Here is a 144,179-nt window from a genome sequence, read left to right as displayed (position 1 = left end):
GAGGGAGAGAGAGGGGGACGAGAGGGGGGAGGGAGAGAGAGGGGGGACGAGAGGGGGGAGGGAGAGAGAGGGGGGACGAGAGGGGGGAGGGGGAGAGAGAGGGGGGAGGGGGAGAGAGGGGGGGGACGAGAGGGGGGAGAGAGAGGGGGGACGAGAGGGGGGAGGGGAGAGAGAGGGGGAGGGGGAGAGAGGGGGGGGACGAGAGGGGGGAGGGGGAGAGAGGGGGGGACGAGAGGGGGGAGGGGGAGAGAGGGGGGACGAGAGGGGGGAGGGGGAGAGAGGGGGGACGAGGGGGGGAGGGGGAGAGAGGGGGACGAGAGGGGGGAGGGGAAGAGAGGGGGGAGGGGGAGAGAGAGGGGGGAGGGGGAGAGAGAGGGGACGAGAGTGGGGAGGGGGAGAGAGGGGGGACGAGTGGGGGGGAGAGAGGGGGGACGAGTGGGGGGGAGAGAGGGGGGACGAGTGGGGGGAGAGAGGAGGGACGAGAGGGGGAGGGGGACAGTGGGGGACGAGAGGGGGGAGGGGGGAGAGAGGTGGGAGGGGGAGAGAGGTGGGAGGTGGCGAGAGGGAGGAGGGGGGAGAGAGGTGGGGGGAGGGAGGAGGGGATGAGAGGGGGAGGGGAAAGGAGGGGGGAACGAGGAGAGAGGGGGCACAGGGAGAGAGGGGGGATGGGAGGAGGGAGAGAGAGGGGGGGGAGAGAGAGGGGGGAGGGGGGGAGAGAGAGGGGGGAGGGGGGGAGAGAGAGGGGGAGGGGGGAGAGAGAGGGGGGAGGGGGGAGAGAGGGGGGAGGGGGGAGAGAGGGGGGGAGAGAGAGAGGGAGGGGGAGAGGGGGGGAGGAGGGAGAGAGAGGGGAGGGGGAGAGGGGGGAGGAAGGGGAGAGAGAGAGGGGAGGGGGAGAGGGGGAGGAAGGGGAGAGAGAGAGGGGAGGGGGGGAGGAAGGGGAGAGGGGAGGGGGAGGGGAAAGAGGGGAGAGGAAGGGGGAGAGGGGGGTGGGGTGAGGGGAGAGGGTGGAGGGGTGAGGGGAAAGGGGGAGGGAGGGGGGAGAGAGGAGGGAGGGGAAAGTGGGGGGGGAAGTGGGGGGGAGGCGGGAGAGAGAGGGGGGGAGAGTGGGAGGGGAGGGGGAGGGGGGGAGGGGAGGGGGGAGAGAGAGGGGGAGGGGGGAGAGAGGGGGGAGGGGAGAGGGGGGGAGAGAGAGAGGGGGGAGGGGAGAGGGGGGGAGAGAGAGGGGGGAGGTGGGGGGGAGAGAGAGGGGGGAGGTGGGGGGGAGAGAGAGGGGAGAGGGGGGGAGAGAGAGGGGGAGGTGGATGGGGAGAGAGGGGGAGGTGGATGGGGAGGGAGGGGGGAGGTGGGGAGAGAGGTGGGGGGGGGAGGGGGAGAGGGGGGAGAGAGAGGGGGGAGGGGGAGAGAGAGAGAGGGGGAGGGGGGAGGGGGAGGGGGGAGAGAGAGGGGGAGGGGGGAGGGGGAGAGAGAGGGGGAGGGGGGAGGGGGAGAGAGAGGGGGAGGGGGAAGGGGAGAGAGAGAGGGGGAGAGAGAGAGGGGGGAGGGGGAGAGAGGGGAGAGGGGGGAGAGAGAGAGGGGAGGGGGGGAGAGGGAGGGGGGAGGGGGAGGGAGGGGGGGGGAGAGAGAGAGGGGGGAGAGAGAGGGGGAGGGGGGAGGGGAGAGGGGGGAGAGGGAGAGGGGGGAGGGGGAGGGGGGAGAGAGAGGGGGAGAGGGAGGGGGGAGGGGGGGTAGAGAGAGGAGGGAGGGGGGAGGGGGGGGAGAGAGGAGGGAGGGGGAGGGGGGGAGGAGAGGAGGGAGGGGGGAGGGGGGGAGAGAGAGGAGGAGGGGGGAGGGGGGGAGAGAGAGGAGGGAGGGGGGAGGGGGGAGAGAGGAGGGGAGGGGGGGGGGGAGAGAGGAGGGAGGGGGGAGGGGGGGAGAGAGGAGGGAGGGGGAGGGGGGGGAGAGAGAGGAGGGAGGGGGGAGGGGGGAGAGGGAGGGGGGAGGGGGGAGAGAGAGGGGGGGGAGAGAGAGGGGGGGGAGAGAGAGGAGGGAGGGGGGAGGGGGGGGGGAGAGAGAGGGGGAGGGGGGGAGAGAGAGGGGGGGGAGAGAGAGGGGGGGGAGAGAGAGGAGGGGGGGGAGAGAGAGGGGGGGGAGAGAGAGGAGGGAGGGGGGAGGGGGGGAGAGAGAGGGGGGAGGGGGGGGGGAGAGAGAGGGGAGGGGGGAGGGGGGAGGGAGGGGGAGGGGGAGGGGGGAGGGGGGAGGGGGGAGAGAGGGGGGAGGGGGGGAGGGGGAGGGGGGGAGAGGGAGGGGGGAGGGGGGGAGAGAGAGGGGGAGGGGGGGGGAGAGAGAGGGGGGAGGGGGGGGGGAGAGAGAGGGGGGGGGGGGGGGAGAGAGAGGAGGGGAGGGGGGAGGGGGGGAGAGAGAGGAGGGAGGGGAGAGGGGGGAGAGAGAGGGAGGGGGGGAGGGGGGAGGGGGAGAGAGAGGGGAGGGGGGAGAGAGGAGGGGAGAGAGGGAGGGAGGGAGAGAGAGGGAGAGGGGGAGGGAGGGGGGGAGAGGGGGAGGGAGGGGGGGAGGGGGTGGGGGGAGGGAGGGGGGGGGGGGTGGGGGGAGGGGGTGGGGGGGAGGAGGGAGGGGGGGGAGGGGGTGGGGGGAGAGAGAGGGAGGGGAGGGGGGAGGGAGAGGGGGGAGAGAGAGGGGAGGGGGGAGGGAGGGGGGGGAGGGGGTGGGGGGGGGAGAGGAGGGGGGGAGGGCAAAGGGGTGGAATGGCAGGGGGAGGGGCGGGGCGAGGGGGTGGAATGGCGGGGAGGGGGGCCGGGGGGAGGAATGGTGGGGAGGGGGGCCGGGGGGAGGAATGGCGGGGGGCGCGAGGGGGAGGATTGGCGGGGGGAATAGGAGGATGGGCGGGGACCGGGGGGGGAATGGAGAGAAGGGAGATGGGATACACGACAGGGAGGGAGTGGGGAATGGTGTGGTGAGGGGAGCGCAGAATGGGGAGCGAGGGGAGGTCAGATGGGGATCAGGGAGTGGGAAATGATGCAGAGATGGAGGGAGGGGGATGTGGGGTGGTGGAGGGAGGGGAATGTGGGGTGGTGGAGAGAGGGGGAAATGGGGAAGAGAGTGGTTGGGGAGACGGGGGGGGAAGAGTGTGGGGTGAGCAGGGGAAGGAGCGCAGGGGGAGCAGGGGTGGAACGCTGGGGAAGTGGGGGTAGAGTGAGATGGGGGGTACAAGAGGGAGTGGGGGACAGAGGGGCAATGGGGAGGTGGAAATGGGGAGAGAGATGAAGGGGAAATGGGGCAGGGGGAAATGGGGATAGAGGGGCCGGAATTGGGGAAGGAGAAATGGGGACGGGGAATATGGGAGGAGGAAGTGGGGAGTGCAAGTGAATGTGGACAAGCTGGTTGGACAATCTTGTGGGGGAGGGTTGTGAAATGCAGTGGGTTGTTAGTTGGCGAACAGCGAAGGAGAATGGCAAAGGGAACTTGTGGGGAAGGAAAGGAAGGTAAATGTGGGGAGGGTGGAGAACAGCAAGATAGGGAATGGGAGAAGGGGGAAAAGGGAGACTGGGAAGTTGAGGGTGAGAGAGGAGCTCTGTTTACTCATGATATTGGTGCTGTTCATGTGGTATTTTCAGTATGTTTCTGACATGTGGTCTGGATGCTGATAACTGCATTAATGGTAATGAACACTTGTGTTTTGAACATTATTAAGGCAAAAGTGATTTTTATGGGGCTTTGATATCATGATGAGTTTCTGGTGATCACTTGAGGTGCTGTTTGATGTTTTTGAGTTCAGGTTGTGGGTGAATTTGTTGTATTTATTGTCTGTACATAGTTGCCCTGGGTTGGGTCTTCTCTTGGGTACAGAATTCCAGGGAAGTTACTGAGTGATAATGAAAGAAAGATGAAATAGATTGAAATAGGGTGTGACTTGGAGAGGAATTTGCTAATCATGAAGTTCGTTGAAGCATTGTTTTAGTATGAAGTCAGAAGTCATATCAGTTGGGCTTTCATAACCATTCACTGATCTGTCAACTGGTTTGGCTGTTGGTGCAAATGGATTACACAAGCACAGATTGTAGTCATTTGATGGAGGGAAGTATTCCAACAAAGAGGGATACAAGTTAAGCAGTGCAATGTTATTGAAATGATTTTCATTGAGGATAGAATTAACTTCAGTAAAATGGTCATTCAGTGTCGGAAAGCGCTGGCTGATGTTCTGCTTTTTGATGCACAAAGTAAAAACACAACTTCCAAAACAACAAAATCTTATATAATCAGTGATATCCTTGTAGCGACAGAGACACTTCATTTAGCTTTGTAAAAATATCTGCAACATATGCAAGTCTTAGACTCCATGAGGCATTTGTCAAAAACTTGGAAAGTTGATACTGTATTTCTGATCTACACATGACACTAAGACTTAATGACAAAGCTCAAAAAGTCTCACAAGCACTGTACGTAGGGCCGGCACAGTGGTTAGCACTGCTTCCTCGGAGCACCAGGAACTCTAGCTGCAATGAATATGCATTGCAAGACGAGAAATGAATTGAATTCTTCTTGCTAGCCACTCCTTGCCTCGCTGACCCCCTTTGCCGCTTGCTCATCTTTGCTCCCCTGTAATTGGCTCTGCGTTCCACCAACCTTTCTGCTTTCTGTCTCTCACCACCACCACCATCACCACACACACACACACACACACCCCCCCCGGCTTGTGGAGTTTGCACATTCTCCCCATGTCTGCATGGGTTTCCTCCAAGTGCTCCAGTTTTCTCCCACAGTCCAAAGGTATGCGAGTTAGGTTGATAGGCTACGCTAAATTGCTGCTTAATGTCAGGGGAATTCACAGGGTAAATACATGAGATTATGGGATTGTTGTCGATGAAGGCTTGATGGACCAAACGGCCTCCTCCTGCACTGTAGTGATTCTATGTAGGAGTGGTGCTGTGTGTACGCTGCTCATTTTGCCACATAGGATATTAAATTGTTTTGATTTTGGTGGCTGAGCTTTAGTGCAATTGGTAGTTTGCACTGTTACAACCAGCAGAGTTTTTAAAGTTGTAAGCATCTTGTTAACAGTGAGTGCAGTGTGATACTACATCTTTGATCTGCCCTAATACTTGTCTTCCCAATCATTGCCCTGGCACCATCACTGCACTCATCAACACATATCTCACAAGTAATTTCATGTTCTTTTGAAAAGTCGTTAATAGTCGTTAACTATTTCTTCGTCAGTTGTGTTGCTCTTTTTGGAGTCACATAGCAGCAAGGCCTCCTCAGTAATGTTATCAAAAGATGGGTTTCCCTCCAGGTGCTCTGGTTTCCTTAGTCCAAAGATGTGCGGGTTAGGTTGATAGGCCAGAGATGTGCGGGTTAGGTTGATAGGCCAAAGATGTGCGCGTTAGGTTGATAGGCCAGGCTAAATTGCAGCTTAATGTCAGGGAAATTCGCAGGGTAAATACATGAGATTATGGGATTGTTGTCGATGAAGGCTTGATGGACCAAACAGCCTTCTGCACTGTAGTGATTCTATGTAGGAGTGGTGCTGTGTGCAGATTGTTTATTTTGCCACATGGGATATTAAACAGTTGCGATTTTGGTGGCCGAGCTTTGGTGTAATTGTTAGTTTGCCTGTTATATCCAGTGTAACATGGATGTAACAGTGCAAACTGTTGCGAGCATAAGAAATATTGCAAGACTGACCTGTCAGTTGGTTAATCTAGCTGCAGTGAATATGCATTGCAAGATGAGAAATGAACTGAATTCTCTTCGCTAGCCACTCCTCACCTCGCTGGCCCCCTCTGCCGCTTGCTTACCTTTGCTCCCCTGTAATTGCTCTGCACTCCACCACCTGTTCCACTCTGTATCTTGCCCCCTACCTGCTGGCCCCAAATCTATTGTAGACAAATTTATTGATGATTCAAAGACAGGAAAACAAGTTGAGCAGGATAAAAATAATCTGACAAAGGGGTATGGATTAGCTAAGTGAGTAGGCAAAAATTTGGTAGATGGGACATAATGTGGGAAAATGTGAAGTTGTCCACTTTAGCAGGAAGAATAGAAAAATAACATTATTTAAACGGAGAGAGACTGCAGAATGCCATAGTACAGAGGGAGCAGGGTGTACTTGCACATGAATCATCAAATGTTAGCATGCAGTGGGTTAGGAAGACAAATGGAATGTTGGCCTTTGTTGCTGGATTGGAGTTTTCAGCCATGTAGGGGGGTGGTGAGGCCACATGTGGAGTACTATACGCAGTTCTGGTCGAAGGACATACTTGCATTGGAAGTATAGAAACGGTTCATTGGTTAATTCCTAGGATGTAGGGGGTTGTCTTATGAGGAAATGTTGAGCGTATACTCATTGAAGCTTGAAAGAATGAGTGATAATTTTATTGAAACACTTAAGATTCTAAGGAGACTAAGAGGATATTTCCCCTCATGGGAGAATCTAGAACTAGTGGTCACAGTTTCAAAATAATTTAAGACCAAGATGAAGCAGAATTTCTTCTCTGAATATTGTTAGCCTTCGGAATTATTTTCCATAGAGTAGTAGAGGCTGGATCATTGAATATATTCAAGGCTGAGTTAGACAGATTTTTAATTGACAAGGGAGCCAAGGATTATGGGGGACAGGCCAAAAAGTAGAGTTAACTCCTCAATCAGATTAGCCATGCTTTTATTGATTGGCAGAGCAAGCTTGATGATCTGGTTCTTTGGGAAGTCTGCCTCTTTACAGCTGCCTTGTTCTGCTCAGCTTTTCCTGGCAGAGGTGAGAGGTGTTCACTCCACAGGGTCCTTTATGACTGCAAATACGTTCAGTTAAAAACTAAATTCAAAGGTCTTTCTACCTTAGAAGGCCCCAGTTGCTAAGCAACCATTACTACTTCTGCCAACGTCTATTTACTCTTCATGCTGTAACCCTCTCTAAGCACAGCAGAAACACAGTTTGAATTGAACCAACCCCTACACATACAAACACCTTTGTCCAGCATGAATCTAACTATAGATTTTAATCTTCCTTACACAAAAGCATTAAAGTAAACCCTCAGACGGTGAAAGAGGTGCGTGGCAACCTGAGCATCCTGCCCACTCCAACCACCTGTGACGGAGACTGTAAGTCTGGGATTGGACTCAGTCATCTGAGAACTCATTTTTTTGTGTGGACACAAATCATCCTTGACTGCCAAAGAAGGAGAAGATGATTTAGTTCACTCTGTTTCATACCAGAGGATCACTGAACCTCGTCACATTCCCCAATTCAATTTTTACTTGTAAATAGGCTTGCTGGTATTCATGAGCTCGTTGTGGTTGAATCTATTGACACACTAGTACTAATGAAGACACAATATGTCACTCTGCAAATTAACCCTGCCTTACTTGTGGCTTTACCATAGCTGCTTTCACCAGGTCATGTCTTGGCATCTGTTTATGTGCTTTGCTATCCTCTATTTCTTCATCTTTTCAATGAAAATCCTTATCGTTTTATGACTTCTCCACTGAGTTGCCCATCCTTTTTTTCCTTTTATCCTCTAAGATTGCAATCTATTTCAGATTTCACTAACATTTTTCCTAATCTGCCCTTTTATTATTGAATCTCATTTTTGTATGAATGCTACTTCTATATCCTCTGCCAGCACCCACTTCCCTGTCTTAACATCATTGTCATTTGTGATCTTTCCCCTCTATGACAAGATTATCTCCCACCACTAACCCAGGTCCCTTGCGGGACATCTCCCCATTCTAATTCCTCACCGTTTTTCTATCTGGGAAGAAACAAAACTACCTCTATCTGATAAACCACTTGGTTACCTCTACCTTCAACTCCTATTGTTTCACATGAATCACTTACAATCTCCCACCTCCTCTCATTATGCTTCGTCTTTACTGCTTCAAGTCAGAGGGACCCAAGCTTGAGTGCTACTGACCTAGGTGTATATTAGAATTGTGATGGCCATGATGAGCTCAGCTGTGCTTTGTTATCTTCTGTGTACCACAGGGTGGCAATTCTCGGCTTTTTATCCAAGACTAACCATCTGCCCAAACACCATTCCCCACATGCTCCACCCTCACTTCTATTACCACATAGAAAAGAGCCTTGGATTTCTTTTCGGAATTAGAGAAACCAGTGAAGTCTAGATTGTACAGTTCTGTTTGGCCAGATTATATTGGCATGTGTTAGGTGGCACTGGCATAGGATCTTGTAATAAACTGGGGCTTATATTAAGTTTATACGTCAATTTGCACAAGATTGTCAGGATATATTACATTTTGTATACAATATTTTCTCTGAAATGCAATGCAGTCGCAACACCACATGGTGTGCTCTCTCATGCAGGGTACTTTAAAAGCCTCAAGAAACTGTACTGCCTTACATGCAGTATAACTAACATATTGCCTAAAAAAAGTACCTTTCTGTAATCATTTGGCATAGAATAGATATTAATGTGAATCATTCCATAAAATTTGAGAAGCATACTGTGGCATAGCACTCCTGCTGTTTCACCAGAGCTGCTGTTTTGTACATGATAGACTGTAGTTCCATGTTCCCACCCATCTGCAACCTAAACTAATTTCCCAGGAAGTATGTGGTACAGTGACAGACATGACAGATTCACCAGTAGGTCTGCCACTCCATCTGATCTAGAGAACATGGGACCAGCTGGATAATTCTCAAAATGAATTGCAAAGAAAGTATGCTGATAAATGAGAATACACTATTTGTTTTACAAAGGCAACATTAAGCATTTTTAGAAATAGCCTGAGAATCAATTCAATCCTCCAAATGCATATTCTTCATCTGAGAATATAGAATTACTTGCTTAGGTCAAGTTGGACTGCTTGTTAAATAATTACTTCTGTGACGACAGCTCAAAGCACTGTTCTCATGGAATCGTGGAAATGTGGAAACTTATTTTGGCCACCAGCCACTGTTATGTATTTCCTACACATATTGAAGGAACGTGAAAATAAATGGGTTATTTAAAAAAACACTAGTGTTGTGAAAGGTCTGTTTGCTGTGTTTTCCTGACTGCTATTGAACTGGTCTTCCTAGGGCATGCAACTGTCCTGGTCCAGCAGCATCTGTTCGCTTTAGTGTGATACCCTGAAGCAATATCATTTCTCTGTGTATGCTGCTCTTTCTGTATTGATGTTACAATTGCTCCTGTGTCAAAAATGCCCTGCCCAGTCTAGACATAAGTGGTGGTGGGCCTTCATAAACAGGTGGTTAACACACCTAAGTTACACTTGGCCGCTGCACATTTGTTCATCATTTTCTCACTGGGAGAAAGGATTGTGTTCACCAGGTGCACATTTTCTATTTTTGCAGGTCTGAAATCCTTGGCAGTTGACTCTTAATGTTATGAGAGTGATTTGAAAGTCACATTAGATTTTGTATGAGGGTTAAAAAGGGATAAAGATATTCAATCAAATTGATATGGCATAGAACATTATGTTGATGAATTAATGATATAAATTACATTGATACTTTCGCCAAAATAAATTGCCACTATTGTCTGCACAAAATAAAGGCAATCAACGTAGCTTGGACAGTTAAAGCTTATTTATTAGTCCCAAGTAGGCTTGCATTAACACTGCAATGAAATTACTGTGAAAATCCCCTAGTCGCCACACTTTGGTGCCTGTTCAGGTACACTGAGGGATAATTTAGCATGGCCAATGCACCTAACTAGCACATCTTTTGGACTGTAGGAGGAAACCGGAGCATCCGGAGGGGAAACACGCAGACACAGGGAGAATATGCAGACTCCACACAGACAGTGACCCAAGCTGGGAATTGAACCGGGTCCCTGGTGCCGTGAGGTAGCAGTGCTAACCACTGTGTCACTGTGCCGCTGACCAAATAGAATCTTATTAAAAGATTCTTGATCAGCCAATAGAATGTTAATATTTCAAGAGTACCTGGGTTTCAACGCATATTAAGAAGAGACGTATTTTTGTCCCATGAATTTACCTCAAAGTGCAGAATCTTTCAAGGCTGTTGCAGACAAGCAAGAGAACATGAGCTACTGGTAATCATTTATTGGTAGAGATTTCTACAGCATTTAAATAAGTATCGGCTGAATTTACTGAACTAAGTGTTACTGTCTTGAAAAAGGAGAAAAGCTTGGATCCCTGAAATAATGTAAGAAAACAACTAACTGTAAATGTTAAGAACGTAAAACAAAATTAGAAAATGCTGGCAACTTGGCGCCCTGATACCAGATTCGCGTTGCATTTCCATTATAACTACAGGACTGTAGGACCTTAAAGCGCAGGAGGAGGTCATTCAATTCATCATACCTGTGCTGGTTCTTTGAAAAAGCTGCCCAATTAATTGCAGTCCTTCACAGTGGTAGTCTGAAGCAAAACCTTTGCTTTGCATCAGTGCCACTTTATTTTGTAAAATTCAGTCTTTTTTATCACGATCTGAAGTCTTCAGATAGCACTGAAGACAAGAAAGATCAATTAAAATTGTAAAGAATCAACATGGTATCACAAATGGGTATGATTTATTTGTCATTCTTAAAAATAGGGATGGTTAGCTTGTTATCTGGCTAAATGGGAAGTGTGCATCTTTTAAGCTCTGCATTATTTGTTGTTGATTGGTGTATTCTGATTCCCCCTCCTTCCACTGCCACCACCCCACATGCACACAAAGATGCCTGTGGCCCTGCACTTGGCACATGTCTGTGTACTTCAGTTCTTGAATTGTCTTTGCAATGTCAAACCAGTTAGAACTGTTAGTGCAGAACAGCACCATCTAACGGGAGCAGAACACAATCAATGTTGATCTTAGTTGTTTAATCTGAAAGATATTTGTATTGTAAATGGTATGTATGGGTTTTGATAACTACTTTTGCCTGTGAAAAAAGGCAGTCATTTATATAGTGCTTTTAATAGCCACTAGACTTCTCAAAGCACTTTACAGCATAAGAAATGCATTTGAAGTGTAGTTACTGCTGTATTGTTCCCACCTTTTACCTTGTTCTCACATGCGTAAATATAAAAATAAATTTTTTTCTCACCTCCAGTCTTGGTTTTTTACCTGTATTGTTCACAACCTCCTGCAGCATTGTGCATAAATTCCCACCTTTGAATCCCATTGGTTCTTCAATCCCCAAAACAGTGATTTCACAATCTTCGCCCTTATTTACAAATTGCAGTTCTTGCCCTCCCCACCTTTATGACCTCCTCCATCACAGTAACAACCCTATGCAACCACTTCCATGTGGAAGGACAAGGACAGCAGATACATGGGAACACCACCACCTGCAAGTTCCCATCCAAGCTACTCACCACCATTATTGCCTCCGATTGCCCTGTTTTATTTCAGATGCTATGCACATTGCTCTATAAATAATTTAATTTATTTATTTTTCCCCTCACTTGATTTTAAAATCATTTTATGCCTACATTCTGTGAACTGTATTTGTTCCCTAATCATTTGTTATTCTTTTCCCTTTCCTTAACCCCAACTTTTGTTAAGACCACGTGAGAAGGGATAAAATGACCTCCCCAATTTACCACTCCAGGTCTGACTATAACAGGGTTTTGTTATGGATTCAGAGAAAGGATATGCTTTGCCAATACTGCATATATCGCTGTTCCTTCAAGTCAAAATCCTGGGATTCCCTCCCCAGTGGCACTGTAGGTCAACCCCTAGCAAGTGAACTGCAGTGCTTCAAGAAAGCAGCTCACCACCACCTTCTTGAGCAACTAGGGATGGGCAATAAATGCAGGCCAACCAGCAATGCCCTATGTCCCATGAATGAATTTAAAAAATGCTCTTCCGAATCTGGGACTTATTGTATGAGTTGCAGGACTATTATTGATGAGACTGTAAGGTAGGGTCAAACGATGAAAGCCCATTTTATTTGTTATTCCACGGTACCAGTTACTCTTAGTCAAAATTGAAAAAATAAATGGGTAGTGGATTTGGGAATGATTTTTATTTTGAAAGAAAAGCCAAATATCCAAACATAAAAAAGTAAGACAATTTAAGAAATAAATCTATATTAGAAAGAGAGGAGGATTTGTTAAATTAAATTGGTGGCTGATCACAGCCTCAGGATGTGGCAAAATACTTTGAAGTACTGCAACTCGTGGGCAAATGTGGCAAACAATTTGTAGGCAGATTAAGATATATCCATTCTTAAAATTAAAATGCTGTTTGCATTGAAAAAATAGTTGCCTAATTAACTCTGGAAGTTTTTAGTGCCTTGTTCCTAATTTTGAGAATATTCATTCATTGAACCTACAATACAGAAACAGCTTCAGTTACCCTCCTGCATCTGGATCCCTGCTATACAACATTGCCTCCGATTGCCCTGTTTTATTTTAGATGCTATGCACATTACTGTATAAATAATTCATTTATTTTTCCCCTCACTTGATTTTACAATCATTTTATGCTTACATTCTGTGAACTGTATTTGTTCCCTAATTGTTTGTTATTCTTCTCCCTTTCCTTAATCCCAATTTTTGTTAAGACCACATGAGAAGGGATAAAATGACCTCCCCAATTTACCACTCCAGGTCTAACTATAACAGGGTTTTGTTATGGATTCAGAGAAAGGATATGCTTTGCCAATATTGCAGGATTTATGCTTTCAGTTTGTAAAGAATTAGGCTGGTTTCCTTCAGTTAAACAAAAAAAAATTTTATTGAAGTGTTCCCAAATTTAAAAAAATTAAAGAATTTAACTTACAACCACCATTGCATGCATTCATTGGGCTCATGCACACGCTAGTACAGAGGGTAGCAAGGAGTTTTTGTAGTTCCACTTCCTAAGAGGTTACATGGTGACAGCGGTTAGAACTGCTACATCACAGCACCATGGACTCAGGTTCAATTCCCAGCTTGGGTCACTGTTGGTGTGGGGTCACTCACCTGATGAAGGAGCAGTGCTCCGAAAGCTCGTGCTACCAAATAAACTTGTAGAACTTTAACCTGGGGTTGTGTGACGTCATACTATGTGGAGTTTGTATGTGCTCCCTGTGTGTGTGTGTGGATTTCCTCTGAGTGCTCCGGTTTTCTCTCTGGCTGAAAGATATGTTGGTTGGATGCATTGGCCATGCCAAATTCTTCCTCAGTGTACGAAAACAGGTGCTGGAGTGTGCCAATTAGGGGATTTTCACAGTAACCTCATTGCGGTGTTAATGTAAGCCTACTTGTGACACTAATAAATTCTACAGTACTACTGTTCTCTTTAATCCCATTTGGTACAGTGCAAGCTATTGTCTTCAGACTTCAGCTTATTTTTTAAATCCTACCTGGAAAAGGAAAAATTAGAAATTAAGGCTGGGATTCTCCCAGAAACGTTGTGTTGAATTTGTGGGAAAAATGGAGTAAATCACGCTTTTTTTTAAAGTTGGAGTTCACACTGGAATCTCCCACACTCTGTGCAATGCAGAGGCCATCAGCATGATTATCATTACATTTCGGTGACGGGGCCTCTTCCCGCTTGGGAGGCTGACAATTCAGAGACTCTGTGCATGGCCCTGAACTGTCATCCTCCCTATTGCTGGCCAGCTCAATTGCCTGGGGCCCCCACAGTGCTGCCTCTCCATGCCCAGTCGTGGCCCCTTGTCCATCTGTGGGCCACCCCCTGTCCCGGACTGCCCAATCTCCAGTCTTGTTTCTCCCCCCAGCCCGCCCCAATTGCTGGCCTCCCTCCAGCCCCCATCGATTGCAATAGCAGAGTGGCAACAGGACCCCCACTGATCACCTTTAAGCCCTGCTCCAATGGGTCTAGCCCCCTTGGCACTGCCCCATTCCAGGTTGGCAGTGCCACATGCCTCCTGGGCATGGGCACTTTGTCCCTTGGACAATGACAGGGGGCACAAGCTGGCACTGTCGATGTGCCCACGCCCCACCCTCCATCGCCCGAGCCCTTGGGGGGCCCCTGATTCCCGCCCCTTCACTCCTACGAGGTTTTCCCTCTAGTTCCCCGAAAGTGGGGAGTTAGTCTGAACCCCGCTGGAGTGAAATAGTCCTGGCGGAGTAGGAGATGCTAGCAAGCCCAGAGATTTCAGTCCTGGGCCCTTCAATCACGTTTAAATTACATTAAAATAACTCACCTGGTGTTTGCGCCAGTTTCCAGCTCGAATCAGATGGAACCGGATATCTGGTGCTGGGTCAAAATGCATGTGCGAACTGGCTGACATGCAATTCTCCCAGCCTGCCATGTTAAAAAATGTAGTGCGGTTGGATGAGCAAATCGCCCCCTGTATCTTTTCTGAAGAAACACCCTGCAACACTTTACCCTTTTCTCTGACTACTTGTATATTCAAACGTATACTCCTATGTTTACATCATAATGTTCCCTGCTGTTTATTCATTCCAGTTTCTGCTTATGCTTTTATGGTAAATAGCAGTATTTGATCTGTGCTACAATTGATCCATTACAAAATCTTTAAAATAGCAAAGTTGCAGCAATAGAAACTGGGGTTTGCTATTTAATATATATTTGTAAAAATTCTGAGTATGAACCGTATAGGTAAAATAAATGATGTTAGTAACTGAACAAGTTCTGATGTCCTAACATTGTATACAAAATAGCAGTCACTTAACCCATTTTGAAGCCTTTATTATCAACTGTGTTTGAAAAGTGCATACTAATGCATTTGTATTCAATGTTAAATTTGAAACAAGTGGAAAAATTCTGAGTGGACAATTGGTGAACTGTTGCACAGGTCTGCATGTGAATGATGCCACTCACACATTTTAATTGTTGTCATTTTACAGTGCACTGTTAATGTTGGAATGGGTGGCTATTGCTAACCACGTTTAGATAATAAAGCAATATTGTACTGAGATTTAATTGCTACACCATGCCTATCTGTGAGAAAATCAGACAATATAATTGCGAAATGTTATGCTAAGCAAATCTGTTCATTTTGAAAGAGAAAGTGTGCATTGAACCTGATTTGCATGTATGTTGTTTAAAGGAAGTCCCTTTGGGTGGGTGTGAATCTGGGTGCTTTGCTTCCTGTGTGCTGTCAGTTTTGGAAAGTTAGTTGCCAATGTGTGTGGCACGTCCAATCCTAGTGCAGTTGCTGGATTGTGCTGTATAGGATTTAGTAGATGGAAGCTGTTCTGGAATTTACTGTGTTGGTGTTTTTGAAGTAGCGTAAACTTTCCTTGTGTCAGAAGATGCTGAATTTTCAGTTGTGTCAGTAACTGCAAGTAATGTCTGTAGAAGAAGATAATCCTGTTAAACATTTCTCTCAACATCAGTTTTCTTCAGAGACAAAAAATAATCTTGTGCCATTGTCGCATTCCATTTGGGTAAGTCAAAATTTCATATCTTGCAGGAACTGAATTTACTTACTTTGACTCTTATTTACCAGCCAGGACAGTTAATGAGATTTTGCAAACCCAGGCAAGTCGTAGGGGTGACAGATTGTGTGACCTGGCTGGAGACAATACACATCTCTTTAACCTGTGCTTAACTGTCTCTCCACTCACATTGTCTGTACCTTTAAGACTTGATTACCTGTAGAGACTCGCATTCCAAACATTATCTTGTAAATTGAGTTTGTGTCTATATATGCCCTGTTTGTGAACACAACTCCCACTCACCTGATGAAGGGGCAGTCCTCCAAAAGCTTGTGACTTGTGCTACCAAATAAACCTGTTGGACTTTAACCAGGTGTTGTGAGACTTCTTACCAAAATATTTTTAAACATGGAGAAAATAATAATAAAGCAGAAATCATAGTCAAAGAACTAACACTTTCCTGTAATGGTATCTTTTATTTCCCCTGCTTTCCTTCTCTATTCTTAGATGAAATACAATTCTGTGGCAACTGTTACTCTTTTTATATCACCTCAGGTAGTGAGGGCATTTGGCCATGAGTGGCATCGCAAGTTCATTCAAGCTTGCCCTCATCCAGAGATTGTAAACATAGAGTTTCAGCAGGAATCAGTAAATAATGGTTAGGGGTTACTCGAATATTCCCTGAAATAAAAATAAAAGCAAAATACTGTGGTTGCTGGAAATCTGAAATAAAAACAGAAAATGCTGGAAAAATGCAATATCTGTGGAGGGAGAAGTCATACAGACGTGAAACATTAATTCTGTTTGTCTCTCTGCCAGACGCTGCCAGACTTGCTGAACTTTTCCAGCCTTTTGTTGTTTTTCCCTTCCTTAATGTAGATGCTTGAGTCAAGTCTGTCTCTATCGTCACAATAGCTAAGATCCTCTAGCATGAGAGAATAGGAATTGAGCCTAGGATCACCCTGTCCTCTGTCATCCAGCTGGATGGCACTAATCTGCTTGATTCCAACTGTGTTTTCAAAACCCTTCATGGACTTGCCGCTTCCCATCTCTTTAGACTCCTCCACCTGTCCTTTGAGATTTATGTGCTACTCTAATTCTGGCCTCTTAAACATCCCTGATTTTAAATGATTTACCATTGATAGCCGTATCCACAGCTGCCAAAGCCCTAAGCTTTGGAATTCCTTCCCTGAATCCCTCTATCTTTACTTGATGCTCCTTCAAACCCTACTTCTGATCCTGATTTTTCCCATCTGTCTTATGTGGCTTAGTGTCAAATTTTGCTTTATAACGTGACAATGCCATGGGATGTTTTGTTATGGTAAAGAGATGATATATAAATATTATATATTGTACTACATGCATACAAGTTATTGTTGGTATTAGGCCATCTTGGTCTGAGTGACTTGGCTATGTATTGGATGAACCATGAAAAAACTGATGTGAGGACAATGAGGTGTAGTGAAAATGAGCAAAGTGAGCTCTTAATTTTGGCCAGAACAATATCAAATTTATCATCTAAACATAATACCCTATTTCTGCCATGAGGTTAAGACATGAACTGAGTATGGTGTTTGTCATTATTTCATGACTAATGTTCAAATATTTTAATACTTTCTGTTTTTTTACATGAGATGCATTTCCATTCCGTATCTACATATTTGGGAGATTTGAAAGGAAAGGATTGCAGCTCAAAATCCATTTTAATAACTTGGATCTATAGCTTGTGTGAATTTTTGAGAACTTAAAATTGTAAACACTGCGCGTTCCCATAATAATATAGGTCCTTTTTGATGTAAACAAAGAACCAAAATCAGAAGCTTCAGCATGTTCCTGGAAATGCTGTGATGCAATTTGTGTTTTTTAAATGTGTAATTGAAGTTCCTGTAAGTCACAGAGCCAAGGAAGTGAAGTTTTCCTTTCAATAGTTGTTTGAAATTTTTTTTGCACATACACTTCAGAATGACCTTGGGAATTTTGAAGCTTTCCACAACAATATACATTTACGTAGTGCCTTTACTGTAATGAAATGACCCAAAGTGCTTCACAGGAGCAAAATGAAGCAAAGCTTGACACCAAATCACATAAGAAGATATTAGCTCAGATGTTCACAAGCTTGGTCAAGGATGTTTTTGAGGAGTGTCTTAAAGGAGGAAAGCAAAGTAGAGGTGTAGGGAGCGTTTTCCAGAGCTTGGGCCCTAGGCAGCTGATGGCACAGCCACCAATGGTGGAGCAATTATAAGCGGCAATGCACAAAGGGCCAGAATTAGAAGAGCACAGAAATCTGGGGGAGTTGTGGAGCTGGAAGAGATTAGAGATAGGGTGAGGCAAAGCCACAACAATAAAGATGACAATTTCAAAACAATATATTGCTTGACCAGAAACACACTGGGAGAGGGGAAATGGAACTTGCTGTGCATTAAGCTCTGTGGGGACAGAGGTTTGGTTTAGGAGGGAAGAAAGTGGGTGACCAGTCAGGAGTGCATTCGAGGTTAAGTCTAGAGGTGACAAATGTATGAATGAGGTTTGAACATTGGATGATCTGAGGCTGGACAAAGTCAGACAATGTTAGGAAACTAAATTAGGCTGTCTTAGTGACAACATGAATATGAGATTAGAAGCTCATTTCTGGATCAAATGTGAAACCAAAATTGTGAACAAACTGATATAATCTTAGACTTGCTGGGAAGAGGAGCCAATTAAGAAACTAGTGAATGGATTTAGAGCAAGAGCCAAAATCAATGGCTTCTGCATTCATGATATTTCTCTGGGTATTAAATAAGTAGCCTGATAAACAGTAGTGGAGGAGCCAAGAAAAGTGGTGGTGAGATATAACTGATCTGTGCATGTGAAAAGTAACACTATGTCACAGCTCAAGGTTGATGATTTCTAAAGGATTATTCTTTCCTAGTTCATTGCTGAATTAACTAAATGTAAGGAGTTGGAGAAGTTTGGGGAGGGAATTCAAGACGCTGGAGCTTAGCAGCTTGAAGCGCAGCCACAATTAGTGTTGGCCATTGTCTCAGTTGTCACCACTGTTGTCAATTGTCACCACTGTTGCCTCTGGGTCTGAATGCCTTGGGTTCAAGTTTGATTCCTGGACTTGAGTGCTAAAGTCTAGCTGACACTCCTGTCAGCGCTACATCCACTGCTACAGGTTTTCTTGTGGCATGGAGTAGCTTCACTGAGAATTTCCACCACCAGTGAATGGCCCGCCACCTCCTGCCAAGAAATGATATGGAGTTGCCATTGTTGGATTGGGGTAGACAAAGTTAGTAGTCTCACAACACCAGATTAAAGTCCAACAACCTATTGACTTTAACCTGGTGTTGTGAGACTACTTACTGTCCCACCAAGAAAAACATTGAGAATCCAGAATCTCACTCAACATCTTAGCAATATTTAATTGGATGAAATTTCTGTTCCTACAACTCTGGATACCAAATAAGCAGTCTGATAATTTAGGAATCGAGAGTTATGATGATAGGGCAGAGTTATGCATCATCAGCATACATGTGAAAACTAATGTTACCTCATTGCTGAAGGACAGCATGTAGATGAGAAAAAGGAGAGGGGCGAGCATAGATCCTTGACTAAGGTAACCTTCTGCAATCAAACATTCCATAGTAATTTCCTCTCAACCTGAATGTGAACTTTATTATGACAATCTGACTAGTGACTTGAAATATGATTTTAACTTTAATCATCTTGCTGTAAAAAAATGCAATCCCCATTCTCTTTTATTTAATTAATTATCTGACTGAAAGCATAGGGAATATATTCAGGCACATGGCCACTAGAAGTCGAGGCCTCTGTAAAAGCATTTTTACCTATTTTACAAATTAAGCAGCAGGGAATTCTGTGACAAGTTGCACATGCCAACCTGTGGAATTCAGTTTCTCTATGCTGGGGTCACCTTGATAAAGGGAAAGAAAGAAGCCACGATGGAATATGTTGTTTAAAAATTGAATGAAAAGGATTGGAAAATGCTGAAACCTTGGTATTTAAGCCTGAATCCATTTGCAGCACGATAATCAGGCTATCTTCCAGGAATAAAAATAGAACAGGCTGAAAATATTGAGCAGATCTGGCAGCATCTGTAGAGCGAGAAACAGTTAACCTTTCGGATTGATGGTTTCTTGTTAGAGCTTCCAGGGGTTCTTGGACTTCCTGGAGTTGTTGATCTGACCTTTGTTTTGAAACTAATGCATTATTTGTCATTAATGCAGTAATTTAGTTATTGCTTCACTATCGAATGGGAATTAGCCAGTTTAATAGATGATGTAGAATAGAGCGTGGGATCAGATAAAAATCCTTGAGAGGCATCTTGCGTAGGTTTTAGATTAAAATAATGAATCTGTGGGGCTCCATTTCAAGAAGAAATTAGATATAGCTGTTGGGGCTAAAGGGATCAAGGGATATGGGGGAAGGCAGGATGAGGATATTGATTTTGATGATTAGCCATGATCAAAATCTTATCTTGCGATTGTGATTTTGTCTATATATGCCATGTCTGTGAAACCTACCTCTCCATTCGCCTGATGAAGGAGCAACGCTCTGAAACTCGTGATTCCAAATAAACCTTTGAACTTTAACCTGGCGTTGTGAGACTTCTTACTATGCCCACCCCAGTCCAACGCTGGCATTGCCACAAAATGAATGGCAGAGCAGGCTCGAAGGGCCGAATGGCCTACTCCTGCTTCTTACTTTCTATGTTTCTATGTTAAGATCCGTGGCTTTGAATTTCCTGTACATTTGCACTGAGAGACATGTTCATTCAGGGCACAAGGCAAAAATGTGGCATAAAAGGTTGAGGATTTTTGCGTGTAACTAAATTCAGTGTAGCCAAGTTTCAATTTTTGCACTTGAGCACATACCTGCTCATAAAACTGGCCACAGTTCAGCGAGGCAACCGACATGACCATGGTGCTTAGATGAGGCGTTTGCTCAGCTGCTCCCAAATGCCGTCACTATGAATTACTCTAAACTGAATTATGTAGTGTTTACCATTAACTAGATGATTTTCCACCGTAACCCTACCGTAACACATTCCACCAGCTTTACTTCATTTCCCAGAACTCGATCTGCCATTACTTCTTTGTTGGACTGTAGATGTATTGATTGAAAAAGGTCTGTACATATCAGAAATATCTCAAATGCTGTATGTTCTCCAGCTTATATTAGGGTAATTTAAGCGTTTTGTTTCATGCCATTGAAATTTCATAAAAATTTGCTCATTCATCTGTGTCTTTTTTACTGTTTAAAAGACTCCCAGCAATGTAATAGCTCCCTTCTTTCCAAACTCAAGCTAAATGGGTTAAATTCTAGAACTATCTAGTATAATCTTTCTGTTGAGAGCTAATACATCCTTAATCAATACTGTTGCAATTCCTGTGAAGACTAACTTTTAAAAAGATATTTGAATTTCCAGTAATTGACTGGGAGAGTTCAAGTTTTAAGCCTTTGACTGTAATATGCAAAGTGAAGGCAACATTATCTAATTATTTGGTAGACAATTTGTACTCTAATCCTGTGTTTTTCAGTCTTTTTTCTGACAACCCACTTTTGTCAAATGGCTATCCCTCGTGATCCAAATCACATACAGGGTTCTTGGGGCCAAATGCACATACAGAGCATGCTGACCTGCTTATTCTTGCCTCATGGTCATGCACTGCACTACAGCAAGAACTTATCCAGAGAGAAAATGGAAAAAAATCAGGTGATCTTTGGGAATCATTTTTAGTGACCCATTTTTAAACATCCCATGGGTCACAGCTCCCACTTTGAAAAATGCCATGCTAGTCTACAGAAAAATCCCCTTTTAACCTTTAAACTGACTGAAAATCCCATGTTATGGTTGTGCTTTTCTCTGTCCTTTAGGTAGACACTTTATTCTCCAGGAATCAGTCCAAAGTGCTTCTTAGCTACCACGGGCTTTTGTCTTTTCATTTCCTTTCCCAACTGGACAACTGAATTTCAGGGCTTGGATAGAATCGTCAATAGCAGATTGGACTCATTTTTGGGTTTATCTTCCAGCTTTCACCACTATAGAAAGTTCTAGGCCAGCGTACTTAATTTACTGTTCAAGTATAACCTTGTCATCTCCCCCCTTGCTAACATTTCCCTATCAAGCTTAGAATGATTTGAAAATGTTTGATTATAGGGAACTAATGGATTTTTTGAAGATTAGGCTGCCTGAGTTCTCAGTCTTTTTCTAATTTGCTACAATCAGGTGAGGAGGGGTAGGATGGCTTGGGCTCCTTCCTTTTCCCCACTCCTTGTCTGACTGCAACAGGTTTTTTAAAAAGTATGTTTGTCAATTTTGTGGGTGTTTAACTCTAATGCTATTACTGTAAAAGATACATACCTTTTTTAAAAAAGAGGATCGTGTTTATTGTATGTAAACCTGGTCTAGATGAAAATAATTTTAAAAAGCATCAACTTTTGCACACACATGCCCTCAAAAGGTTCACATACACAAGGAAGTTGCAAGGTGAGAGCATAGATTGTGTTATTTTTAAAGTCCCATAAAAGTTTTCTAGGCTGATGACTTAGGTGGTCTCAGGCTGACTTGGTGGTCTTTCAGGATTTAGAGTTGAGACAGTTTAAAGATGGTAGTGATGATCTATTTTTTCTTTTGGATACAGCAGTGGCTGAAGTTTTTGATTTTGAAAAAAATCTCTGCCTGCATAAACAGTCAAATAGTAGACAGGGCTTGAGTTTGCAAAATGGCTGGAGAGAAAGGGAATGCCTGTCCACTCAGGCTCCTTCTGCTCTCTGGCTCTTCTGATCTGTGGCCTGGGGAAAACAGTTTCATAAAAACAAAAGAGGCTTGTCCCATGATATCTCATCAACTGACCAGTTATCCAAATATAGTTATGGCTGGTGGATTCCAGGAGCTTCCTTTCGACTTGATTGTATTTTCTCTGGACAAATTTCTATCATAGCCAGAATCCCATTGTCCAAGTAATTTTCTCCAATAGCTTGTCTCCCTTAAGGTAATTGTTTAGATGTCATGAGAGAGGATCATAAGATGATCCCAAATAGAATAGAATGCTTACAGTGCAGAAGGAGGCCATTTGGCCTATCAAGCCTGCACTGACAACAAACGTATTTACCCTGCTAACCCTCCTGACACTAAGGGGCAATTAGCATGGCCAATCAATCTAACCTGCACATCTTTGGACTATGGGAGGAAACCAGAGCATCCAGAGAGAACATGCAGACAGTCACCCAAGGCCGGAATTGAACCTGGGTCCCTGGCACTGTGTGGCAGCAGTGCTAACCACTGTGCCACCGTGCTGCCCTTTCACTCTCCGTTAAGGTAATTGTTTCTGCTGGGGATTTCTGGACAGTTTGACTCCATTTTTAATTACCTTGACAGTGATGCAAATGTTCAGCCATCTTAGGATTTACTGTTTCAAATTCCTGAAATGTTATTTCAGTCCTTTTAGAACTCTCAGTCTGCCAGTAAATTTGTAAAATCATTTTTGATGAAAAGCCTGGCTTAATATCAACTTGTACACAGCTCATTCTATCACCACAGTGGAGTGGCGTCTAGTTAGAATGTTGCACAGATTGGATGTGAAGCTTAAATATAAACAGTTTTTACTTATTGAACTTTATTCTGAATCATTGCTACTCTTGGCTTTCTGAGCTTTGCCCTTTTAATCAATGCACTATCTTTAGGTTTTCGTTTCTAAGGCAAAGATTTTCATCCGCTGCTTAGCAGCTTATTTTACTGGGTAATTGCTTTTGTTATCTGCTCGTTTTACAGGTGATGATGAATCATAGAGGCTAAAGGGCACACAATAACAAAGTCATTTAAAAATTTGAAAGCAAATTAAGTAATATTTTATTGGGCGCAAAGCTTAAGTATTAGAATGGCATAGTGATGACAGATTGCTGAGCTTGTTTTGGATTTATGCTGAAGTTTCAACAACAATTTTCTATTTTAAAAAGAAAATGTGGGCAGCAACGTTCTTAACTGTGAGTTGGAAAATACGAAAGGCACCTTTAGCTCTCCTGGAGCCTGCTTGGAGACTCCGATGAGGAATTTGTGAGCACTGTGCTGAATTGACCAGGCTTTTTTCCACTTTGTTCATCACTAGGAGCTGGTGTTTCTAGGGGTTGGTGGACAGTGTGGGAGAGTTTACCTTTAACAGATTGGGTAGTGTTTGTGTCCTTGATGGTCTTTTATTATGTTTGCTCATAACAAATGGTCTAAATACAGCACTTACAGTTTAGATTTTTTTATACCAACTGGACAGCAAGCCAACACATCTTGCACAAGCCAAACAAGTTTGATGTAATAATGAAATCAGTGCTTTGGACAAAAATCAAGTTGAAGCCAATGTTTTTAGGAGAGGCTGAGGTCTTCAACTGAAAACATTAATATATATGTGTGTATATAAAAAATCCATGGATCAACGTTAAAATATTACTGTGGAAAATGTAAATTATGAAATGCTTAAAGCTTTATTTTGAATGATAGAAACTTCAGTTACTGAGAAGAATAATGACAAGGGAGTTTTTTTTAAGAGCAGACTTGGAAACTCTTTGGTTATAGTGCATATACTGTGAAAATGCAATGATTATGTCAATGGTTTGTCCTTTGCCAGTGACCGTACCTGCTATGGTGTCACCTACAAGAGTAATGTTCTTGCAGGTCCTTTTTAAGAGTTTTCATTGAAGTGCCACACCCCTATCCCCCCCACTTCTCCATAGTGAATTTAGTGCATAATGGATAAAAAGAGGCAATGGATTCTGAAACACTGGGAAACATTTGGATGTATAGGATGTAAGTTGGAATACTTTATATTGTTTTGAACACCTTTCTATTGAAAATATGTGGTACGACGCGACTTTTCCTAGGATGATACCAAGATGAGGGGTTATTATTAAGGTGCAAGGTTCAAAGGGTCTGTCATTACTCATGCACATCCAAAGAGGGTATCTACTCAACGTTCCAGTTTTGAGAAAACAGTGATTATTTTCCTGATTAGTAAATCTAACAAAATTGTGATTGGAACTAAAAGCATAAAAATAGCAATGTAGAAAATAGGAGCAGGAGTAGGTCATTCAGTCTTTCAAGCCTGTTCCAACATTCAACATGATCATGGCTGATCCTGTATTGTCATATGCTCAAACACTCTCAAGAGTCTAGAAATCTATTTCCTCAAATATATTCAATGACTTAGCCTCCACAGCCTTCTGTGGTAAAACTTTTGCAGGTTCATTGCCCTCTTGAATAAAGAAGTTTTTCCTCATCTCACTCCTAAATGGCCTACTGCTTATCATGAGGCTGTGTCCTCTTGTTCTGGACCTCCAAACCAGACTAAGCATCATCTCTGCATCCCATCTGTCTTGCCCCATCAGAATTGAAATCCGCTCTTATTCTTCTAATCACCAGTGAATACAAGCTTAGTCAATTTGTTGTTTCATGTAACAATCCTGTCGTCCTCTGAATCAGTCTGGTGAACTTTTGCTGCAGTTATTGTATGGCAAGAATATCCATTCTTACGTAGGGAGATCAAAACTGTGCACAATACTGCATGTATGGTCTCACAAAGATCCTGTGCAGATGCAGTAAGGCATCCTTGTGCTTGTACTCAAGTCCTCTTGCAATGAAGGCCAATGTACCATTTGCCATCTTAACTGCTCCCTTTCAGTGACAGGTGTGCAAGAACACCCAAGTCCCTTTCTATGTCAACATTTCCCAATCCATCACTATTTGAATAACACTCTTGCCATTCTGTTTTCCCTATTTAAATGCATTCATATGTATCCCCGTTATACAGCATCTGCCATGTATTTGCCCGGTGACTCAACTTGTCTAAATCACCTTGAAATCTCTTAACATCCTCCTCACCACTCCTATTCCTACTAAGTTTTGTGTCATCCGCAAAGCTGGTGTTACATTTAGTTCTCTATTGTGAATGGCTGGGGCTCAAGTCTGTGGTCTTGCCTGCCACTCTGAAGCAAGGAAAGATTTTTTTTTCAGGCTGTTATGAAAATGTGGATTGCAAGTGACTTTATAAGCAGAGCCAATTGCAATAAATAAGAGAGAATTAAACACTTTAAAAACAAAGGAAGTGGGACTAAAACTGAAGGCTGTTATTTAAAATTATTATTGGCACTAAGCATGATGGGCTGCAGCAGAAGTCCTGAGCTGGAATTTGTGAGTTTATGATTTCAAATTTGATTAATTTTTCAGTAATTGGCTGGAGGCAGGAAAAGTCCTGTCCTGTTGATGAAAAATAAGTTTCTGAGAAGAGCTAAGTTGCCTTCCTTAAGGCCTCTAAGACAATAGTTTCTAGATAATTTGTTAAAAGGCCAAAGAAAATAATAAAGCACACTAAATACCATCAAAATTCAAAGGCATTTTAATGTTCAGTATCATGGAGGAAGGATTCTGATTTTTTTCCTCCACGAGTATAATCTGGTTATTCAGAATTACTGAATTGGGACCTATTTTTAAGATGCTGTTTAATTCGTCAACTAATAAGACCTTATTGTTCAGAGAATTATGCTATGTTGTCCCTAATTTTCTTCTCATTTTATTACAGTCTCAAACCATGAATTATGTTGGACAGTTGGCTGAGCAGGTGTTTGTCACGGTGAAGGAGCTGTACAAAGGACTGAATCCAGCCACCTTGACAGGATGTATTGATGTCATAGTAGTGAGGCAGCCGGATGGCTCTTACCATTGTTCACCCTTTCATGTCCGTTTCGGCAAGCTTGGGGTATTGCGATCGAAAGAGAAAGTGGTAAGTTCTCATATCAGCATCATTTTTTGAGCTAACCTGAATGGCCTGTTTAATTCTTGATCTTGATGTGCCAAAATATTTTTTTCGGTTTCACATTTCCACTTTTGAAAGAAAAATCATCAGTTTGCAACATTAGTTTCGGTCAAATACGAGTACAATTTTTAAAAACACTTTATGTTAATAATACAAATGTTCTTGAATGAAGACAATAATTTTGGGTAAATACTTGTGCGGACTGGCAGATTCTAGAATGGTTGATTACACTTTGAATTTGCTAGGAACCAACCACCAATGTTGATCTGTTATTTGTATATCTTTCTTGAGTAGGCCTGTTTTGGTGTTATTCTTTCATCTGGTGAGGATTGAATCCGGTTTACAGCTGTGAGACAAAATATTCAGAATATTCTTTGAGCTTTTACTGTTTTACACATTAAAAAAATTATGTGCATATTTAGTGTTTTGTGAAGCATGTTGTTGTCACAAATTTGTGTTTAATGATGGTAGATAATGGTTTTGTGATCAGAGGAAAGCATAGAAGATTTGGAACTCGAGGTAATGAAGGAACATGATTTAAGATTGTCAGTTTTGTCGTTGAAACTGACGTATGTTTACAAGATTATTCCATTGCAGGTGAACTTTAACCACGTGATTAGCATAGACCAAGATTCAGCATTGGTGCCTAGTAATTCATTGACATGAACACCACTGTGAATTGCTTCCCAATTTTCATTTTGAGAACAACAGAGCTACAAAGCTCTGTTCTGGAAAATATTCCAACGTTCTTGTCCAATCCAGTAGGTTGCAATTTTGCTGTGAGATCTAAGATTGAGTGACTTATGAACTAGTAGAATTTGTTGTACATGCACTGGCAAATCTGAGGAGTGCCTCTTATTTTGGCTGGAGATGTTTGTTGTTGTAATGCTCATGGGTATGAGAGAGATGATAAATCATTGAAAATGGTTTTGTGCTGACAGAGCTCATTTTTGTTGGTTGTATTCTATGCACATTCATGAATCCTGACACTTTAAAATACCCTTTGAACTGAAAAAGCGAAGCACTTGTGTGATCTTGAAGCACGTGACTTTAAACGCAGATTTGCCTTTTTGACTGAAGTAGCAAAACACTGAAGTGCTGGCTAATGTACAGGGTTTGTTTATTTCAGGTGGACATTGAAATCAATGGCGAACCTGTAGAGCTGCAGATGAAACTTGGAGACAATGGAGAGGCGTTTTTTGTGGAAGAAACTGAGAAAGATGAGGTATGCTGTTGATTTAAAAATGAGTCAGGTGACTTTTGCAGCAATTTGGACTTTGGCTTTTCATATACCCAACGTGGGTTCACCACAAAAGAATGTGGTGAAATTTTTCACTGGGTGAAAGGAACCCTGCCTCAAATTAATTTGGGCTCATTGACAGACTTGTCAACAATTGTCACAATGCTATTTGATTTGATTCACAGTTGGTTTTACCTCTTTCTGGTCCAAATTCAGGAAAAATAAAATCTGATGATCAAAATCAAATTATGTTAGAGCTAACTCCTGCAAAAATCTTCAAGAATACATTGATAATTGAATGTGTTCATTTCTCTCACTGGTATGTTTGAGAACTCAGTTCACATTTCTTCTCTCGAATGTTCCAAAAGTCTGCACTAACGACAAAGAGCTTATGATTCACTCCCCCAAGCCTGCTTCTTCATTCAATTAGATCATGATTGAAGTTCACCTTCACTTCATTTTCCTGCTATTATTCCATATCCATTAATCAATTTAGCTAACAAAAATGTATCTACCTCTTAATGGAACTCCTAGTATCTGCAGCCAATTCAGGAGGGAGATCCAATTTTTCTGTTACCCTTTGCCTGGAAAAGTGCTGCCTGATGTTGCTCCTGAATGGCACAACTCTAATTATATAAAAGCAAATTACTGTGGATGCTAGAATCTGAAACTAAAATAGAAATGCTGGAAAATCTCAGCAAACCTCAGCTTTGACGAAAGGTCATCTGGGCTCAAAGTCAGCTCTTTTCTGTCCTTATAGATGCTGTCAGACCTGCTGAGATTTTCCAAAATTTCTCTTTCGAACTTTAATAATACGACATCCCCTTATTTTTGATTCTCCCATCAGAAGAAATAGTTTCTCTGTATCTGCCCTATTACAGTAAGTAGCCTTACAACAGGTTAAAGTCCAAAAGGTTTATTTGGTAGCACGAGCTTTTGGAGCACTCATCAGGTCCATAGGTGAGTGTCTGCAGCTCATAGTCAGGCCTCACAGTCTGCACAGCATTACCAACGTATCCTATCACATCTCCAATCTCCTGGAGAAGATGACATCCAATGACAAGGACTTCAGATTCATGGCCACCAATGACTTGATGGTAGAGGTGCAGAAAGACTCCATTATCAGGTGAGTGAGTGCCTGATAAAGAGTGGTGCTCCAAAAGCTCATGCTACCAAATAAACCTTTTGGACTTTAACCTGGTATTGTGCAACTACTTACTGCGCCTACTGCAGTCCAACGCCAGCAACTCCACATTCGCCCTATTAAAATCTACCATTTTAAACATTCCAATCAGATCAATGTTCAGTGCTCAAGAACGCCAGCCAAGTTTATGAACCTATCATCACAATTGAACCTTCTGTGAGCTGGTTTCATTCTGTTGAACGTACTGAAGTCCTTCCAAGGCCATTGTATTCCTTAGGGAGATAGGATGCCCAAAACAAATCTGAGGAACGCCACTTGTTGTCTTCTGCCCATCAGTTACATATCCTTTAACCTCGGCATGTCTCTTACCCACCCAAATGAATTCCAAACCAAGCCCAAAGCCTACCTCTAATTCCGTGTACTCTCTTGCACGTAATCTTTTGTGTGGAACCTTTTGTAGTCAAAATAAAAACAAAGTGCTGGAAAAACTCAGTAGGTTTGACTCTGTGTTGAAGTTTTGAGTCCAATTGTTCATATTATTAACTCTGTTTCTCTCCCCACAGATGCTGCTCGACCTGCTGAGTTTTTCTAAAATTTTCTGTTTTTAGTTTAACTTGACTTCTTCATCCCATCCTTCTTATAAATGGCATGCTGTTAGAAATTTTCTAATCCAATGGCTGAATTTTCAGATCATGAAACCTTTGGAAGTTTGTGACTAATATTTCTGCTATTTCTTCATCATCTTGCAATACCATGGGGTGAAAAACATCAAGTCTTGAATGTTTATCTATTCTTAGTCCCATTTTCTCAATTACTATTATAAGCTCCTTCATGAATGGGAAGGAAACTTTAATGATATGATAATTGGGGTTTAAACTTATGAAGGTGTCAGTTTTGCTCATCATTTTATTTTTTCATAGGGTGTTGTCCCCACTCACTTAACAACATCACCAATTCCAGTTGAAGGAGCTCATTCCACAAGGGAACCAGATTTGGCTAGTCCTGAATTCATTCAGAATCAGGATTTACCAACTCCATTCACTAGCACCGAAATTGATAACACTGTAAGCAACACTTCAGCCAAAAAGAAACGACGTCGAAAAAGGAAACACAAACCAGAGAATTCAAAGAAGGATGACCAGGAATCCTCTTCAGATGAGCAAGATATACCTGATGTGGACATTAATTCAGAGGAACAGATGCGATGTGTAGCTGCAAAGTAGGTTAATTCATAACCTTTATATGCTTTTGCATTTGCAATTTTTTTTTGTGCCTGACTGTGTCACTCATCAATCTATTCCTGATGAACACCCTATAAATCTGAAAACTTCTATTAAGCCATTTCTCAGTTGCAGTAAAATAAGCCAAACTTTTCAATATCTCGATGTCTAATTCTATCCTAGCAAATATGTAGTGTACCTTTCCTATTGCTTTTATTATATTACAAAAAATAGCCTGAAATACAATTTGTGCCTTAATAAAGTTCTTGTATAAGGTAAAGAAAAAACAAGTTTTAACTTTGTTTCTTAGTATCTCTGTACCAAACCTATGACACTGTTTCCTATTTCATGGTACTTTAGGGTATACATACACACTAAAGATCCTGTACTCCGTTTAAAATATTGCCATAAAATCTCACCGTTGTTATCATCCCTTTTCCCATTCTTACAAAATCTGTCACTTTGTATTTTCCTATTGCATGTTCACTCATCAGCCTCTTCTTGTCAATTTGCTTTCATCCCCAAACTTTTAGCGTTTATTTCCTTTAACTTCCTTACACGGCTTTGAAATTTAATTTTTACATAGGCTTGCCTTCCATGTTCTCCCTGTGATTGCAGAACCCACCTAAATTTGTGGGTAGATAACGAGAAAAATGGCTCTTGATTTTTGACCCAGAGGAGGTGTGGAAAGCTGGAAAAATGGGTTTCTTGAACACAGGGGAGCAGGATTACTGACTGATTTGTGGGTCCCAAGGAAACACCTCCTTTCCCCAGCCCACAAGCAATGTTGTAAAGCCTCTAGCTTCATGAGTTCAACCCTTTCTTGCCCCCTGTCAAGCTCCTAAGGCCCAGGAAGCCCGACCACATAAATTTAAAAATAGAATGATTGTAAAATTAAGACAGGCAGCATCATTATAATATTTAAATACCTAAACAGCCTCCCATGAGCAAATTGGTCATCTTTCGCTAGACTTAACTTCATCAAAACTGGAAGTGGGCAGCTCAAGCTAGTTGCATTCCTGACTTAGACTTTCTGAATTTTAACCTCTGACCCACCTGGTTTTGGGAATTAAGATTTAGCCTGTATCTTGAGTTTACTTATCATTCAGTTAATCTTTTGCCTGTAATCACACTGAATTCTATATGTACTTTGATTTAGGTTTATTTAATCAGATTTTATTTTGAATAAACGTGCTGGTAGTTGTAAAATGTCAGAATTTATTGTTTATGAGGCCTAATTTCAATAATGATAAGGTTCACTAAAATTTTTGTTCCTCCCTTCACATGCTTGCGCATCCCCAGTTTATGCATTTTCCTCCTTTTATCACAACTTCTGTCTCAAACTGCAAAACCACTTCTAGTTATGGCAATCCCCAAGATACTGAGTTAACTATAATCAGTGTAAAATGATGTTTTCCCTATTCCCCAAACCCAGTCATTTTGTTTCTGTCAAAGTGTTCAGGTATATTGTAGAACAAATACAAAATCCTACTGTGAAATCTTTGAACAATTCAGCTTTTGTCCAGAGCAACATTGTGCATTCTAGAAGAAATTGCTTTGCAAGTTGAAGCAGTGAGGAGGAAGACTATTTCTTGAATCATTGTTGAATAGTTAACTTGTAATCATTTCATATGAAGAGCTAGTTATCATTCTGAGCATGTGTATTTTAGCATAAATTTATTTATAAATTCTACTGTGGCCATTAGCTTTTGTGTTTTAATATTCTAAGTACTTGAATGAAATAATACCCATTAAGAATGCATTTTATTTGCAGCTGCCATTCTTATGCCAATTGCTGCAATTTGGGTTCAAGCCAGACAGAATGCTCTTTACGATTGTTGGCACCTGCCTGGTAGAAATATAACTGTCCTGTTGGGGAAGAAGCTCAGTGAAAGGCTGAAGACAGTAATGTGCTTGCAACTGTCTCCTGAGTGTTTAGAGTCTGGTGAAGGAGAATCTCTTCTTTCTAAACATTTCAATTAAGCCAAATACACTTACAAAATATTTAACTGGCCTCCTGGGCATACAACAAATCAAGATTTGATGCCATACTGGGCAAACACTGTACATTAGTGTTGAACCAAAAATGGTGAGGCTCCTACTTCAAGGGAATCTCCACTTCACTTTGGAATGAGTTTGGCAATGAATTTTAACTTCTAGTTTAGCATCCATGTGAACCTGAAATTGCTGCATGGCAATACTAAACTTGTAACCAAAGTTGGAGTTCAGGAAAACTGGAAAAAGCCTTAATATCTTTGGCTGTTGTAAGAGTTTAATTGTGCTTTGCTTGTAATCTTACCTGATTAACTAACACAAATGTGTTCATGTACAGAGTATGCAATAAAATGTATACTCAAGCAGTTCTAATAAGTATACTTTCTTTTCTAAAACGATGAAGTGAGGAAAAGTAAAGTATTATATGTATGTGGTGCTCATTGCGTCTCAATATTCCACCTACATGTACTTTGCAATCCAGTGTCCATGATTATGTCGGTAAAAACAATCTTTGTGCATTCAAGAGCCCACATAGAAACTAAATTAGTGATTTTTTTTTGGCAATTGTTAGCCATGGAGGGAATGTTGGCCAGGATGTTGGGAAACTTTCTTTTTGTCTTTAAAAGGTCCATAGCATTATTCAATGCCAAATTTTATATAGATGTAGAGATTATTTCGCGCAATAGAAATAAAAAAGTATGATATTTAAAAAGTAATGTACCAATTCTAATTCTTTAACTTCTCTTACAGCAGTGAAATATGTAATTATTTTTCTGAGTTACCAAATGAAGATTCGAGCACCTACCATTCACCTAAAATCTATCCATATTCAGATGGTGAATGGTCTTCAGTTGAGAGGTATAGTTACTGAAGTTTATTTTTAAAGTTTATCTTCATTGTTTTAATATCATGAAACTTACGTAACAAACTGTATTGTTTTAGCCATTCTTACGACAGACTTTCATCACCAAAAAGTGACTCAGAATTGGTTGTAAAATCACATGAAGGATCCTTTATGGGAACAGAGTCTCGGATGCAGTGGACCTGGGGAGGTTTTCCACAGGTATGGTATCAATTGATAACATTGTCAACTATCTGTACTATTTCACGCAGTTGTAAAATGTTTCTGTAGCTGCATAAAAATAGTCAGTCATTGCCAGTGTTCCCTGCCAAATCTTGCTATGTGCAGACCTTTTTTTCTCAATATGCTGTACCCTCAATTTTTTTTCATTTAGCCTTGCAGGCATAGTATTTAGCACTCAGCAAGATATGTTTTAGCTTCCAGACTTGTGTGACTAAGCCAAGTGGGAAAATTAGAGTCTGAAATTTACCAGAGTTTCAACCTGCTCTATGATTGATCTCAGCAATTTGAGGACTCTTTAAAGCAATGTCTTGAAGCTTAATCTCACAAACATGTTGCAGATTGAAAACTGATGAACAATGCAAAGCAATATCTTCTATGTTTTTTGTTTTTTTTGTCCATTTTTGTCTGCGATTTTAGTGTTTTTAAATTGGCTAATTATAGAATCGTAGAATCTGGCTAATTATAGAATCGTAGAATCTCTACAATGCAGAAGGAGACCATTTGGACTATCAAATCTGCACCTTCTCTTTGACAGAGCATCTATCCCAGGCCCTATCCCCACAACCCCATGTATTTACCCTGCTAATCTCCCTAACCTACACATCTTGGGACACTAAGGGGAAATCTAGCATGGCCAATCCACCTAACTTGCTTATCTTTGGACTGTGGGAGTAAACAGGAGATCTGGAGAAAATCATGGGGAGAACATGCAGGTTGCACACAAGACAGTCACTCAAGGCCGGAATTGAATCCAAGTCGTTGGTGCTGTGGGGCAACAGTACCGACATTTGACTAATTATGTTAGCATAAATATTTTCAAATCCTGTTTGATAAAATTGTTACACTCTTTAAAAAGTGTTAGATTTACAAATGTTTTGATGTTGATCATTTACAGCATTTTACTAACAGAAAGGAAGCCTAAGAAAAACGTACATACTTTTATTTATACTAACAATTGTATTGTTTTGAAACATTTTTAAAAATGATAAAGATTAGTGAAGGCAAATGACAGTCTGAAACAGGAGACTTTATGATAGAGAACAAGGAAATGGCAGAGCAGTTAAACAACAATTCTGGTTCTGTCTTCATGGAGGAAGACAGAAATAACTTCCCAGCAATGCCAAGGAATCAAGTGTCAAATGAGATGGAGGAATTGAAGGAAATTTTTCTACTGAAAAAAAAGTGCTGGAGAAATTAATGTAACAAAAGCCTATAAATTGCTGGGGCCTGATGATCATCATCTGAGGTACTAAAGGAGATGGCCATGGAAATAATGGTTAATTGGTTGTCATCTTCTAAAATTCTGTAGATTCTGGGACAATCCCAGCAGATTGGAGGATGGTGAATCTAACCTTGGTATTTTTTAAAAAAAGGAGGAAGGGAGAAAACGGGGAAGTACAGACCATGTTAGCCTAACGTCAATAGTAAGGAAAATGTTAGAGTTAATAATAAGGATGCAGTAGTAGGGCACTTAAAATATTAACAAGATTAGACAACATCAACATGGATTCATGAAAGGAAAATCATGTCCGACCAACCTAATGGAGGTTTTTGAGGGTGTAACTAGAAGAATAGATAAAGGTGAGCCAGTGGATGTGATGCATTTGGATTTCCAGAAAGCTTTTAAAATATGTCACGTCAGAGTCTAGTGTGCAAAATTAAAGCATGTGGGAATGGGGGTAATATAATGGCATAGATTGAGAATTGGTTAGCAGACAGGAAACACACTAGGAATATATTTTTTTTCCCAAAACGGCAGGCAGTGACTAATGGGTGCCATAGAGTTCAGTGCTTGGTCCTCAGCTATTCACAGTGTGCATCAATGATTTGGATGAAGAAACTAATTGTAATGCTTTCAAATTTTCTGATTACACAAAAATTGGTATGAGTGGTGCAGAGGATGTTAAGAGGCTTCAAGGTGATTTAGACAAATTGAGTAAGTGGGCAAATACATGGCAGATGTAATATAATGTGGATAAATGTGAAGGTATCTGTTTCAGGCGCAAAAACTAAGGTGATAAATTGGGAAATGTTGATGTTGAAAGGAACCTGGGTGTTCTAGTCACTGAAAACAAGCGTGCAGATACAGCAAACAGTTAGGAAGGCAAGTGGTATGTTGTTGGCCTTCACTGAAAAAGGATTTGAGTACAGGAGCAAGGATGTCTTCCTGAAGCTGTACAGGGCCTTGATGAGACCATACCTGGAGTAGTGTATGCAGTTTTGATCTCCTTATCTAAGAAAGGATGTACTTGCCATAGTAGAATGCAGCGAAGGATCACCAGACTAATTCCTGGGATGGCAGGATTGTTGTATGAGAGATTGGGCTGAGTAGGCCTGTATTCACAATTTAGAAGAATGAGAGGGGATCTGATTGAAACATCAAATTCTGACAGAGCTGGACAGACAGGATGTAAAGATGTTATTTCTGTTGGGTTGGGGTGGATGGTGGGTGTTGATCTAGAACAAGGTATCATAGTCTTAGGATACGAGGTACGCCATTTAGTACTGAGAAGAAGAGAAAAGTCTTCACTCAGAGGGTCGTGAATCTCTGGAATTCTCTACCACAGAAAGCTGTGGAGGCCAAGTCACTGAATATATTTAAGAAAGAAATAAGTAGGTTTCTAGACTCTAACAGTGGTGAGGGGATCTGGGGAGAGAGTAGAAATTTGGTGTAGAGATAGAGGATCAATCTTGATCGTACTAATCAAGGCCAAGTGGCCTACTCCTCCTATTTTCTATGTTAAAAGTCAACTTCTATTTCAACATTTTTCTGATGGAGCATGTTCCAGACACAGTTTCATGACTACTTAAAGAAATGGCTTTCATCTTACAGGTCAGTAAAATGGAAAAGTCTGAACAACCAAGAGTAGCTACCATCACACCTTCTGAACATACACATTTTAGAGTCATCATGGACAGTGGTGCAGCAGATGCAACTGCTTGTGACTCCTCTGAGGTCAGCAATATTATAACTGTTTTCAAACCTCAGCCTCGAACTCAAAGAAGTCCTGCATTGCTTGAAGCATCCATGGAACAGACTACTATATCCACAGTAGAACCAGCTTTTCTAAAATCCACCTCTTGGTCACTGGAGGACACGGAAGTTGTGACAGAGAGTTTAGCATCAAATATTGCAACCCAAACATCACCATTAGAAACTACAGAAATGAGTACATCAGAAGCTCAAGGTGTTGAAATCCTTGAATCCACTTCCCAGCCCGAACCTGAAATCCCAGCCACTTTAGAAACCAGTAATAGTCTAGCCCAGCAGACATTAAACTCGGATACCAGTGTAAAAACAGAAGAAGTGGATAAAAAGAAAGGTAAACTCAAATATATATTTTTGAATAATGGGTATATTTTCTAGAAATGAATGGTTTTCTACAGATTATACATTTTACTTAGCAGTAAGCAGTAATCATGCCAAAAAACGTACTAATGTAATTCATATTTATTTTCAGGAAAACATGTTGAGAGCTATTTTACATTCAAGGTTTTGATATTGACATTAGGTTTTGATGTAATAAACGACTGCAATAACTTAAAAGAAAAAATATTTTTTTGCCAAATGTAATGCAAATTCATGAATAACCTATAATGGGTCCGTCAGTTTTCAACATCTATAATAGCAACAATTTGCATTTAAACAGAGTTGGGATATTAGAAATTGATGGAGAGTCAAGGAAGTAGATATTGGGAGGTTGTCTAAAAAGCTTGGTTCAAGAGATCGGAGAGGCTTAAAGGTGGAGAAAGAGCCAAAGAGGTTTCGGGGACGGATTCCAGAAACTAGGATCTATGTGGCTGAAGGCATAGCAACTGGTAAAGAGTGGGAATTCTCAAAGAAGCAGAATCAAAGGAACAAAGTTCTTGGAGATTGTAGTGTTGGAGCCTGGAAGAGTTTAAAAATGTGAAAATCGGGTTTGGATTTTGTGGTAACAAAAGAAAATGCCCCACCTTTTGGAAGCTGTCTTCCTTGCACGCTTGAAAATGAAAACTGGAGTTCAATTGTTGGCGAGACCCTTTCCTGACCATTACTCTGTAACTTCGTCAAAGTTCAGCGTTTTGACCTTAGGTTGGCCAATATGTAAGACCTGGATGAGGTGTGAACTGCTTCTCTTGAGCAGGATATCATGTCATATTGTGTTGTAAAAGTTTTGGAACTTTGTCAAAGGCTCTCACATCCTTAATTTTTACTGGAGATCTGACCTTGTGGGAAAACTGTAATTTTTGTAGCTGGAATATCATTTTATTGTGTTTTTGTCTGAAAGTCCTGTTGATATTTAAGGTGCAAGATGTACTTTCTGAAAAGTGTCAATATCTTTTAAATTATCCTTGCAGTGAATCTATATGCTAAGTAACGTACTCTCATATCTTATGCCTCACTGCTTGTGTTACTCTACATGTAAATTCATCTGTTAGTTTTAGCTTGTACACTATGGTGTGACAGCTTGGTATCTTCTACCTTTTTTGAGAAAAAAAGGAGCATGGACAGGATGCTCAGTGACCTCCTTAATTGATACCGCGATTTACAGGTAATTATTAATCCCGTGGTGTTACCCACACATTGCATGTGCAAGGGAGCAGGTTTTGGTTTGTTAAGTGGTTCACTGTGCACTTGGAAGCTGCCATTCAGTGTGAGCATGAAGGGCTGGGAGAGAACTTACACTGCTACAATGCTTTTTTTAACTTAACACGCAATTTGCTGCTTTGTATTTCAAGAACATTCTCCATTTACATGAAAATCTTTATCACAGAACTCTACAGCCACATTTGCTGAAGTAAACAAGGACATCAACTAGATTGGAAAGTTGACCTAATTCTTATAAAATATCTCTGATTAGCTCTTTGCAGTTGTCCCACCATTAGTAGGAAAAATTCAAAGCAGGGACACATAAATGACAATGGTGTAAGACTGCTTATTGAGAGCGATCAAAAGCTTCTCTGAGATTACCCTGTGACCAAAAGAAGCAAATTTAATTCCTGACCTGTGCTAAATGAGGTGTTTCAGCTTGGGCTTAGGAAGAGGATTTCTACTTGTAACGACTATCCAGCAAAGCTTGCTGTAAAATGTCTGGACATTGGATGAGAATAGAATTTGGTAAATGTATCAATGATTTAGCCTTTGAATTTTCTCAAGCCCTTCTGGCATGGTGGTTAGCACTGCTGCCTCACAGCGTCAGGGACCTGGGTTCAATTCCAGCCTTGGGTCATTGTCTGTGTGGAGTTTTCACGTTTTCCCCGTGTCTGTGTGCTTTTCTTCCAGGTGCTCCAGTTTCCTCCCGCAGTCCAAAGATGTGCGTGTTAGGTTGATTGGCTGTGTTAAATTGACTCTGGTGTCAGGGGATTAGCAGGGTAAATATGTGCAGTTACGGGAATAGGTCCTGGGTAGGATTGTGGTCATTACAGACTTGATGGGCCAAATGGCATCCTCCTGCACTGTAGGGATTCTGTGTGATGAAATCTCTAATAGAACAGTAACTGTCTCTAACCCTCTTTAGTACTGAATCAATGGCCTTCTGTCACCTTCTCTGCTCTCCAAGATTTTTCCTGAGCCCTAACTGCACTCAATGGCTCCCAGGGTTTGTCTATGATCTGCAAACCATATGAGCTCCAAACTAACCAGCCCCTCTCCCAGCAAACACACAAACTGAAACCAGAGAACTTTAAGTGCTATTGATCTGTGTAGTCTTTAGGTGCTCACTGAATCCTTTTAAGCGAATTTAGTTCTAACTCCAAAAACAAAACACCTCTGTGGACTGCATGCTTTTGCAAGCAATGTAGACATCATAGTTCTCTAGCTAGGTAAGCCCACATGCTGTTTCATGGCTCCATTTCTATTCTGACTCTATTAAACAAACATAACTAACCTCCTGAATTGGGTTTCTGCCAATCTCTAAAACCCAGCGTTATAGTTACTTTACCCTCACACCAACAATCTTCCCATCACTATTAACATAAACCACGCAAATAGTGAACTAAACTGCACTGTAGCTAAATACAGCAAGTTATCTTCGATCATTTTAATTTTGTGCTTGTACTCACTGGACTTCCTATTGTATATTCAAAAAGATTTTCAAGTTGCGCTGTTGCAGAATAAGAAGCTGTGGGGGGAAAGTATATTATTGGTAGCAAACAGTGTAGTAATATTACATTATGCCCCAGTTCATTTTAGTAAGAGATATAGGAATAAGAGAAGCATCAGTGTTTGGCAACTGTTTTCTTACAATATACATTGACCTCTGTATATGCCTTTGCAGGGCATATTCCTCCTCTCTTTCTGTCTTGTGCATTCCTTTCAATTTATCTTGTCAATGTGCAACCCAAAACTGAGGGTAGGTTTTGATACATTTGCACAATTGCTTTGGCTAGTATGTCTCTAAGCCATTCTGTTGACTCTGTTCGCTGCTCTTTTTTTTACCTCATCCCTTCCACCCTCAGATGTATCATTACAAAAAGTGTTTCAGAGATTTTGATTGTATCAGCCCACTTACTTTCCTTGTCCCAGTCAGAAGAAAATTGGATGGGAGACTGCATAACTATAGTTGTAACTCTGATTTTTCAAAACTGGGAACCGACACAGATTGAGTCTTGCATTATACGCTGACAGTTGGGACAGTGGCTTCAGCTGAGACCCTGTCAACTACCAACAAATTAAGTAATGAGATCTGGTGTTCCCAGGACCCTAACAGAGAGCAAAATGTTGAAGCAATTCAATGAATCTGCAGTCAAACTGTCAGAATTCTTAGTTTGAATCAAAAATACTATCATATAAAACAATTTATTGATGACGCTCAAGCAATTTAGTTCTTTGTGTTTGATCCTTTTCAATATGACTTTAAAATGGATTTTGGGCAAAGTAATATTTTGAATTTGTGATTTATTCATCCATTAATATTAATTTAAATTAGAAAGTTTATTTGTATATGCAAGCAGGTAAAGTAGACAGCCATTATATTTCAAACTTGTAGTGGGTATATAATTACAGTATTAAAACCTTATCCTCAATGGCAAATGTAACTTTTTCAAGCAAATACATGGCAGACACTAGGATGGATTGCAATAATCATATTTCTGTTCCTATCATTTGTGTTTATATTTTTAAGAATGGCAAATACCAATAACATAAATGAACATTAATATTACATTGTTTTGTGTTCTGGAATAGGTGGACCTAAAAGAAGCCAACATCTGGGTCCTTGTGATATTTATTTGGATGACCTACAAAAGTTGGATCCTAATATTGCTGCTCTGTATTTCCCAAAGAGGTACTGTCTTGGCAGTAGGAAAAGGAAGTTTTAGGATTCTGCAGCCTGATAATAGTATATGAATTTGGCCTGTTATTTCTAACCAGCAAATCTGTTCTATGTATAAATATTGAAGAAAATATTCTTCTGCTTCCTTATGTTTTCTATTGTAGAGACAGGAAGTAATTTTGTGAAGTAAAAATTACTTGTTTGTAGTTCTTTCACATTGTTGACCAAGCAAATAATACTGATATAATGTGTAACCTGATTGCCTGGGACTAGTCTGATTGTCAGACAATAGAATGAACTATGAGGCCCCTGTACATTGTACTAAACATCACGCCTCAGTTTCTCAAGAGGAAGTAGGGAAGAGCAAGTTAAAGAAGGAGAGGAGATTAAAGAGGAAATGAAATGTGAAGGGCAGCAGATTCAAAAATAAATTGAAAATTGTTAAGAATGAAACCTTGAAGGGTTGGGAACTGTGGGAGTGAAGGGCATACTCATAGCTGGAAGAAACTGAAAAGTATCATTCTACAATTTGAAGTATTACTAAATGATTCAGAGGTTTTAGTCTGAAAATCAAATGTGTTTTTGGATAAATTCATTATGCTGCATATCCTTTTATGTACAGTGTCCTGACAATTAAGTTGACCAGAAAGGTGATGCTGTCTTGATTTTCTAAACTGCCACTTCCTAAGACCATTACATTTATTTTACAAACATATAAATTAGGAGCAGGAATAGGCCATTTGGCCCTCAGGCTTGCTCTGCCATTCAATAAGATCAAGGCAGATTTGATTGTGCTCTCGACTCTGCTTTCCTTCCTACCCCTTTGACTTCCATGAGTCCTATACTCTATTTAAGGAAGATAAGGAGCAGGAGAGAAGCTACCTATATGTTAATGTAAAGTGTCCTCAACAGTCACCATACACCCAAATAACATGGCAAATTTCAAAATGGACAAGATTTTTGAGAATCACAAAAGCAGAAGTGACACGGATGCAGACCTCAGAGTGAGGAAGACATTTCCACCTAGTCTCCATTGAGGGAATGGAGAAAGAAGAAAAAGCTTGCAGCCTTAACAGGGTTTCACTAGAAATGGTACTACACCTTACAAAGAAACAACGAAAACTAGCTAAAAATCTTTATATCCTTGTGCTGCTTCTGGCAGGCTCTCCTACACTTCTCGTGGAATAAGACTTCCAAATATATAAGACCCAATAACTTCCCTTATGAAAGATGGTGCTTTTCTGATAAACTTTATCATGCTCATATCTGATATACTATTGCAACATTAAAAAAGGCATTAATGATATCAGTAATGCAATTTGCTATTTGAGTATCCTGATTTTTCATTTTGGTTCATAAGTTTTGCACCTTTCCTATTTAACCAGAATATATAAACTTTTTAACAGTCATGTGAATTGTATTAATGGCTGCTTTGAACATTGCTTGGTAAGCATTTTTCTTAATAGCAGGATTATATGATACGCACATGTCAGCTTTTATGTATTTCTGGTCATCAAATTCCACCTTAATTTGGGATGTTAGTTAAATCTTGTAAAGGTGTAACCCATCTTTCGTGTACAGGTCCCACCCGTCCCAGAACTTGGGGCAGGTGGGCAGAGTAGTTAGCTCTGCTGCCTCACAGTACCAGGGAACTGGGTTCAATTCTGGCCTTGGATATCTGTGTGGTGTTTGCATGTTCTCCCTGTGTCTGCACCAGTTTTCTCTGAAGTGCAGGTTAGGTTGATTGGCTGTGATAAATTGCCTCCTAGTGTCAGGGGATTAGGAGGGTAAATATGTGGATTTACAGGGATTGGACATGGTGTAGGTTGTCGGTGTAGGTTCGATAGGCTGATTGGCCGTCTTCTGCACTCTAAATTCTATGAAAAAAATCCAGTGAATTGCCAATGAACAATGTAAAGCCCTCCCTCCTCCATATCTCCAACTAGGTGTTGAACTGTTCCGTGTTCCTATTCTTATGCTCACTACCACTGGACACTGGGAGTGAAGCTGAGATTACTGCTTTTGAAGTCCAGCTTATTAGTTCCCTTTCTAAGTCCCTAAATCTGCTTTCCCTGTCTGTCATTAGTCCCAATGAGGATCACAACCTCTTGTTTACCTTTCCCAAAAGAATGTCCCGGACACGCGTCCTTTGTTTGAATAGAGGGGAGTATGGTAGGATGAGAGAAGAATTGGCGAATGTGGACTGGGGGAGCGCGTTGGAAGGTAGGTCTGCTGAGGAGCAGTGGAGGATCTTTAAGGAGATCTTTCTTGGTGCTCAGCAGAAATTTATTCCGATGGTCAAAAAGGACAGTAGGAGGAGAGGTAATAAGCTGTGGATAACGAAGGAGGTGAAGGAAAGTGTTAAATTAAAAGCGGAGGAATTTAGAGTAGCTAAGAGCAGTGGGCGAGAAGAGGATTGGGAAAGGTTTAAATGTCAACAAAGATTGGCAAAGAAGTTGATAAAGGAGGGTAGGAGAAGCTATGAAGCTGGGCTAGCACTTAATATAAAAAAGGATAGCAAGAGTTTTTATAAATATATAAAAAGGAAGAGGCTGGCTAGGGTGAACGTTGGTCCTTTAGAGGATGAGAAAGGGGACCTAGTGGTAGGGGATGGGGAAATGGCTAAGGTCTTGAATAACTTTTTTGTTTCTGTCTTCACGGAGGAGGACGTGAATAATTTGCCGGGTGTTAGCGATGGAAAGGTGGTAGGACTGGAGGGTCTTAATGACATTACTGTTACTAGAGAGGTGGTGCTCGACAGACTGGAGGGGCTGATTGTGGACAAGTCGCCAGGACCGGATGGAATGCATCCGAGGGTTCTGAAAGAAATGGCGGAGGTTATAGTGGATGCCTTGGTGGTTATTTTCCAGACGTCGCTGGATTCCGGGGAAATGCCGGAAGATTGGAAAACGGCTAATGTTACGCCGTTGTTTAAGAAGGGTGCCAGGCAAAAGGCGGGGAATTATAGGCCGGTTAGTTTAACGTCTGTGGTAGGTAAAATGTTAGAATCTGTCATTAAGGAGGAAATTGCGAGGCATCTTGAAGGGAATTGCTTGATAGGGCAGATGCAACACGGTTTCATTAAAGGGAAGTCGTGTCTGACAAATTTACTGGAGTTCTATGAGGATGTGTCTAGGGCAGTGGATAGAGGAGAGCCGGTGGATGTGGTCTTTCTGGATTTTCAGAAGGCGTTTGACAAGGTACCTCACAAGAAGTTATTGCAGAAGGTCAGGGGACATGGAGTTGGGGGTAGGGTGTTAGCGTGGATAGAGGATTGGTTGTCAAATAGGAGGCAGAGAGTGGGGGTCAGTGGGTGCTATTCAGATTGGCGGTTGGTGACTAGTGGGGTGCCCCAGGGGTCGGTGCTGGGGCCTCAGCTATTTACCATTTATATAGATGATCTGGAGGAGGGAACCGAGTGCAGGGTGTCGAAATTTGCTGATGACACCAAGATTGGGGGGAAGGCAAATTGTGCGGAGGGTGTGGAGAGTCTGCAGAAGGATCTAGATAGGCTGGGCGAATGGGCCAGGAAATGGCAAATGGAATTTAATGTTGGCAAGTGTGAGGTGGTCCACTTTGGTAGGAAGAATGGTAGGAAGGACTATTACTTAGGTGGCGAAAAACTGCAGCAGGCGACGGTGCAGAGGGACCTCGGGGTCCTTGTGCATGAGTCGCAAAAACCCAGCTTGCAGGTGCAGCAGGTGGTCAGGAAGGTGAATGGGATGCTGGCCTTCATAGCGAGGGGGATTGAATATAAAAGTAGGGAGGTCTTGCTGCAGCTGTATAGGGCATTGGTGAGGCCGCAGCTGGAGTACTGTGTGCAGTTTTGGGCGCCGCACCTGCGCAAGGATATTTTGGCCCTGGAGGGAGTGCAGAGGAGGTTTACTAGGCTGATACCAGAGTTGAGGGGATTGAGCTATGAGGAGAGGCTGAATAAACTAGGCTTGTACTCGTTAGAGTTTAGAAGAATGAGGGGAGATCTCATTGAGACGTATAAGATGATGAATGGGATGGATAGGATAGAGGTGGAGAGACTCTTCCCGCTCAAAAAAGACAGTAGGACTAGGGGGCACAGCCTCAAGATAAGGGGGAGGCGGTTTAGAACAGAGTTGAGGAGGAACTTCTTCACTCAAAGGGTGGTGAATCTCTGGAATTCTCTGCCCGTTGAAGTGGTGGAGGCTGCCTCACTAAATATTTTTAAGAAGCGGGTTGATGGGTTTTTGACAAGAGAGGGGATTAAGGGTTATGGGGAGAGGGCGGGAAAGTGGAACTGAGCCACGACAGATCAGCCATGATCTTATTGAATGGCGGGGCAGGCTCGAAGGGCTAGATGGCCTACTCCTGCTCCTATTTCTTATGTTCTTATGTCCTGCGGGTGTTCTGGCGTTCTTGATCCTGGCACCATGGAGCAAACATACCATTCTGGATTCACATCTACAGCTGCAGAAGTGCCTGTCTGCTCTCCCAACTACGGAATATCCTATCACTATAACACTTCCACCCTTTCTTCTCCCTTCCTTTGCAGCTGAGCCACCCTTGGTGCCACATACTTGGCTCTTGCTACAGTCCTTCAAGGAACATTTCACTAACTAGTATTCAGAATGGAACAGTGGTTAGCAAATGCGGTAGCCTCAAGGGATTCCTCCTTTACCTGCCATATTCTCTGAGACACTCTGGCGGCTACCCATTACCTATCTGCCTATGTACTACTAAGATGGGGTGTGACCACCTTTTTAAAGTGCTGCTCACATAATCCTCAGTTAGTAACTCCAGTCGCGAGAATGATCCCAGGAATGAAAAGCTTGACTTAGGAGGAGCATTTGAGGATTCTAGTTCTGTACTTGATAGAGTTTAGAAGGATGTGGGGTGAGGGGGGGTCCCACTGAAACATGTGGAATACTAAGAGGCCTAGATAGAATGGACATCAGGAAGATCTTTCCATTAGTAAGAGAAACTAGGATCCGAGGGATAAAGAGATAACACTTACAACCAAGATGAGGAGTATTTTTTTCAGCCAGAAGGTGGTGAATCTGTGGAATTCTTTGCTATAGAGGCTGTGGACGCCATGTCATTGAGTATATTTAAGACAGATAGAAAGGCTCTTCATTGGTAAGGGGATCAAGGGTTACGGGGAAAATGCAAGAGACTGGGATTGAGAAACTTATCAGCTATGATTCAACGGTGGAGCAGACTGAATGGGCCGAATGGCTGGAATCTACTCCTGTATCTTTTGGACTCTCTCTCTGAACTCCCACTGCTTTGAGCTCTCTCTGCTGCTTTATGGCCTCCCTCTCTCTCTCTGTCTCTCAAATCCTCTACTTCTTGGGTTCTGTCTCTACTGCTTTATGGGCTCTCGCTCACTCACTCTCTCTCTTTCTCTCTCTCTCTCAAATCCACTACTTTATGGATTCTCTCTCTCCACTGCTTTATGAGCTCCATTTCTCTCTCCAAACGCTTGCTGCTTTATGGGCTCTCCCTCTCTGAACTCCTGCTGCTTTATGGGGTTCTTTCTCTCTCTGCACTCCCACTGCTTTATGGGCTTTCTCTCTCTGAACCCCTGCTGTTTTATGGATTTGCTCTCTGAACCTCTCCTGCTTTGTCTATGTTTCTTGGAGTTTGATAGTATCAACTTGATAAATGTGAAGAACCAATACTAAATAATCTGGTACTACTGTAACTGGGATGTGGGTTGTCTAGATGCATTCTGCTGTTGGTTACTTTGGCTTACTTTGAAGGGTAATCATGGGATGTATGATTAGTGCATAGCAGTGTTGCATCCCATTTATAACATGATAGCTCTCATCTTTAGTTTTTAGATGATGTTGATGTCACTGGTGTAAGGTGTATAAAATTAAATTGTAATGTTCCAAGTATTATCATGTGATGCATTATAATTGAATTTGCTGATTGATAATGCAATTTGTCACTTCATCAGAATTACTTTTGTGGTTTCATTTATTTTGCCTGCAGCTGGACCTAAATGTTGCTGCTTCCTTTTCAGTGAACAGGATTCGGGTTCTAAGCAGTTGAATGATCCTGGTACACATTCAGAGTCGCAATCTCCGCAATCAGTGGGAAGTGCAGGTGCAGATAGTGGCACGGAATATTTGTCTGATTCAGCTAGCGAACTACCGGATGTAAATCTCTCCCTGTGTGGCGGTCTCAGTGATAACAATGAGATCTCCCAAGGTAAATTGAACTGGAGTACAAAAGTTTAAGATTGCTCATTTGGAGAATTCTAATATTATGAATTGTGCTGGATAGGATAACAATTATGCCTGGCTATTGATCACTCGAGTATTATTTTGTCCCTTTTTTTCTTAAGAATGTTTATGCTGTGTCTTCAGCATTTTGGTACTTATATATTCGTTGTTTGGTTTGATTTATTATTATCACATGTATTAGTAAACAGTGAAAAGTATTGTTTCTTCTGCGCTGTACAGATAAAACATACCGTTCATAGAGAAGGAAATGAGAGTGTGCAGAATGTAGTGTTACGGTCACAGCTAGGGTGTAGAGAAAGATCAACTTAATGCGAGGTAGGTCCATTCAAATGCCTGATGACAGCAGGGAAGAAGTTGCTCTTGAGTTGTTTGGTATGTGACCTCAGATTTTTATATCATTTTCCTGATGGAAGAAGGTGGAAGAGAAAATGTCTGGGGTGTGTGGTGTCCTTAATTATGCTGGCTGCTTTGCTAATGCAGTGGGAAGTGTAGACAGAGTTAACGGATGGGAGGCTGGCTTGCGTGATGGATTGGGCAACATTCACGACTTCTTATAGTTTCTTGTTATCTTGGGCAGAGCAGGAGCTGTACCAAGTTGTGAAACAACGAGAAAGGATGCTTTCTATGGTGCATCCATATAAGTTGGTGAGGGTTGTCGCTGACATGCCGAATTTCCTTATCTTCTAGGAAGTCAAGGTGTGGATGGGCATTCATAACTATAGTGTCAGCATGGGGTGGGGGGGGTGCGGCGGTGTGTGTGTACCAGAACAGGTTGTTGGTGATCTGGACACCTAAAAACTTGAAGCTCTCAACTGGGGGCATGTTCTCCACTATCCTTCCTTGTGCTGCGTTTAGGTAACATAGGCCCGTGACTTCCTGGATCCCAGAGTCAGACTTGGAGTATCCCAGAGATGCGCTGGAGAAACCCTCTCCAATGTTCCCAACTAAGGCTTGACACAGCACTTATCCAGTAGTGTTAGCTTCTCATGGGCAACTGAGTTGCACTGAGAACCATCCAACAAGTGATTTAAATTGCGAGCTTCAGATAGTTCTGCTGGTTTTATATCATAGAACATAGAACATTACAGCGCAGAACAGGCCCTTCGGCCCACGATGTTGCGCCGACCAGTTAAAAAGCAATGACCCTCTAACCTAAACCAAACCCTTTCCATCCATAAACCTATCCACGGATCTCTTAAATGCCCCCAAACTAGGCACATTTACAACTGCAGCAGGCAGGGCATTCCAATCCCTCACCACCCTCTGGGTAAAGAACCTACCCCTGACATCCGTCCTATAACTACCACCCCTTAATTTAAAGCTATGCCCCCTCGTGCTAGCTTTCTCCATCCGAGGAAAAAGGCTATCACTGTCCACCCTATCTAAACCTCTAATCATCTTATATGTTTCAATAAGGTCCCCTCTTAGCCGCCTTCTTTCTAACGAAAACAACCTCAAATCCCTCAGTCTCTCCTCATAGGACCTCCCCTCCATACCAGGCAACATCCTGGTAAACCTCCTCTGCACCCTCTCCAAAGCCTCCACATCCTTCCTATAATGTGGGGACCAAAACTGCACACAATACTCCAAGTGCGACCGCACCAGAGTCTGGTACAGTTGCAACATGACGCTGCGGCTCCTAAATTCAATCCCCCTACCAATAAACGCCAAGACACCGTATGCCTTCCTAACAACCCTATCTACTTGATTCCCAACTTTCAGGGATCTATGTACACATACACCTAGATCCCTCTGTTCATCCACACTATTCAGAGCCCTACCGTTAGCCCTATACTCCACACATCTGTTATTCCTGCCAAAGTGAATTACCTCACACTTTTCCACATTAAACTCCATCCGCCACCTCTCGGCCCAGTTCTGCAACTTGTCCAAGTCCCCCTGTAAACTAAGACACCCTTCCTCACTATCTACCACACCTCCGACTTTGGTGTCATCAGCAAATTTACTAATCCACCCAACTATACCCTCATCCAGATCATTTATAAAAATTACAAACAGCAGTGGCCCCAAAACAGATCCCTGAGGCACACCACTTGTAACTGAACGCCATGACGAATACTTACCATCAACCACCACCCTCTGTCTCCTATCTGCCAGCCAATTCCTGATCCAATTACCTAAATCACCCTCAATCCCATACATCTGCATTTTCTGCAGAAGCCTTCCATGGTGAACCTTATCAAACGCCTTACTAAAGTCCATATATACCACGTCAACTGCCTTACACCCATCCACCTCTTTGGTCACTTTCTCAAAAAACTCAATAAGGTTAGTAAGGCACGACCTACCCTCCACAAAACCATGCTGACTATGTCCAATCAATTCATTACTCTCCAAATAACTATAAATCCTATCCCTAATAATTTTTTCTAAAACCTTACCCACAACAGAAGTAAGACTCACTGGTCTGTAATTCCCGGGGAAGTCTCTGTTCCCCTTCTTAAACAATGGGACAACATTCGCCATCCTCCAATCCTCCGGCACTATACCTGTGACCAACGACGACCTGAAGATCAGAGCCAGAGGCTCTGCAATCGCCTCTCTTGCCTCCCAGAGAATCCTAGGGTAAATCCCGTCCGGCCCAGGGGACTTATCTGTTTTCAAACCCTCAGGAATATCTAGCACATCCTCCTTATCAACTGCAATACTGTCCAGTTTACAACCCTGTAACCCAGTGTTCTCCACAGCTACATTTATGTCCCCCTGCGTGAACACCGAAGAGAAATATTGGTTCAATGCCTCTCCAATCTCTTCCGGCTCCACACACAAATTCCCACTGCTGTCTCTAACTGGCCCCAATCTTGCCCTAATCAACCTTCTGTTCTTAACATATCTATAGAACGCCTTAGGATTCTCCTTAATCCTATCAGCCAAAGTCTTCTCATGTCCTCTTTTAGCCCTTCTTAACTCACTCTTTAACTCCCTCCTAGCCAATCTAAAGCTTTCTAGTGCACTACCTGAGCCCTCAAGTCTCATCCGGACATAAGCCTCCTTTTTCTTTTTAACCAGCGAACCAACTTTCTTAGTGCACCACGGTTCCCTAGCTCTACCAATTCCTCCTTGCCTGACAGGGACATACATATCAAGGACTCGCAGTAGCTGCTCCTTGAAAAAACTCCACATTTCGGACGTTCCGAGACCCTGTAGTCTCCTAGTCCAACCTATGCTTCCTAATTCTCTCCTAATAGCCTCATAATTACCCTTCCCCCAGCTAAAACTACTGACCCGAGGTTCATGCCTATCCCTTTCCATCACTAAGGTGAACGTAACCGAATTGTGGTCACTATCACCAAAATGCACACCAACTTCCAAGTCTAACACCTGGTCTGGCTCATTTCCCAGCACCAAATCCAATATAGACTCACCTCTAGTTGGCCTATCAACATACTGAGTCAAAAAACCTTCCTGCACGCTTTGCACAAAAACTGACCCCTCTAATGAGCTAGAGCTATAGCTATTCCAATCGATATTAGTAAAGTTAAAGTCCCCCATAACAATTACCCTATTACTTTCACTCCTATCCAGGATCGTCTCCGCAATCCTTTCCTCAACCTCTCTAGAACTTTTAGGAGGTCTATAAAAGACTCCCAACAGGGTGACCTCCCCTCTCCTATTTCTAATCTCAGCCCATACTACCTCAACAGACAAGTCCTCATCAAACTTCCTCTCTGACACTGTGATACAATCCTTGACTAATAATGCTACCCCTCCCCCCCTTCTACCTCCTTCTGTGCTCCGACTGAAGCATTTGAACCCCGGAACCTGCAACAACCATTCCTGACCCTGCTTTATCCATGTCTCTGAAATGGCCACAACATCATAGTCCCAGGTACTGATCCACGCTGCAAGTTCATCCACTTTATTGCGAATACTCCTCGCATTAAAGTATACTCATTTCAAACCCTGCTGCGCTTCACCCCCACAATGCCGTGCATTGCAGTCCCCATCTATGCCCCCCTCACTTTCACCCCCGCTACTCAGGTTCCCCCCCCCCCCCCCCCCCGAATCAGTTTAAACCCCCCTGCATAGCCTTTGCAAATTTTCCCCCCAACATATTGGTTCCCCTCTGATTCAGGTGTAGACCATCACTCCTGTAGAGGTCCCACCTTCCCGAGAATGAGCCCCAATTGCTCAAGAACCTGAACCCCTCCCTCCTGCACCATTCCCTCATCCACGAGTTCAAACTTTCCCTTAGTTTGAAGGTTAGTTTGAAAGAGTTAGAAGAAATAAAATCACTTCCAACTTCAGCATAAGTATTTTAAATATCCAGACTGAGCCCTGCATGGGATGAACCCTGCAATCCCCAACTAATCAATCAACAGAGTATTTCCAACCCCCAGCCTCATGGGATTTAATTCTGGAACTACAAGCTAGTTTCACTAATGGTGACCATCAAACTACCTGATTCTCCTGAAAAGAAGCACATGGGTCACTAATGTCCTTCAGGCTAGCCTGGCCTAGATGTGACCTCAGATCTGCAGCCATGTGGCTGACTCTTAACGACCCTCTCAAATGGCCGGACTAGCCACTCAGTTATATTAAACCACTACAGGAGAGTTGAAGAAGGATAAAACTGGCATTGACTGAGGCACCAGAAATGACCAGGGTGCACCCAGCCCAGTCAATCCTGTAAAGTCAGCTGTGCTATCACCTGAGGACTTGTGCTAAAATTGGGGGAACTGTTCCATAAATAATCAAGTGACGGTCTGACTTAGTAATGTTCACCGAACAATACCTTACAGCCAAAGTCCCAGTCTCATCCATCGCTAGACCTGGGTATGTTTTGTCTCACCAGCACAGTGGTATACATCAGCAGGGAGCTTCCCTAGGAATCCCCAATGTTGTTTCCAGACCCTGTAAAGTTTCATGGCATCAGGTCAAACATAAACAATGAAATCTTCTGCTAATCACCACCAACTGCCCTTCCTCAGTTGATGAATCGGTAGTCCTCCATTTTTGAAAAAGTATTGGGATTAGCAAGGGCGCAGAATGTAACCTGGGCTGGTGACTTCAGTGGTCATCATCAAGAATGGCATGGTAGCTGTTTGAACTGGCCAGTTTCAGAAGAACACTAATTGGGCTTGTGGCAGGTGATGCTGGAAGAAATGAGCAAAAAAGCTGCTTGACCTTTCCCTCACTAGTTTACCTGTCGAGGGTGCATCTGTCCATGACACTTTTGGTAAGAGTGACCACCTCACAGTCCTTTGGAGATGAAGTCCCATATTCACACTGACGATACTATCCATAGTTTTGTGTAAGTTACTACAAACCAATGATGAAGAGGAAGCTGGTTTACTGGAGCTGCTGAAGTCTCAAATATGTGACAATGCAGCTCTCTATGCTCAAAAATATGATGAAGAGTTCCAGCGTTATCTACCTCAGTTTGTCACTGCTATTTGGAATTTACTAGTTACGACCAAACAGGAAGTTAAATATGATTTGGTAGGTTTTGTAACTGAGAAATGATATAAATGAAATGAAAAATGAACAAACTCTTAGAAATTTATTACTATTATGAATGGGTAACAAATACTGTCTTTGCCTGCAAATGGAACTGAACCACGACAGATCAGCCATGATCTTATTGAATGGCGGGGCAGGCTCGAAGGGCCAGATGGCCTACTCCTGCTCCTATTTCTTATGTTCTTACCACTGCACTAATTGGGCTGTATTCAGAACAGATCTAGCAACTCAAAAGTATGCATCTATGATGAACTGTGAGCCATCAGCAGCAGAATTATATGCAACCACAACCTTTAACCCTGTAGCAAATCACTTACTCTGCCATTACCAGCAAGCCTAAGGATCAACCTTGGTTCAATGAAAATTGCAGGAGCTGATGCCAGAAGCAGTTCCAGGCATACCTAAAAATGAGATGCCATGCTGGTGAAACTGCACTATGTACCCTAAAGAGCGGAAACAGCCTGTGATAGACTGTGAACAATCACACAGCCAACAGATTAGACCAAAGTTGTGCTGTCCTGCCACATCTAGTCTTGAATGGTGATGAACACTTAAACAACTACAGTAACCGGAAGAGTAGTCTTCACAAATATCTCCATTCTTGATATTGGAGGGAGAACACCACATCAATGCAAAAGACAAAGCTGAAGCATTTGCAACTATCCTCCACCAGATATACTGAGTGGATGATCCATTTTGGCTCCCTTGGGAGCTCCGCAGCACCACGATTGCCAGTCTCCAGCCATTTTGATTCACTCAAGGTATCAAGAAACGACTGAAGATACACGATACAGCAAAGGTTATGGACCCCTGGCAGCACCCTAACAATAGTACTGAAGACCGCTGTTCCAGAACCAGCCATGCCCTGAGCCAAATTGTTCCAATACAGTTACAATGCTGGGATCTATCCAGCAACTTGGAAAAATGCTGAGATATGTCCTGTCCACTGAGAGCAGCCAGCCTACTCTTGATCACCAGTACAGTAATGAAAGCAGCAATGCTATCCAGCCACACTTACAGCAATAACATGCACAAGGATGTTCAACTTTGGTTCTGCCAAGGCCAGTCGATTCTAGAGCTCATTATAGACTTGGTCCAAACATGGCAAAAAGAGTTGAATTCAAGACATGAGGTGAGAGTGACTGCCCAAGGAACATTTGACTTGGGTGTATCAAGAGCCCTAATAAAATTGGAGTCAGTGGGAATAGGAGGAAAAGCTCTCCATTTGCCTGGAGGAGTATAGATCCAATAATACTGAAGAGGTTTGACACCATTCAGGAAAAAGAAGCAGCTGCCACCTAACCCATCGTTTTAAATATTCACTTGCTCCACCATAGGTGAGTAGTGTCCGCAGTGTATACCATCCACCAGATGTAGTGCAGCAATCCCTTTTTTTAAGCACCTTCTAAAGCAGTCACCTCCATTGTCTAGCAAGATAGCAGATGCATGATAACACTATTGCTTCAGATTCCCCTCCAAACCCCATGCCATCCTGACTTGGAGCTTTATCTGTTCTAACAGAGTATCCAGGATCATGTAAATACAATTTAAATTTGAACGTGAGAAAATGGACTGTTTTTCTAGCAATAATTTTACTTACAGGAGAGCAATAAGCATCACCAAATGAGTGAATCAGAATGATATACTTTTCTTTGATTGGGAAACATTAATTGACTTTGTTGTGTGTTTGTACATTTGGTGAGCTGTTGAAGTTCTGAATGACCATTCAATTTGATGTTTGTGTTGAGTTGAAGATGTCAGTGCAAGTGTGATGGTCATTCTCAACTGAGTGGTTATTTATTAATTGTACCACAGGAAAATTTATGCAGCACATGGTCACCTTCCAGGACCTGGTTGAAAATCCTGGAATTATTGATGATCCAAATTTGGTTATTGGAATCAATAAAAAGTAAGTTCATAAACTCTGCAGCAATACATACTATTATACAATATGTCATTATTTAGCTCCATAACTTTGTTTTCCCAAAATGGTTGAGTTCTCAATAAAATGTGAAAATTGGTTTAAATAATACGCCAATTTTAAAATTTAAAGCACATTATGTATATCCTGATTGGATACGAATGAAACAAAATAAAACCTCTGCAATAACTGAAAATCTAAAGGGGGGGAACAAAACGCTGGCATTACAGAATGAATCAGTCAACTGGTGCGTCCAAACCTGCCTTCGCACTTTGCAAGTACTAAGTGATGTCTTGTAATTACCTGATTTTTTAGTAATGGGACAGCTATTCTGATTATTTGCAAGTTTGGTTTTCTTTATTTCATCCTGATTTGTTCCCTGCTTATTTTGAGTTTCTCTCATTGTTTACTGTGATTCTTAATTTTAGTCAGCTCTATTTATTTCATTGTAAAGCTTGATGTGGATTTTGAACTAATTCTGGGTAACAGGGAAGAAGTCAGCAAACCCATAACCATCGTAATGCTACATGTAGCATTCTGAACACTGAGCACAATAACCAGGAGACTCGAGGTGCTAATCATCTAATTTCAAAATTGTCAAACAAACAATCTTAAATTCATAAAATTGCTATTTAGTAATGTAAATCATTCAAAATGGCAGGCTGAGTTTCTTGTTGGGAATGTGTTGATTTCCACCTCCAGCACATGCTGTCAATTCCAGGTCTTGATGAAAGAGTCATTCATGTAATTAAAAAAAGCCCCATCAACTGTATCACGTGTGTGAACCAGCTTATAGAATCCCAGCTCCAAAATTCCCTGGATTCCGAAAAGGTACCATTGGACTGGAAACATGCTAATGTGACATCTTTATTCAAGAAAGGAGAGAGGCAAAATGTGGGAAACTATAGACCAGTCAGCTTGACTTCTGTGGTGGAAAAGTTACGGGGAGAGTTGTTAAAGAGGAGGGGGTGACTGAGCGTCTGGAAAAGCAAAACTAAATTCACCAATGTCAGCATGGTTTTGTGAAGGGCAAATCTTGTTTGACAAACCTACTAGAGTTCTTTGAGGATGTAACCAGCAAGGTAGAAAGCTGAGATTCTGTGGATGTGATCTATCTGAATATCCAAAAGGCATTTGATAAGGTGTCACACAAGCGACTGACCCAGAAGGTTAGATCCCAAGGAGGTAAAGTAGTGGCTTGGATTGAGGATTGGTTGATAGATAGAAAGCAGAAGGTTGGGATAAATGGGTCCTCCTTCAGTTGACAATCTGTAATTAGTGGGTTCAGTTCTCAGACCACAATTATTTATGATCTGTACCAATGATCTGCAAGCAAGGACAATGTAACATAGTGAAATTTGCTGACAACACAAAAATAGATGGGAGAGCAGGCTGTGATGAGGAGATAAAAAGTTTACAAATGGATATTGATCGGCTAGGGGAATGGTCCAGAATCTGGTAGATGAAGTTTAATATGGATAAATGCGAGGTTGTCCACTTTGGCAGAAAAATAAAAAGGCAAATTATTATTTAAATAGGAAACAAATTCAAAAGGCATCCATGCAGAGGGATCCGGGTGCCCTTGTGCATGAGTCTCAGAAGGTGGATATGCAGGTGCAGAACATGATAAGGGAGGCAAATGATATCTTGGCATTTATTACAAAGATTCTAGAGAATAAGTAGAGAAGTGTTGTTCCAATTGTATAAGGCATTGTTGAACCACACTTGGAGTATTGGGTTCAGTTTTGGTCACCTTTGAGGAAGGATGTGGTGGCACTGGAGATGGCTAAGAAGAGGTTCAGTAGATTGATTCCAGGTTTTAAATATGAGGAGTGGTTAACTAGCTTGAGCTTGTGCTCACTGGAGTACAGAAGAATGAGGGGAGATTTGATTGAAATATATAAAGTACTAATTGCGAATGATAAATAAATGTTAACAAAACTTCCCCTTTCTATAACAGTCTAGGACAAGAGGTCATAGTTGTAGAGTAAGAGAGGGGTGTTCCAAGACAGGTAAGGAGAAACTCCTCACGGAGGGTGTAATTTGCTGCCCCAGAGTGCAGTGGATGCAGAATCAGTCAGTGGATTCAAGAAAGAGTTAAATATTTGACCAAAAGCAGGATAAAGGGCTATGGGGAAAAGGGAGGGAAGTGGAGATTAGCCATGATCATATAGAATGGTGAGCGGGCCCAGAGTGCTCAATTGCCTACTCTACTCCTAATTCCTATGTTCCTGTCTGTGGAATAGGAAAGCTGTGAGGAAAGAAGAACTTAGTTTACATAAGACTTGTTCAATTAAAATGGTTTTAGGTTTTTCACATTGTAAATTAATATTGAAGTAGAAATAAAGCAAAATTTGTCCTTGTTCACAAGAAATATAGATGACGTTTTTTACCTTGCTAAAAGTGGCCATTAATTTCAAATTGGAGGTGAGAGCAGTAAATTAGTATTTTAAGCTGGAGTTTATACTGATATAAAAAGCTCTATACATTTTGTTGTAGATATTACAACTGGGCAGTTGCTGCCCCCATGATTCTCTGCATTCAAGCTTTTCAGAAGAACTTACCTAAGGTACGTGTTATACAGTTGGCAAGATGTTCTGGTTCAGCAAGATGATTTATGTATTTTCCGATTTAGTCAATTTTATACCTATTGGCTATCGTTTCTCAGAATTTGCTTCCTAATTAATATTTCTTGCTCCTGAAGGGAATAACCAATACTAAAAGATAGTTCTTCCTGTGCCAGTAGCTCTTGAATACATCGTCTGAATTGATTAATCAGAGAGTTTAGATAATGAAGATTGACAAGTGATTTGATTGTGGCATGTGCTGTTGTCTCTTCCCTCAGCCTGGGTTTGTATCTGCATTGTCAACAGTGGCCACTAGGTAGTGATCAGGGACCTCTGAAAATCTATGTTTTCTTCACTCTCCTGTTAATTCTTGAACAGTTGTTATTGCCTCAGATCAGCTAATTCAGCATTTTCAGAGATCAGTCCTAGGATTTAGTTCCCTCTCTGTGATCAGTGGTGAAACATGATCGATTCTATATAGCTCATTAAAGCATTTTTCAGCAAAGGGGCAACTCATACTGGCGGAAGATCAACATAATTGCCTGAACTAGCTTTCTTTACTGCTTCTCTTCTCTTATGTGAACTTATCTCAATTTTTTAAACAAAAGAAATTGCAGATGATGGAAATTTAGAAAAAACAGAAAATATTGGAAACGCTGAACTCAGGCAGCATCTGTGGTGAGCAAAGACTGCACTTTCAGGTATAGACTAGTCTTCAAATATTCAGAGCTACTAACCAGATAAATAGCAGTGCTGCCTGCTATTGTGATGGCCATTTTATAAATCTTTGAGCATTTTTGTAGCATTCAGATGCAGGTGTCAGGCTAGTTTAGCTGATACTTTTGAGTAACGTTCTTGTCTTTTCTTAGAACATTTCCCTGAACTTGTTTGCAATTGTGCTCTTAAATAGTAATAATTTCAAATTAAAATATACTCTGGTTATTATGTTATGTATATCAAGGCGAGGTGAATTGAATTACTTTTACTGTTAAAGTAAAAGTTTATTTATTAGTCACAAGTAGGCTTACATTCATAGTACAATGAAGTTACTGTGAAAATCCACTAATCGCCGCATTCCAGCACCTTTTTGGGTACATTGAGGGAGAATTTAGCATGGCCAGTTCACCTAACCTGCACGTCTTTGAACTGTGGGAGGAAACCAGAGCACCCAGAGGAAACCCATGCAGAAACAGGGAAAACATGCAAACTCCACACAGACAGTGACTCAAGCTGGAATCGAACCTGAGGCTCGGAGCTGTGAGGCAGCAGTACTAACCACTGTGCCACCGTGCCTCCTGTGTTCCCTTCCTTTGCCTGCGATACCGATGGTTTTGACTTTTAATTTTTTTCCCTCCCTTAGCATCCTTTCCCTTGTTGAATTGGGACGTGATGTGTTTCCCAAACCCAGCTCCAATAATATTCAGAAGATTGGCATCATCTAGGACAAAGCAGCTTGCTTGATTGTCACCCTGTCCCCAAATATGCATTCCCTCAAGCACTGATGCAGCAATGTGTACCATATACAGGATGTACTGGAGGAATGCACCAAAGATCCTTAGACAGCACCTTCTAAACACACGATAACTTCCATCTAGAAGGACAAGAGTAGCAGATACCTGGGAACACCACCACCTACAAATTCCCCTCCAAGTCACTCACATCCTGACTTTGAAATATATCGTCATTCCTTCTCAGTCACTGGGTCAAAATCCTGGAATTTTCTCCCTACGGCATGTGGATCAACCCACAGAACATGGACTGCAGGGATTCAAGAAGGCAGCTCACCACCACCTTCTCAAGGGCAACTTTGGCCTGGGCAAATGCTGGCCAGCCAGCGACCCCATGTCCCATGATTGAATAAAAAAAACCAGGAGGTTGTTGGATTAATCTCTGTCCGTTGGAATGGCTTAGAATTTTTCCAAACTGTCTGCATGTGACCAGCTGCTGATATTTTATCAGCATAGCAATTGTCCATTTGAAATGAAACAGAATTTAAACAAGAGAATATGGAAGAGAAGATTTTTTCTCCATACCTTCTTGACATGACAACCTGTTGTAAGATGCATTGTAAGATTAGGATAATGTTTTTGGTGAGAAGAAATTTAGAAACTTGACTAAGAGGATTCATGACTACGTTCTTGTGACTTGATTCTTAAGCTGCTATTCCTCTTCACTGTAGGCTACTATAGATAAGCTGGTAAAGGAAAAGATGCCCAAAAAGACTGGTGGGTGGTGGTTCTCCTGGCGCAGAAAGAACTCTGCAGCAAAAGAGGTATGCCTTTACTGGTTATTTACTTTAATAAAATTGTTAATGAAGTGAGAACAAACCAGAAAAAAAGCAGCAATATAATTAGGATGGTGGTGATCTATGGAAATCTATTTGTGGTCACATAATAATATATTGATTCTGAGGTAGCACGTATCCTGTGGACAGCTAATAGTGCCAATGGAGATTAGATTGCCCTCTTGATTGGAATTTCTCAGTCAGAGGAATTTGTTTCTATTACATCCTCAGTTCATTTGAGAATGAATGTGATCATAGAATCATAGAACTCTGCAGTGCAGAAGGAGGCCATTTGGCTCATCGAGTCTGCGCTGACCACAATCCCACCCAGTCCCTATCCCCGTTGCCCCACTTATTTACCCTGCTACTCCCCTGACACCTAGGGTTAATTTAGCATGCTAATCAACCTAACTCGCATATCTTTGGACATGTGGGAGGAGACCGGAGCATCCTGAGGAAACCCACGCAGAGGAGAATGTGTAAGCTCTACACAGGCAGTGATCTAAGCTAGGAATTGATCCTGGGTCCCTGGCGCTGTAAGGCTAATGACTGTGCCACTGCTGCCTGTCCCCATTACAATTTCAAATAATATAAGAACAGAGATGCAGAGCAAAAGGGGATATCTTGTATAAAAAGGCGATACATGTTTTAGTTGGATTTTTTTTAAGATGCCTTTGAGGTACTGGCTTAACTTAAGCTAACGTGACCTTGAATAGTTTTGCTATTTCACAGCTTGGTTTTGGGCATCTGCAGAGCTTTGATGCAGTGTCTTTATTTTTCAGCCAGAATCCAGTATCAAAAAAGGTGAAGAACAGAATGAAAGAAGTGAAGCTAAACAAGCTATCTTACTGGAAGGTTGCAGGTAAATTTCGAGCATCAACTTGCTTTTGAAACCTCAACAAAAGTTAAGGCTGTTTTGAACTGTTAAGTCAATTGTATGCAATACATATTGCAGCCACAATGAGCCTGTGATCGGAGACGTATGGATATTGGCAGGTGCATCATACAGATGGCCTGTCCCAGATGATGTTCTTGAATGTTCTTGAATTTCTTAAGTATTGTTGCGCCTGCACCTATCCAGATGATGTTGCGAGTACTGCAGGTGGTGGAGATGCTTTGAAGATGGTGGAGGTGTGAGCCATTTATTGTAGACCTATTGTGCAGGCAGACCAGCAAGTTAAGAGACTAATTTACAGCAGTGCGTAAATTGCCCTTCAAAATGGCAACTGAATTTCATCCGGGCAGGTTAACGGTCAGTGATCTTGAACGGTCAGTTCAAACTGCAAATGCAAGACACGTTGGAAATGACCTGCAGCTGTATTTTGATTGTGGCATCTTAATTGTGTTATGGAATGGCTGAATGCACCAAGGATCTGTTTTGGAGCCTTAGCTTTTCATCATGTTTACTTATGATTTATGTGAAGCAATCGGGAGTTGTATATCTAAGTTTGTAGATGACACTAAATTGGGATGCACAATAAATTATGTGAATGGGATTGCAGATTAATACCTCACCTTAGAGATCAATTTATAAATACACATTGTGGAATCCTAGCTTTATTCTGAGTTCAGACGTTTCAACTAATCAAGGTGGTAAAATGCAAAGAGGATTTGATTGGGTGGATAGGAACTAGTTCTCCTGATTAGCGAATCCAAAGCAAGAGGGTGTAATCTTCACATGAAGCCTAGTGCTTCATGTCGTTAGTGTGTGCCTAAACTGGACCAGATACTGGGCAAGACGACAGCTCAGTGACTATCACTGATTGCTGTGCAGACACGTGGATTTGGGCTGGTGTCTGTGGGAGTTTGCGCATTCTCCCCGTGCTTGCGTGGGTTTTCTCCGGGTGCTCCGGTTTCCTCCCACACCCCAAAGATGTGCTGTTAGGCTGATTGGCAGTAATAAATTGCCCCTAAATCAGTTTCCCTCAATCTGGATGGCCATAAAACCTTAGACAAGGGTTGTGGGTGGAGAGGGGGACTGGTGGTGTTGAGATGGCGGCGTGGGCTCGTTGGGCCATAGGGCCTATTTCCCGGGCTGTTTTTGTTCTTTGTTCAAATTAGACCTAGGCTGTTTAGGAGTAAAATCTGGATCGTACTCCACCCAAAAGGTTGTAGATGCTGAATCATTTGAAATTTTGAAGATTGGGATTGATAATTTTTTTGTTAGGTATGATCTTGAGAATATGGAACAAAGGGAGTTGTTAACAGATCACTCACAAGTTATATTTATTTTCAGTGCACAATTTGTAGTTGGTGGTGTGCATATTAATCTAAACTATATTTTAGTATGAATATTCTAATCAAATGTAATGTTTAAGAAAAGCATTAACGTGTCCAATGTTGTCAGTCGATTACAGTTTAATACTCCCATTATCTATCTGTGGAACAGGCCTAAAGAAGAATTAACTTCTAGTGACGATGACTTCAGCACCATCAAGGACCGTCCAAAGCCAGGATCTAAATGTCGAGATTCCCCTTGTCAAAACAGTACGGCGACGTACAAAAAATCTCTGAGGCTGTCGTCAGAAAAACTAGTAAGCAAATATTTCTTAAATTCCTGCTTCAACCACGTTGTGATGTAAATCATGAAATAAGTTATTGATTTGTTTTCATATTTAATACTTGCTGTGGTCTTGAAAGTTTATTTGCAAAGTTCATTGGTTTGGGTGATAAAGAAGGAGTTGGCATTTGCATTGTATGTTTCGTGACTTGAAAACATCCCAAAGTGCCTCACAAAAAAAGTTGTCACCGATGTAATCACTGTTGTAATTTGGGGAAAAGCAGCAGCCAGTTTGTGTACAGCAACAATAGGATAAATGACCAGAAAACTCTTATAGCAATGTTGATTTAGGGATAAATGCTGGAAAGAACTCTAGGTGAAATCTTCAAATAATAGCAAGGAATTTTAAGTGGCTTCACTTGCATGTCTGGATTTGGATTGGGAATAAAGGTGAAGCAAAAAAATGCATACTATTATTATGATTTAAAGAGCAAGCATATGCACCATTAAGTGCTGAAAGTTGCAGTCAGTTACCCTGCTCCTCCTCAGGCTGTGCAATAACTATATTTCCCCAATTGCTTCAGTTTTGAAATCAGCGTAAGGACATTAAGTCATGGCGCTTGCAATTATATATGCAGTTACCACACCTGAAAAGATTAGGGCCAGTGTGTTTAGATATAAGCGATCAGTTAGAATTATTACCAAATAATGTCTTTGACCCTAAAAGTTTAATTTTAGAATTTTTATTTCATCAGAACCTAACAGATGTTGGAGACTTATTAAAAAATTTTTTTTTTTGCTTTTCTCTCATATTTTTCAATCTCTCCTTTCACAATATTTATTTCACTTTCTGCACATGATTTAAATCTAATTTATAATTTTTGGCTTGTACTTCAAGGTTTAGATTCTGTGGGCCAGATTTTGAAAGAGTTGGGGGGTGGGGGGGGTGAAGGATCAGGATCATTGTCCCTGAATCCAGACACTTCCGGGGCAGATTCCAGTTTTCAACTGGGCAGCGGCAGAGGAGCAGGAAACGTGGTTGCCACTAATTAACAGTCCCATGAGCATATTAAGGAGCTCACGAAGGGATTTGTCCATTCTCCTTTGGAAGTTGTAAAGATCAGTTCGGCAAAGTGAACATTAGTTCACTACTGTCTGGCTACCAAAACCCTTACAACACATTGGTTTATAATTTATCTTTCTTGGATCTCCTGCTCTGTAATCCTGCCTGCATGTCCCCCTTGCCATTGCCTTTGACGCTGCTCTAGGGAGCTGTCAGTCCTCTCTGCCAAGAAAGGGGCAGCAACCAACATGGCTGCTGCTTGCCTTGCAACTAACACCAGGCAGGCAGCTCCTGGACATTCTCAATGCTATTAATTGGACTCGGAACTCTCACTTGTCTAATTAGGCTATTTGACAATGATGTGGATGTGCCGGCGTTGGACTGGGGTAACACAGTAAAAAGTCTGACAGCACCAGGTTTTAGTCCAACCGATTTATTTGATAGTAAACTCACAAGCTTTTGAGGGGACTCCCTCTTCGTCAGGTGAATGGAGAGTTCTGGCCTCGGACAGAGCATATAAAGCACAGACAGTTTAGAGATTACTGATTAGAATGCAAATCTTTACACCTAACCTGCTGTTCAAGTCTTAAAGTGGCTGACAATGTGTGTGGAAGGAGCACTGATCACAGGTAAAAGAGATGTGTATTGTCTCCAGACAGCACAGTGACTGAGGTTTTGCAAACCCAGGCAAGTCACGGGGGTTACAGATAGTGCGACATGAACCCAAGATCCCTGTTGAGACCGTCCTCACGTGTGTGGAACTTGGCTATCAGGCTCTGCTCAGCGACTCTGCGCTGTCATGTGTCGTGAAGGCCGCCTTGGAGAATGCTTACCCGACGATCACAGGCTGAATGCCCGTGACGACTGAAGTGTTCACCAACAGGAAGGGAACAGTCTTGCCTGGTGATTGTCGAGCGATGTTCATTCATCCGTTGTCGTAGCGTCTGCATGGTCTCCCCAATGTACCATGCTTCGGGACATCCTTTCTTGCAATGTATCAGGTAGACAATGTTGGCCGAGTTGCAAGAGTATTTACCGTGTACCTGGTGGATGGTATTCTCACATGTGATGATGGTATCCATGTCGATGATCTGGCATGTCTTGCAGAGGTTGCTGTGGCAAGGTTGTGTGGTGTTGTGGTCACTGTTCTCCTGAAGACTGGGTAGTTTGCTGTGAACAATGGTCTGTTTGAGGTTGTGTGGTTGTCTGAAGGCAAGAAGTGGGGGTGTGGAGATGGCCCTGGCGAGATGTTCGTCTTCATCAATGAAGACGAACAAGACTTCTTCACTGCACAGAATCTTCAACCGATGCTATACACTAGGTACATCGATGACATTTTCTTCCTTTGGCCTCATGGTGAACACTCACTGAAACAACTATATGATGATATCAACAAGTTCCATCCCACCATCAGATTCACCATGGACTATTCCCCAGAATCAGTTGCATTCTTGGACACATGCATCTCCATTAAGGACAGTCACCTCAGCACCTCACTGTACCGCAAGCCCACAGACAATCTCACAATGCTCCACTTCTCCAGCTTCCACCCTAAACATGTTAAAGAAGCCATTCCCTATGGACAAGCTATGTATACACAGGATTTGCTCAGATGAGGAGGATCGTGACAGACACCTCCAGACGCTGAAAGATGCCCTCATAAGAACAGGATATGGCGTTCGACTCATAGATCGACAGTTCCGATGCGCCACAGCGAAAAACCGCACCGATCTCCTCAGAAGACAAACACGGGACACAGTGGACAGAGTACCTTTCGTCGTCCAGTACTTCCCCGGAGCGGAGAAGCTACGACATCTTCTCCGGAGTCTTCAACATTATCATTGATGAAGACGAACATCTCGCCAGGGCCATCTCCACACCCCCACTTCTTGCCTTCAGACAACCACACAACCTCAAACAGACCATTGTTCGCAGCAAACTACCCAGTCTTCAGGAGAACGGTGACCACAACACCACACAACCTTGCCACAGCAACCTCTGCAAGACATGCCAGATCATCGACATGGATACCATCATCACATGTGAGAATACCATCCACCAGGTACACGGTAAATACTCTGGCAACTCGGCCAACATTGTCTACCTGATACGTTGCAAGAAAGGATGTCTCGAAGCATGGTACATTGGGGAGACCATGCAGACGCTACGACAACGGATGAATGAACATCGCTCGACAATCACCAGGCAAGACTGTTCCCTTCCTGTTGGTGAACACTTCAGTTGTCACGGGCATTCAGCCTGTGACCGTCGGGTAAGCATTCTCCAAGGCGGCCTTCACGACACATGACAGCGCCGAGTCGCTGAGCAGAGCCTGATAGCCAAGTTCCACACACGTGAGGACGGTCTCAACAGGGATCTTGGGTTCATGTCGCACTATCTGTAACCCCCGTGACTTGCCTGGGTTTGCAAAACCTCACTCACTGTGCTGTCTGGAGACAATACACATCTCTTTTACCTGTGATCAGTGCTCCTTCCACACACATTGTCAGCCACTTTAAGACTTGAACAGCAGGTTAGGTGTAAAGATTTGCATTCTAATCAGTAATCTCTAAACTGTCTGTGCTTTATATGCTCTGTCAGAGGCCAGAACTCTCCATTCACCTGACGGAGAGGGAGTCCCCTCGAAAGCTTGTGAGTTTACTATCAAATAAATCGGTTGGACTAAAACCTGGTGTTGTCAGACTTTTTACTGTATTTGACAACGGCCAGAGCAAAACAGCTTATTTTGGGACCTGGAACTCAGCTGGGTGCAGGGTTCCAAACCCTGCATTGAAAATCCAACCCTGTGTCTCTGAGGAGTCTTCAGTCTGGTCAAATGACACATTGCTGCTTATCCTAATCACTGACACCACAGAATCCTGCCCCTGGGCCAGAAACTGGATGTCAACAAGTCTTTGCTCAAAAGCCTGCACACGTTCTATGGGCAGCTGTCAAGCAAGTGATTGTTCACTGTTCCTTCACAGTTTAAATCTGAACTGCAACCTACTGACTCAGGCCAAAGCCTTAACACTGAACTGACACCAACTGCAGAACTTAAATGTTTCAATCCCAGCTTCAAGTTTAATATTGAATGTAAAAGACTGCTGATTCTAAGCTGCTTCCAGATGCCCGCTGCTGATGCTAAGGCTAAATCCCACCCAAAGCAATTCCGGCAGCTGATGCTCATTTGTAGTGAACCAGCAGTGTTGAATTTTAGCGTTGAATTATTCTTAATGTATGTTTGTTTCCTGTGCCTTTTAGAAAAGCTTAAATCTAAAAGAAGGTCCAAATAATGCAGTGTTCAGCGTGACAACTCAGTATCAGGGAACCTGTCGATGTGAAGGTACCATTTACCTCTGGAACTGGGATGATAAAGTTATTATATCCGATATTGATGGGACAATAACAAAGTAAGTCTGCCTGTAACCTGAGTTATTTTTGTTGAAACTGGGTCCATTTAAAAATCCCATCTCCACCCAACCACCACCACCGCCCCCCACCCCCCGCGAAATCTCCTGTCTCCCCCCAACATCTTCATCTGTTACAGCTTACTCTCTGATTTCAGCTTCTCTGCTGTTTGGTCATTCACACCTTCTGTTCTCTCTGTGGACTGCCATTAGCAGTCTTTCCCCTTGTTTGTCTGGCTATGACTCATCATTCATTCCCTCACCCTGCAGGACAAACATTTCCCACTTTCTATGCCTTTGCGTTTTGACAGCGTGTCATCTGGGACTCAAATAGTCAGCTCTTTTCTCTCTGCCAGACCTGCTGAGATTTTCCAGCATTTTCTCAAATGGCGACTATCCTCTACTATACGTTTCTGTGATTCTAGGAAAGTCATTAGTTTATTAATGTAACAGTAAAAAAAATACTCAGTTTTCCTTTAAATAATATCTGTGGGTGATGCTCTGGAAGCTCTGAGTAGAGCTTCATGTTAGGCAGGGTCATAAAATGGGTGTGTTGGACCAGTTGTCTGTTGTATATAGTGCTTGATAATTAATTTCCTTGACTGAAATAGAACTGAATATCAGGCACTTTGTATAACTGGGCTGATTTAATATGATCAGTTTTGTGCTACTGCCTGAGGCAAATTTCTTCTCCTATATTTCTTTAACCTGTGTACAAATTAACTATAAATTCCTATTTTACCACCTTGGAGAACATTCTGCCTCTGGCCTCAACCAGATCTGTATACCTGTGCTTTGGTCTACTTGTGCTTTGAAGTCAGATGCAGTTGAACCATGTTTCAGTGGAATATTTAATATATATGTTTAATACCAGCGATTCTTCTGTGTATTTCCAGATCAGATGCTTTAGGCCATATTTTGCCTCAGCTGGGAAAGGATTGGACCCACCAGGGCATTGCAAAACTCTACCATAAGATACATCAGTAGGTATTTGCAAGTGTTAACCATCTATAAATTACAAAATCAGCACTTTTTGTTGACCTCTTTAGTTTTTTTCTTGAAAAACAGCAGTTTTTGCTGAAGTGTGGCTCCATAGATACTGTTGGTTCTCCTTTGTTGCTCAAATGAGTGTTGCTGGGTAATGCACAATAAAAATCATGCCCATGTTTTGAGTTTTCAACCACATATCCACTTCGTCACCAAGACTGCTTACTTTCCACCTCTGCAGCGTTGCCCATCACTCCTGCCATAGTCTATCTGCTGCTGGAACCCTTGTGCATACCTTTATCACCTCCAGCCTCAACTATTCCAATGCACTTTTGAATGATCTCTAATTGTCTACCCTTTGAATTTGAGCTCAACTAAATATCTTCTCCCTCAATTCTAATTTGCATCAGATTGCATTCACCCATCACTTCTGTACTCAATTATCTATATTGGATCATGGTTAAACAATGCCTCCATTTAAAACTCTCAGCCTTACTTTCAAATATCTCTATGGCCTTCCCCTTCTCTATCTCCGTACCCTTCTCCAGTCCTGCAGCTCTGGCAGTATCTGTTCCTATTCTATTACACATCCACATTTCCTTTCACTACACCATAAACGACTTTGCCTTCAGCTGCCTCAACCCTGAGCTGTGGAATTCCCTTCCTAAACACTTCTCCTTTACATCATTACTAAAAATGCTTTGTTCAAGCTTTTTCTTAAGTCTCTTGATGTTTCTTGGCTTGGGCTTTTTAAATAGAATGGTGACTTGTCTACTCCTTTCCCAACCCAATCAGGTGATCTGCAGTTTTGAATTGCAGGCGGCAAGGACGAATGCCCCAAGCTGGTTGGGCACTGTTTGAATGTGCAGATTGGGCTCCATTGACATTGTAGGAACCCTATCTATTATTTTAACTTGAGACCTGAGCAAGGCAGCAGGACTGGTTGGTCTGCTGGGCAAAACTTGCTGGAAACTGCCATCAGAGTGATAAATGGACCAGTAAATTGGTACAAATGTTATTTTTCCTAAAATAATAATTTATAATTTATGAAATGACAATTGGGGTAGAATTTAGCTTGTCACTGTACAAGGATCAAATTTGTTGTAAACTCAGACCTTGGTTTCATAGAAATAGATCTGCACCAATCACCAGGTCCCCATTACCCCATACAATTACCCTAGCTAGTCCCCTGATACTAATGGGCAATTTAGCATGGCCAAACCACCTAACCTGCAGATCTTTGGACTGTGGGAGGAAACTGGAGCACCAGAGAAAATCCAGGCAGACATGGAGAGACTGTGCAAACTCTGCGCAGACAGTGACCCAAGCTTGGAATCGAATCTGAATCGCTGGTGCTGTGCTAACCACCATGCTGCCCCAGGTTTAAAAATTATTAATTGTGTTTCAAAATAGTTGGAGACATGGTGACCGTATTACTCGATTAATGAACTAAATTAGGGTGACATCCAATTGTAATTGAGTTTTCAAACAGATTCAAAGTGAGCATCGAGAGGAATTTTGCTTGTAGTGTATTTTTCTCATTCTACCACCAGGTGGTGTGCCATTCTATTACCAGCTTCTACCACCAGGTGGTGTGCAATACTACTTCCAATGGTTAAGTTACATCACTTTCTGCTCACGAGGATTCAGAAAATTTGGAATCTGTATTTTTTTAGCCACTGATAATGTTGATCAATAATTTGGCCACTGTGTGTGTCATGTTGAAGTTATGTTTATTTCCTGTCTAAAAATATTGAAACAAAGTGTCTGACTTGTAAAGCAGAAAGGCTGGATTTGCAGTCAATGAGTAGAAAATTTAACTTGAGTTAAACAGGGACTTTAAGCGACGTTAGTAACAATCTGGAGGTTACCATTAATTCAGAGTTGACTTCCTGCTCTCGAAAATGAATCTTTCAGTAATTAGATTTAAGTAATTGGAATAAAATAGCATTGAAAGCTATGCAATATACAATCAGATTATTCAGCAGCTCAATTTAAACACATTAACAGGGTAACTGTGCTTACTTGATTTATCTTTGAGATGGTTTCTATTTTAGTTTGCTGAGGTAATACAACATTTTTTTTCTGCAATAACTTCATCACAGTATTAATGTAAACCTAAAGAGAAAATGCTGAAAATCTGTAAGGAGAGAAAAGAGCTCATGTTTCGAGCCCAAGTGACCTTTTGTCAAAACTCCACAAAGGATCATCTGGACTCAAAATGTCAGCTCTTTTCTCTCCTTACAGATGCTGCCGGACTTGCTGAGATTTTCCAGCATTTTCTTTCTGGGTTTCAGATTCCAGCATTCGCAGTAATTTGCTTTTATTTAATGTAGGCTGCCTTGTGACTAAGAAATAAACTTCTAATTTAGAATCATTTTTGTTCAGATTGCAATTTGACTTTGTGTAATTGTAATCGTGTAATCTTCAACCTTGAACAATGGTTGGGTTTGGAGTGACTCTTATGCTACCTGCACATGTCCAGATGAAGCTGACATTTTAGAAACATAGAAACTATCATTATGAATATCCTTTTGGGCAGCACAGTGATTAGCGTTGCTGCCTCACAGCTCCAGGGACATGGGTTCGATTCTGGGCTTAGGTCACTGTCTGTGTGGAGTTTGCATGTTCTCCCTGTGTTTGCGTGGGTTTCCTCTGAGTGGTCTGGTTTCCTCCCATGTTCCAAAGATGCGCGGGTTAGGTGCATGGTCCATGCTAAATTGCCCCTTGTTGTCCTGGGATGCATAGATTAGAGGGATTAGCAAGGTAAATATGTGGGGTTACGGGGCTAGGGCCTGGGTGGAATTGTTGTCGGTGCAGACTCAATGGGCTGAATACAAAGAACAAACAAAGAACAACCCAGCACGGGAAACAGGCCCTTCGGCCCAACGAGCCCGCGCCGCCGCATCGCCCTACACCTATTCTACCCTGCATGTCTACGAATGGGACCCTACTCAGTCAGATTCAGGGAAGAAATAGTGTCAATTTGGTGGAAACCAATTAGCCTAAGAGCACATCTTTGGGGTGTGGGAGGAAACCGGAGCGCCCGGAGGAAACCCACGCAGCCACAGGGAGAATGCGCAAACTCCCACAGACACAGGCCCAAATCCATGTATCTGCACAGCTAGCAGTGCTAGTCACTGAGCTGTTGTGGAGCCCGTCTATCGGTCCAGGATCAAGCACACACACCGACATGAAGTACTAGGCCACTCCTGGACTTCCAAGAGCAGCCCACGCACAACCTGCCGTGTGCATGCCCCTCGCTTGACACGAGGTGGACCTCCACCTGTGGAATAAAGACAAAACATATTAGTTATACAGCCTGCCCTTCCGGTGTCTCCCGAGGTTTACCCTATTTAATAGCCCCTAACATATCCCTCCATTCCCGTTTCACTCATATGCCTATCTAACTGCATCTTAAACGAGTCCAACGTGCCTGCCTCCACCACCCTACTCGGTAGCGCATTCCAGACCCCCACAACTCTCTGTGTAAAGAACCTTCCTCTTACCTCCAAATTATACCTCCCCCCCCTCACCCTTAATTGATGACCTCTTGTGTTCGTACCCAGTCTAGGGAGCAGTCTCTCACTATTAACTCTATCTATTCCCTTCAGTATCTTATATACCTCTATCATGTCCCCTCTCAATCTCCTTCTTTCCAAGGAGAATAGCCCCAGTCTCTTCAGTCTCTCCTCGTAACCCAGTCCCCCCATGCCAGGCAACATCCTGGTAAACCTCCTCTGCACCCTTTCCAGAGACTCCACGTCCTTCCGGTAATAAGGTGACCAGAACTGGACGCAGTACTCCAAATGCGGTCTAACCAACGTTCTGTATAACTGAAGCATTAGACGGCAGCTTTTATACTCTAAGCCCCTTCCTATAAAGGCTAACATCCCATAAGCCTTCCTAACAACGTTCTCCACTTGTGACACAACCTTCATGGATTTGTGGACCTGCACTCCCAGGTCTCTCTGTACATCTATACTCCTAATCGGCCTACCTTTTATCACATAACTCCTCTCTGCATTATTCCTTCCAAAATGCATCACCTCGCATTTGTCAGGATTAAATGCCATCTGCCACCTATCTGCCCACTGCACCAACCTATCTATATCCTGTTGTATCACCTGACAATCCAGTTCTGTACCCGCCAACCCTGCCATCTTGGTGTCATCAGCAAACTTGCTGATCACACCACCTACTCCCTCTTCTAAGTCATTTATGTAGACTACAAAGAGGAGAGGTCCCAGTACCGAGCCCTGCGGCACACCACTGGTCACTGGCCTCCAGCCCGACAAGGTACCCTCCACAACTACCCTCTGTCTCCTATTTCCCAACCAGTTCTCAATCCACCTAACTACCTGGCCTCGTATCCCATGCGCCTTAACCTTTTCTACCAGCCTACCGTGAGGGACTTTGTCAAACGCCTTACTGAAATCCATGTAGATGACATCAACGGCTCTCCCATCGTCAACCGTTTTTGTCACCTCCTCAAAGAATTCCACCAGATTCGTAAGGCAAGACCTCCCTCTAACAAAGCCATGTTGCGTATCCCTAATCAGATCGCAACGGTCCAAATGCTCATACATCCTACCCCTAAGTATTTTTTCCATTAACTTCCCTACCACCGACGTCAAACTCACTGGCCTATAATTCCCAGGGTTATCCCTACTACCTTTTTTGAACAACGGGACCACATTTGCTACCCTCCAGTCTTCTGGGACCTCACCTGTGTCCAAAGAAGAGACAAAGATGTGCGCCAGAGGCCCAGCAATTTCATCTTTCGCCTCCCTAAGCAGCCTGGGATAAATACCATCAGGCCCCGGAGCTTTATCCGTCCTTACGCTACCTAAAAGCCCTAGCACTTCCTCTCTCGTAATAACTATATCCTGCAACTGAACCTCCGCTCCCTCCAAGAGACCGCACGATTCCGAACCCCTCTCCTTCGTGAATACCGACGCAAAGTATTCATTCAGGAGCTCCCCCATTCCCTCCGACTCAATACACAACTCTCCACTCTTGTCCCTAAGAGGACCAATTTTCCCTCTAACTACTCTCTTGCCTCTAATATAGGAATAAAATGCCTTAGGATTATCCTTAATCCTACCGGCCAAAGCCATCTCATGCCCTCTCTTCGCCCTTCTAATTCCCCTTTTTAGCTCCCTCCTACTCTCTCTATATTCCTCCAGCGCACACTCCGTACCCATTTGTTTTGACCTATCATACGCCTCCCTCTTCTTCCTAACCAAGTCTTCAATATCCCCTGTAAGCCACGGCTCTCTAATCCTACCTTTCCCATCCTTTCGCTTAACCGGAACAAACCTCCCCTGCAACCATTTCATTTTGTCCCTAAAAGCCTCCCACTTGCCAACCGTGGACTTGCCAGCTAACAGTCCCTCCCAGTCAGTTTGCTGCAGCTCCCTCCTAATCCTGCCATAGCTCGCCTTTCCCCAGTTCAGCACACTCCCGCTTGGACGGCACTCGTCCCTTTCCATTTTTATCCTAAAGTAGACGGACTTGTGGTCACTGTTCGCCACATGTTCGCCTACCTCTACCTCACCCACCTGCCCTGGCTCGTTTCCCAACACTAAATCCAGTATAGCCCCTCCCCTAGTCGGGCAAGTTACATACTGTTCTAGCGACCCTTCCATAACACATTTCACAAACTCCTCTCCCTCCATACCCCCAGCTCTAGGCCCCCTCCAATTCACTCCGGGAAAATTAAAATCACCCACTACAACCACTCTATTCTTTCTGCACCTGTCCAAAATACCCCTGCAAATTCCCTCCTCCACTGACTTTGGGCTGTTGGGTGGCCTATAGTACACCCCTAGCAGTGTGATCTCTCCCTTTTTATTCCTCAACTCCACCCACATCGACTCAATCCCTATCTCTTCCATATCGCCCTCCCTCTGCACTACTGTGATGTTTTCCTTGACTAACAGTGCCACCCCTCCACCTCTCTTCAACCCTCCTCTGTCACACCTAAAACACCTGTACCCAGGAACATTCAGCTGCCAGTCCTGCCCTTCCCGTAACCACGTCTCCGTTACAGCCACCACATCCAACTGCCTCACAAACATCAAGGCCCTAAGCTCATCCGTTTTCCCTGCCACACTCCTAGCATTGAAACAGACACAGTTCAACCCACAAATGTCCCTCGGAACCACCTTCTCCCTTATAATTTTCCTTTCACCCGTCTCTCTCCCAGCCACCTCCCCACCCCCCTTCCCTATTAGTTTAAATCATTCCTGAACACCCCAGCTAACCTCCCTGCTAAGACACTAGTCCCCCTCCCGTTCAAATCCTCCCCACCCCTCCTGTACAGTTGCCTTTCTCTCCTAAACACCTCCCAATGATCTACATAAGTAAACCCCTCTACCCTACACCAGTCCCTCAACCATGCATTCAACTGCATGATCTCGTCATTCTTAGCCCTGCTCATACTGGGCAGCAACCCAGACAGTGCCACCCTAGAGGTCCTGCCCTTTAGTTTGGCCCCCAACTCCCTAAATTGCCTACGGACCTCTCCCCTACTCCTCCTTCCTATATCCCCCTCCCCTACGTGTACTATGACCTCTGCCTGGGTCCCCTCCCCTTTCAAAATTCCCTCTACCCTTTCCATTATATCTTTTACCCCTGCTCCAGGGAGGCAGACCACCATCTTGGAGTCGCGCCCTTGCCCACAGAACCTCCTATCAATCCCTCGGACCCTCCCATCCCCTACCACTATCACCTTACCAGACCCTTTCCGTCCCTCTAAATCAGTCTCCCCTTCCTTCCTATTTTTCTGTGCCCCTGCCGACGAACCTTGGGGGGCCTCCGGGGAGGCCGGGGGACCCTGACTACTCTTCTTCTTCCTCTTTCCCCTCCTAACAGTCGTCCATCCTCCCTTCTCTTCCGCCCTTGAGACCTCCTCCTGCTCATGTTTCCCAGCCATTATCTCCTCATTCTCCCTAACTAGAAACGCATCTTCCAGTCGCCCCTCGAGTTGCCTGATCCGGGCCCTCAATCGCTGCAGTTCTAAACATTTACTGCAGATGTGTACCTTGGGGACCCGTGACACCACCAGGAACTCCCACATGTGGCACCGGACGCAACTTACATTCCTCCCTATATTCCCTGCCATTTCCCAACCTCCTGTAAGCGCCCAAGGTAGGAATCTGTCACTCGCCTTCTCTAAGCCTACTCTCGCCTCAGCCCAGCAAGCCAAAGCCCTTCTCACTCAGTTCCCACTCACTCCGCTGCCCGCTCTATACTGCTACCCCTTTTTTATACCCCCCGCTCCCCCTTAACGACAATCCCCTGGCCTAACTTCCGGTACGGAAGTAAACTACACTCTAACAAGCCCCGAGAACCGGAAGTACAGGAAAAAAGCGGTTTTCACTTTAAATCAGTCACTCACCACAGCCACAGCCACCAGGTTCAATGCTCCAGAGAACAATGAGGTGGGTCCCCGGGTGAGTATCCGATTTATACCCCCCGCTCCCCCTTAACGACTATCCCCTGGCCTAACTTCCGGTACGGAAGTAAACTACACTCTAACAAGCCCCGAGAACCGGAAGTACAGGAAAAAAGCGGTTTTCACTTTAAATCAGTCACTCACCACAGCCACAGCCACCAGGTTCAATGCTCCAGAGAACAATGGCGTCCTTCTGCACTGTAAGGATTCTATGATTCCTCTATGAAAATTATTCTAACCCACTTTGTAATTAAAGGCAAGCTGTTAACAATTACTTTTCTCTTACTTACCTGAACTTGTGCTTTTGCACTGGTCCTTACATGAGAAGAAAATCTTGTTGAGCATCATCTCAATTTTTGACCTGTTGAGATTTTTAGCTCCCAATTTCTTGGAGAGTGCGTTCAATTTCTGCTACTTGATGTGCAAAAAAGATTTGCATTTATTTAGAGTCTTTCATGACCGCAGGACAAGCCAAAGCACTTCAGAGCCAATTAAATATTTTTATGTGTACTCACACTTGTCATCCAAGAAACGTGGTACCAAAGTGCACACAGTAAGCTGTCACAAGACCAATATTGATGATCAGATCATCTGTTTTTTAGATTTCGATTGAGGAATAGATATTAACCAGGATTATCTTCTGCTTGTCTTCAAAATAGTGCTGTTGGTCTTTTTCTGCCCAACTTGAGAGAAGATGGGGGCCTTGGTTTAATATTTCAGTCAAAAGACAGCACCCCTGACAGTACAGCACTATTTCACTGGAGTATCAATCTGGATTTTTGCATTTAGGGTTTGGGATTGGGACATGAATCCATGACTTTTGACTCTGAGAGTGTTACCACCACACCACGCCTGGTACGAGCAAGTTATTAAGTGATTTCCTGTATCAGATCAGACTGCACCTTTTGCAGGTTGCAACCTCGCAGCTTGTGATTTTGCAATTAGTTCTGGGGAGAAAAATTGAAAAGATAGTGGAACTGATAAAAGCTCAAATCACTGAAATGCCAAACACTGCTAAGTTGTATTGTGCCTGTCAATTCTAAATATCTTTATTATTATCACCGTCTCCCCATTTAGGGGAAAAATCTTTTCATGTGCTGCATGTTTGTCAAAGCATTTAAAGCCCATGCTATGTCATATAGGCATTGTTACAAAGGTTTCTGCTCTGTAGAGGTTTGCTAGTGTTGGGAACTGAGGCACATTTTAATGCCATTTTAACATCATTCAATTTCAGGTCAGTCAACACCTCCAAGCAATGAATCCCTACCACTGTCCAATTTTGATTCAGTTTTCCATTGTGCATTGGTCCAGTTTCAAATAAGTTGAAATTCCCAAGTTCCTTTTGCTTCTGGTAACAGAGGGAGATGAATTTCATTCCATCACGCAAGGTTATAGAGGTCTGTGGCACAGAAAAAGACCTTCAGCTCATCGTGTCTGCACTGGCCAAAGACAAGCCACCTAACTAATCTAATCCCATTTCTCACCATTTAACCCATAGTCTTGTGCACTTGCGATGCCAAGGCATATATCTAAATACTTCCTAATTGTTATGAGGGTCTTTGCCTTCACCACGCTTTCAGGTTATGAGTTCCAGACTTCTGACACCCTGTAGGTGGAAAAGTATTTCTTCCTATCCCCTCTAAACCACCTATCCTTTATCAATGACCCCCTGGAATCTAAGGGGAAAAGGTTCTTCCTGTCTACTCTATCTATATCCTCCTAATTTAATGCATCTCAATTATGTCCCCACTCAGTCTCCTCTGCTCCAAGAAAAACAACCCCACTCTGTCCAAATCTCTCTTCACCCTTAAAACTCTCCAGTCCGGGCAACATCCTGGTAAATCTCGTCTCTACCCTTTCCAATGCTGTTGCATCCTACCTGTAATGTGGATTCCAGAACTGCACACAATGCTCTAGCTGTGGTCTAACCAACATTTTATACATTTCCAACATAACCTCCCTGATCTTGAGTTCATTGCCCAGCGAATGAATGCAAGTATACCGCATTCTTTCTTAACCACTTCATGCACCTGTGTAGTTGACTTTCATCCTGAAGAGGAAAGATTGTGCTCTGCTCGGTGCTCAGTCTACCTAATATATCCATTATTGAAATGAATGAAATATGCATTATTGAATACAGGACAGAAACAGGCCATTAGATCAATCAGACCTACACCGATCTCCCCCGCATAAACTACTTAGTCAAATTCCACTTGTTAAATTTTTTACAAAATTATCAGAGGCTATGTACGGTGTGCTTTTTTCTAAGCAGCAACAATTTGTTACCACAGAAAATATTTTACCCCTCATTACTATTTCTTTTGTCTTTGCAGGGTTAATTGAGTTAGTTGTTTGATAGTGCTGTGGACAGCGCTTATTGTCAAAAATATGGAATGTATTTTTGAAACCAATTTTTCTATTCAAATTAATGAATCCAAAATATCCATATCCTGCAGCTTAAATGCAGATAACCACTAGTCTAAGTGAAATAAATTGTAGATTTGCAGTTATGTAAGATCTAAGTGAAGAATGCCATTATCGTTAATAGTGTTATTTGGATTGTTATACAGGAATGGCTACAAATTTCTTTACTGCTCTGCCCGTGCAATAGGAATGGCAGATATAACCAGAGGATACTTACACTGGGTTAATGACAGAGGCACTGTGCTTCCCAGAGGACCTCTTCTGCTGGCTCCGAGTAGTTTGATTTCAGCATTACACAGGTAATGATTCTTTATAAGTATTTGTGTATTTTATCAATAACAATGTTGCTATCATTTAGTCACGTCTGCCAATCTAATTAATTGTGTTTTAACTATCACTTAAGTTTCAAGGTCCAGTCATATGATTTAATGTTTATTTATTAGTGTCACAAGCAGGCTTACATTAAAACTGCAGTGAAGTTACTGTGAAAACCCTCACGTCGCCACACTCCAGCACCTGTTCGGGTACACTGAGGGAGAATTTAGCATGGCCAATACACCTAACCAGCATGTCTTTTGGAATGTGGGAGGAAACCGGAGCACCTGGAGGAAATCCATGCAGACACGGGGAGAACGTGCAGATTCTGCACAGATAGTGATCCGAGCTGGGAATCGAACCCAGGGCCCTGACGCTGTGAGGCAGCAGTGCTAACCACTGTGCCACCATGCTGCCTGAAGAGGGAAATTACTGTGTTTGCACTTTAAATAACAACTTCTGCCTTTTTATAATGTCACAGCAAAGTTCATGAAAAATTTGGAGAATTTCACTGTTGCTTGTAGCAGCGAAAATCTCAACATAATTCTCAGCAAACACCCCCAGTAACTCAATCTTGGAAAATCTAATTTTCCCTTATGTTTTTCTAAGGATCATAACTATTAAACAGCATCAATAACCAACAAAAGTTTTTCAATGATAACTTGGAACCTTCAAATAGGTATTGCATTGTGTTGGTGATTTTTATTTGTAAGTAGGCAAACTTTTATCAGAAATTTAGTTTCAAATATTAAAAAAAATAAAAATACAACAGTTGCAGCACTTGCATAGTCTTGAATTTGGCCCATGAATAGTTTTATAATTTATTGTTTATACTTCTGGTAGTTTCAGTGACTTTCCAACATTTTTAAATTCAAAATTTTATAATCCAGATCATCTCAAATGTACATAGCGAGGGTTAATTAAGTTTCATAGTGTTTAGTTTTCAGGGCTGTGTTGTCTCCTATGGTCCTAAAATAGTGCACATGTAATACATGCACAGTTCTGACTGGAAATGTGTTGCCTGCAAATTGAGTAACAGTAAACAAAAGGTAGTTGCAGATGCACATAGAGGACTTAATGCCTGCTTCAGGTCCTCGTTGCAAAATAGTTGCGTACTAGATGTGTCAGAGAAGATCCATTCTAGACATCATCTATATTAAAAAAAAATTGAGTATTTACCATGTCAACAATTAATCGTTGATGCTTCCTATCCTGATATCGTCAATGTCTGGGCTCCCAAGCGCCACCCCCATCCCCTCTCTTCTGATGCCCAATGTTTCTTACCTCTGATCCCAACCCACAACAAGCTATTCATTTGGTTATGCTACAATCCCAGTTAATAGAACTGGATGGGAAGATCCCAGAATGGGACCCTGGCTCAAAATCTCAATTTTTACTTTTTTAATAAAGCATGGCGGAACAGAGTCACGGGACCCTTAATTAGTTTTAACAACAAGAAAAAAATGCTTAAACATGAAAAAGTTGGATTATGATGCAATGCTTTTACTCTCCTCTTCATTTAATAATTGCATGCAGTTTTTAAGATTAACATGAATTACATTTTAAACTACAATGGCCTCATTAACACACACAGTTGCTTTTTAAGCACACAATATGACTGTGATCAAGTACACACTCTCCGCTCTGAGCCGAAGTTAGTGTCCGTGGATTTTTCCTCAGAATTCCCCCAGATGATTGTCATGAGAGTTTCCAAACTCCGCCCCAAAGATCACGCTTTAAACCTCCTTTCCTAATAATGCTTTCCCTTAGTAGTTTGCATCCTGAAATCCAGTCCAGATTTTTCATGTGACACTTTAAACAAAGCTTCTGCTCCAATTTTAACAGCGAATCCAGTCCGGATTTCCACCACACTCTCTAGACTTGCTTTGTCTTGACTGCTGTACAAACTGTTCACAATTGCTTTAATTTTTGATTCCCAGACACTCTTAAAATGGCATCAAACTTTTGATTTACCTTCAAAGTCTGCGTTCCCATTCTAAATCTGTTACTGCAATTGTCTCAGAGCACTTTGTTTGCTCTTCCTTGATTTCTTCTGAACAATACTTCAGTCTCTGTTCTCTTAATTCCAGTTGTCTTGAAACATCATTTCTGTCCCATTTCCCTGGTTACCTGGACAGTAACTAGTTTTTTTTAGGAAATCTAGCTCTTTGCAGCTCCATCCTGTCCAATCTTTCTACTGGCAGAGTTGAGAGATGGTAATCCCCTTGTGTCCTGCTTCCAATTGCAATATATTCAGCTAAAGCTAAATTGAAAACTGTTTCTACCTTACATGGGAGTCCAGTTGCTAAGCAGCCACTGCTGCTATTATTTATTCTTCACATTGTAATCCCCTCTAAGCTCAATAGAATCACAGTTGGAATTAAAACCGACCCCCACACATACCAATACCTACAAACACCTATTTCCAGCACAAATCTAACCAGAGGTTATTCCCTTTCAGGTTCAGAAACATTAAATTCAACAGACTTAAAATTATACCTTATTTCTTAAGTTTACCAATATGAATATAAATCCCTTAAAACTATTATTGTTTTCCTAACAATTATAGCACGTTAAAGAGAGTATTTCCTGGTTAATGTATTCTTGGATAATGGGTTAATTGGCACACTGTGAATTTTACACATGTTCATTGAGAGAACATCTCGTGTATAATATGGTTCAATATAGTGCCATAACTTGTTCCTTCTGCTTTCAGGGAAGTGATTGAGAAGAAACCAGAAGTGTTCAAAATTCATTGCTTGAACGACATCCGGAATTTATTTAATCCACATAGGTGTCCATTTTACGCTGCTTTTGGAAACAGGACTAACGTAAGTAAAGCATCTTTCGAAGTAAGAGACGAATGCACAAACAACCAGTCTTGCAATTAAATACTATTTTAATCTCATTTCTGCCATTTTCTGTGCTCATCTGCTCCACACATATACCATTCATCACAGTTAAAATAAAACTACTGAGCCCGTTATCCTTGCTGTGGATTTCTCAGGAGGATGTAGGTGTCTTGTGATCAGCTAATGGGAAATGCTTGCAGCCAAAAGAAGTGGAGAGTGTTGGTTATTCCATTTCTTCAAGGTGGAATGTTCATACCGCGCTTGCTAAAAGTTGATAAACCATCACAATTGAAGCCAGCAAATTTCATGCAACAGGCAAGTCTGAGGCCTGGGTTTTGTAACATTTTAACAGTGAAGTCAGCACTGTTTTTTTGCTAACCTGCCTGGCCAGTGTGATCTAAATGCTGCTTTCTGAACGTTTTTCCTCGTGACTGATGGATTTTATTCACGAGCTAAAAGTATTTTCTTAGAATTTTGATGGTGATTTTTTTTGTTATTGCTGGTATTCATTTGCAGGACGCTTATGCATACAAGCAAGTGCAAGTCCAAGAAAGCAGAATTTTCATTGTGAATCCCAAAGGAGAGTTAATCCAGGAACAAACTAAAAGCACCAAATCATCGTAAGTAGCTTTATCACTTGCACCCTTAAGAAGAGGGCATCTGTAAATTTATTTCATTTTGCCACTGATACAGTTTAGGAGTATTGAGAGGCAGTGAGCTCTGTTGATACAAAATACATTTCTTTGGGTTTGTTCCTTCTCCCAACTCATAAATTTCAATTTTTGTATGGTTTTCAGGATTTTGAACTAGGAGCGTAGGAAGAGATTGTAAGATATGGGAGCAGAATTAGGCCATTTGGCCTATCAAGTCTGCTCTGCCATTCAATCATTGCTAATATGTTTCTCAACCCTATTCTCCCACCTTTTCCCCGTAACCTATGATACCCTTACCAATCAAGAAATTATCTATTTCTGTCTTAAATACACTCAATGACCTGGCCTCCACAGCCTTCTGTGGCAATGAAGTCCTTAGATTCACCTCACTCTAGCTGAAGAAATTCATCTTCATTTCAGTTCTAAAGGATCATTCTTTTACCCTGAGGCTGTGCCCTTGGATCCTAGCCTCCACATTTTGTTCAGCCATTCAGTTAGGTCATAATTGATCAGTACTTCAGCTTCATTTACCCACCTTTGATCCATATTTTTATCCAAAAGTAGTGTATTGATCTTAGTCTTGAAAATTTCAAGTAACCTACCAGCTGTAGCCTTTTTGGAGAGTAAGTTCTAGAATTCCACTGCCATTTGTGCAGAGGAATTGTTTCCTTAACTCAGTCCTTAATTGTTTAGTTTGGATTTTAAAATTATGCCCTCTTCAGGATTCCGCCAGTAAAGGAAATACCTTCTTATTGAATCTCCTTTTCACTTGGTTAGATCATTCCTCTATCTTCTAATTGTAGGTGTACCGTGTTACAATGTATGAATCCCAAAATAATTTATTCTTCAATGATTTAAAAAATATTGCTACAAAGGAATTGGCTGTGACTACTTAACATTGCGGGCTTTTTCCTTTTCTCAGTAATGACAATGAGTATTGCTGAAAAAAAGTTTAAAGTTTATTTATTAGTATCACAAGTAGGCTTACATTAACATGGCGATGAAGTTACTGTGAAAATTCCAGAGTCAGCACCCTCTGGTGCCTGTTCGGTTACACTGAGGGAGAATTTAGCATGGCCACTACACCTAACCAGCATGTCTTTCAGACTGTGGGAGGAAACCCATGCAGGCATGGGGAGAACATGCAGATTCTGCACAAATAGTGACCCAAGCCAGAATTTGAATCCTGGTGTCTGGTGCTGTGAGACAGCAGTGCTAACCACTGTGCTGTGGTGGGACGTGCAGTTGAAGCTTGCCATTTTACAATCATCAGAACAGATGCAAGAATGTCAAATTTCAAAGGGTGCTGCAATTTATACTTCATTAGAAAAGGGTGTTGATTGGCTGACAAGTCAACTCTGGTTGAACGGTTTCCATGGAGAATGCATTTAAGAAAATCTGTCCTCAGGCTTCTGTTTGGTACCTCACAAGAGGTTATTGCAGAACGTAAGGGGGCATGGAGTTGGGGGTAGGGTGTTAGCGTGGATAGAGGATTGGCTGTCAAATAGGAGGCAGAGAGTGGGGGTCAATGGGTGCTATTCGGATTGGCGGTTGGTAACTAGTGGCGTGCCCCAGGGGTTGGTGCTGGGGCCTCAGCTATTTACCATTTATATAGATGATCTGGAGGAGGGAACCGAGTGTATGGTGTCAAAATTTGCTGATGACACCAAGATTGGTGGAACGGCAAATTGCGCGGAGGGTGTGGAGAGTCTGCAGAAGGATCTAGATAGGCTGGGCGAATGGGCCAGGAACTGGCAAATGGAATTTAATGTTGGCAAGTGCGAGGTGGTCCACTTTGGTAGGAATAATGGTAGGAAGGACTATTACTTACGTGGCGAAAAACTGCAGCAGGCGACGGTGCAGAGGGACCTCGGGGTCCTTGTGCATGAGTCGCAAAAACCCAGCCTGCAGGTGCAGCAGGTGGTCAGGAAGGCGAATGGGATGCTGGCCTTCATAGCGAGGGGGATTGAATATAAAAGTAGGGAGGTCTTGCTGCAGCTGTATAGGGCACTGGTGAGGCCGCAGCTGGAGTACTGTGTGCAGTTTTGGTCGCCGCACTTACACAAGGATATTTTGGCCTTGAAGGGAGTGCAGAGGAGGTTTCCTAGGCTGATACCAGAGTTGAGGGGGTTGAGCTATGAGGAGAGGCTGAATAAACTAGGCTTTTACTCATTAGAGTTTAGAAGAGTGAGGGGAGATCTCATTGAGACATATAAGATGATGAATGGGATGGATAGGATAGAGGTGGAGAGACTCTTCCTGCTCAGAAAGGACAGTAGGACTAGGAGGCACAGCCTCAAGATAAAGGGGGGGCGGTTTAGAACGGCGTTGAGGAGGAACTTCTTCACTCGAAGGGTGGTGAATCTCTGGAATTCTCTGCCCGTTGAAGTGGTGGAGGCTGCCTCGCTAAATATTTTTAAGACGCGGGTTGATGGGTTTTTGATAAGCGAGGGGATTAAGGGTTATGGGGAGAGGGCGGGAAAGTGGAACTGAGCCACGACAGATCAGCCATGATCTTATTGAATGGCGGGGCAGGCTCGAAGGGCTAGATGGCCTACTCCTCCTATTTCTTATGTTCTTAATCCAAATAAGGCGCAATGCCTGGACATATTCCTTTAGCCTGCAGAGGATATATCCCTGCATAGTAATATATGTAGCTCCTAGCAAGTGTACATGAGCCACATTGTGAGCTTCACCACTGATAATCTTAAGTTGGCTGTTGGTGTAATTCAACACCATGTGTCTCTTTTTCAGCAATACTCAAGTTGTGTATTAAACTATTTAACCATAATGAATGTAGTGAGCAAATAATTTGGTACTTAGGCAGGATAGAGTGCAATGGTAAAAAAGAGAATCTCGATAGAAATCTAATTTAAGGTAAGCACTACCGTAGAGTGTAACTGTCATATCTAGATAGCAGTTTGTTTATAATAGTGCTCCACATGATTTTCATGTTAACAGTTTGAACTTTGATGGTGTAGCGAGTTAATCCTGTGCTTCCATGTGTTGATTCCAATACAGGCATTGATTTCTGCCAGCAGCAAGAATTGAGACTCAGAAAGCTGTATGTTGTTGATAGTTATCACCTTGAAACTGCCATCTGAAATGGCAGATTCTGAAGGTTTTTTAAAAAAATGACAAAAGGTTTTGTGGGCAAAAGCATCTGTCCATATTAAAGTTTTCATCTTTTCCATCCCAACCTTCTTTTCTAAACAAAGTATTTGCAGCTCTTGAATTCAGTATGCCATGGGATTTCAAGTCATGCTCTCCACGATATTTATGCTTTAGATTAATAATCTAATATCATGACCACTGAGCTACCATGCTAGACTTGTTGACAGGTTTCTCAATCAGACTACGACCAATTCATGATAAATGACTCATCAATCATCTCATTTTTGCTATGTTAACTTTAGGGATGATGTGTTTAGCAGAATTGTTGAGGCAGCTTAAGGTTGCAGTGTGCCCTTGTCAGACAATTCCGCAGAGCAATATGTAATTTTAACATTGAGGAAATATACAATGGTATGGCCTTAATTTTGGGCTGTCTCTTGCCTACCACAATGTTTCACTGCTTGGTTGTAGTGCAATGAAGTGATGGAAAGTAAATGAGATTAAATTGTTCACGTGACGTGCCAAGAAGGCATTGATTGATTTAACCTATTGATTTGTTACTAGTGCTTAGATGGGATGTGTCTCAAAAGTGACATTGTGACATGTTTTATACCTCAGTAATGTACAATGTGAAATAATGTTTTGCAGCCATTTATCAAAATGTTCCTTATCCCCCTCAGGTATCCACGGTTGGGTGAGTTAGTGGAACACGTATTTCCACTAATAGCACAAGAAAGAAGCTCAGCTTTTCTTTACCCCGAATATAGCCATTTTGCATTTTGGCGGGAACCGCTTTGTCAACTGGACGCAGATGAGCTCAATGAACTTAAAATCACTAAAGAATAAAAAGACATTTGCTAGAAGATGTGAGCAACATGTAGGCATACCAGTGTCTTCAGTTCTAACATAGCACATTGGACTTCAAATCAGAAGTTACAGATCACAATGATGTGCAGAATCTATAACCTGTTTAACAGTTAAAGTACTAGTTGTAAGTATTAATCCAAGTGAAGTCAAGTGGGGTTTCTGTAGGTTCCACTTGTGATCAGTCTTGTATTACTGTTTCCCCATCTAGCTGCAATTGGAAAGTTAAGATTACTGGGTAAAGCACTTTGCACGCTGAAGACTTTGCGATACAATTGAAGATATATTACAGACTACGAATCCTTTGAAAAGCCATTGTGCTTATGGCACAGCACTTTCACCTCTATGGGAGAATTCTCATCTTTTATTGTATTTCTGTAAGGATGCAGATGACAATCTCTTATTTCCTAATCTATAGATTTCCGGTCCCCATGAAAACTGGAAATTTGATGCAATTCTCATGCAGAACCCTTGTTTCGGAGGCGTTACTTCTTCTCTGTTGCTCCCTATCTCACTACAGTTCATCACTCTGGTGCAATGGAGACTTGCTGTAATGCATAGATACCTAAATAAGCTGTGCCCAAATGTAGCAGAAAGGCATTTGCCTTATATGGCTGGAAATAGAAATCAAGCACTTGGACATTGGAGAGTGACTTCAATTTTTTTTGTCTGAACTGAGCAGAAGCCTGAAAACTGAGTGAGCTGGATTGAGTAACTGGAGGCCTTATCAAATAAAGGGAACAGCGGACTGAGTAGAAATGATTAGAGACCTGGCTATGAACAGAAGGGGAGAAGTTGGAATGAGGCAGTCAGATACCAAAACAGTAGATATGTGGAGGTAAGACAGACCAGAATAAGAGTAAGTGCATGAACCATAATGCCTGAGTGCAGTGTAGAACCTGGGGCTTTTCCCATGGTGCAGAAGTATAGCACAAGGCAAAGAAGAAAGTAGATGGAAAATAAACCAAATCTACAGCAGTGATAAGCAAAAAAAAATGCATTGCTCTCCTTTTAAATTGTTTTGTCAGGTATGCTGAGTATTTGGTTTGCCTCTCAGAAAGGAATTTAGAGTAATTGTCAGAAATTTTAAACTATACACTACAATGACACATCTTTAAAAAAAAACTTTCTTCATTCCTTTTTAGAACAGTGACACGTAGAACAAAGTCCTGATATATTTCCCGTAAATCGCATGGGGAGGAGGGGCATGCAGTCTGAGACCATTTGCCAGGGTGCATTGTAATTTTAGAAAATTCAGCATAAACAAAGATCTCTGTTCATTTTGATTTTTTTTGTTTGGGATTCACCATTTAAAGCAGATTTAAATTCAGCTTTTTTTGGCTTAGTTTGTTGTTTATAAAAACTGCATTTTCCTATCTGGAGTTGTTTCAGTAGAAAATGACCTCCATAATAAGTTGAACCCAAGTGCATTTTTATGCCACAACTTTTGCTCTGGCGTGGGAACAGTGAAATTTAGCAGGGAATAAGATCTTGGAGTATAAATGAGCAGAGTAAGCCATGAAGACCTTTTTATGTAAGGATGTTGTAATATTTTAGATCAACATGTTTAATGAACATATTGATCCATAGTTTGAATTGTATAAATTTGATTATAGTGTGATCCCAGCCCAAAAACACTTGATAAGAATGCTACTAAAACATGTAAGCTGCTAATTGAAGCTAATGAGCTCACAACTGCCAAACAAAACCTTGTCAATTTAAACTCTTGAACTTACTAACCTCGGTTACATTGAATGCTTGGATGAACTATGAGATGAAGTGTCATGTCAAAAGGAAGAATTTAGTTTTGTGAAAAAATCCTCTTTCTGCTGCTCAAATCCTTTGGCTTAGTTTGCAGCTGGTGATAGTGTAGCCATTAAGAACATACTCCAGTCCCTTGTGGGGGCTAGGTTCATGATGTTGAGACATATGTATGAGGAAATAAGAAAGATCTTATAGCAACACAGTCATAATATGGAACAATTAGTATGCAGTATAAGTTTGAAAGACCGGTGTTTTTCTGTCAAAATATGTTGGATTGCGTTTTGAGCTAAATGCAGGCGTTATATTGTTACCACTCAGCAAGTACTGATTGGACATTACTCGAACGGACCATTTGGAATGTATGCTCTTTCTGTGAAAGTTCAGATATTGCAAAGAACCACTTTTAGCTTTTTTTTCTATTTTAACTATGCTGCAAATACTGTCTGTGTGAAATGAGCTGATTTTTTATGGGTTTGTTTTTTTTGTAAGGCACAAATTACATAGCAGATGTTCACTTGATGTAACACTCCTGCTCTGGATCAGAGTCAAAGCACAGTGTAGCATAGAAAGCAAATGCTTAGAAGTAATGGTTCTCCTAATTGGCCTGGAAAATATTTGGCTTCTTGAAGTAATGCAAGATAATTTATTAAACCATCAGTTCTATGGGAGTTTTTTTTTGCAGTTATAAATGTTGGTTAAAGTAGACACAATCTTAAATGGTAAGTAATCTACATGCTCAATATTCAAATTTGTGATCCAAATTGGGGTTGCTGTTCTATGGCATCTGTTCTATGGCATGTTAAAATAAGTCCAAGTGAAAATTCAGAAAATCTCTCCATAATCAACCTGTAATATGGTGTATAAAAAGTAGCAGAATTTCTAAATATATTTGATTTGCTACATTGAAGTTACTGTAATTTATATGATTATTAAAGTGAATGTGTTTCAGATACTGCTGTTCGATATTTCTTAAGTATGGAATAATTAAAGAAATGAACTTGAGTTGTATGACTTGTTATTTTTATGGCAAGATGTCAAAATATTAGCATCTTGTTCTAATATTAAATAACACAGCAAAGAAATAAAAGTAATTAAATTTGCTAAATATTATGCACTGAGTATTCTACAGTGGGAGAAAAGAGCACTTTCACTTTTCACAATGAAAACATTAAGGATGCTCAGTTGAGATACAAACCGGGCCAGATTCTGAACAAAGGACTGTTTATTGTGTCCTAAAAATATCCCTTAACCTCTTCCTTCGAAGTCATTACCACATCAATCTCCAATTAAGCTTAACGAACTGAGTTTTAAAGGAAATTCAGAATTTTTTTTTTAGAAAAGCTTTTTATAGATCTTAATTTAAAACAGTTCTTAAATGCAGTTGGTTTGTCATGACCTGTTGCACAGCCATTCCATCCCATACCATAATTCTAACCATATCTTTGATTGTTTTCCTATGATGGCTTCCTTTGGGTAGTTGAAACCAGCCAGGGACTATCTGGCATGTAAAACAACTGAATCTTTGAACTGAGTGGCTGATAGTTCAGTGCTATTCAAATGCTGTGATGTAAGTCAATGGAAAGGAAACCTGCTGGCAAGAAGATGCATACAACAGGCCAGAACTTAACCTGTTCTGTTTGGATGCATGCCAGGTATGTTAATGCTAGATTACTGTCTTGGCACAGCATGCAGTAGAAAAACAAGAGCATGTCCGTCAGTGCCCTAGGCAGGAACAATGTACACTTTCACAGTGGACCTTTCAGCACTAGTCAGCAGATGGGATTGTACATTTGATAGCCATCTTTTAATACAAGAAGCTGGATGTATTTTGTTGCCACCTTTGAGAACAGGAAGTTGGAATTGGTTTTGTTGTTAGATTCAGAACTGTCCTGCACCATCATTCAAAGGAACCTTTCTTTTCTAACTAGATAATGTTTCTCAGTTCATTCTTGACCACTCACTGATTTAGTTACAGTTGTGTTGCATGTTTTCTGTTACTGCAGCACCTAAACTACATTACAGCAATGTAAAATTGAGAACTGCCCAATTAGCATTAACTTTGGCCAAGTGCAAAATCATGAAGGTTGTACCTGCGAGAGTCATCTCTAAGAATACATCACTGTATTCTCACTGGAATCGTAATCCAGAGACCCAAGACAAGATCCAAGGATCCGGGTTCAAATCCTGCTACAGCAGATGGTGAAATTTGAATTCAGTAACAATTTGGAATTAGAAGTCTAATGATGACCAACAAACCATTGTTGTAAAAACTCACCTGGTTCACTAATGTCTTTTAGGGAAGGAAATCTGCCGTCCTTACCTGGTCCAGTCTACATATGACTCTAAAACCACAGAATGTGGTTGATTTTCAAATGCACTGTGGCATGGAGGGTGGTTAGGCATGTGCAATAAATGGTGGCCCAGCTAATGGTACTCATCCCGTAAAATGAATAAAGTAAACTTTATTAGTTTATTATGTTTTGGACTGTTCACAGTAACTTCATTGCAGTGTTAATGTAAGGCTACTTGTGACACTAATAAATAAACCTTAAATTTAGATTAAACTGAAAGGGGTCATGTGACTTCTGAATTCTTTCTGTTAAGCCTGGTTTAGTCAAGGGGATTGACTGAGCAAGGCGCAATGTTCTCACACTTGCCCAGGGGCAAGAAGAATCACTGGGAGTGGGCGGTGGATTTGCAAAACTCTGAAAACTGTGATGGTCACATGAATTTACTCCCTGGTGAAACAGAATCGTAGAATTTACAGTGCAGAAGGCCATTTCTTTCATTGAGCCTGCACAGACAACAATCCCACATATTTACCTTCCTAATCCTCCTGACAATAAGGGGCAACTTTTATCATGGCCAATCAACCTAACCCACACATTTTTGGAAAGAAGTCAGAGCATCTGGAGGAAACACTCGCAGACACGGTTGGTGGTGGGGGATGTGCAAACTCCACTCAGACAGCGACCCAAGCCAGGAATTGAACCCAGGACCCTGGCGCTGAGGCAGCAGTCCCAACTGCTGTGCCACAGGAAGACATGAACTCACTGACAGCTGGAAGTGACTATAAATTGATTGCTAGAAGGACAGTAATTCTGTGGCGAGTGTGATGTATACGAAATACAGAAGAGGAGCATCCCTCTTTGTGGTTTACAGTATGTTACCTTAAAAAAATGGTGTGTAGTCAATAATAGTGCTTTTAATCACTTGTTGCAGTGAAAGTTTTAGAAAGTGAAAACTGTCTTGTCATGTTTTTCAGCTATTAACTGGAAGTTCAAATTCCTTTTTAAATATTGGTTTTGCCAGGTATCGTAACAAATAATACTCCTTATATTACTTTTGCCCAGCATTGCAATATAGCCAAAATCATACAATATTCCATCCTATGAAAGCGCTCCGCTCCTTTGGTTTTTGTTACGAGAACGAAAAACAAGCAGATGTAATTGTAGAGCACTTTCTATGGACATCTGTCATTGGGCAATGATCTAACTCTAAATTCGCTGAACATATTGCCTGTGTTTGGGGCAGCAATGTAGGCAATAACCTAGGAAAAAAGCATAGCCTGAAACAGTGACCTTCCTTGCCTTTTGGGTTCCATACTGCACTAATTGTTTTTACTAAACTATCAAGGACAGTCACGCATGCAGGAAATTCAAATGCTAAAATAATTTGATTCCATTTGAACATGTAACTAGTTTAATTTCAAACGATATGTTTATTGCAAACATTAAATTAAACAGTAGAAAATGTGAATTTAATTTACAGAAAATAGCACCATTACTTGTTCAAAAAGTTTAGTTCCATATGTTCAAAGATGTACACTAATATACAAAATAAAGAGGACTTCAAGTTCATATGTATGTTGAACAGTTCTTCAATATCAGTTACAAAATGACTGAATTGCAATGCAATGCTAGCATTTATTACTAAAAAGTTAAACAATTATACTTTCTCATTTTAGTACTTTCTTGACAAAAAGTGTTTTAAACTTCTACAAATGTTGTGGCAGTTTGATGCTTTATCTTGAACAAGTGTCACTTTCCCCAAAATGTTGTCACTTGTTCAAAAATTTGGTAGATTGCTTCTGCCTGTTCAAAATTTGAATTTTTTTTGCTTAACACAGCTAATTTCATTTAAATACACTCATCCATAAAACAGTCCTTGACCTTTTACAACCATTCATTTAACATTTTAAAATGACATCTAAGATCCCATTTTAGTCTCTGCCACAGAACTGTGATTGAACTTTACAGATCCAGCAAAGCACTAGTTTAACAAGTGTTTTTTTTTGGTGGAGGATATGGACATGGACATGATGTTCAAATCTTGGAGTTGGCAACTGGTAAAAGCTTATGTGAAGACCTTTCATCTTGTTCAAACCTTGAATATCACTCCATTGTTAAAGACAACTGAACCAGTGGACCATCATTAATAAACTAGGTGAAACTTTGTAAGCCTCGACCACAGATTTGCACGCACCCTTGCATGCACACTTTTGCTCCCTCGTTTCTCAATTTGATATTTACTAGTGCTTGAATCTAGCTAATTGCTTTTTATCTGTGTTGCATACACTATCTGAATCTTTGGATATTTAGGCTGAAACAATGCAGTGACTAATGTACACAATTTCATCCATTGTTTCATGAGTAAACAAATGTTGGCACAGATTCTGTAACGTTAGCCAGTATTTAGGATGAAGGTCAATTGACAAAATTAATTTAAGGTTTATATTTAAAAAAAACACTGGCATCTGCATGGATGTTTTCTGCTACCTGAGTCAATATGTTTACTATTATGAATAAAACAAAACCTTTGGTTTTATTAGCTAATGTAATGTCTAACTGGCTAATGGTAGCTTACATCCTGATGACCAGACTAGTGAGCAGTGATGGTGCCAGTATAATACAGATCATGTAACTAATGCAAAATGTTTTTCAGCTCAAACATTGAGATTTTCTCCTAGCCACGCCATCAGGTTGTACTTGATGCTGTTTAGTATGACGCATTTTGTTATTTCATGAGGCACTTGTTTTAAGGAAAAGAATTCTTGAGGTTAAATAGACATTTAACTGCAACATTTCTTTGAAAATCCCATAAAATCCTTAGCCCTTTAACCCTTTGAGCACGGAGACCAAGCCTTCTAAGTACAAATGTATTTTTGCATGAACTATATAAAATTGGAAGTTTCTGAAAATGTGTGTTACAAAATAGAATTATAGGTACAAAAGCAGTGAATACTTAAATCTGTATTCTATATTTTTTAAAAATGGTATCGTCAAAATTGCAGTATTTTTCTCGTTCTCAAAGGGTTAATACATGCATATCAAAGGCGATGCTTTCTGAAGATGTAACCATACTTGAATAGGCAGCAAACCGAATTTGTGGGGTTTTTTTAAAGTGGTGATTTATAAATCCAGATTACCACAGACCCATTTTTGGTTTGACCTGCCAAATGTTTGCATTTGAAGTGAATATTTCCAGTTAGGTCACGGTTTGCTCTACAAGAAGCATTTTTAATCAGATGATGGCCAGTTTCCTTCAGTTCTAGCTGTTCTCAAAATTACCTGGGCTTTGTCAACTGTGCATTGGTGAATCATTCAGCAGAACGCCACTGAATGTAGAGTGTAGCTCCTCCGTTCCCGCATAAGCTAATTTTCCCGACATGACGACAACGCTGACTTCATCGCCAGGTTTCAGACTAAGAATTAGGCTGAAAACGGCAAGGCCACCTCCTGGATGATTCTCGATTTTATCCACGGCAATTTCTAACAGTTCAGTCCTGTAGCCAGCTGTGTCCACTTGTGCAACGCTCACGTTGGATACAGTTAGCACAGCCTCGATGCGCTCATTTCTCTGTGGAGTTAGCACAGCACTAATGAAGTACTGTCCGCTGTAAGGAACGGTAAATATACCTGTAAAACAAATAAATTATAACCCAGTAGTGAGCACAGTTGTGGAAAAAAAACTTGAGAATCAAATGCTACAAGGGCACCTTAAATTTGCAGTAATGCCTTTAAGCTGGTAAAATATTCCAAAGTGTTTCATGCGAGTGAAACAAAATTTGACACCTAGCCACATTAGGAGTCGTTAGGACAGATGACCAAAAGCTTGCTCAAAGAGGTACGTTTTAAAGGAGCATCTTAACACAGTTAAGAAAAGCGCAGAGGTTTAGTGGGGGAAGAACTTATGACCAAGGCTGTTGAAGGCACAGCTATTAATAGTGAGAAATTGGGGATGCATAGAAGACCCCTGTATTAGAGATGGGAGGGCATAAGGTGATAAAGTGATTGAACAAAAGGATGAGAATTGTAGATCTGTGACATTACTGGATCAATCTTCAATAAATAGATCATTTTAGTACCCAGAAAATGGCACAATAGCCATTCTCTAGAATGTTCATTTGCAAAAACGCATTTGTCAGAAATCATGGGAGCTTTGGATGTGTAGTTGAAAACACTGTAGTTGCTTGGGTGGTAAAGAACCTTTTGTCATTAAACATGATATTAACTACTTAATTCCAACCAGATATTTAATCACTACATGTTTCTCAACTCAGCCATTTCTGAGGCAATGGAGGTGATTGACTCAAAACAAGTTCTGCTGTATTATTTTGGCTAAATGCTATTAAGAAAAGGTACTTAGACTGAACACTTGGAGGGAAAGGAAGCAACATAGGAAAGGTTATTGGTCACAGCAATAGCAAAAGAATGGAATCAATGTAAATGTCTTTGAGCAGATAAGGAATGAAATAGCATGACGATTTGCAATTACCTGGAACTGTTAGATTGAAGATGGAGACCATCCTGAAGGAGGAGGTAAATTCATGGAGCTAATGCATAGCAGATGGCTCCCTGTCCCCTGCTTGAGGCAATAACTTGAACTGAAATGAAACTCCCCTCTGCACCGAGACTGGAGCGGTTCAGTATTACTCACCTGCACCGAACTTCCCCAGTGATTTCAGAAATAAATGGGAGCCAAAGTAAATTTCAAAAGAAAACAACTTGCATAGAACTGCTTATCCACAAATTACTGTTTTTTTCCAGATGGGCAGTTTCAAAATTACTCCTCAAAAGAACTATAAACTTTGGCTTTCATAAGTTTCCCAAAGGCTTGGGTATTGGTGAATGATACTGGCATCTCTCCACCCCTTGTACTGAGGAAGCAAATGTAAACTGGTCACTTGCACAGCGACAACTATTTTTCTTGCTATCCTTTCTGCTTCACTAAGTTCAAAAAGTACTTTCACATATAAATAATGATTTTCGTACTTCAAGATTGGAAGTTGAATCAATCAAGTTATTCTCTTCAAAGTAAGTGAGGTACCACTAATTCCAAATTGGTATTAAATGTGCAGAGGATAAACTTACCAAACCGTTTAATCCATATTCAGTTTTGAGTTGAAGATAATATGACCATAAGGTATAGGAGAAGAATTAGGCCATTCAACCCATCAAATCTGTTCTGCATTTGCTCATGGCTGATACGTTTCTCAACTTCATTTTCCCACCTTTTTCCCATTGCTTTTGATTCCCCTACCAATCAAGAACCTATCTATCTCGTTTTAAATACACCCAGTGACCTGGCCTCCACAGCCTTCTGTGGCAACGAATTCCACAGCTTCACCATCCTCTGGCTGAAGAAATTCCTCCGCCATCTCAGTTCTGATGGGTCGTTCCTTGTGCCTTTGGATCCTAGTCTCTCCTGCTAATGGAAAAATCTTCTCCATGTCCACTCTATCCAGCATTGTACATAATCTGCAGGTGAACTTGAGTTTTTCTCACCGGGCTATTTTCAACTATAGTCCAATACATTGAGGACTGATATTTCACAAGACAGGACAAATTTTCACATTTTAAAGAGGAGTTGGATTAACAGAATGAAAAGTGTTGTTCAACTGTAATCTGCTTGTCTGGAATAAGTAAGGGAGTATGCCACACTTCCCTCTGCCAGCTGGCAGCAAGTAGGGGAAAAAAGTCATTAGCAAGTAACGATGTCTGGTGTGACTGGGGGAGAAGCAGCAGTGTGTTTAAAAATAGTAGGGATTTTCACAGTAACTTCATTACAGTGTGAATGTAAGCCTACTTGCAACTAATAAATAAACTTTACATGTGAAATCTCTCCAGGTAGTAAGTTTTGAGTCCCATCTGTACTCAAATGGAGGAATGGATGACTGGAGGATGTGCCATCCTTTTCCCCGTTTCTAGTGGCCCATTGAGGAGTGGCAAATGATAAAGGCGTGGGAGCAGATCACCTTACCAGCGTGGCATGCACAACCTCAGAAAAGACAAGTTGTGTCTGTTTCAGCAGCACAGCAGTTTGTACCGTTTTGAAATGACTAAAAAGCACAGTGCCAATAAAACAGCTGTAAACTTGACAATATCGTACCTGTGCGGGGTTCATAGTGACCTCCGTCATTGATCAGAATTTTGTTGAACCTTACAACACCAGCATCGGCAGAGAAGGGTTTCTCAGTCAGGCCCACGGAAAATATAACGTGTTTTGCAAAGCCCGATGATAATCCTGGAAATTAAAAACTTATAATCAGTGGACACTTTAAAAGAAAAATGGATTACAATGAAAAAAAAACTTGATTTTACTATTTTAATTGAAAACCCACATGAAGACCTATGACATAATTTGTAACTAAACATTGACAGCAGTATTCGATAATGGAAAACATGCATGCATATTGAATCTATTCAGTGAAAGCAGTCTTGGGATAAATAAAACCTGCTGATTTTTATCAAGGAAAAATAAAAGCTAGCCAGCTGGTTACTGCCAGTACAGGAAATCTTTGTGATGGAAAGAATCTGTTCAAGGCACTTTCTATGTTGGGAACGTTAAACAAAACGTTTAAATGATTTTAACTTCAGAATTTTATGCTTTTCTTAATTGGATGTAAACCAATGCGACAATGCGCAGTGACCTTTGGGTCATCTGTATGAGGAACAGATCTGTATTACTATCTACATTTTAACTTGAATAATATTCCAGCGCTTTAATGTTAACATGGATATGGAATTCATGCCAAATTAACCCATGTAAAGGTCCTTTGAATGTGGCTGGTATAAAGGTTTTGAACATTGTTCCTTTGACCCTGTGAGGTGGTGGATTGAAAGTAGTACAGATTCAAGGCGGCACAGCACAAGGGACCCGGGTTCGGTTCCTGGCTTGGGTCACTGTCTGTGCGGAGTCTGCATGTTCTCCCTGTGTCTGTGTGGGTTTCCTCCTGGTGATCTGGTTTCCTCCCACAGTCTGAGGACTACCTGAACAGGCACTAGAATGTGACAACCAGGGGATTTTCTCAGTAACTTCATTGCAGTGTGAATGTTTGCTTGCTTGTGACATTAATAAATAATCTATAGGCAAATGGAATGAACATCTCTTGACTAATGCAGTCAAATTAGGACCATATTCGATTTGGACACAAAAGTACAGCACAGACCTTAAGTGAAACTTGGCACAATTATCAAGGAAAATTTTCCCCAGTTCTGTGATTATTCACGTTAACTTAAATACATGCAGAGAATTCAAAAGTTAGAACAAAGTTCACAAAGGAAATACCTCTGCATTCAAAGTAATTCTTACAGAAATGCTGCCATTTCTCTAATACACAAACCCTCTTGTGCAGCTATCTTAACGTGACTACAGCATGTGATGTGCATTATAGCTGGAGTTTTCTGCTTCTTCATTTGCCAGTCCATATTTTTCCTCCCATCCACTAATGGAGGATGATATTTTGGTTTGGTGATTGCAGAAGCAGAAGTAGAAACCGTGGCTCTCTGCCATTTTCTAATTAAAAGAACTGGACATTGTGGTGCGCTACTGAATACAAAGTCTTGCCAACTTGGAGGGGTGCTTTAGTTTTGGAGGTTTTAGTGTTATCTTCTTCTGACAATCTCACACTTCTCCTCTGCGAACAGACAATTTCTGACTTGAAAACTGCCTTTTTTATACTGTGCCATACTTGTTGAGGTTTGTTTGTCACGGCTAATAAACATTCTGCTTGCAATCATTCGTTTATTGCTGAAGTCTTACAGGATAGCATTACACTTTTTGCAGAATAGCATTTATTATGTAAAGATTTATAGACTGAAGCAAATAACTATTTACACAGCCAATTGAAGCACAATAGCAGTCATATTAAAATAAATATTAGTAAACGACGTCAGAATTTGGTTAATTATACCTGACAATAAGGATTCCTGTGTGTGTTGGTCACATTGGTAGAAATGCATGAGCTAAGTTCTGCTTCTGTACCCTATGTTCAGCAGTACAGGGGCGGTACAGTGGCACAGTGGTTAGCACTGCTGCCTTACAGCACCAGAGACCCGGGTTCAATTCCCGGCTTGGGTCACTGTCTGTGTGGAGTTTGCACACTCTTCCCATGTGTGTGTGGGTTTCTTCCGGGTCCTCCGGTTTCCTCCCACAGTCTGAAAGATATACTGGTTGGGTGCATTCACCCGAACAGGCATCGGAGTGTGGCGACTAAGGGAATTTCACAGTACCTTCATTGCAGTGTTAATGTAAACCTTACTTGTGACTAATGAATAAACTTTTTAGCGTTGTTTTAGCAACCAAGTTTAAAAAAAAATCTGTTTCAAAACTTGTGACGTCTTGCGTAAAATCTTAAGTTATAGTTTGGTCCTGACGCAATCATACGAAATAGGAGCAGGAATAGGCCATTTGGCCCATTGAGCCTGCTGCCATTCAAAAAAAAACATGGTTGACCAGACTGTGGATTTAACTCCACTTTCCTGTGGGTCGCTCATAATCCTTGATTTCCCCCTTGTGGCGCAATATTATAACACAACTTCTTTACGTCATGCCTGCCTTTTAAGTGCCTTGGGACATTTGCCACTTTCTGAAGATGTAACTAGATACAAATGGATGATAAGCCAACAAACAGATATTAGAAGAGAGTGATGAAAAATGCGGATGTGAAGAAACTGAAACATCACATTAACTGCTGTGTATGAACAATCCTCCCATCAACACAGAAAACACGATGGGATACAACAGGCTTTAAAATCTAAGCAAGCATTCGGTAATTAAAGCAATGGAACAACCTCATTTGTAACCCAAAGTAGACAAGTGTTTTAGGTTTCACAGAGGCACAAGTGGACTTAAGGGTGGCACGTTGGCATAGTGGTTAGTAAGGCTGCCTCATAGCACCAGGGACCCAGGTTCAATTCCACCCCTGGGTTACTGCCTGTGCAGAGTCTGTACGTTCTCTCCGTGTCAGCATGGGTTTCCATCGGGTGCTCCGGTTTCCCCTCACAATCTGAAAGACGTGTTGGTTAGGCGGATTGGCCATGCTAAATTGCCCCTTAGTGTCAGGGCAATTAACGAAATAAATACATGGGTATATAGCTTGGGTAGGATTGTTGTCGGTGCAGGCTTGTTGGGCCAAATGGCGGCCTCCTGCACTGTAGGGATTCTACGATTCTGGGAAGAGCGGATTCTACTCAAGGGTAGTAAATTCAAGTGACAAAATTTGAGCCAAATTTTATTCCTACTCTGACATTTGTACATCTGGGATGCACACACAGGTCCCAAAATTGAATTTTCCCCTCTTGTATATCTTTTCTACTATTATGAAATTACCACAAACTGGGAAAAAGCTAAAACAAATGCATAAGCGCAGTTTAACAGCATATTCGATGATGTTGTGAAATTAATTTAACTATCCAGTTAACTTGTCTTCTAACATGAAATATGTACAAGAGTGTAAGTATTTTTAGTGGATGCATGCAATCTAGTCATCCTTGACTGGCATAGATACTTTGTTTCACAGACAGAAATTTAGCACTTTCAATTGGCTGAAATGCATGGTGTTCTTGAAAAATTGGTTCGGGCTAATCTAGTGGATTGTGTGTTAAATACCACCACAGCATTTATATGATGGCTTTAACTTAGCAAAATTCACAGAAGCAGCATGAGCCGTGTAAGGTGATATGAGGACTGATGAAGACCGAAAACTAGATTGAAAAGGGAAATATTAAGGAACATCTTGAAGACAGAGACATCGAGGGAAAGGATGCAGAGCTTAGGGCCCAAGGAGCATAAGGCATAGCCACCAATAGTGGAGCAGTGGAAATTGGGAATGTGCAATTATTAGAAAAGTGGAGAGATATAGGGTTGGAGAAAGTCACGGATAGGGAAGATCGAGGCCATTTAAAAAGCAGGATGAGAACTTTAAAATCTAAGAATAGCTGAACTGGGAGCCAAAGCAGCCCTAAGCAGAGGTGTGACAAGTAAACAGAATATAGCAGGAGTTAGGATCCTAGCAGCAGGATTTTGGATCGGTTTGAGTTTATCGAGAGTGCCAGGTCGGGGAGCAGCGAGGAAAGCATTGGAACAATCAAGTTTCCAGGTCACCGAGTCATGGATAGAAATTTCAGGAACAGATGAGCTGTGGCAGAGACAGGGATGGATGGTTTTATGGGGATTAAAGTAGACAGTCTTGAAACTCAGTTCAGGAAGGGCTAGGGCACCAAGGTTGTAAACAGTCTGGTTCAGCCTCGGACGCAGGTTAGGGAACAGAATTTGTGGCAGGAACTAAAGACAGTGAGCAGACTTTTCCCATAAATGTGTTGTTTGGAGTAAAAAAAAAGCAGTGTGATTGTTGGCGTGAATCACACTTAAGTAATTTAAGTACTTCCCACACTTCAGTAATTTTTTGGGAGAGGGGTGAGTTTTGCACTGGTTCTGAGAGGGACGGGGCCTAAACATGTCGGCAAGCCCGGCTTCATAGAGGTCTGGTGCTGTTATTAAAGGGCGCCCCAAATTGAAGACCCCCCATCCCTTCCTCCACAGACTTTGGGATTCCCCCCATTGAAGGTAAATTTTCTCACCTCCTCCCCAACAAAGATTGTCGACATTGAGGCCCTCCAATGTTGCCCCCTTCATGCCCCCCCACAAATGCCTGGCAGTGCCAACCTAGCAGTGTCACCTGGCAGTGCCCACCAAAAGCTGCAGACAGGCCATAAAGTATGAGGAAGGATAATTTATCATGGCCATTCTCACACAGAGGCAGAAATCTGAGTCTGGGGGCAGCGTTAACACAAAGTTGAGAGATAGATGGACACAGATTTGGTAGGTATTCAAGTTCTTTGCTCTTTCCCCTTCATTGGAAATGGGGCAATGGTTTGCATGGGCAAGAAGGTTCAGTTCTGGAGAAGAGCCAGTGGATTTGAAATATTACCTGTTTCTCTCCACAGATGCTGCCGACCTTCATTTCCTGCTTTTATCTCAGATATCTGCATTATTTTACACTTTTTTAGAGGATCAAGGGTAGTTGTTTTTCTAAGGAAGGGGGTGTTGGCGGCAGATTTGAAAGGGAGAAAAAAACCACTAACATGAGGGCTAGGAAGGGAGGTCAGTTGATCAGCAGCTTTGTGGGCAGAGGGTTGAAGGAGTTGAGGGTAGATCTTATGGGGCTCAGTGAGAGCATGAGGGAAGACAGCAAAAAAAGTAGAGAATGAAACAAGTTCAGGGCTAGGGGCACAGGAGGGGAGGGAAGCGAAGCAGAGGCAGCTGGATAGATGGTGGCAACCTTCACTTATAGAATCATTTGATAGAATCTACAGTGCAGATGGAGGCCATTTCACCCTTCAAGCCTGCAATGACAACAATCCCATCCAGGTCCTATCCTCATAACCTCTCATATTCACCCTCTTAATCCCCACCCCCCCCCGAGACTAAGGGTCAATTTATCATGGTCAATAAACCTAACTTGCACATCTTTGGACTGTAGGAGGAAACCGGAGCACCCAGAAAACCCACGCAGACACGGGCAAACTCCACACGGCAGTCACCCGAGGTCGGAACTGAACCCAGGTCCCTGGTGCTGTGAGGCAACACTGCTGGTCACTGTGCCACCCTGCTGCCTGTTTGAAGAGCAGGTAGAAGGGGTTCAGTCAAGGGACTTAAAAAGGCAGTTTGTAGTGAAGAGAAGCCAGGGGCTATCTCTACATTCCAGCGAATTCTTGGAATAACAAACAGTTTTGGTAGAGTGGAATTGAACCTGAGTGTGCTGTGGTCCAGCCAAATCTGGCAGTGAGTGGCTAAACCATATATCCATTATAAACACAGGAGAAATGATATATGGTGTTACTGGGAGAATAACCCACAGGGTGAGAGAAAGTAAAGATTTATTTAGAGATAAATGGTATCAAAGGGGAAGGCAAGAGATTAACTAAGCAGATCTGTAGCTGCAGCAATATTGTGGTGAATGAGAGGGATGGTTGGGGGACATAGAGTAGAAGTTTAAAATGTTTACGCAACATTTAAAATGTTAAACTATCAATAAAATCTGATTAGGAATGATTTAAAATGTGGAAATTTATCTTACAATCTGAAACGTTGATTTTTTGTGGTGTTCTGCATTTCCTGTACTTTTAATATCAAAGTACTGATTGGAAAATAATTGGCACCCAGTAGTTTTAAAAAGTTGTTTCTTTACATTACTCTTAGTTATTTTACCTGAAGATCCAGGTGGGCCAATGGGTCCTTGTAGATCTGAAATTCAGAATAACATCATTAGATTTTGGAAATCTGCCACTGACTGTATTTAAAGAGGTTGACATTTAAATTCCATCCATTTTTATATTGGCATTTTTTTCATTTAGCATGGAACCTTGCCGAGATATGCAAATCATTTCCCTTGACAAAATATAGCCAGTGATGGAAACTGTCATTGGCTGGTTATTCTACAAATAATAGAAAAACTTTGGTTAGTGATGCATGGAGCTGTTTAGTTATTAGCCAGATAGGTCACCTGGTGTTCCCAGAAGTCTTGGGAGGCTTATCTAATCCAGGAACATCAGTAGATTTAGTTGCAGTCTCTCTTTGGAAAATAAGTTGCTACTACATTCCAATTCAAGAGTAGGAATTAATGTTACCACAAGACCTGTATCCCGATGGACATGACCTCCTTTTGTCAACAAGCTCCATGTGTATAGAATATGTGCTCGTTCTGCTTCAATGCCTGCATTGTTATTACCTCAATGTTCAGTCTTTGTTACGCGTCGTGTGGTTTCACGGGCTGCATGTTTTGTGGGAGTGTAATGGATCAGTTAAAGGGAGTCTCTGGCACTTGCTTGCATCAAAATCAGCCAAATTCTGACGATAGATTGACCAATGATTCACTATAATTTGGACTTTTGTCTCCTGACCTGAAATTCTTTTTAGCAATCACTGCCAATATACAGTATTGGATTAAACAATTGTTTAACTATGCATTATAATAAGGGTTGTGAACGTAGCCCAGTCCGTCACGCAAGCTTGCCTCCCAGCTATTGACTCTACACTTCCTGCTGCCTCGTAGAAGCAGCCAGTATAATCAAATACCCCATGCACCTGGACATACTCTCTTCCGTCGGGAAAGAAGATACAAAAGTCTGTGATCACATACCAAACGACTCAAGAACAACTTCTTCTCTGCTGCCATCAAGCTTTTGAATGAACCTACTCCATATTAAGTTGGTCATTCTCTACACCCTAGCTATGACTGTAACACTATATTCTGTACTCTCTTCTTTCCTTCTCCCCTACGTACTCTATGAATGGACTGCATTGCATGCAAGGGATCATACTTTTCACTGTATCCTAATAAAGGTGACAATAATAAATCAAATCAAAGAACTCAGTTCATAAAACCACCAGCTGATTCTCTGGTTACCCTTTTTGACCAGGTTAGACCAAAAATTCATTGTCCAACTCTCTCCATTATTTTAACAATGACTTGATAGTCTCAAAAATATTCAACTGATTAGACAGATCTTTCAAAGAGCCTGCACGATGACTGACAAAGAGTCATCTAGACTCGAAACATTGGTTCTATTCTCTCACCACAGATGCTATCAGACCTACTGAGATTTTCCAGCATTTTCTTGTTTCAGATTCCAGCATTCACAGTAATCTGCTCTCACATTATTCTGGGAAAGAATAGCCTCCTTTTGTGCTCTTAAACTTTTGCAAAATTTCATAGCTTTACTCACATTTGACCTGATGGATCCAGTGTGGAAAGCAAAAAAAAAGTTATGAAATTAGCTGGTGAAATACCTGATTCTAGCTTTGGCCTACAATGTAAACCAACAGCAATTTACTCCAGAACTGGGATTTTTAAAATAAATATTAAAAGAACAGCTAGCCTGTCAGAACAATTCCAAAATATATATCTGACTAACATTTAATTTGAAACAGATGAACATAGATTACCATTTGCTACAATCACCTCTGTATTTAATGGTACTAAATGTGAGAGAATTGCAAAAATCTTGACGTACAGCTATCAGAACAAGGCAAATTCAATCCAGCATTTCTGATGAGGTCTTAAACAGGTTTGATTTTCAGAATTCAACCCAGACAAATATCAGACGATGCGATTTGGAAGGTCTATTGCAGAAGGAAAGTATACAATAAATGATAGGACCCTTAGAAATATTAGCATACAGAGGGATCTAGGCGTGCAGATCCACAGTTCCCTGAAGGTGACAACTCAGGTGGACAAGGTGGTCAAGAAGGCTTATGGCATGCTGACCTTCATTGGTCGGGGCGTTGAGTATAGGAATTGGAAAGTCATGTTGCAGCTGTATATGACTTTGGTTAGGCCACATTTGGAGTACATAAGAACATAAAAAATAGGAGCAGGAGTAGGCCATCTAGCCCTTCGAGTCTGCCCCGCCATTCAACAAGATCATGGCTGATCTGAAGTGGATCAGTTCCACTTTCCCGCTTTCTCCCCATAACCCTTAATTCTCTTGTCTATCAGAAACCTATCTACCCGTGACTTAAATATATTCAATGAGGTAGCCTCCACCGCTCAACGGGCAGAGAATTCCAGAGATTCACCACCCTTTGAGTGAAGAAGTTCCTCCTCAACTCCGATCTAAACTGCGTCCCCCACTTATTTTGAGGTTGTGCCCTCTAGTTCTGCTGTCCTTTCTAAGCGGGAAGAATCTCTCTACCTCTACCCTATCTATCCCCTTCCCTTCATTATCTATAAGATCCCCCCTCAGCCTTCTAAACTCCGACGAGTACAGACCCAGAGTATTGTGTACAATTTTGGTCACCACACTACTGGAAGGAGGTTGATGCATTGGAAAGGGTAAAGAAGAGGTTTACCAGGATGTTGCCTGGTTTGGAGGATATGGACTATAAAGAAAGGTTGAATAAGCTTGGGTTGTTTTCACTGGACTGTCAGAGGATGAGAGGGGCCTGATAAAGGCTTACAAGATTATGACAGGCTTGGATAGAGTGGATAGTCAGAGTCTTTTTCCCAGGCTTGAAGGGTCAGTTATTCGGGGGCATAGGCTGAGAGTGAGAAGGGGAAAGTTTAAAAGAGATGTTAAGGGGCAAGTTTTTCATACACTGGATGGTGAATGCCTGGAACACACTGCTGGAGGTGGTGGTGGAAGCAGATTCTATAACAATGTTCAAGAGGCATCTGAATAGATACATGAACAAGCAGGGAATAGAGGGATATGGACCATGTAGAAACAAGAAAACATTAGATTAGATAGGCATCTGTTTCAGCACAGACTTGGTGGGCTGAAGGGCCTGTTCCTTTGTTGTATTATTCCTTGTCCTTTGCTAAATAGGTTTGATCTGTTGTGTGAATGGGAGTACAATCCTCAAAATTAAATAAAGGCCTTAATTTCAGTGCTAGGCATTTGACTTTTGGAATGGGTTTTCTTTTTTCAAGGCTGTTATGTTATTCTATAGTAACTTTATTGCATAATGGGCTGCAGAGTGCAATAAAGATGAAGAGTTGAGTGCTATGCTCTGTAATTCAATTAATAATTGCAGATTATATTATAAACTATAAAGAGTAGTGGTTTGTGAACAATTGGTTCCCCAAAGTGCATCTCCCAAGTATGTGTATGTCTAATACAATATAGCAGTCCTTTTTATAAAGAGTATCATTGCGTTCCAAATATTCAGCTGTTCCATTCAAGCACTGATACAGACCTCGAGTATTACTAATGATTGTAATGTTTGCAAGCTCGGAATGGGAAACACATCATGAAAGGATCTATAGAATCAGAAACACAGCACTGGAGAAAGCCTCATTTCAATGCTGGCTCTCTGAGAGCAACTCAGCTGGTCCCACTACACTACCTTTTCCCCACAACCTTGCTCTTCAGATAATCACCCAATTTCTTCCTGACTGTCAGAGTTGAGTCTACCTCAACCACATTCTCAAACCATGCATTCCAAATCCTAACTACTCTTTGTGTAAAACCACTTTTCCCCATGTGGCCCAAATTTATCAGCTTCAATTGGTGTCTTCTGACTTTTGATCCATCTGTTAATGGGAGCAATTCCATTCTATTTACTCTGTCTGGGCCCCTCATGATTTTGAGCACCTCTTTCAAATCTCCTTGACGGAGAACAGTTCTAGCTTCACCAATCTATCAAGGTAATTGAAGTCCCTTCTCCCCAGAACGATTCTCAAACTTTTTGGCATCCTTTTCCAGTGCCATCACATCCTTCATAAAGCTAGGAGCTCAGAATTTGATATAATGTCCTAGTTGAAGCTAAACTTGTATTTTGTATTGGTTCACCATATCTCCCTTACTTTTGTACCTACTCTTCTATTTATCTTCTAGAATCTCCTTGGCATGTTAACCAGTTTCTCAACACCCTACCACCTTCACTAACCTTCAGTTCACCCTGTTCCTGCAGTCCCTTCAGAATTGTATTCTCTATTTTATATTCTCTTTTCTAATTCTTCCAACCACAGCGTTTAACCTCACATTACTGATCTGCCACCTGTCCATCCATTCCACCAATTTGTCTATGTCCTCTTGAATTCTATCCCTATCCTCCTCACAGGAATTCCAACACTTACAAATTTTGAAACTGTGCCCTGTACACCCAGATCTAGGTCATGAATCCAGATTATGAAAAGCAGTAGTCTGGGAAACCCAATATGCACCATTATCCAGTATGAAAAACAATGATTTATCCCTAGTCCCTGCCAGTTGGCACAGTGACCAACTTAATATTCCTGTTTGCACTGTCTCTTTTATTCCATGGGCTTCAACTTTACTGACAAGCTTGTTGTGCATCAATTTATCCAGTAACGTTCAACAGACTATGTACACCAAATCAACTGCATTCGCCACATAAAACCTCTATTCCTTCATCAAAAAACTCAAATTAGTTTTGTCCTCAACTGTGTGCTGACTTCTCTTAATTAATCCACATTTGTCCAAGTTACTGTTAATTTTTACACAGATACAATTTCTAAAACATTGAGTTTAAACAGCCTGTTACTGAACTCAACTTTACACACTTTTTTTGAACATTTCATCTGAGGAGGAATGGAATACAATGACCAGTGTCATCTCACATTCCACCCTCGCTTCCCTCAGTATCTGATCTGTACTGGTGACCAAGTTCAGCCAGCCTTTCTAATACCGCCTCCTTATCAATTTTTGGTCCATCCAATATTTAAATGATCTTCATTCTCACTATGATTTGGAAGCATCTTCCTTGCTGAAAAAGGTTACAACGTACTTATTTAGTACCACAATCATGTCCTCTACCTTCACTTATAAATCCCCTTTTTGGTCCCCTAATTGACCCTACTCCTCTTTTTATCACTTTATTACTGTTTATATTTCTATCAAAGACTTTTGCAATTCTTTTTACATTGGCTGCCAGTCTCATCTCACGCTCTCTCTTTGCTGCTCTCATTTTGTTTTCCACTTTCCATCCAAACTTTCCATATTCAGCCTGGTCCTCACTTATATTGTCAAACAAACTCCTTTTTCACAATATCTTGCACTCTATTTCTTTTATCCTCCTGGGAGCTCTGGTTTTGGCTATCCTATCTTTACCCCTCCTGGGAATATATTTTAAATGTACAGAAACTACCACCTTTGTAAAGGCAGCCCATTATTTCATAACTACTTTTACCTGCCAATATTTGATTCTAGTTTATTTGGCCCAAAACCATTCTCATCCCCTTAATTTTATCCTCCCCCCAAACTAATTACTTTTAATCAGGATTGCTCCTTGTTCTCCATATACTATGATCACAGTTCCCTAAATGCTCCTTTACTGACATCGCCCTACCTCATTCCCCAGAACTGAATCCAGCCTCGTTGGGTTGGAAACATATTGACATAGGAAGCTCTCCTGAACACACTTTAGAACCACTCTCCCCTCTCTGCCTTTTGCATTACTTATCGAATATAGATTGGGATAGTAATAAAGTCCTCCTTTCATAGTTTTTGCACCTCTTGTGATTTCCATGCAAATTTCTTTCTCTATATCTTTCTCATTAGTTAGTGACCTATAGAAAGTGCCCAGTAGTATAATGGAGGTCTTGTGATGCAATGGTAGCATCCCACCTCAGAACTTGGTGGCCGTGGAATATGTGTTCATAACCTGGAGCAGATTGATTATCAGCCTGTAAATTCTGATGGCAGACAGTAAGAGTGTTTTTTGGTTAGCAGAAGGCAATAGCAAACTACTGGCCCACTTTGCCAAGCATAATCATGGACTGATCTAATGGAAATCCATAATTGTTAACGTCCTTTAGTACACGGTGCCTGAAGGAGGAGGAGGAGTATTATGGTATCTTTTATTTCTTAGCTCTAACCAAATAGAATCTGCCCTTGACCCCCATTGAGGACATCCTTTTTCTTCCAGCATGATAATATTCTCAATCAGTAATACCATCAGATAAAAGCAAATTACTGCAGATGCTGGAATCTGAAACCAAAAAAGAAACTGACAAAGGGTCATCTGGGCTCGAAACGTCAGCTTTTTTCTCTCCTTATAGTTGATGCCCGACCTGCTGAGATTTTACAGTAATTTCTCTTTTGGCAATAACGCCACCACACTTCCTCCTTCCTTTCCCTATTTTCCCTGGACACCTTGTATTAAGTAGCCAACCTTGCCCTTTCTTTGAGTCAGGTCTCTACTATCCTCACAACATCATATTCCCATGTGGCCATCTGGACCTGTAAACAATTACCACCCTGTGTTTTTGCATACATGCACAGTAAGTCTAATTGTGCCTTGTTACATTTGCTCTTACTCTAACCCCACTGAATACCTTAATGTTACTCTGGGAGTGTCTGTGTCCCAGTTCTTTGTACATCTTGCACTCCTCTCCCGGTTCCAATATCTTACCAAGTTTGATAAACCATCACAACAAGCACTAGCAAAGCTCCTTGTGAGGACATTGGTCCCAGCTCTGTTCAACCCATTTAACCTGTGCAGGCCCATCTTCCACCCGAAACCAGTCCCAGTGTGTCAGGAATCTAAAGCCCTTCCTCTCCAGTCATGCATCTTCTGTTCTATTCTATTTCTGTACTCATAACGACACCAGGAGTAATCCAGGGATTACTATCTTTGAGGTTTTGCTTGCTGTTTTTTCCCCTAAAAATCTATCTGTCTGATTACACCCCTCTTCCAGCCTCTGTTGTGGACCACAATCCCCAGCCTGTCACTCTCCCCAGTTGAAATGCTCTGCACCCACCTGGTGACATTCTTTATCCTGGTACCAGGGAGGCTCACTACTGAATCCCTTACAACCATTCCCACTTTTGGGCCTTTCCCCTTGTGCAGCTGAGGCACCGATGGTGCCATAGCCTTGGGTCTGGCAGCACTCCCCAGAGAAACCATCACTCTCACCAGTATCCCAAACTGATTGGCGGACAAAATGCTACTTCCTGAACTGGTCTTCCATAACTGTCTGGCCAATCATTTCCTCTTGCCTGCACACCAAAAGCTGTGGGTAAACACATCCAGGAACATGCTAATCACATCACTCTCCTTCTCCCAGATGTGCAGCATGAAGCCCCATAGAAAACATTATTTTTGGATGTATCATAGCTTGGTAAGGCTCCTGCTCTGACCAAGACTGTAGGAACTACAAAGGGTTGTGAAAGTAAACCAATCTCTGTCTACACTTCCCACTGCCTTGGAAAAGCAGCCAGCATAATTAAGAACCCCACACACCGCAGACACACACTCTTCCACCTTCTTCCGTCAGGGAAAAAGATACAAATGTCTGAGATCATGCACCAACTGCCTCAAGAAAAGCTTCTTCCCTGCAGCCAAAGAACAAAGAGAACAAAAAGAACAAAGAAAATTACAGCTCAGGGACAGGGCTTTCTGCCCTCCAAGCCTGCACAGACCATACTACCCGACTGAACTAAAACTCCCTACCCGGGGACCATATACCTCTATTCCCATCCTATTCATGTATTTGTCAAGACACCCCTTAAAACTCACTACCGTATCTGCTTCCACTACCTCCCCTGGCAACGAGTTCCAGGCACCCACTACTTTTTGTGTAAAAGATTTGCCTATTACATCTCATTTAAACCTTGACCCTTGCACCTTAAACCTGTGCCCCCTAGTAATTGACTCTTCCACCCTGGGAAAAAGCTTCTAACCGTCCACTCTATCCACGCTTCTCAATCTTGTGGACTTCTATCTGGTCGTCCCTCAATTTTCATTGTTCCAGTGAGAACAAATCAAGTTTCTCCAACCTCTCCTCATAGCTAATGCCCTCCATACCAGGCATCATCAGACTTTTGAATGGACCTACCTTATATTATAAAGCTGATCTTTCTCTTCACCTATCTGTAACTGCAACACTATATTCTGCACCCTCTCCTTTCCTTCTTCCCATGTACTCTATGGTATGTTTTGTCCGTATAATGCACAAGAAACAATGCTTTTCACTGTGTCCTAATACATGTGACAATAATAAATCAGATCAAATCAAAATCTAAAGCTCCAAAATCCAGAGCCTCAGACAATCCAATTGATGACAATTCTGCCACATATGGTTGTCCAGGACATGAGGAGTCTCCTGGGATTCCCACATGGAATAGATGTATATTCCATAGGATTAGTGATCTCTGCTTTGCCTCTATTTATGAGACTAACCAAACTTAACAGAAATAAATCAAAGACTTACGAATACCTTTTTTAAAAAAAGCTCACCAGTCATCACCTCTTTGTGCTGAGAATTTTCACATTTTTATCCTGCTTTCTGAAATTCAAGCTCAAAACCAACGTGCTGATTCTTTTAAAACAGTTTAGCAATTCAAAAACTGCAACAAACTGACTCAAATACATCTTCTTCCCTGCTGCCATCAGAATTTTGAATGGATCTACTGTACATTCAGCTGAGCTGTAACACTATATTCTGCACCTTCTTTCCATCTTCCCTATTTACTCAATGAATGGTATGCTTTGTCTGTATGGCACGCAAGAAACAATACTTTTCACTGTATGCCAATACATGTAACAATAATAAATCAAATCAAAACAGATAGAAAATTACTCAAAACAATAGTTTAGAGCTCCAATTTAACTGTCCAACTGTCAAATGTCAAGTTGACACTTTGTTTAGTTTCAAAACTGGTCCAAGTTTCTCATTTCAGATATGACACACAAGGAAAACCTTGTGACACATTTCTCGGTGTTGCAACTGGTGATTGCAGTAGGACTGTAGCTGAAATATGACGTAGCACTGTCTAAATACTGCTGCTCTCACCAAGGATAGAATTTCTGTTGGGATGTAGGGGCAGGAAGGTTCAAAATTTCCTGTTACTAGCTGGCATGACAGTCTGATGCCATGATCCCACCTCTGGGAACTGTTCATTGGGAGTAGACTGGGGGAATTACGGGCAGAGGTGGTGGTTAAAGGCTAACTATCCACCAGCAGTGGGTCTCCATTAAGGTCATATGGTAGAAGCCACCTGAAATTTCCCAGATGACAGGCCTGCCTCTCTGATGGTTGGGCTTCTGATTTTTCAGTGCTCGAGGGCCTGGCTTTGGCCTCTCCAGGCTAGGGAGTGCACGATGGCAACCACTTAATAGGACACCTTCCTGAAAAATCACCCTCTAGGCCCTGGCATTGATGACAAAAGGCTCATTTTATAAAGAAAGATTGAATAAATTGGGTTTATATCATTGGAGTTCTGAAGGGAGAGAGGTGATCTTGCTGAAGCATTTTAGATCCTGAGGGAACTTGATGGAGTTGTTATGGGGAGGATGGTTCCTCTTGTGGGGGACGCTAGAACGATGGGACAAAGTTTAAGAATAATAATCCTTTGTTATAGAGCAGAGATGATGAAAATAAGCATCACTGAGGGTTACTAGTCTATGGAATTCTCTGCTTCTGAGACCAGTGGAGCCTGGATCAATGAATTTATTTAAGACAGAGTTAAATAATTTTTGAAAGACTAAGGAGGGTTAAAGAGGGGCGGGGAGGAAACAGCCACAAAATTAGAGTTGAGACAACATCTAGAGATCATTCATGACCTTATCGAATGGTGGAGTAGATCCAAAGGGCCAAATTGCCTACTCCTGCTCCTTATTCCAAATCTTTTGAATAAAATAGTCAATATAATTATTTCCTGTGGTTCGATTCATATTACAGTTTTGTGAAGGCCCTATGTTAGTGGGTGGTCTGTGTGTGACTGACTGCAAGCCTTACACAATGTCCACAATGCTAACAAGTGCTCTTCAATTGAAGCTCTTTTAAGTATCAAAAGAATTTCAGCAATTCACTTGATAGTTTTGTTTCACTAAGCTTTAGCATTCAGATTGACCTCAAAGCATTCAACGGTTAGTTCCAAACATTAGGTTTTGGTTTGGGCACAAAAGTGTAAGTGCGTGAACACGTTCTAATTTCTCAGTGTACGAGAAGTTGCAAGATGCTGAGAATTCCAAATGCTTCAAGTGTTAGTGATAATGCTTCTATTGTCAGAGTGGGGAGAAATCTGAGCACGTGCACATAAGCAGGTTGAGTTGAGACTAAATCCACATTCTTAACATTAGTTTTCATATGGGGAGGCAGTGGTATTGCCAGAATCCAGAGACCCTGTGTATTGCACTGGGGATGAGTCTGAATCCCGCCATGCCAGATGGTGAATTCAGTAAAAATCTGAAATTAAGAATCTACTCCTGACCATGAAACCATTGTCGATTGTTGGAAAAACCCATCTGGTTCACTAATATCGGTCTGGTCTACATGCGACTCCAGGCCCACTGCAAAATGTGGTCGATCTCTGAAGTGAAGGGCAATTAGGGACGGATAGTAAAAGCTGGGCCAAGCCAGCAATGCCCACATCCCATAAGATGAATAAAAATTTAAATAAATACTGAATCATCCCTTTGAAATGAAGTCACATTACATTGTCTTGGTTGTCGAGAGCTGCAGTTTGTGCGTCCAGAACTTGAAACTGTAGGAGTCAAAAGGCTGTTCGTTCAAACACCACTATAGGACCAGAATACACAATCTAGGCTGAACATTTGATAAGGTGTTGAGAGAATAGTCGCACTTTTGCATTTATTGTCTTTTGGCAAGATGGTAACCAATCTGACCGTTTGAGGAGGTGTTAATAATCCTATATCGCTGTTCAAAGACATGCAGGAAGTTCTGCCTGACATTCTCCACTCAACTAAGAAAACTAACAGACAAAAAAAAAATCAACTGATCGTTTATGAAATTTGCTTCTCGAGGACCTCACTGTGTGGAAACTGGCTGCACCGTTTAACTAAAGGACAGCAGAAATCCAAGATGATTAACTGTGTGTAAAGCAATCTGGGCATCCCAAGGACAGGAGAAGGGGCTACAACAATCCAAGATATTTTAATTGGATCGTGACATCTGGTTGAAATGGAGCAGATTTCAAAACAAATAAACATGAAGTAGCCTTGCTCAGAATGAACTTTGGAACCTGTCCCAGAGACTCTGCCATATATTTCCCCTGATCAGTATAGTTGGACACACTGTAAATAATAAAACATTCTTTTAATCTTTACAAGCTAAACAGTGGGGCTATTCACTGCTTTTAATGGAGTCCAGCTAGGACAGTTCAACAGCCAAGCTTTTTTTTAAAAAAAATCACACTAATAGACCTCAATCTTCTCATTAAAACTATATGAATTTGGTGAGACGGTGAAATTGCAGATGCACTGAAAATAGAGACCAATTTGCTTCCAGGAAAGACTTATGAATGGAGACCAGCTGGCACTCACAAGCTTAATTGCAACTTTTTAAATAGACTACATGTACCAGAAAACAGTAAACCATGTGTTTCAGGACTCAATCGTACTAATTTGCTTTGAGATTAAAAATACTTTTTTTGGTAATTAGTCAGATTTCTTGTGGAAAACCAATAACTATTATTTATATAAAACGCGTATAGTAATTGTCACTAGTTTATCTGCAAAATTGGGGTGGAAAATCAACACCATTGTCAAGATGCTTCTGTAGCCATCATGTGCTGTGAATCATCCATCTGAATGAATGGAAATCATCACAAATGGGCTTCACAATTGGCCAAAATTGCAACAGCAATGTCATTTGGTGGCATAGCTGTTAGCATTGCTGCCTCACAGTGCCAAGGCCAATGTTCGATTCCCGACTTGGATCACTGTCTGTGCAGAGTCTGCACATTCTCCCTGTGTCATAGAATCCTACAGTGCAGAAGGAGGCTATTTGGCCCTTCGAGTCTGCAATGACCACCATCCCACCCAGACCCCATCCTCATAACCCCATGCATTTATCATAGCTAGTCTCTGTCACTAAGGAGCAATTTAGCATTGCCAATCCACCTAACCCGCACAACTTTGGACTGTGGGAGGAAACTGGAGCACCTGGAGGAAACCCATGCAGACATGGGGAGAATGTGCAAACTCCACACAGACAGTGGCCCAAGCCAGGAATCAAACCCAGGTCCCTGGTGGTGAGGCAGCAGTACTAACCACTGTGTCACCATGCCACTGTGTGTGCGTGGGTTTCCTCTGGGTGCCCCAATTTCCTCTCACTGTCCTAAAGATGTGTGGGTTAGGTGGATTGGCCACGCTAAATCGTCTGAGGCTGGAATTTTACTGATTTGCCCGGGGGCGAGCGAGGTGCAAAGAACGGAATTCTCTGTTGGCCTTGGGTGGGATTTTACAAGGCTCATCCAGGAGAGGTTGTAAAAAACTGCACTTAGCGTCAAGGAGATTGGCACTGTAAATACATGGAGTTACGAGGATAGGGCCTGGGTGTGAGTGTTGTCAGTGCAGGCTTGATGGGCTGAAAGTCCTCTTTCTTCACTGCAGAGATTCTACGAGGATAATTATTACAACTGCAGTATTATATTTGCTATTAGGTGATCCAAAAATCGCATATTAAAGTTCAATTGCTCATAGCTGAGCCATTGTACGCTGTCATCTAAAAGAAGAAAAACAGCACTGAGGTATATTAAAAGCGGAAACATAGTGGGCAGGCAGCCACACACGTTTAGATGGGATCTGAGATCCGGAATTCATTTTAAATGGTTATTAAAGATTGGATTTTAAGATTGGTGGTCAAGATCACAAAAGGACATTTCTAAATCTCAGCCTAGCAGAAGCATCATGTTACCTTATTGTTTCTTCAATATAAATAGATCAACTAACAGTTTATGTAGAGAGTGCTGAGGAATGAAATATACATTTTTAGAAATAGAGAGTGAGTAAAAAATGGAGAATCAAGTTTCAAAGATAGCTGAATGAAGCAAGGAAGAACAATAAAAAGTAGCTTATTTACACAGACTCAAAACAGAATGATCTAACCTTTTCATCAATAAATGCTGCATGTTCCTTCCCAAGAAAGTATTCCCCTTTGAATGTGAAACAAAGGAGGTTGAACAATTCTCTATTATGTTCTTTTATTAAACATCTAAGTGGTAACTTTGTCCAATTTATATTAGAGAAGGAAGCATTTATTCTGCCAGCAACTGACAGATGGGGCCAGTGCGTCCCCAGGACTGCTCAATTATTGGAGCCATTAGGCATAACTCAAGATGTAGCTTGTTTTAGATGGTGTGAATTAAAGAAAATACATTTGCCAAAGGAATCCCAGAATTTGAACTGTTACAAATGGCAGCTTTTATTCTTCTTCCTAGGTTGTAGGTTATACACCAAGCCACTCCAGATAGCAAGGTTAGGTCTGAAACTGTCCCTATCGTGAGCAACAGTTGTACAGTACCATATCAACAAATATTTTGTAGCCTATTTAAGGATAATATTTGTGAATATTAAAGATCATGTTCCTACTTTTGTTCCTATCAACCTGAAAGAAAATCTGTTAAAGATGAGTAGTGGTTAGCACTCCTGCCTCACAGCGGACTTGGGTTTGATTCTTGGCTTGGGTCATTGTGTGGTGTTTGTAGTTCTCTGCCTGTCTGCATGGGTTTCCTCTGACAGTCCAAAAGACATGCTGGTTAGATGCATTGGCCATGCTAAATTCTCCCTTAGTGTACCCGAACAGGCAGCTCAGGGATTTTCAGAGTAACTTCATTCATTGCAGTGTTAATGTAAACCTACGAATATTGTGACACTAATAAATAAAAGCAAGATACTGACCAAATCTGAAATAAAAACAGAAAAAGTTGGAAATACTCAGCTTTCCAACTTTTTGGTAGCATGTATGAAGAGGGTAGCAGAGTTTCAGGTCTATGATATTTCATCAGAACGTTAACTGTTTGTCTGTCTCTCTTCAAAAATGCTGTCAGATCCACTAAGCATTTCCGGCATTTTCCTTTAAATTCACTTCCCCCAAGGTGAGTTAAAGTAAATGAAAATTTGACTCTTAACTGGAACGCAAATTGATACATACATGTATCAATACGTGGAGGCAACTTTCTCCTGAAGGATAGTGTAGTTCCCTTGATTCTTTACTCTGCTAAAGTGGTTTTTAAATTTGTAATATTGGATTTTCATTCTGCAGCAATCTCCAATGTAATAAGTTTTCCCATCAGGGTAACTGTCTATTGCAATGAGCATAATGCATTTTATCATTGATTCCATAACTTGCTTCAGCATAATTCCCAGTCATCTTGTTTTAGGAGGGTCCGGAATTTATTTCAGGAAGGGTGAGGGTAAGGGCGAGGGTGGGGGTGAGGGGGGAAAGAGAGGGAGGAGGAGAGGGGTGGTGGGTGGTGTTGGGGGGGGGGGGGGGGATGTTGGTGGGGGATGGAAACAGGGATCAGGATATTTAATTCAATGATCAGCCATGATCAAAATGAATTTTGGAGCTGGTTCAAAAGGTCAAATGGCCTACTCTTGCTTTTAGTTTCTATCCTCCAAGTTGTAAAGTTCATACCATGGAATCTCAGGTCATCATGTACAAAATTCAAACCAATAATCCAATTAGTTACCTTAAGATGCTAATCTGCCACTTCTTGGTGTCCTGATCTCTCATACATCAATGAGGCATCAACAAGACTCTTAATGGCCCTCAAAATTCAAACTCCATGAAATGAGAAACTCAAGGGCATTTAAGACTCAATTGCTTGAACTTTGGGGACTGGTTTGTCAGGGTGTGATGACTGCATATGGACATGGGCCATTGCTGAATGCTGTTAAGCTTTTTTTGTACCAATGTATGTAATTGTTACACCACATCCTATTCAACATAAAGGGTGCAGGTGTGATTGGGGGGTGTGATGGAATGGGACTGGAGGAGAAACATACAAAACAACGTATTCAGTCATACCAGAGGGTGAATGTGGAGTATTTCTGCTCCCCAGTAGCATGTCAAACATTATTACATGCAGAACTGTCCCGAGTGTTGGAACAATTCTGTCTTCCATAATTCATTTCCTAGTGAATTTCAATAATCCTTCTTTTCCTGCTGCGATACAGAAGTTGCCCAACGTATTACATGGATTGTTCTAACTTGTTTCCGCATTATAAAATTAGAAAAATCTTAACATTTCTTAAAGTATAGGCAGATAATCTAAATATGATATGAAAAGGCATTCAAGTAACACTGGGAATTAATTGAACTTGTGTGATGTAAATGTGCAGTTGGAGCACACTGCAGATTATCAATGATGTCGAAATGAGGGCAACAAATGGACACTGTTGGGAGATTTCAACTCTCCTTGTTTTGTATGTTAGTCAGTTGACTACTTGAATTGGTGATTGGGTGGCACAGTGGTTGGCACTGCTACCTCACAGCGCTAGGGGCCTGGGTTCAATTCCAACCCAACATTTCAACCGCAGTTCTTCACGTGTCTGCGTGTGTTTCCTCTGGGTGCTCCCGTTTCTTCCCACAGTCCAAAAGATGTGCAGGTTAGGTGGATTGGCCATGCTAAATTGCTCCTTAGTGTCCCAAGATGCGTCAGTTAGGGGGATTATTGGGTAAGTACGTGGGATAGGGCCTGCATACTAGATGGGCCAAATGGTCTCCTTCTTCACTGTAGCAGTTCTATGATTCTATGAGCATTGAAACTGCTGTAATTCTTGAACTTACAACCTATCATTTACATAATAAAATCAAATTAAATGCTGGAAGTAGATGATATGGAGGTGCAGCATTTCTTACAACGAGCCTCCAATTTTGTGTCAATTTATGTCTCTAACGGAAATGAGAAATGTTCCTCTGAGAGTGTGTGTGTGTGTGTGTGTGTGTGTGTGTGTGTGTGTGTGTGTGTGTGTGTGTGTGTATAATAAATCACATTCCTAAGTTAAGACAATCAGAGACCTGTTGGTGCTTAAATAGTTCATGAGGAGTTGAATGTTACCTTGACATTTACAGCACACCAAAATGTAAAAATTTAGTGTTCAATTTCATAGTGAGCCAGAATCACTGTTCAAAATATGAAATGATTAATTTTAATCTAGTATTCAGCAATGGGATGTTGAGGGTTTGTGCAGTAGCTGCGTTAGTTTTAGGAAAGTGATTACTTCATGTTGTACTGAAGGTAATGTTGACAGTTCCAAACGGATGCACAAGAATACTTGGTTCTCTGTTCTCAGCTACAGCAGTTTTAATGCTGTGAGATAGTGGACCCAATTTTACCATTGCGTTGTGCCTGTTTTCGGGTGTGAAAACTTGGTCAAGTCGGGCACCAGATGAATAGTGTGATCCGTCCCCGCCTTCGCTCCAGTTCCCCAAGGCCCAAAAATAGCCATGATCGGAATCACAATGGCCATTTAAATAAGTTTGCATGCATTTAATTGACTTAATGGGCTGCGTACTCAACCTTATCAGCACTTCCCCCTTTACCACCGCGTTCACCCATCCGGATCAGCGCAAAACAGATGTGCTCCATATAAGTCCAACTAGGGCGCTCCATCAGTGGGGGTTAGCGAGGAGGTAAGTGCCAAACATCCAACAGCTCTCTGCTCGAGATCGCGGGGGGCAGGGGGGAGGTGGGTCCGATGGCTAGCTGCTTGAGATCGGTACGGTGGGAGGGAGAAGGTGGGATCCGCTGCTACTCTGCCTGTGATCAGTGGGAAGAAAAAGGGGTCCACTGCCACTCTGCCTGTGATCAGTGAAGGGGAAGAGACGAGGTGTCTGCAGTCGGTCTGGGTGGTGGGGGGGTTAAGGGGGTCAGTTATATTGGGGATGGGGCAATTTCTGTGGGGGCCATGGGGAGGCATTATCTGGCCCGGGAGCGATGTGGCAGGGGAGCAGCATTCTATCACTTTTTTTTCTGCGCATGCGCGGTTGGAGGCGCCAATCAGAGCAGCAGGATTTCAGGCGCGTTAAGCCCTGCTTCTGCAGCACGATCCAGAATTGCTGATTTTTTTTTTTCAGGCAAAGTGTGAATGGGAGCGCCTGAGAACGGGTCTAAAAGCCGGATCTGAAACAGTCCCAATTTCAAGTCCACCCAGCACTCAGAATCAAAAGGGGGCCCAGCGCGTTCATTCCCTAATATTGAAGGCTTTGACTGAACTTGAGGTACTGGGATTGTTTCCACCAGAACACAGAAGGCTGGAAGGCATTTGAAGAGGAGACTTAATGACCCCGAGTAATAAATTTCAAAATGTTAGCAGGATTGAAAAGTTTTGTAGCAATTTGTTTACACCGGGAGTTGTTTAGATGCACCTCAAGGAGTAGTTGAGACAAAGACAATTTGCATCTATTTGGGGAAAAGTGTATAAACAATCAAACCAGATAAAGGCGCAGGGCTACAGAGAGACAGCAGGGCGATAAGATTTGTTTAGAACTGGTTTGTCAAAATGCTGATACAGGCAAGATAGGCTGAACATTATGCTGTAAACTTCCACAGTTCGATGTTATTTTAAGCTGACATGTGATCACTGTCAAGTTCACATGTTTGCCTGTAGAAGACCATACATGATAGCCAAAAAAATCACATATATTTTCTGTCATTTGCTAAGTGTTGCTTTGTTTTATTCATTCGCAGGATGTGGGTGTTACTGGCTTAAGACAGAATTTATTGCCCATCCCTAATTGCCTTTAAGAAAATGGTGGTGAGCTGCCTTCTTGAACCACTGCAGTCCACATGGCGTAGGTACACCCAGTAAGAAGTCTCACAACACCAGGTTAAAGTCCAATAGGTTTAATTGGTAGCAAAAGCCACTAGCTTTCAGAGCGCTGCTCCTTTGTCAGGTGAGTGGGAGATCTTTTCACAAACAGGGCATATAAAAGACACAAACTCAATTTACAGAATAATGATTGGAATGCGAGTCTTTACAGCTGATCAAGTCTTAAAGGTACAGACAATGTGAGTGGAGAGAGCATTAACCACAGGTTAAAGAGATGTGCATCATCTCCAGACAGAACAATTAGTGAGATTTTGCAAGTCCAGGCAAGTTGTGGGGATTACAGATAATGTGACATGAACCCAAGATCCCAGTTGAGGTCATCCTCATGTGTGTGGAACTTGGCTATCAGTCTCCGCTGCGCTGTTGTATGCTGTGAAGGCCGCCTTGGAGAACATCTTGGGTAAGTGTCCTCCAAGGTGGCCTTCCGACATATGACAGATTTGCAAAATCTCACTAACTGTTGTGTCTGGAGACAATACACATCTCTTTAACCTGTGCTTAATGCTCTCTCCACTCACAATGTCTGTACATTTAAGACTTGATTAGCCGTAAAGACTCGCATTTCAATCATTATTCTGTAAATTGAGTTTGTGTCCTTATACGCCCTGTTTGTGAACAGAACTCCCACTCATCTGACGAAGGAGCAGCACTCCGAAAGCTAGTGGCGTCTGCTACCAAATAAACCTGTTGGACTTAAAACCTGGTGTTGTGAGACTTCTCACTGTGTTTACCCCAGTCCAACACTGGCATCTCTACATCATGTGTAGGTACACCCAAAGCGCTATGTGGGGAAGGAGAGAGTTCCAGGGTTTTAAAACAGTGCCAGTGAACGAATGGTGGCTGTAGTTCCAAATCATGTGTGGCTTGGAGGGGAACTTGCGAGTGCTATGAACCCACACATTCCTGCCCTTGTCCATCTAGGTGATTGAAGTTGTGAGTTTGGAAAGTGCTGTTGAAGGAGCCTTGGTGAGTTGTTGCAGTGCATCTTGTAGATGGCACATACTGCTGCCACTGTGCATTGGTGGTGGAGGGAATGGGGGTGCTAATCACATGGGTTTTGTTCTGGATGGTGTTGTTAGAGTTGCAAGTGAGTATCCCATCACAGTCCAGACTTCTGCCTTATAGATGGTGGACAGGCTTTGGGGAACCAGGAGGTAAATTACTCTCTGCAGAATTTCCAGCCTCATGTAGCCCTAATATTATAAAAATATAATTTCATTAGGCAATACCACTGAATTATGATTTTTTTTCCCCTCTCTGATTCAATTTAGTAATCAAAATAAGAATGGTTAATTTTATGTGACCAGCAATTTTACTGTCAGGAAAATTTTACATGAAAATCCAACCAGTACCTCAAGTATGAGCTAATAAAATAAGTGCAGGGGAAGGGAATCTCAGTCTAAGGGCTCTCACTTTGGGAAGTGGAGTTAGGATGAGATGGAGATCAACCATGTTCAAATGGAATGGTGGAGCATGGGTGGTATGGTGGCACAGTGGTTAGCACTGCTGCTTAACAGTGCCAGGGACCCAGGTTCAATTCTGGCTTGGGTCACTGTCTGTGTGGAGTCTGCATGTCCTCCACGTGTCTGTGTGAGTTTCCTCTGGGTGCTCCGGTTTTCTCCCACAGTCTGAAAAAATGTGGTCAAATGGACTGGCCATGCTTAATTCTCCTTCAGTATACCAGAACAGGGGCCAGAGTGTGGCGTCTAGGAGATTTTCACAGTAACTTCATTGCAGTGTTAATGTGAGCCTACTTGTGACTAATAGATAAACTTTATAAACTAAGAAGCAGGCTGGAAGGGCTGAATTGCCCACGCTCACTCCTAATTCCTGTGTTCCTATTTTGCTTTAGTGCTAATTTTTGACTCAAATCTCATCTACATGACACAAATTTAGCACTGAAGATTAAACTGGCTCACATCAATGCTAAACTTGAAATGAAAATTTACCTTTGAAATAACAGTCCATGATAAGGGTTGCACAATGTCTTTTTCATAGGAGCATTCACAAGAAATAGAAACAAAATTAAGCAATATGGCCCTTGAAGCTTGCACTGCCATCAAACAAAATCATGGCTGATCTTCTATCTCAACTCCACTTTCTGGTCCTCTCCTTATATCCTTGAACCCAAAATTCTAACCAGCTCAATCATGGACATACCCAAAAATAAACTCAATCATGGATATACTTGAAAACTGAGCACCCACAGTCCTCGAAGCTACAGAATTCCAAAGATCCAGCACAGTTGGAGTGCAGGAATGTCTCATCATCTCAGTTCTAAATGGCCAACCCTTCTTCTGAGACAACGACCCTTAGTTCTAGACTTTCACAGAGGGCGAAATCTCACGCATCACACACCCTCGCAACTTCAGCTCAACTTAAAAAAGGTGATGATTGTGCTTATAGCATTCCTACTGCAGAAGGACACTATTCAACCCATCAACAGTAACTTCATTGCAGTGTTAATGTGAGCCTACTTGTGACTAATCATGTCTGCACTGACCACAATCTTACCTAGGCCCTCTCGCCAAGTATTTAGCTTCCTAGTCCCCTCGACAATAAGTGGCAATTTAGCATGGCCAATCAACCTAACCAGCATGTCTTTCAGACTGTGGGAGGAAACTAGAGCACCCAAAGGAAACCCAGACAGACACAGGGAGAATGTGCAAACTCCACACAGACAGTGGCGCAAGCTGGGAATTGAACCTGGATCCCTAGCACGGGAAGGCAGCGGTGCTAATGACTGTGTCACCATGCTGCCCCCTGTGTCCTCAATGTAAATTGTATTATACTCGAAACCAACTCCTAGGAAATTGATGTAAAAGGTAGGAGTTTAATTATAGGATTCAACTGATGATCAAACACACCGAGTTTGTGGTTTATGATGCGTCTCAACCATTTTCTCTAGATTCCTGCCTTTGGCACTGACTTGTTGAATGAATTTGGTGTGTGTGATGAATAAATTGTCTCTCAGTGATTTTTCATTTACTGTGCACGCTTATGTCATAATGAATACAGTAACAAAAAAAAGGTACTCATTAGATTTTCAAATTGTCTACGTTACATTCTACTTGTAAAGTTGTAGTGAAGTTACGGCATGTTTGATGCTTACCATCAAATGTCCAGTGCCCAATGCTCGCTATTCTGGACTGCCACTTGTGGACTGAATCTTTCAGATTAGTGATGTCTTGGCTGTGTGCCACTAGGGTTCCATTCATTTGGTCTAAGTAATTCCACAGATCGCCGGCATGATTATCCAAACCATCCTTGATATAATCCAGGCTGCTTAGCACTCCGCTCAGTTTGCCGCACACACTCTCCATCTCAGCTACCCGCCTGTCAACTTGCGACACTTCCTTCTGGATGTCTCGGGCATTGTGCTTGCAGTTGTGGAGGTCCGACATTATCCGGTGGTTAATTCGTTCCAGATCACCTTTGAGCTCATGGACACGCTTGCCGTTAAACATGAGTTGGGAACCTTGGCTGTTCACTATCTGTTGGATCAGATGAACTTCGTCCGTCATTTTACGCTCGTGTTCGTCCCAAGTTGAATTGGCAAATGCAAAGTCATCAGCATATCTGCTGACAGAATCTTTGATCCCTTTCAGCGTTTTGTTAACAGCGTTTATGTTGATCTTTAGTAAGGTGATTTCTCCCTGCACTGCGCTGGATTCTTCTTCCTCTTTAATCTTTCTATTTATTTCAAACATGGAGTAGTTAAGTTTATTGAGCAGGCCAGAGTTCTTATCCAGCCTTGTCATAATATCTTGGCAGCTTTTCTGGCAATTATCAATATCTGTTTTCAGAATTTCAATGTCACTGATAATTGAGGTACAATCAACAGCACACAGATTCTCCAGAGCCACCAGTCTCCCTTCTAAATTATCTAGGCCTTGATTGGTTTTTGTTTTAATTGTGGCAATCTCCGTTTCCAGCATGGGGATTACCTCTCCCTCAAGGTTGGCAGGTATTGACACATTGCTCAACTCCTCCACAATAATGGTGACCCGGCCTTCGATGTCCTTCAGCTTATCATGCAGGAGAGTCTTCATGCCATCCAGCTCAGTTCCAAGATGTCCCTTCACATTGTTCTCTATCAACAGACAGTTTTCCTCTATGCTCCTCTCCGTGGCATTGATTTTAGCCTCAATGTCATCCAGCCTACTATCGTAGATATTTTCCACATGAATGCTGGAGAACTGGGGCAGCTCGCTCTCAAACCGGGTCTTAAATGATATTTGATAGTCAGCAATTTCTTGCAGGTTCCGTTCCAGAGCATTTACTTTTTCTGATAGGTATTTAACAGTGTCACAGCAATTTTCAGTGACAGCCAATCCATCAATTTGGGTTTGTAGGTTGTTAATCTCCTTCTTTAGGTCAGATTCTTTCCCATCTATCATTCCTTCAATTCTTTGATTTATTTCCTTCTGTTCTTCACACTGTTGTTGCACCAACTTTACTTTATAATCACAGACAGTTTCTACATCAGTGAATTTGTTTTCAAAACCATCCAGTAGGTCAGCTCTGAACTTGGTTAGCTTGTCATCTATGTAGCTATCAAGGAAATCCACAGTTGCTAAAGGTGAAGGGGGCCTGTTGGCTTCCAGAAGTTGCCTGATCTGGCCATCATGGCCTATTACCATCCCATGAACTTCGTCAAGCAGATCACTCTTTGTTTTCAGGACATCCTTGACCTCTGTCACTTTGGCCACCAAGTCTCCCATTGCTGGTTTACTCAAGTTTTCCAGGCCACTGGTTATATGCCCAAAGCCTACTATGGAATCTGGGTATTTTAGATTATTCAACAACGACACAATCATTTTATTGGTGTCTTCCTGAATTGATAGCCTGAGACTGTCACTGATTCCACTCACCATGGATTGGAGTCTCTCAAACGATTGAGAGAAACGTCGCATTTCATCTTCCAAACGGTCTATACGTTCTCCATAGATATCTGGAGCTTTGGGACCTAGGAAGGATGAAAATTAGCAGATTAGTGCATTATGCAATTTAAATACATAGAGGGCTACATAATCTTATAGCGGTCTATTAAATAATGAGGAGCATAGATCAGCTAGATAGTCAATATCTTTTCTCAAAGGGAGGGGAATATAAAACTAGAGGGCATAAGTTTAAGTTGGGAGGGGAGAGATACAAAAGGGTCCAGAGGGACAATTTTTTCACACAGAGGATGGTGAGTGTCTGGACTGAGCTGTTTGAGGCAGTAGTAGAGCTGGGTATAATTTTGTCTTTTGAAAAGTATTTAGGCAGTTACATGGGTAGGATGGATATGGAGGGGTGTGGGCCAAACACGGGCAATTGGGACTAGCTTAGGGGTTTAAAAAAAGGGGCGGCATGGACACACTGAGCCGAAGGGTCTGTTTCCATGCTGTAAACCTCTGTGATTTATGACTCTAAATACAAGTTGAGATAAAAATCTGAAATTATTGTAGTGCTATTTAACATCAGCTCTGTATAGTTATCAATAGAAGACTCTGATCTAACCGTTGTGTTCCACAAAGACTCAGAACCTAAGCCAAGCTAAGTGACATAAATTAAGTATTAAGCTGTTACTACTCACAAGTGACCTGAAGGACAATTATGATGAGTTGCTAACTTGGCCTATCTTTTTAAGGCCACTTTTCAGCCAAGAAGGAATCCAAATATATCCCAAGGTCAATCAATATTATCATGGAATGTGGACTGCACTGACTGGGCCAGCATTTATTGCCGATCCCTAATTGCCCTTGAGAAGGTGGTGAGCTGCCTTCTTGAATCTCTGCAGTCCGTGTGGTGTAGATGCACCCACAGTGTTGTTAGGGAGAGAGTTTCAGGATGTAGAGATAGACATGGCTGAATCAGCAGTGATATATTTCCAAGTCAGGATGTTGAGTGACTTGGAGGGGAACTTTCAGGCAGTGGTGTTCCCAGATATCTGCTGCTCTTGTCTTTCTAGATGGTGGTAGTCGTGGGTTTGAAAAGTGCTTTCTAAGGAGCCTTGGTGAGTTCCTGCAACCCATCTTATAGGTAAGTGGTGGAGGGATTGAATGTTTGTAGAAGGGGTAACAATCAAGCAGGCTGCTTTGTCCTGGTTGGTGTCGAACCTTTTGAGTGCTATTGGAGCTGCACTCATACGGGCAAGTGGAGAGTACTCCATCACACCCCTGACTTGTGCCTTATCGAATGACTTATACACTTTCAGCTCCAAGTCAGAAACCCCCTGTCCTTCCTCACCGCTCACTGTTCACCTCCCACACAACTTGTCACAGTCACCAATACCAATCCATAATCCCTTCCTTATTATTCATGACAATAAAGAATGAGATCATTACTTTATTTATGTCTAATACTCTAGGATAAGACTGTGAATGAGTTAGAAACTTTTATAATGATGGACAGAAATTAAAGAGCATCTGTTTTGCATAACTGTTTAAATATTCATAGTAACATCTTAACCAGCAATGGAGAACATCTGAGTCACATTCTTAATTTATAATCTGTCAGAGCTTTTGGTCCTGCTCATTTATTTGGATGTGGAAATCAAACCTTGGAGTCAGATAATCTGGCAACAGAAGTGTTGTTATTGCAGGGAAGATTCTCCCACAAATGTTGCCTTCAGAGGAATATCAGTGATTTACCTGGTGGCACAGTGATTAGCACTACTGCCTCACAGCGCCAGGGACCTGGATTCAATTCCTGGCTTACATCACTGTGCAGAGTCTGCATGTTCTCCCTGCGTATGGGTAGGTTTCCTCCAGGTACTCCGGTTCCTTCTCACAATCCGAAAGATGTGCTGGTTAGGTGCATTGATTATGCTAAATTCTCCCTCAGCGCATCCGAACAGGGTGCCTGAGTGTAGCGACCAGGGGATTTTCACAGTAACTTTATTGCAGTGTTAATGTAAGCCTACTTGTGACACTAATAAATAAGCTTTGAACTTTTGGGTGGCTTGTGACCATTGCTTAATGTTTTTGTGATGGTATTACCATGTTTACGTAAAAACAGTTTTCTATAAAATGTGTAACGGTTAAAAGTTTTACCCTGGGGGTAAAATTACTCTTGGGTTTTGGTGTAAAATGCATAAGTGCTATTTCAGATGCTATCAGTTTAGTTTACTTTCCAAAAATCAATGGAAATGTGTAAAATGGTCTGCCAATTTGCTATTGGCGATTTTGTTTAAGAACATAAGAACTAGGAGCAGGGATAGGCCATCTGGCCCCTCGAGCCTGCTCCACCATTCAATAAGACAATGGCTGATCTTTTTGTGGACTCAGCTCCTGCCCGCTCACCATAAGTAAGCTACCCTCAACTGCTTCACTGAGCAGGGAATTCCTCCTCAAGTCAGTCCTAAATCTGCATCCCTTTATTTTGAGGCCACGTCCCCTAGTTCAAGTTTCACCCTCCAGTGGGAACAACCTTTCTAGAATGCCCAAGATCGACTTCATTCCGCAAATCTTCCTTCTTGCTTCCTAAATGCATTTAAGTTGTTATGCATCAACAATCAAATGAAATCAGAGCGTTTCTCCCTCTGGAGTTTTAAGGGGAATACTGTAAAGCCTGGGATATATCGATGAACAGTCAAGCACGTCTATTCTTTATTCATGTTTTATCCAAAGAAAGCAGAATTGCCCCAACTGCTTGTCTTATAGGATTTCTTAGTAAATACGCAGAGTTTCTAACTTAATAACCTAGAATTTCCTTAACATTTATATAAGAATTACAGTGCATATAAGGCATAATGGGTGGCACAGTGGTTAGCACTGCTGCCTCACGGCAAAAAGTCTGACCACACCTGGTGCCTCACAGCACCAGGGACCTGGGTTTGATTCCCAGGTTGGGTCGCTGTCCGTGTGGAGCTTGCACGTTGCCTGCCTCTGGGCGCTCCGGTTTCCTCCCACAGTCTAAAAATGCGCAGGTTAGGTGAATTGGCCATGCTAAATTATCCCTTGGTGTTCCGGGATGTGTAAGTTAGAGGGATCAATGGGATAAATATGTGGGAGTTACGGGGATATGGCCTAAGTGGGATTGATGGGCTGAATGGCCTCCTTCTGCACTGTAGGACTTCTATGATTCCTATGATGCTGATTGAAATCAGCAAAACCCCTCGTTCGATAATGCTCTTTCACCTCATCATGCAAAACATGGAAGAATTCCTAAGTTTCCTGAACATACGCCCCTTACAAACAGGCTGTAAAATTACACCTGAAACTTTAGGTGCAGTAAATTTCAGTCGCTTTTCTTTTAATCAATTTTTAAAATTCAATTTGTTTCTCATGAACGAGGATGACAATGTATGTTTGAATGCATTTTTACGGTAGAAAAATGGGTTACATGAAAAACTGACAGTTTCATGATTATGTTTTCTTAAACGTGTTCATTGACATTAATGATCAACATAAAGAGTGGTTTGGTGATGACAAACATTAACTATCATACATGAAGATGGACTTAAAGAAAGAATTGTCTTAAGTGACACATTTTCTTCAAGCTCATTAATGCTGCTCTCTGTACTTAACTTTCTAATACATTCTAAATGAGATTCTCTGGAAACTTCACAAGGAAATTTTAGTATTGTGACACCGGGGGTGGGATTTGCTGCCCTACCCCGTGACGTGTTTTTGTGATAGTGGAGGCAACCTGTCATTGGTCAATGGTGGAATCTTCCAGTCCCGCTGCTACCAATGGGGTCTCCTGTTGTTTGCACCCTCTTCTGCCAGGGACTGGACAATCCATCCCACTGTAGAAAAACCCCACCCATGGCGGCACAGCACTGCTACCTCACAGCCCCAGGGACTCGGGTTTGATTCCTGGTTTGGGTCACTGTCTGAGCAGAGTCTGCACTTTCTCCCCATGTCTGCGCGGATTTCCTTAGGGTGCCCCAGTTTCCTCCCACACTCCGAAAGACTTGCTGTTTAGGTGCATTGGCTCTGCTAAATTCTCCCTCAGTGTACCCAAACATGCGCCAGAGTGCGGCAACTAGGGGATTTTCACAGTAACTTCATTGCAGTGTTGATATAAGCCTAATTGTGATACTAATAAATAAACTTTAAATTCCAGATCAATGTTTAAACAACAATATGTGGGTTAGGTTGGGTGGCTATGCTAAATTGCTCCTTCATGTCAGGGCATTGGTGGGGTAAACAGGTGGGGTTATAGAGATAGGGCCTGGGTAGGATTGTGGTTGGTGCAGACTTGTTGGGACAAATGGGCTCCTTCTGCACTGTGGGGTTTCTATGATTCTTCTACGATTCTAAAATGTTCCCATTAAATTTGTACATATCACTGTGAATACTAGATCTATAGATCTTACAGTTTTGACTGGCACAGTAATTAGCACTGCTGCCTTACAGTACCAGGGACCCAGGTTCGCTTCCTGGCTTGGGTCACTGTCTGTGTGGACTTTGCACATTCTCCCCATGTCTGTGTGGACTTCATTTTCCATGGTGCTCCATTTTCCTCCCATAGTCCAAAATGTGCGGGTTAGGTGCATTGGCTATGCTAAATTGTCCCTTAGTGTCAGGGGACTAGCTAAGGTAAATGCACGGGGTTATGGGAAGAGGGCCTGGGTGGGATTGTGGTTGGTACAGACTCAATGGGTCAAATGGCCTCCTTCTGCACTGTAGGGATTCTGTGATTCTATGACTGTAGATTTATACAGCACTGAGGAACTAACAGTAAAGAGAGTCCAACTGCATTCAGATTAACAAGGGAGATGTAGCAGACGCGCTTGATGAATTGAGGAACCCAACCTCACTTGATTGTCTTGTTTTAAGCTTATTGCAGATTAACAAAATATATGTTAAAGTTCAAGTCAGGAAAGACCAGATAACTCCAGTGCTTTACAATTTCGATTAGCCTCAGGCTTCTAACACAGCTAGTAGAGCATTTCAGACCTCCGTGGAACAAAAAGTAGACTATAACAAAAATCCGTGAATGAAAGTAAAACTTACCATAATAACCCTTCCTGGCTCCAGGGTGTGACGGCACAAGTTCTGGCAATCCGGTGGGACCTTCCAGGCATGAGTCACCAGAATATCCTGGACAACATCTCCATTCTAATTCCGTCACGGTCTTGTATCCAATTTTATATTTAGGTTTGTAAAAGGTCCGATACCTGTGTAGAGAATTGGATTATTTTTGATCAATGAACAGCTATTTACAGTCTGGGAGCGAAGAAAATTAGTTAAAATGAACGTGCGCCTTTCAGTACGACCGTGATTTACAACAGTGTGTTAGGTATTGTGTCTCAGTGTATGCGGATTACTGGAAGTGATGTCCCGGGTCGCTAGCATGGGAAAATGTCAGAGTGAAAGGAGCAGCCTGTAAATGAATACACCTTGTAAATAAAATTCTCGTTAGTTTTAACCCTCTGTGCTTCCGAGTGTCTACACCACAATACACAACACCAGAACTGGATGCAAGGACATTGAACGGCGCTTGCTAGCCGCCCAGAGAGAGAAAAACATTAACACAAAGTCAGAAAGGACTCAGAAGAAAAGCTCTTGCGGTGGGACAGTGGTTAGCACGATTGCTTCACAACTCCAGCGACCTCGGTTCGATTCCCTGCTTGGGTAACTGTCTGTGTTCACATTCTCCCCGTGTCTGTGTGAGTTTCCTCCCACAGTCCAAAGGAGTGCAGGTTAGGTTGATTGGCCGTGCTAAATTACCACTTAGTGTCCTGGGCTGTGTAGGTTAGAGGGATTAAAGACATGCTGGCTGGGTGCATTGGCCAAGCTAAATTCTCCTTCAGATGACCTGAACAGGCCTCAGAGAGTGGCGAGTGGGGGATTTTCACAATCGAGAGCATAATTCATAGAATCATAGAACCCTACAGTACAGAAAGAGGCCCTTCACCAAACACAATCCCACCCAGGCCCTGCCCCCGTATCCCTACATATTATACTCACTAATTCCTCTAACCTATGCATCCCTGGACACTAAGGGGCAATTTCTTCGCATGGCCAATGAACCTAACCCACACATCTTTGGACTGTGGGAGGAAACCCACACAGGCATGAGGAGAATGTGCAAACTCCACACAGATAGTGACCCAAGCTGAGAATCAAACCCAGGACCCTAGAGCTATGAAGCAGCAGTGCTAACTACTGTACTACTGTGCTGCCCAATTGAGTAACAATCTTCCACAGAGCAATTACTGCGCTGGGACTGTTTAAAAGAAGCTCAGATTATGACTTCATTTAAACAGGAAAAGCAAAGTGGCTGCTGAAGACATGTTGCAAAATGTGCCTACAGGGAATCTTCATGCGGAGAATAATGGCAGGAATTTACAGCACTGTGGGACCCTTCGAGGTAAATGTGGAGCAATGGGGCTCCTATATTAAGCATTTTGACTATTTTACGCAGGCAAACAAAATAGCAAAAAATATTCGGGTGTGCACCTTCCTGAGTGTGATGGAGTGGGGAAGAAATTTCAAGCTGCTCAGAAGTTTAGCGCAACCGGAAAAGCTAGACACTAAAACATACAAACAAATTGCAAGGATTCTGCAAGCATTCTATTCACCGAAGCATTTGGTTACTACACAGCACTTCATATTCCACAAAAAACATCAAGATGAAAGGGAATCAGTTGCGCAACTTGTGGCTGTATCAGAGTATTGTGAATGTAGTGATGTGCTGAGTGATACAATTTGGGACCGATTAGTCTGTGGTCTGCGAAATGAAGCAATACAGAAATGGTTGCTAATCAAGAGTAACCTTACCCTGAAAAAGGCCATGGAAATTGTTGTTTCAATGCAGCTGGCTGCCAAAGAAAGTCAGTAACTGAGCTTAAATGCTCGGATACACAAAATGTCAGCTGAATCAACATTTAAGAATTTCGAAACTCATACATGTCATGGATATACGAAGCCAGGGAAGTCAGTTGCGGAATGCATCATAGAATCCCTGCAGTGCGGAAGGAAGCCGTTCAGCTCATTGAGCCTGGATCAACAACAATCCCACATGGGCCCTGCCCCCATAACCCCCCATGTTTAACATGCTAATCCCCCTGACACTAAGGGGCAACTTAGCCTGGTCAATGTCCTCTAACCTGCACATCTTTGGGGCGTGAGAGGAAACTGAAGCACTCAGGGGAAACCCATGCAGACACAGGGTGAATGTGAAAACGTCACACAGTCACCCCAGGTCAGAATTGAACCCGGGTCCTGGGTGCTGTGAAGCAGTAGTGCTAACCATTGTGCCACCGTGCCGCCCTTTGCTGGTGCAAAGATGTAGCAGTTGTGGAACAAAGGTCATACAGAGCATGCCTTCTGGAAGAAAAATCAAGCTATGAGCAAAGAAAATAAGAACAAACAAAAGCACATAAAAACAGACTAAAAGAGTTTTTATGCTGTGCAAAAGGGCTGAGAGAAATGAAGTGACTCAGTCTGAGGATGAATTATCACTGAATGTGCAAGCCATTGCTGGTGCCACAGATAGATGCTGGGTCACTCCATTGTTGGATGGATGGAAGTCGACACTGGGGCAGCAGTCTTACTGATGCCAGAGAGACTGTATATAGGGAAAGATTTTGGCATATTCTCTTAAAGGCTTCATAATACTGTTGAAGACGTACACAGGTGAAGTGCTTCCACTGAAGGGCTGCATTGAGGTGGTTGTGCAATTTAATGAGCAAATAGCAGATTTGTCTTTACATGTAGTGAAGGGCAACTAACTCGCATTGATGGGTTGAACATGGTTAGAAAAGATTCGATTGACCTGGGCCGAAGTCGATACGATGACTAATGGAGAATCAGACCTCACGAAAATTCTAAAGAAACACATGAATGTGTTTGACGGAAAACTGGGAAGCATCAAAAGACATCACCATTAAATTGAAGATTAAGGCCAAGCAAAATGCTTGAGGCAATGTCAGTAGCGTATACTATCAGGTCGAAGTGGAGGTGGACTTGGAATGACTGGCGAAGATTCTTTTTTAAAAAAGGAGGCCAACATTTTAGCAAAGTTGACCTGAGCCAGGCATACTTAGAGATGAATGTAGACCAGAAGTCACAGGAACTTCTGACAATTGTGACACAAAGGTTTGTTTTGGTACCAAAGAGATTGCCATTTGGAATCACATCAGGTCTGGCATTGTTTTAAGCAGCACTGGATCAGATCCTGAGTGGATCCAGTGCTTTCCAGACATAGAACATAGAACCCTACAGTGCAGAAACAGGCCCTTCGGCCCATCGAGTCTGCACCGACCACAATCCCACCCGGGGCCCTATCCCCATATCCCTACACGTTTACCCACTAATTCCTCTAACCTACACATCCCAAGACACTAAGAGGCAATTTTAGCATGGCCAATCAACCTAACCCACACATCTTTGGACTGTGGGAGGAAACCGGAGCACCTGGATGAAACCGACACAGACACAAGGAGAATGTGCAAACTCCACACAGACAGTGACCTGAGCCGGGAATCGAACCCAGGTCCCTGGAGCTGTGTGCTACTATGCCGTCCATCCTAGTCACTGGAAGAGATCAAGAGGAACATCTTCAGAATTTGGATGCCACTCTTCAGAGATTGGACTGAAAGTCCGCAAGGGAGAGTGTGAGTTCTTCCAGTTTTCCATTGAGTATTTGGGACATGATGTGGAGGTGCCAGCGTTGGACTGGAGTGGGCACAGTAAGAAGTCTCACAACACTGAGTTAAAGTCCAACAGGTTTATTTGGAATCACGAGCTTTTGGAGCACTGCCCCTTCATCAGGTGAGTGGAGAGGTGGGTTTCATAAACATGGCATAAATAGGCAAAGACACAATTGAAGATAATGGTTGGAATGTGAGTTTTTACAGATAATCAAGTCTTTGCAGGTAGAGACAGTGCAAGTGGAGAGAGGTTAAAGAGATGTGAATTGTCTCAAGCCAGGACAGTTAGTAGGATTTGGGACATGTGATTGATGCCATGGACCTTTACAAATCTTTAAAATGAATGCTATCACAGAGAAACATGCACCTCAGATTATTAACCAGTTGCGATCATTCCTAGGATTATTTAATGACTATGGAAAATTTATTTCAAATTTAGCAACTATTTTAAACCTATTGCATAACCTTTCGGGCCAAAACAAGAAGTGGAAGTGGTCAGATCAATGCTTGCATGCGAGCCAAGGAGGCACTGCTCACATCTGAAGCCCTTACACATTTTGACCCTACCCTACCCCAACAGTTGGTCTTATAGAGGTTTACACCGTGGAAACAGGCCCTTCGGCGAGACTGTAAAACCCTTCTCACTGTCTTTGTGTCTTGAACATTGCGAAAAGCTGAAAGCAACTACACACAAATCGAAAGGGAGGCCTTCAGGATTATTTTTGGAGTAAAGAGATTCCATCAATTCCTGCACGGAAGAAAGTTTACCCTGTTGATGGACCATTGTCAATCGACAATGGTTACAACCAATGCAAAGAAGATGGCAGGTGTTTGCCATAAACCGTTTTGTGAGTGATGACCTCCAATCTGTCTGACTTATCGATTATTGTTCAAGTTACATAGTTTGAAATTGTTGGGAATGTCAATTTAAAAGGGGGAGTAATGTTATGCATTTATATTGGATCTTAATAATACATGTTGTCACCGGGAAAGATATCACAGGTCAGGATACTTCCAGAGTGATGAAGCAATCTGCAGTGAGCACGCTTTGTAAATAAAGCTCTGTTAGTTTTAACTCTCCATACTTTCAAGCGTCTATACCATAGTACACAAGTGTACAAGTTACCTGGAGTATTGTACGCAATTTTGATCCCCTTATTCGAGGAAAGATTTAGTGGAATTGGAGGCAGTTCAAAGGAGGTTCACTTGATTAATTCCAGAGACGAGGGATTTGTCGTATGAAGAGAGATTGAACAGTTTAAGCCTATACTCTCTGGAATTTAGAAGAATGAAGGGAGATCAAATTGAGGTATATAAGATAATAAAAGGCATGAATAAAGTAGATGTGGAGCAGATACTTCCTCTGGTGGGGCATTCTAGGATGAGAGGTCATAGTCTTAGGATAAGGGGTAGCAAATTTAAAACAGAGTTGAGGAGAAACTACTTCTCCCAAAGGGTTGTGAATCTGTGGAATTTGCTACCCAAAATGTGGTGGATGCTGGGACCGTCAGTAAATTTGAGGAGAAGTTAGACAGATTTTTATTTGGTAATGGGTTGAAGGGTTATGGGGAGAAGGCAGGAAAATGGGGATGAGGAGCATATTGGCCATGATCGAATGGCCTAATTCTGCTCTTACATCTTATGAACTCATAAACAAATGTGAAATTAAGCGCAAAAATAACTTGGCCCTGATTTCTTAGTTTAGTCATTTACTGTTTATTTTGACCTATTTTATCCGAGTACAAAACTTTACTGAGTGAGGCAAGGGTGTAGATAGGCAAGATGACAAGGTGGCTTTTTTTTTTGTTTGGCAGAGGAGAGAGAGAGAATCTGGGTTAAGAAGCTGCGGGTTTCTTTTTAATGAGAATTTGGAACCAAATTGAATGTGACCTTAATGGGATATGTACTGAAAGCTATTCCTGACTTCACATTCACAGGTTGCATTGTTTAACTCAATCAGTCTACCATCCTCAAAAGCCTACAAATAGAGCTCATTCTTTACAATGAGTTACCCTTTCTGCCGCTCTTTAAGCTGTTACCTCGATGCTTTTCAGTTCATTTTGTTTGCAGCTTTCAAAATTTGGTACCTCTATTCATATTGTAACAAAACACTTTTGTTGCTGATGTATAGAAGGGAACGATTGGCCCATCCCTGAGTATCTCAGAGCCCGAGTGTCCTTAATCAACATTGAACATTGTTCTGTGTTTCCCAAATGCTCTTATTACATATAAATTAAGCGACAGCTGGGAAGTAGATTTCAGCATTTGATTGAGGTTCAAAGTCATGCAGGTTATTCAGCTGTTTGTAGCAACTAAAAATAGCCAGTTAAGCAATGTGTCTTCCATTAACCATGCTAGTAACAGAACACACAGAGAACAAATGGGAGCCAGGTTACATAGCACACTGGGCTCACACCTGACTTTCCATGTCATTTCTGACTGAGCATCTTTTACTTATATTCATTCAAAAACAAAATTTGATTGCTTTAACCTTCCTAATCCCAGTGTGTAGTTTGCTATTTATATAATGCCACATTTGTCCGTCAAAACATTATTGATAACACAATAGCTCTGTGCCATTCTTTTGACAATCCTTTCACCTTCAATCATCAACGACAAAAGTATTTTGAACGTTTTTTTTCCACCAGTTAGAGATTAAGCAACTGTGTGCTTCTGTTGCTCTGAGATATTTAAACAGCATTTTATAATGGTATAGTTTATGATAGTGTGACTTTGTATTGAATGATAGTTGTCGAATCTTTATTGCATTTTAAAGCTAAGGCAGTCTCGCCTTTTGTGCAAATAAATAACTGTCATATTATTAAATATACTGTCCAATCTCAGGCAGTTTTACAATCCAAACATTTTCAGCTCCAATTAGTTGTCAGTGAAAATAATTGGCATTCCTTTCATATCCTCCTTATATCACAAGGCTCCTTATGTCACAATGCACTTTACTATTAATGAATTACTTTTAAAGTGCAATCACTTGGTAGAAATGAAAACACAGCAACAACTTTACTCAATTCTGGACCCATTGTTAGTAAATATTACTAACCAGCTAGTATTGTATGAGGGAGGAATTACCTGAAAATAACTTTCTGCTCTTCTTCTGGGATCTTTCTGATCCAGCTGAACAGGCGGATAATTTAATTCAGCTTCTCTTCAGCACCACCTTGAAGGTAGAGTCTAACTTCAGTAATAACTATTTTTTTAAAGTTAATTGAGCCACTGGTCAACAGGTACCCCTGTGGTAAAATCTATGGGAAGGTTTGTTAAAATCCATAATTGTGGAATAATGTCAACAATTACTTTGGGTGTTCCAATATTTAAGATGATATTTTAAGGTGCTATATGCTAATGCTGTGTTTATTAGAACGAAGAGTGGAGTCCTACTGCAGTTTTATTGGTTTGATAATCCAAACATTCCAAGTCAACCACTGGATAAAAGCAAGTTACTGTGGATGCTGGAATCTGAAACCCCAAAGTGAAAGTGTTAGAAAATCTCGGCAGGTCTGGCAGGAACTGTAAGGAGAAAAACGGGCTGATGTTTTGAGTCCAGAATAAAGAGTCAGCTGGACTTGAAACATCAGCTCTTTTCTCTCCTTACAGATGCTGCCAGACCTGTTGAGATTTTCCAGCATTTTCCCTTTTGGTTCCAAGTCAACCCATAGTTCCAGTAAGAGGCAACAACTTCAGCAATACTGCAACCTAATATGGCATCCCATACTAGTAACCAGTCTGTGCTCAACTGATACATTATAATATTCTTCCATGTATAAGGTTCATGGTGGGAGATATAGGAGGGACGTCCGAGGTAAATTCTTCACTCAGAGAGTGGTTGGGGTGTGGAATACACTGCCTGCTGTGATAGTGGAGTCGACACTTTAGGAACTTTCAAGCAGTTATTGGATAGGCACATGGAACACATGAGAATGATAGGGAGTGGGATAGCTTAATCTTGGGTTTGGATATAGCCCGGCACAACATCGAGGGCCGAAGGACCTGTACTGTGTTCTATGTTTCTATGTCTGGTTATCAGTCAGAGAAGTCTACTTCAAATGGCTCATGGGTTTTAAATTTATGCTTTCTCTCTCAGCTAGCTACAGTTTATTAGTCAACTTTAGGCAAGAGACTGGTGACTGACCTGCTCTCAGGCCTCCACTAGTGCAATGCCAAGGTAAAAATAAAACCAGGTGATGACTTGTCTCTGGATTTTCTCTTCTCTCTAGAGGGAAAATTTTGCTCTCTGTTTAAGATATGAAAATATTTCATTCCTTATTTAAGAAGATTTAAAGATGTTTAAGTAATATTTAATATTGACAGCAAAGAGTAATGCAAGTAACACCTTTTGAGCAGAGGAGCCAAGGTGTGAGTATCTGAGTAAATCATTGAAAGTGGCAGGATAGATTGAGAGTGCAGGTAATAAAGCACATGATATCCAAGGCTATATTATAGGGGCAACAAATACAAGAGCAAGTTTTGCTGAACTTGTGTAATATATTAGTTCAGCCACAATTCTGGGCACTGCACTTTATGAAAGGTATGAAGGCATTGGAGAGAGCGTGGAAAGGATTCACAAGACTGCTTTACGCTATTAGAAACTTCAGATGAGAAGTTGGACAAGTTTTTCCTGGAGAAGATAAGGTTTGAGAGGAGATTTGATAGAGATATTCAAAATCATGAGGGATCTGGACAGTGTAGATAGGGAAAAACTATTCTGATTCATGAAAGGATTGAGAATGAGAGGTTCAAAGTTATTACAAAAGAAGCAAAGGCAACATGAGGTGAAACATTCCAAGGTGAAACATTTTACACAGTGAGTGGCTAAGCGCTAAGGTCTAGAATGCGCAGCCTGGTGGGAACGGATTCAGTCAAGACATTTAAAAGGGAATCTGAAAAGCAAGAATGTGTGGGGTCATGGGAAGAAGGCAGGGGAATGACACCAGGTGAGTTGTTGATTTAGAGACCTGGTGCAGATACGATGGGCTGAGTGGCCTCCTTCTGCACTGCATGTTGTTACCTAACTAACTACATCTTTTTGCTCCTAGCTACTGTAGTTATTGGAATTTAAGCTAAAAAGTGGTCGTCGGCAGAGTAGTGACACTAAGTGTATTGATCCTCTTCTGCTGCATTAAAAGAAACTGCCAGTAATAAACTGTAACTGCTAACATAAGGAACAGTTTTCTCCACCCATAAGCAGGCTCCTCTGGCCAGTACCAATGCATGAATGAATGCTTATAATCCACAACAACTGATTTAAGTTACTGCCAAGGTAGACACTATTGTTTAGTATGATCAGAAATACAAAACTGTTCCCATTAAGACACATATTGCGGTATTGTTGACAGCCACTGACATGACTAATTCTTTGTTTTCATTATAGCTTAACTCGTAAAAACCTTTGAACTGGAAAACACATTGTGCAAATTTCTGCTGCAGCAGATGTAACATCTGCAGTGCAACTTGCTCTAGTGGCCAACCTGCTTTCTAACATCAGCTGCCTTTCATTCTTTGGGGGGATTTTTGGTGGCATCTATCTACTCACAGATTTTAGAAGAAGTTGCTGCAATGACAGAGCTTGGCCAAAATGATGGGCTGATATGAAACATCTCCCCAAACACACATTTGTTTCTAATGCGGTGCACTTAGTTCAGTGGTCACTTTAATAGCTTTGCTTTGCTCCTGGTTAAGGTCTGCATCAAATGCACTACTGTCACCCTTCAATTGGAAATTGTGGCATTGACAAGTTGGAAGGACATTGATATGATAATGCTGCCACCATACTGGAGTCCTTTTTTTTAAATAAAGGTTTATTTATTAGTCAAAAGTAGGCTTACATTAACACTGCAGTGAAGTTACTGGGAAAATCCTCTCGTCGCCACACTCTGGCACGTGTTCAGGTACACTGAGGGAGAATGTAGACAATGCACCTAACCAGCACGCCTTTTGGATTGTGGGAGGAAACTGGAGCACCCGGAGGAAATGCACACAGACACAGGGAGAATGTGCAGACTCCACACAGACAGTGACCCAAGCTGGAAATCGAACCTGGATCCCTGGCACTGTGAGGCAGCAGTGCTAACCACTGTGCCACTGTGCTTAGAATGACCCTCTTCTATCAGGCTGTCAAATCTGAGTCTTGCACAGAAGGCAAACAAACAGCCCACCATGTCCCTGCCAGCTCTTTGAAAGTAATCAAACTCATCCCACTTTCCTTCCTTTCACCATTTCCCTGCACCATTTGTTTTCTGAGTACATATCCAATTCCCTTTTAAAAATCACCTTTGAATTTGATTTATTATTGTCACATGCATCGGGATATAGTGAAATGTATTGTTTCTTGTGCCCTATACAGACAGAGCATACCATTCATAGAGTACATAAATGGAGAAGAAGAGAGTGCAGAATGTAGTGTTACCGTCATAGCTATGGTGTAGAGAAAGATCAGTTTAACATACGGCAGGTCCATTCAAAAGTCTGAAGCAGCTTACCCTCATTTTTTCAGGTAGCACATTCCAGAGGGTAAACATAAAAATATTCTCATCATCCCTTTGCAATTATCTTAAATATGTGCCCTCTGGTTACCAGCCTACACTGGGGCAGGTTCCCTGTAAGTCTGCAGGTAGATCCCCCATGTTGACACTATAGTTAAGAAAGCCCACCATCATCTCTACTTTCTCAGAAGACTAAGGAAATTTGGCATGTCAGCTCCGACTCTCACCAGCTTTTACAGATGCACCATAGAAAGCATTATTTCTCATTGTATCACAGTTTAGTATGGCTCCTGCTCTGCCCAAGACTGCAAGAAACTACAAATATTTGTGAATGTAGCCCAATTCATCACACAAACCCACCTCCCATCCATTGACTCCGTCTACACTTTCCGCTGCCTGGAAAAAGCAGCCAGCATAATTAAGGACCGCACGCACACTGGGCATTCTCTCTTTTTTTTGTTTTTATTCCAATTCAATCTAATCAAGTCCAATGCAGAGTCTCAACAAGTTGAGACATTCCCCAACCAAGCTGACAAGACAGGGCTCTCGCCTCCTGTCTTGGGCTTGATCTACATGATCCAAGCTGATTGGAGTAGGCATAGCTCCTCCTCCAAGGCTTGATCTCATTTGCATCTTAGCCAAAAAGCAGACAGGCCCCTTTAAAAAATTGCTTCAAATGAAGCTAAAATGTGACCTAATGACTTCAACCAAGCGCAGCATGTCCATACTACACTCCATCTTAGCCAAAAGGTGGACAAGCGAAGACTTGATCTCATTCCATCAGGAAAAAGATACTAAAGTCTGAGGTCACTTACCAACTGACTCAAGAACAGCTTCTCCCCTTCTGCCATCAGATTTTGGTATGGACCTACCTTGCACTAAGTTGATCTTTCTCTACACCCTAGCTATGACTGTAACACCACATTCAGCACTTTCCTTCTCTATGAACGACACGCTTTGTCTGTACAGCGCGCAAGAAACAATACTTTTCACCGTATGCTAATACATCTGAATAATAAATCAAATCAAATACACACCCTGATTCACTCCGCGAAAACCCCTTACAATTTGAACATCTAAATGTTTTTTTTAAAAAAATCTCCCCTTCGCCTCCGAAGGAGAATAAATCCGCTTTCACAGCCTCTCTGCCGTGTACTCAATTAAAACCCAATAGAAAAACTCCGCCCTCTTCAAATCAGCTTCAGTGGATGTTAAATGATTCTGTGCCAATGCAGCGCCGTAGTTACTGTCTCAAATTCAAACTTGACTGGCGTCTTTGTTCAACGCAGTCCGTACAAGCTGCAATTGGATGTAATGAAATTTAAACGGGTTAATTGCGGCACTAAATCATATTAGAGCCGTCAAGTGGCATTTCTCTGAGGGAAAATACCTGGCATCTTTAGCGTTGGGAGGATGGGACAGTTCTGAGCTGCCCAGCAGAGGGCACGGCTGCGCCGCTGCTCACACAGCTCCCTGCTCCCATGCTCAGAATGAAATGACCCCTAAGCAATCTGCCTTCTCGCTTCCCAATCTCATTTCAGTTTGTTTTTGTCCCTTCAGGGCCAGTGTATATACATCGCTGTATGAAAACAATCCCCCCCCACCCACCCACCCCCCCCTCCCCGTCCCCATTTAAAACAGTCCAAATGTATTAACTTTCACACAATGCGAAAACACTGAATAATATTAAGGCCAGGAACATTCAACCATCAAGTTTTAATCAGCTCAAACCAAACGCGGCGCAATCTCCCATTCAGAGCCGCACAAAAAGCACTCATTTAAAGCCGGTGTTCTTTTGTGCTCGGGAAGTGACCCTCGGTTTATTTTCAAACCATGAAAATCACTGGTGGGTTTGAGCTGAAAGGAGATGCGCACTTAAAAAAAGAAGTCATTCAATCGCTTCCTCCCCCCCACCACCAGACCGAGAGACCCCCGGAGACCGACAGAGAAACCTCCCCCCCAGCCCCAGCGGCCATAGACCCTCCCCTCCATTCCCCAAAGACCCCCAGCTCCCAGAGACCCCCAGCCCCCGAGATCCCTCCAGCTCCCAGAGAACCGCCTTCAGTCTCCAGAGACCCCGGCCTCATACCCCAGCCCCAGAGACCCCCAGCCTAAGAGACCCTCAGCGACAAAGACCCCCAGCCCCCAGAGACCCCCAGCCACAAAGACCCCCAGCCCCAGAGGACCCCCAGCCCCAGACATCCCCCAGCCCCCACAGACCCCACCCCTCAGTCCCACCCCAGCCAGAGAGACCCCAGCCCCGGAGACCACAGCCCCGGAGACCCCGCCCCCAGCCACAGACACCCCCAACCATAGAGAGCAACCCCAGCCACAGAGAACCCCAGTCACAGAGACCCCCAGCCTCCAGAGACCCCAACCTCTAGAGAACCCCCTTCCCAGCCAGAGAGACCCCCAGCCACAGAGACCCCCATTCACAGAGACCCCCAGCCACAGAGATGCCCCAACCTCTAGAGAACCCCCCTCCCAGCCAGAGACCCCCAACCACAGAGACCCCCATTCACAGAGACCCCCAGCCACAGAGATGCCCCAACCTCTAGAGAACCCCCCTCCCAGCCAGAGAGACCCCCAACCACAGAGACCCTTGAACAATTCGCCCTGGATTTAAAACGCGTTCCTGGCAGTCGCCGTCAAAATAAATCTGCACGGTGCATTCTACTGTGACAGGAACTTAAAAAAAAGTCTCTCGTATTCAGGGCACCGCCAGACTGGAAACAAATATACAGACACCACAGCTGGACTGGGACATTAGCAGCAGCCCGTTTCCTCTGGGGGCTCCTCTCCCGTCCTCACTGTTGTGCAGAGAAGCTGTGTGTAGACTTACATGACAACTCCCGGACACTTCAGCTGGCCCCAAGCACACTGGTGGTATTCAGCCTTCACATAGGTGTCTGTACCGTCCTGCATCGTGCATGTGATATTCTTCTTTACAATATAGGCACAATAATTCCTGCAAAAGAGAACACAAACCAGGCTTACACACACACACACACATACATATATATAGATATATTTCCCTCTCTGCACTAAAATATTTACAGGAGCAACACTTGATGCCAATTCCCCCCCTTCCTCTACCTTTGCAGAATTGAAACTTTGGCATTAATAAACAAAATTACAGAGAGATCAAATAGAACTGGATATATCGAATAGAATTACAGGTATATGAAATGGAATTACAGATATATCAAACAGAAATACAGATAGATCAAATAGAATTACACATAAATCGACAACCGAACCAAGGGTTTTGTTCCATTGTCAATAGACAAATGCAGCGAATATATGTGTTCGATAACGCACAGAAATTGGATGGAACTTTTTTTCGTTCCCAAAAATCAAAAACTAAATTTAACTCGAGGGGGAAAATGCGATGGTTTGCAGTTTTTACGGAAGCTGAGAATAAAATTAACTGTGCTTCCGTTGCGTTTGTCTCTGCCTTTGCAACAGAATTATGCATCCAGTCTGTGGGAGTTTAACACTGCAGAATAATTTTGGTTTATTTGTGAGCAGAGTTTTATTTTAATAAAAGGTGGTTGTGGGGTGGGTGTGTGTGTGTGTGTGTGTGTGTGTGTGGGGGGGGGGGTGATGGGGAGCGTACACACACACACACACACACACACTGACTCACTTGTGGCGTCCGGTGACTCGTCCCGCTCCTTTCAGACTGGGGCTGGAGCCAGAGGTGAAGAGGTTGTATCGGTAAGGCGTGTAAAAGCTGCCCTTCGCATCCAGCAGCGTGAGGCTGGCCAGCAGCAGGAGGCAAGGCAGGAGGAGAGGGCCACATCCCGCTGTCCTGTTCAGCATCCTGACACCCTCTTCCCAAGTCAGACGGCGAACTGCGACCTGGAAAGAAAGCCCCGCTGGCTTTGCCCCCTCCCTCCTTCCCCCCTGAGTGGAGGAGATGTCAATCCCAGTGTGAGTGTGGAGCCCAGCCCCAGTCCCAGTGCCAGTGCGCCGGGGAGGGGACACGCAGTCTTGTCCCCCTTGCTTTGCAGAGGCTGGAAGGCAGCTTTCGGAGCGGAGGTGTTAGAGGCTGCTAACTGCTCAGGAGGCAATCGATGAGTTGGATCTGGCTCTATATGTCATCGCCTCTACCTCCACCTCCAGAGGAAGCGGGGCTGTACAAGTGGGCGTTTCATTGATATTTAGTATAGCAGCTCCAGCCCCCCCCCTCCTTCCCACAGCACTGCCAATGAGGGAGCAGCGACCCTCTTCCCCCCCTCCCATCCTTCACACAAACTCTCACTACCGTTCGGGCAAAAGTCAATCTTTTGATCTTTAATAACCACATATTCATTTCAAGCGCGGGTCCCAGTTTTAATGCAGCAACGCCTGTTCTCCCCGCCCCGAGGAGTCTTATAGGGAAAAGCTTTCACCGCCTTCCTCCTAGTTAGCTGCAGCCTCCCTCCCTCTTTCTTTCCCCCCTTCCCTCACTCCCTCTTCTTCCCTCTCTCTGTCTCCCATTCTCTTTCTTTCCTCTCTTTCCCTCTTACCCCCTTTCCCTTCTCTCCCCGTTTCTCTCCTTTCCTCTCTCTTTCCCTCTCTCCCCCTCTCTTTCTCTCCCTCTCACCCTCTCTTCCTCTGTCTCCCTCCCTCTTTCTTTCCTTTCCTCTCTCTTTCCCTCTCTCCCGCTCTCTTTCTCTCCCTCTCACCCTTTCTCTCTCCCCCTCTCTCCCTGTTTCCCTCTTTTTTTCCTTTCCTTTATCTCTTCCTCTGTCTCCCCCCCTTTGTCTCTCTCCCCCTCCCTCTCTCCCCTTCTCTCTGTCTCCCCCTCCCTTTCTCCCCTATCTCCCCTTCTTTCTCCTCCTCCCTTTATCTCCCCCTCCCTCTATCTCCCCCCCGTCTCTCCCCCTCCCTCTCTCCCCTATCTTCCCGTCTTTCTCCTCTCCCTCCCTCTATCTCCCCCCTCTCTGTCTCTCCCCCTCTTTCCCTCTCTCCCCTATCTCCCCCTCTTTCTCCCCCTCCCTCCCCCTCCCTCTATCTCCCCCTTCTCCCTCTCCCCTGTCTCCCCCTCTTTCTCTCCCTCCCCCTTTCTTTCTCTCCCCCCTCTCTCCCGCCCTCTCTCTGGATTACACACTGCGAGGCACCTTCTTATTTAATTGGGAATTATTAAAGGGAGGGAAACCGCAGAACAGCCTGTAGAAATAGAATCCAACAGAAGCGAACAGTGCACACGCAGCTTTTGGCAAATAAGACACTCTCTCCACTAACCAAGAAATATCATTCGAGATTTTAACTCCGGGAAGGGAGGGGGTTTTAATCATGCTAAAGGTGTTGTGGGGTTGTGGGCGGGATGGGGGGCGTTTGGAGGTGGGGGGTGGTCTCATAACCTTTGCTGCTGGTTTTCTGACGAGAGAGAAAATCAAAAGGGATGTGATTAATTTTTTTTCTCTGAAAACGATGTCACACTTTCAGTCCTGGATTGTGAAGGTTAAAAGTCAGCTTGGGGGACGGTCTTGCCCTCCAGTGACAACAGGTTGGAGTGAGGATCTCTGCTGCATTCCCCAGTCTGACTGCAACAGCCAGCGCCCACGGGTGGCCAATTCCACACTCCTCACCGCAGCCACAGCTTGGGATCAGAATGTGCCCAGTTCATCGAGAGATTACTCATCGTTGGGGGCTTTAATGTGTGGTGGCTGGAGCGGCTCCAACCCTCCAATCTCTAGTTCCAAAGGGATAATGTGAATCAGTTGGGACACATGGTACAAAGTTGTTCTATAACCTCGCAATACAAATTACAACCTAGAACCTGCAGTCACTGACTTAGTTGTTGGTTACAATTCATTTTGAACAAGACGGACTGCTTTGACGTTTTTATTCTCTGAAATAGAAACAAGGTGGAATAATTGCAT

The 144,179-nt window shown here is 42.3% G+C and overlaps 2 protein-coding genes across 2 annotated transcripts; one reads left to right on the top strand and one right to left on the bottom strand.

Annotated features, from left to right (window-relative positions):
• Positions 1 to 25,831: 25,831 nt before the first annotated feature.
• LOC145353864 (phosphatidate phosphatase LPIN2-like) lies at positions 25,832 to 86,881 on the top strand. Its single transcript, XM_080204767.1, has 19 exons — positions 25,832 to 26,027; positions 27,190 to 27,285; positions 29,365 to 29,663; positions 32,410 to 32,517; positions 32,602 to 32,722; positions 35,577 to 36,066; positions 39,909 to 40,008; positions 45,998 to 46,185; positions 53,520 to 53,613; positions 56,125 to 56,194; positions 58,372 to 58,464; positions 59,259 to 59,338; positions 60,866 to 61,010; positions 65,301 to 65,449; positions 66,343 to 66,429; positions 76,466 to 76,618; positions 79,351 to 79,465; positions 80,003 to 80,106; positions 83,934 to 86,881. The coding sequence occupies exons 1-19, from the start codon at positions 25,836 to 25,838 to the stop codon at positions 84,097 to 84,099; spliced, it is 2,850 nt and encodes a 949-aa protein (XP_080060893.1). The 5' UTR covers positions 25,832 to 25,835; the 3' UTR covers positions 84,100 to 86,881.
• A 2,726-nt stretch (positions 86,882 to 89,607) lies between these two features.
• emilin3b (elastin microfibril interfacer 3b) lies at positions 89,608 to 142,372 on the bottom strand. Its single transcript, XM_080204766.1, has 7 exons — positions 141,956 to 142,372; positions 141,149 to 141,274; positions 128,166 to 128,329; positions 121,328 to 123,184; positions 100,375 to 100,410; positions 94,273 to 94,407; positions 89,608 to 91,799 (listed from the first exon to the last, which is right to left on the bottom strand). The coding sequence occupies exons 1-7, from the start codon at positions 142,129 to 142,131 to the stop codon at positions 91,462 to 91,464; spliced, it is 2,832 nt and encodes a 943-aa protein (XP_080060892.1). The 5' UTR covers positions 142,132 to 142,372; the 3' UTR covers positions 89,608 to 91,461.
• Positions 142,373 to 144,179: the final 1,807 nt, after the last annotated feature.

This window comes from Carcharhinus amblyrhynchos, chromosome 16 (assembly GCF_965287045.1).
Source record: "Carcharhinus amblyrhynchos chromosome 16, sCarAmb.v2.hapA, whole genome shotgun sequence".
Taxonomy (NCBI): domain Eukaryota; kingdom Metazoa; phylum Chordata; class Chondrichthyes; order Carcharhiniformes; family Carcharhinidae; genus Carcharhinus; species Carcharhinus amblyrhynchos.
Note: the sequence above shows the minus strand (reverse complement) of the source record. Positions and strands in the feature narration are given on the sequence as shown.

What these genes read in the sequence shown, in the direction of transcription:
- emilin3b (XM_080204766.1), bottom strand. Translation starts at nt 142,131, where the DNA reads ATGCTGAACAGGACAGCGGGATGTGGCCCTCTCCTCCTGCCTTGCCTC. An exon ending in CGAGTCACCGGACGCCACAA is followed by an intron (nt 141,275 to 141,955) that starts GTGAGTCAGTGT and finishes TCTCTTTTGCAG; the next exon opens with GAATTATTGTGCCTATATTG. An exon ending in AAGTGTCCGGGAGTTGTCAT is followed by an intron (nt 128,330 to 141,148) that starts GTAAGTCTACAC and finishes TTCTCTACACAG; the next exon opens with GTATCGGACCTTTTACAAAC.
- LOC145353864 (XM_080204767.1), top strand. Translation starts at nt 25,836, where the DNA reads ATGAATTATGTTGGACAGTTGGCTGAGCAGGTGTTTGTCACGGTGAAG. An exon ending in TTGATTTCAGCATTACACAG is followed by an intron (nt 76,619 to 79,350) that starts GTAATGATTCTT and finishes TTCTGCTTTCAG; the next exon opens with GGAAGTGATTGAGAAGAAAC. An exon ending in CTTTTGGAAACAGGACTAAC is followed by an intron (nt 79,466 to 80,002) that starts GTAAGTAAAGCA and finishes ATTCATTTGCAG; the next exon opens with GACGCTTATGCATACAAGCA.